The 144,179-nt window shown below is 40.3% G+C and overlaps 2 protein-coding genes and 1 long non-coding RNA gene across 3 annotated transcripts in view; 2 read left to right on the forward strand and 1 right to left on the reverse strand.

Moving 5' to 3' along the window:
• Positions 1–6,709, forward strand: part of GPX7 (glutathione peroxidase 7) — a 7,162-nt gene extending 453 nt beyond the window's left edge. The window contains exons 2-3 of the mRNA XM_075184021.1: positions 3,536–3,797; positions 6,029–6,709. Coding sequence (XP_075040122.1) covers positions 3,536–3,797; positions 6,029–6,192 — 426 coding nt within the window. The 3' untranslated portion in view covers positions 6,193–6,709. The remainder of the gene's footprint in view (positions 1–3,535; positions 3,798–6,028) is intronic.
• Positions 6,710–34,540: 27,831 nt separating this feature from the next.
• Positions 34,541–85,535, forward strand: SHISAL2A (shisa like 2A). The gene is made up of 3 exons (XM_075184022.1): positions 34,541–34,906; positions 48,429–48,568; positions 85,081–85,535. The coding sequence occupies exons 1-3, from the start codon at positions 34,593–34,595 to the stop codon at positions 85,263–85,265; spliced, it is 639 nt and encodes a 212-aa protein (XP_075040123.1). The 5' UTR covers positions 34,541–34,592; the 3' UTR covers positions 85,266–85,535.
• Positions 85,536–88,650: 3,115 nt separating this feature from the next.
• On the reverse strand, positions 88,651–89,371 carry LOC142100025 (uncharacterized). Its single transcript, XR_012678659.1, has 2 exons — positions 89,228–89,371; positions 88,651–89,093 (listed from the first exon to the last, which is right to left on the reverse strand). It is a non-coding gene; the product is annotated as an uncharacterized LOC142100025 (long non-coding RNA).
• Between the last annotated feature and the right edge of the window lie 54,808 nt (positions 89,372–144,179).

Genomic DNA, 144,179 nt, shown 5'->3' on the forward strand with positions numbered 1-144,179 from the left:
TTCCCAACTAACCCAAACTGCAGCCATCTGTAACTTACCAGAGGGTACACAGTTTACCTTGGACTGATTCATCCTCCTCTAACTATGACTACATATAACTGGGTCAGATAGAGAATCTGCAGTAATTATGAAGAAACCATTCTCCATATCTGCCTTCATCTTACCAGGGTGAAACAAACTTCCCATTAACGCAAGACTAACCCTGCATTAAATGATGTGATGTGGGGTGTTCTCTGTTGCCCGGTGTAATGTAACACTTGTAAAATGCCTTGTGCCACTGAAAGTTCTAATTCCGGCAATTTACTGCTGTGATCTCTTGTCTCAGGCCCATTGGGGTTAACTTGCAGTGGAATGAAGCTTCCTCCCTCCCCCTTTGTCTGCTCCTTACAGGGGGGGCTGTAGACGTGGCATGTATCAGAGGGGCTAGTGTCAATGTGTGTGTTGTGTATATATATATAAATTGTGATATGTTCTTAACCTCGCACTCCAGATTTATTCTACACATAAGAAGGAATTTGTCAGAAATAGTAATGCAAAGTAAACATATGTATTTCTTATATAAAATACCTATATTAGACATGACTGAGTGTATTTAAGTTTGATATAGCTTTTTTTATGCATACCTTTTTAATTGAGTATTTTGAGATAATGTTTTTATCTGCTGTAGTAATACATTTTAAAAGGAAGCATCATCAAAATGTGCTATTTGATTCAGCATGTGTACATTAACATAAGTAAATATCTCTGCATGGCTTTTTCCTGTGTGTCCCATAAAAAAACCTTCAGTATTATTATTTTTTCTCTCCATTCTTTTCACACCATAAATGCCTGAAATTTTGTTATTTGGGAATAAATGTTTAATAGAAAATAAATCTTTTCAGATGTAGTTATGTTTAAAAACAAACTGATCTAGAAAGCAGAAAAGAAAAATATACTTTATTAATAGGTGACACTGATCTTGGATAGTTATAACACATTGGACACTGAGGTTAGTGGCAGAGGGCAGATACTCTCTTGGCCTTGTCCTAAAATTAGCCTATCCTGTCCTTCAGAAATGTACCACTTGCTGAATGGACAGATTACGACCTGTTAGTCCTTTTGTAAGGTGACCATACACATAGGACAGTAGTGGTCCTCTATATCACAATGAGTAGCGAGAATATATGGGGGCTGCCTTAATTTCAATGTCAATATTCTATATTTTAAAATGCTGCAAACATTAGTTATACAGGTAATGTACTATTATGTGACGGGAAAAGTGCTTCAAATTCAGTGTAGCGTGTCAGGACCCGGCCAGTAGAATGTTGCGTTTCTCTAAGTGGAAATATGTACCACTCTGAAATGCTTCTCTATATCACCCGAAGACCTGTAAGGGATAGATTTATTGAACCTGCTAAAAGGAAAAAGTGGAGGTGTTGCCCATAGCAACCGTTGATATTCTAGCTATCATTTTCTTGAATATATTAGATAAATGATAGCTAGAATCTGGTTGCTATTGGCAACACCTACGCTTAATATGGGGGTGGGATTGGATGTCCTCCATCCACCCAGGAAAACCTGCAGGACATAGCCGTGCCTGATATGCTTATGTCTAAGTGGCCAGTGTTCCATCTCTCTACTGCCAGATCTTGGTGCTTCACACTGTTCTAGAGCCAGGATGAATGGAGAAGGCAGTTTTCAGCAAAATCAGTGTAAATTGCATTAAGCACATACAACATGCTACCTACCCACCATTCTCCTTCAGGTGCAAGTGTGTGTAAACAATGTGCACATTTATAAACCAAACAACCATAACACAAATAGCTTCATTATTGGCATCCAACAATAATGTAGAAACTGCACAACACATGGCCTAAATACAAAATAAAAAGATAAGCAAAATAAAAAATGCATCAACATTGTAACCATAATAAAGTAATTAATTTCAACTGGTTTCCTGGATCTCTGTTTATTAATTATCCAGATGAAAGTAAGGAAACTCTCCCAATTTAGTATGTCACTATCTTCATTCATTGACATGGAAACATGTAAGACACCCATCAATCTACAAACATTTTTTTTTTTTTAACATTAATGTTAATGTTAGATCTAAAAGATTTCATAGCTTGCAGGCTGGTAAATACATTGAGCCCAAAATTGAAGAAGTCCTTTTTTTTTTTTTTTTGTATCTCTGCTCTGCTGTAGAGTCACACACTTCAGAAAAATGCTTAGAGATCGGAATATCTGTACATGTTCCTGCAGCAAAGTCTCTGATTGTGTCTGTTCACAAATGTGAACTTTGGCTTCCCACATAGGTCAAGCCACGTAGACCCTTTTAAATATAAGCAACATGATCAGAGGCAGAATGATGATCTTATCCTCTTTCCCTTTTTTGGGATGTGTAAATGATCCTCCTGGTATTATTGCAGTGCAACTGGTACAATGTTGTTAACACAGATAAGTCCCCTTCTTAGGATTATAAAGAAACCACTAGCTTAGAAATCTGATTCAGACCTGCAAACATTGTCTTTAATAGTTTTGTACAGCAGGGGGCAGCAATGGAAAGGCAGAGATTCTCCCCAGTGAATGGGTAGTATCCTGAGTGCACTCCTTACTGTAGTCTCTCCTGGGCGAGCTGATTATTATTATTGTATAAAAATGAAAGCACTCCTATAAGATCAAATGTCTGCAGCTTTGAAATGTAGGTGTCAGGGGTGTGGCTAGGAGCCATGACTCAGGACAAATGGTAAAGGCCCCCACTGTGTGAACACCCTCATGCTGACCACCAGCCTAGTACGTATCCATACCCCAACTTTAATTTTGCATCCCGCATACCCAACGCATTTCATCTGTAAGACTTTATCAAGGGGTAGTATCTATTGCACGCACACTATATATTGCACACATTGAAAGCAGTCGGACCATTATTAGGCATGTCGCAAAATGCAGATGGCAAATGATCTCCATCAGCCTGTGTGTCATCTTCTGACTAAACTAACAGATCCTGGGGTAAGCAGGAAGTGCTTGTGTACCTGTGGCCGAGCTGAACCATTGTCCAGGCACTTGGGCTGAGCAGCAGAATTGGTCAAAAGTGTGTTGCAGGATTCAGAATCCATAACATATGTACTGAGCTATAGAATTTTGAGCTCTGCTCTCAGGAGTTTTGAAAAGTTACTAAATAAACTAAATAAAATGAAAACAAAATAGTGACAAAAGTTCAGATAAAGCTTTTATTTTTGAAAATAACTATATATTCTGCTCCCAAATGCACAATTTGAACTTTGTAAACAAACAATTGGTAAATGTGGCTTCATTTACATTCTTAAGAGTGTACATAGCGGGCAAAATAATAGATGGACTCTATTAACTCAGAGAACTCAAGCAGTCAATTTTACCCTGTATTATTATTATTATTTTTACCTTACTGTAGAAATACACAGAGCTATTAATCCCCAATAATAATAAGTCGGCAGAGCTTTCCTGTGTTATAGTAATACCATAGAATCACTACCCTCACTGTTGCTCTTACTAACGTTACATCACTCATTCTCCTCAGGTGTCGCTGGTTGTGAATGTGGCCAGCGAGTGTGGGTTCACCGAGAGCCACTACAAGGCGCTACAGAAGCTACAGCGGGACCTGGGATCCTACCACTTTAATGTCCTGGGGTTCCCTTGTAACCAGTTTGGGCAGCAGGAGCCGAACAGCGATCGTGAGATTGAATCATTTGTCAGAAAGACTTACAGTGTTTCCTTCCCCATGTTCAGCAAGTTGGCAGTCAGTGGTACCGGAGCCAATGCTGCTTTCAAGTATTTGACTGGTGAGAGAAGTGAAGACATGTTTGTAAACTGATGGGCTTATATGTGAAACCAAGGCCTGCGCAAGCTTTGGGAGTGTCTACTGTACTGTGTGGCGCTTGGCTATGACATCATAGCCAAGCGCCACACTCTCAGCATATCAGTGACACTGCAGAGTAACTAACAGCTGATTGCTTCACAAATAAGAAGCTGCTGGCTGCTTCTGCTCCATGTCAGCGGCCGGGGCTCCGTGTCGTGGTGCCTTGGGGGTATTACAACACTGGATAATGGACATTATCATCATCATCATCATCATCATCACCGTTTATTTATAGAGCGCCACTAATTCCGCAGCGCTGTACAGAGAACTCGCATAAGTCCCTGCCTCATTGGAGCTTACAGCCTAAATTCCCCAACACACACAAGGACAAACACACAGACTAGGGTCAATTTGTTAGCAGCCAGTTAACCCACCAGTATATTTTTTTGGAGTGTGGGAGGAAACTGGAGCACCCGGAGGAAACCCACGCAAACACGTGGAGAACATACAAACTCCTCACAGATAAGGCCACGGTCGGGAATTGAACTCATGATCCCAGTGCTGTGAGGCAGAAGTGCTAACCACTTAGCCACCGTTCAGTATTTTAGGCGCCTCCTGATCATTAGCGCCTTAGTTCGCCAAATGGTATCATTGGCCCTGAGTAAAACCCACCATATGTTGGGAATTACGTGAACCCTATATGAAAAAGTGAAATCACTGTTTTAATGTATCTTGCTGGTACTTAATTTAAATAATGAAACAAACATGTCTAACGTTCATGTAATAAGCATATCACATGGATTTTGATCTCATTCAATGCAATTTACAGGTTGTATTGTAGGTCTAAGGTAGACAAGGCATATTACATGTACAAACAGGTAATATTGCAGTCATGGGTTAAAAGTCTAATAAATCATTGATTGGCTCCCAAATCTATAGTTTTCCTGGTCAATCAGAAATGATGTATATATAGAACCACATGTGCCAAAACACAAACATAAGACACACATATGTAATTACGAGAGGTAAATCAGCTGGATCATTGAAACCTTTACCACTCTCAGTGGGATTATATATAATGGAATCATGTATACTTGTTTTTACACATTGGCGGCTAGATTTACTAAGCTGTGGGTTTGAAAAACTGGGGATGTTGCCTATAGGAACCAATCAGATTCTAGCTGTCATTTTGTAGAAAGTACTAAATAAATGAAAGCTAGAATCCGATTGGTTGCTATAGGCAACGACCCCACTTGTTCAAACCTGCAAATAAATATAAATATACCCCTGGGACTTGTGCTAGGTATGCATTTACCTACGTATAGCATACATATTACTGGAACACCTTTCTATTAATCTATGGGATAATGCATTGCTTTCAATGATATGAATATTAGAAGTTACACATAAGTTCTGTACAAAGCATTGGGCTGATTTCAAGTCACAGCAATCAAGGGTCTGGCTGGGCTGGGGGGTAGAGGGGCATCTGGCCCCAAGGACGGTCCCATAGTGGGCTACCTTGGGCTGGGTCATCTGCTTTTTTCTTCCTTTAAAATGTTCCTAATAGGTTGCTTAGTTGAGTCTTGCCCCCGGGTTAAAATTTGCCAGCCCTCCCCTGCAGCGGTCCCAGGTGATGTCTAATATCTGTAATCATTTACAGAAATAAGTGCGTTATTCTTCATTATACACTAAAATGAATGAACACTTAAGTGATGACATCAGAACTCACTCTTTATACATATATTATTACAGGAGTTTATACAAATATTATGTGCACGCTTTATAATGTTAACATAAAACCAATAGATATCTACATATTGCTTTCTACACTACTCCCAAAATTTCTAATGGCCCACTTTAATTTTAGCATAAAACAATATACTTCGCTTGTGTACCACTGTAGACAAAGACACACTATTATGTTAGCCAACATAATTTCTGAGTGAACAGGAAATAAAGCACACCTTACTAAATAAGGCTGAAAACATACAAAAAGCTCTAAAATTAACAAATAATACATGGCCAATAAGTCTGTGTTGCATTTGGGAGCCAGTGAATGAATGTAATATATATTCTAGTAGATCCAAATGATATTCAGTAGACATTAGCATTTTCAGATGATTGGCCTGCTATATGCTACGAACATGTTCCCATTGTAATTATATCTTGAATTTTGCATGATTCTAATTTTTTGTGTGTTTTGCATTCTCCCAGAATCCTCCAGTAAAGAGCCAGACTGGAATTTCTGGAAATATCTTATCGGACCTGATGGAAAAGTGGTGGATGCATGGGGTCCCACAGTTTCTGTGGAGGAAGTAAGACCTCACATTGCAGTGCAAGTGAGGAAACTGATATTGAAGAAGAAAGAAGAACTGTGATATTTACTTTCAGTGACTATATCCCAGCAGGTCAGGGAATAGAACAGATTGTTGTTTTTTTTAACTAAAGAGTTGAGTGACCAATCACATCATACAATTAAAGATTATTTTGCCACCAGTGGAAAACACAGATTGGTTGATGATGCTACCATGGAAACTCATATATCTGTTAATCACTCTCATCAATGCCCACCGTCTCTCACAATAAGATGTGCATCAGCGCAGGACATGATAGAGGAACATCTCATGACATTGAATTAAAATAAACGATCAAGCAAGACAAGCTCTCGCTATATATGTCAGCTTCCCTAAATTCAAAAGGACAAAAAAAAAAACCTGTCACTGTGCTGGATATATCTGCAAATGTCAGCCTTCAACATATTCTTAACAAACAAAATCAAACATTTTTGTGACCACTGCCAAAGAAATTTCCACAATTGCCATTAAAACCTTTTCCAATAAAGCAAAGTCAAATATATTGCTCCTAGCGAAATGCATTAAAAGAGAAGATTCAGAAGGTTAGCAGGTCTCCTTTTGTAATGTGTTGTGTCACTTGTGGATTGATTTGCCAATCAAAGCCATGTCTGCATTACTTTAACATAACCAAGAGTATCAGTGTTGCAACATACACACAGAGATGCTGGATCAATATGCCAGACTTGTTGGCAACACAATTCTAGATTTTTAACTTTGTCACGTTCAAAAATAGACCATATAGGTTACATAAATTAAATTAAGCAGCTGAATGATTGCAAACCAGCTTGCAACAGTTTTGTTTATTTAAAGATGGTATAAAGCAAAAGGAAACTAGATGGCACCAAGTAGAGTATATTCATAGCACAGACTTCCACATAGGCTGTAATTCAGGAAATAAACTGGTTTGCTTAACATCATGCACAAGAATCCTAGACAAACATACATTAGAGTGGCAAATCCAGTATATCAACAATAGTACACTCAATCAAAAAATATTGTGCATAACTTTTGGATGGTCTCCTTTCCAACAATGGGAAGTATTAACCTGCAAGACTAAACATAAAATAGCTGCTAGCAGTGTGTGGCATGGGAGTAACTAGAAATCTTTGGGTCCCATAGCAATATATGGATTGGCCCATGCTTGTCCAAGCCATTTCCCAGGGCTATTTGGCTCACCACCTTCATAAGAGGCTCAAAGCAGGACCCAACTCTGCAACACATTAATTATGTATTACTAAACTGACAGGTGTCAAAACTATATATATTACTTTGCTCTCAATGCGAATGCAGCCAGGGAACTCATACAGACACAGACGTGTACTAATTTCCCATGGGCTCCTATTGCAACATTACAACCTTGTTATTCAGATATTACTGATATTATCCTATGGCAAACTTTAGATTGCTAATACAACTTCTTAGTAGTCATGAATTGCCACAGTGCCACCCGGAGGTGATCAGAGAGAAATGCTGTCATGAAAAGCTTTTAATGGGGCAACTGTAAAGCTGAGTACACGCAGAAGCAGAATTTTACTTGAGATGCGTTTTTTGTAACGATTTTACCAACGAATGGAAGTCCCAATGAACATGCCGATTCATGCGCACACACAATTTACCTTCAGATCTGTGGTCTTTATCTCCCGTAACCTTCTGCTGAAAGGATTGTGACTCTGTACAATCTATAGATATCTTCCAACGCTGCTGGTCACGAGTGTATACACACTTCCACATTAGTCCGACATCGTTCCATCGTTGATCGTGATTTCTAGGAAGTTTATTGAACCAAAATCAACAGATGTTATGTGTTTTGGTAAGATAAAACATGATCGTGGTAGCGTACACACTCTTCCAATATCTGACCAAACGTTTGTTTATTGTGTGATTTGCACGATAATTGCATCGGGGTGTACTCAGCTTAAAGAGTCGTGCAAATAGGTTTAACACAAATTTCATCTGCTTAGCAAAATAAAGCCTGTTGAAAAGGCAATAAAAGCAACTGCAGATGATTGCATTGTAATATTAACATGAAAATGATGTGCATTATTAGTATAATCGATATTGCTAATTTGCCTATGTCCTCAGTTTTTTGTCCATGACCTGCATATAAACAGGATTTTTTTACACATTGATAATAATGAAACAATATAATTTTCAAAACAGAACTTAAAACATGTACAAAAAGTGCCTGACTTCCATTGATGGAAAAGTAATTTACTCTGACTGCTCATTAATGTATCCTCTGAGAAATCTTTTCATACTGCAATTCAGGGGCAGCGTTGTATTGGGAGCGAATTGTCAAAAGAACTAACATATGTCTACAAATAACTAGGACAACATTAAACAAATATTCCAGGCTATACACAGGGGATGGAACACTTGCTGAGCCAAAGCTGAAACTGATAAAACATCATTCTACACTTATCTACATATCAAAGCAGATGGTGGAAAATCAATAAAATCTCTGAAGGCGCACTCTGCATGTATGTATGATGATGCAGTCGTCTTAAAATGAAAAGTAAAATTAAATTAAATTCTATATGTTCATTTTTAATTTGAAAATACAAGTTCTATTGGTGAATTAACCCACAAAGGGGAAGCTGTATTATAAAAGACAAGGGGGTATATTTACTAAACTGGGGGTTTTAAAAAGTGGAGATGTTGCCTATAACAACCAATCAGATTCTAGCTATCATTTTGGTAGAATGTACTAAATAAATGCTAACTAGAATCTGATTGGTTGCTATAGGCAACATCTACACTTTTTCAAACCCGCAGCTTATTTCTAGCTTTGCGATCTTGGGGCAATCTGTTTCCCACCAGTCAAATTATGTATCACAGTATCTAATTAATCCAGAAAACCACCTAGGTTTGCCTAACAGACCCTGAACCCTTGACCACTAAAATACTTAAGTACTATAAAAAGAAGCACATTTGTTTAATTTCAGTTTTGTTTTTGGTGTATTAGTACTATAATGTTTCTTACAAGTGCAATCAAATTCTGTGTAATTTTTCAACTTTTTTTTTTGTTGATGATGAATGTTGATGATCACTGACAGTGATATCTTCATAGCCTTTTACACACATCATCATGGCTGCTTCCAGCCAACAAACGGCACATTCCATCTTAAATTTGAAGGTACATTTATAAAAATGGAATAGGCATTGACGTGTTCTATTTAGTTTTTTCTTTTGCATTATATTAATCAACTATCCTGACACATTTTCATTTGACTGATCCATTCCCGGACACAAGTGTTGCTGCTGATCTGTGATGAGTGGAACAACTGAAACATGGACTGAAAATACAAAAGAGCAGTAGCTGAAGGACTGTCTGATTACATGTGAGATTGTATATTAGCACAGTTCATAGTTGCCAATTCTCTCAGAATGACCGGTCACCAGGATTAGGGTGAGACCTCCCAGGAGAGCAGGTAATTCTCCTGGAAGTGCCTTACCTGCCTGCAAAGAGAACGGGCACCTGCTGCAAAGCCTGTCATGAGGCCCTGCTCACCTTAGTGAACACAAAATGGGCAGGAAAATTATGATTTAATCATTTAAATGTAATACCTCGCCTCAGCATCTCCTGGAAGCGAGGGATGAAAAGTAGACAAGGGTGACATAGTTCCTACTATACTGATACTGCCATTCCTGTGCCCTGTTCTGTCAGGGTGAAGTTTGTGTGTGTGACCTTCTTGGCAGGCGGGCTGAGTAGCAGCGATAGCAAGCGTTAGGACACAAGGTCCTTGAGGACAGTGCCAGACAAAATGAGGGAGCAAGAGGCCTTGGATCAAGGCCCATCAACAGGAACCCAGTCACTAGGGGCAACATATGAATCTTCAGCTCTCTGGATGGAAAAGTGGTGCTGCCAGTCTCCGGCAAGTAACTCACATGGCCTAAGGTAGTGAGGCTGGCTGCTACCATTGTAGAAGTAACAGAGAGGAACAGATAGAACCATACCACCGCACAATAAGATTCTCTGGTAAAACTCGGTTACGCTACTAACTTATTACAGACCTACAGACCTTGGTGCTAGCAAAAAGCCCAGTGGAAAATAATGCAACAGTCAGAGATAGAGAGTTCCAAAGAACAAAGGGGGCAGTATATTCTCCCTCCCAACATATAAAAGTGAGCATCCCAACACTAATTAAAGGACTGGGCCTGTCGATTAAGCACCTGGTGACAGTTCTGCCACATTTCTGTGTGCCAGCAATTCATTTAAAGTCATGCCTTGCTATTTTTTTTGCATTTATTTCATTTTCAGACAAATAATAAAAAAAAATAATGCTATTTTTACACTTTTATAAATGTACAGTAACATTTTAATAGGGGTGACCAGGCGTGTTCCAAAAGCAAAAAGCTGTGATAATTACTTGGGAGAGAGGTAAAAAGCTGAAAATAAATGTTTTCATCAATAAGAGAAGATCAATTTCTCATAGGATGTCACAGTGTTAAAAATGTGTGATTTACTCCTTGGTTAATCACTGTATCAGTGTTAATATACAGAATATACATTTTTCTGACCTGGACAAGGGTTGCTTGTTCAGCTTCTATTCACATACACAGTTAGTTTTATCATTAGCGGAGATGGATCTGTCAGGATGATAAATCATCCACAGATTGATACAAATGTTCTCTTGTCAAGAGCTCCTGATTACTAGTATTGATTGTAGGAAAGAAAGTATGACTGATGTAGCCCCAAAACTTGCTAAAGACAGTATTTCAAATAAATGCCTGTATAAAATTCTACTATGGATTGCTACCATGTATATTGATTTGGATTAATGGAAAAAAGATGATAGTGTGTAGCTGGCATAAGATGAGATTGTAAAACGGACATAATAAAACTATAGAAATCCATTTATCAGTTTTACATGCTGAACAGATGCCTATAACAGGGAGCTAGAAAGTAAGTGCAGTTTTTCTGTTCTTTGGGCCTGATTCATTAAGGATCTTAACTTGAGAAACTTCTTATTTCAGTTTCCTGGACAAAACCATGTTACAATGCAAGGGGTGCAAATTAGTATTCTGTTTTGTACATAAGTTAAATACTGACTGTTTTTTAATGGAGCACATAAATCATACTTGCCAACTCTCCCGGAAAGTCCAGGAGACTCCCGAAATTCGGGTCAGTCCCGGGCGAGCTGGCATTTCTCCCGGATCCTGTCTCGGTGAATCACGCCATTTTGGAGGGTGGGAGGGGGCGGGGCCAAAATTACGCTATTGGTCTCGCCCTGCCCCCTCCCGCCATCCAGTCACGCCCCCTCTGAGTTAGCAAATATGACATAAATATCAACTTTAAATTTCAGTGTACAAATAAGCTATCAAGTATTTGTGTGCTACATGAAAAAACAGTCAGTATTTAACTTATGTACAAAACAGAATACTAATTTGCACCCCTTGCATTGTAACATGGTTTTGTCCAGGAGACTGAAATAAGAAGTTTCTCAAGTTAAGATCCTTAATGAATCAGACCCTTTAACTTTAAAGAGAACTTGTCACCGTGTTCTCTGATGTAATTTTATTTCTTTATTTCCTAGTGTCTTGAGCGCTTTGTAGTTAGCACCAAAAAATAAAATAAAAAGGGGGCTGCCCAGCTCAAGAATGAGCACTTTATCCAGTGCACTCTCTGGGTCTGATTCATCAAGGTACATATTCGGAGCGTAACCCGCGGTTAGCATTATACTCACATATTTAGGCCTCGTGTACTCCCGAACTCATCATGGCACAGGTTTTAATAAATGGTTGCTTTTGAAATCGGGGGCAGGTCTGCTGTGCTATACTACACAAGACGCTGCAGGATACGTCCAATACCTACGTGGTTAATAAATTCGCAAAAGAATGCACAGGATAGATAAAAAAATTCTTGAATTAATGTAATTTGTTAATAATAAAGGCATTAAACATAAAATACATTTTTACATTTACTCTTGATTGCAACACATGTTAAAGCATGCATATGAAACTGTCATCACCAGTAATCAGAACTTAGACTAGACCTGTAGCTGGAGCAAGAGATACGGCAGAAAAATAAATAACTTTGAGACGCTCAGAGCTGGATTTGGACGTGGCTGCGTTTGCTTGAGTTTGGCTCGCTCCTATTGTAAATTCACTATTATTATTATTATCTTTAATTTATAAGGCGCCACAAAGGGTCCACAGCGCCGTACATGACATATACAAAAAACAGTGACCCATGATAGAGAAAGAACAAAAAACACAAAAACTAAAAACACACACATGTAACATGATAATGCAAATCAAATTATTTCTGGGGCAATGTGTGAAAGTGATGGTAGAAATCAGTGAGAAGTAGGCCGAAGCTAAGAAAAGAGGGCTAGGGAAGCAGGCCAAGAGGTACAGAGGGTGATGGAATAGTAGAAGGAGCACACAAGGAAAGAGGGCCCTGCTCATGAGAGCTTACATCCTAAAGGAAAGGGGGAGACACAAATAGGGTGGTACAAACTGGGGGAGAGAGCTGGGACAAGGGAGTTAGGAGGAGGACTGATAGACTTGAATAAAGAAATGAGTCTTGAGGGCACCCCTCCCAGTTCACTCCCCAAAATCATAGGTTGTAAGTGTCCTTTGCGTACGAAGACATAAGCTGCATTCACGGACGTATCTCCCTATTCTGGGCATGCACAGAGTGAGTTTGCAGACGATACGCTCAAAATCGTCAGATATGTGCATACTTGATGCATCAGGACCTTTATGCGCAATGCTCTCTCTTGGGCCCCTATTTATTAATATGCTGCAATACCACAGATAACACAGATTTTCTATCTCATTATCCCGGCGTCATTATCGCCACAATTTAAAAAGAAAATATTGATACTGGCTGGTAGCAGTTGGAGAAGTCTTACTCTTACCTATTCACTGGCCAGACTTGGTGCATCTGCGCATGCGTGACTGGGTGCGCGGTGGAACAGGGGAGCCCTGATTTGTGTTTCCAGCTCCACTTATGAAAAAAAACTGTTAAAAAATAATAATTATGCAGGCATTACAATTAGAAAAAATGCTATATATATATATATATATATATATATATGTGTGTGTGTGTGTGTATACATATATCATAAATGCCAAGATTTTTCACCCCTGGGAGAGAAGTCATGTGACGAGGGGTAGGAGGGGGAGCGTGGTGACATTGTCGCGTCACCATAGGCCCGCCCCCACTATAAAATGCAGAAATTAACTGCATTGTATAGCGGGACGGGGCTTAATGATGCAATTAAGCCCCACCCCCTCCATTCAATGCCGTGGATTTCGACGAATGCGGGAGCTTTGCCTACGCTTCCGGGAGTCCGGGAAGACTCCCCGAAATTCGGGATCCTCCCAGGAATTCCGGGAAAGTAGGCAAGTATGACATATATATATCTTCAGAAAGCTATTATTTATATTCACTTAATAGATTTAACCTTAACCTCTTTGTTAACCATGTGTGATAAAAATTACTGTACCATATCACGAGTTAAGCCCGGTTTCCTGAAAATAAAAACAATCAGTCACAAATACTGAAGCCCTAGAAGGAGCCAGACTCAGATTGAATCATCTCTTGTAATAACAGAGGCTTGTGCAGCCATCTCTCTAAGAAGGCTGTTATTAGCGGCTGTATACTTGTTACAGAAAAAGGTCACTCTGAGAGGCTCTAGTTATCAGCAGTGGCAAAATCTTACCATAAAATCTGTCTTATTGACTTTATCAGATTTATTCAATCATCTAATTGACCGATGATTTGCGTGTAACTCTTGAGCACTGAACGGTTTATTTCCTATATTGGCTAAAATTTGCTTCATTTGTGTTCATCAGAGACATGAGTGAATGTCTACATTATAACCAGGGTGCTTTGTGATCTGATGATGCCCTAGTGATTGTAAACAAGTTAATACACCCTAAATACACCCAAAATAAGTGAGTGTGTGCCAGACACTTCCCTTCCTCCATCACTTTTACTGTTTGTTAAAAAAAAGAAAACTAGTATTACATATTTCTAAGAAGCCCCCTAGATCATACTGAGCTAGGGCCTGATTCATTAAGGATCTTAACTTAAGAAACTTCTTATTTATTTGTGCTACATGAAAAAACAGTCAGTATTTAACTTATGTGCAAAACAGAAAACTAATTTGCACTCCTTACATTGTAACATGGTTTTGTCCAGGAGACTTAAATAAGAAGTTTCGTAAGTTAAGATCCTTAATGAATCAGGCCCCTAGTTATGTGTCTAGCTGCTCTATATCATAATTAGCATTATATTTGCATTACTCTATTTTAGAATAGCTAAAAAAATATGCTGCTGTATAGATAAGTGCCGTAAAGGTTGCAGAATATCAGGACTGTACCACTAAAATCAGGACTGTTGGCATATATGTATCCCTCACTCTTTGAGACTCCCTTCACTGTGCACCATCTGTTTTGCCCTGGAAAATACTCTATACTGTATGTATACACATACAAAGGCACAATTCTTCTCTGCTGGCCTTTGTATAGTACCTTACAATATTGTGATTTTTTTTTAAAGGTTGTCTAGTTAAATGAATGCTAGCCCCTCCCCCATTAATATTTCTATTTGTATTTAGCTTCTGAGCGATCCCAGTGCTGTTCAAGCATTGTGCAGGTACTGTACCACTCAGCTACCTGCATGTTTCATAGATGAAATTCTTTCCTCTTATTATCCTATAAAACATATTTACGTGAGTTGAAATACACAGAGAATCTACAATCTCTACAAAGTTTATTAAGTAAAATGAATCCTCAGCTAAACAAAAATAAACATAAACCTGGGGCTTAACTGAGCAAAGTCCACATCCTCTTACAGCATACTTGCCAACATTTCATTTTTTTTTCCGGGAGCTGCTAGTAGGAGGTAGGCGTGTAGGGGGCGGGGCCCCCAAATTGCGTCATTTTAGCCCCACCCCCATTACGTAATGGGGCCAAACGCTGGGATTCCCGGTGAATCGCAGCGTTTGAACCGTATTCTGCCCACTTCTGGGCAGATCAGGGAGATTGCCATACTCTCTCGGGAGTCCGGGAGACTCACGCAAAATGCGGGAGTCTCCCGGACGTTTCGGGAGAGTTAGCAAGTATGTCTTACAGGGATCACTGGTGATATCCAGTTAGACTCCTTGCTAAACCCGTCTTAGTTATTGTCATCTGTACATATGTGTGTGTGTGTACTCCACTATACTTGCTGTCTATCTCAGTTCTACAGGGTCACTGCAATATACTCTTTTGTATCCATTTTTTACTGCCTTAACACTGCAACCATCTCCATAACTTATTGCACTCTAAACACTGTTCAACCAGTGTCAACACATCCGTGTACCTTATTGCACGCTATGCACAGTCCAACCAGTGCCAACACCTTTATTTGTCTATACTTGGCACTATGCATTTCATGTTTTCTTGTCACCTGTGGATTTCACACCCAGATGTAAATTTGGACATTATATTTATGGGGTTTTATATGATGATGATCATCATCATCATTATCATTTATTTATATAGTGCTACTAATTCCGCAGCGCTGTGCAGAGAACTCATTCACATCAGTCCCTGCCCCATTGGAGCTTATAGTCTACATTCCATAATATAGACACACGCTCATACACAGACAGACAGACAGACAGACAGACAGAGAAGGAGACAGACAGACTAGAGTCCATTTTCGTTAGCAGCCAATTAACCTACCAGTATGTTTTTGGAGTGTGGGAGGAAACCGGAGCACCCGGAGGAAATCCATGCAAGGGAGAATATCCATGCAGGGAGAATATACAAACTCCTCACAGATAAGGCCCATGATTTTCTGGTTTGTCACATTTTGATTAATGTAATAATACACTTCTCACATAAAATTGCCGCCTGTACCACAGACAGTCCCCATCCGCACTGCACTGTGTAAAGTAAAGTAAAAAAAATAATGGGCAGCATGACATGACAGGAACATGGGGTGCCCCTGCTATAGTGAAAATCAGGCTGGCAGCACGTGGCTGGTGTCTCTATGGCAGGGGGTAAAAGGAAACAACAGACACCTCCCCAACCCCTGCCCAGAGGCAATCATATCAGGGCAGATAAGCTCTTCCAGACCTCCTCTTGGCTGTAGGGGACAGGGTAATGAACAAAATTATAATCCATGAAATGGCAATTTTGGGACTCCAGTGGTTCCAGGTTGTAAGAACTAAAAAAAAGTAAAACAACAAAAAAACTCTAATTTAAAATAAAATTTAATTGCATAAAATTCTTGCCTCTCTAATCTCCATTTTATTCACCTTATTAAAGAAAAAAATATATATCTACCTTTCTGCATGGAACAATGCCTGTACTTGGCAGCTTTCTGAAAGGGAGTGAAGGAAAATCTCAGCTTTAATTAATTAGAGCCAGAGGTCGTGCACCTGGAGACGTTGGCCTCCTCTGTCTGTAGACAATTAGCCTTAAATCACTGTTCTGTGCTGTTCTCACTTTATACACGTCCACTATATAGATCTATTCCCCTCCCACATTATAACGCTGCTCCTCTGACATCTACACAATCATATGTTTGATAGGTCACTGTCTCAGCACACTTATCTCCTGAAATGCTGAGTATTGTGGATGTGTCATTGATTCCTGTGAAACACTCATTGCACTCTACACTGTCATCACGCAATACTCTACACTATCATCACATTCAGAGCCGGATTTAGACCTCAAGGGGCCCTAGGCAAGATACTGGTTTGGGGCCCCTTCCCTGAAAAAATCCATAGCACTATAGTTTTTAGCATAACATGTACCCCTATTCAGGGGCTGGCTGGCAGACTTTAGCCCAGGGGGGCAAGCACATAGCACTGGCCCATAAGTAGCGGCCCATTTTTAAAGGTTGGTCTCACCACTGACCCTGGGAGGGCCCTCTGGGGACCGCTGGGCCCTAGGCAATTGCCTAGGTTGCCTAGTGGTAAATCCGGCCCTGATCACATTGCGCTCTCTGAATTCCTTTTCCAGTAGAGAAATTGCTCCTGAGTGATCTCAGTGTTACCCAATTAGGGTTATGGCTTGGGAAAAGGGAATGGTTCCTAACTAGTATTGGTGACACTCCACTCTCACTAGTGACTGAACACAAGGAGCCTGATTCATTAAGGCGCGTAAAGCCAACATATTGTGGGTGTTGTTTTTTTTTACAAATGCACGTAATCCGGGCATACACACATCCGTATTCAACTACACAAGCAATGTCTCTTGTTGAATATGGGTGTACAGTAGCAGTGGCACACGCAGGGGGGAGGGGGGGGGTTTCTGGGTCCCCCTTCGCTAACTAAGTGCCCACCATAGTGGCACTGTCCTATACAGCAGCCGCGGCGCTGTCAAAGAAGCGTCCGCGGCGGTGCTGCCGAAACGGAGCTGCTACGCATTTATGGCTTACTTGCCTACTCTTCTGGAATTTCTGGGAGGCTACCGGACTCCGAGAGGAGTAGGCATCCTCCTGGACTGTGATGGAGGTGGAGCTTATGACACAATTTTGAGTCATTAAGCCACGCCCCCTGCTATGAAATGCTGTGATTTTTGTCGCACCCTCCGACCCCCGGTTACATGACCTCTACTCCCGGATCTCCCGGAGAGATGTTTGAAAAGTCGGCAAGTATAGTATACGGCACAACACACGGCATGATACGTTTTGTACAACACATATGTGGAATACAAATTTCCAGCAGAATGCACAGACAAAACTGCAGTTATTGTCACATGTGAATAATGTAGTCATTAATGTAAAGCATAAAGGAATGTTTCTTTCCTCCAATAAAATACATTAATCAGGATGTTATTAATGTCTACTGTACATAAAATGCAAATTTACAGTTGGTCTTGATTGCAAACACATGTTATAGCATGCACATGCGCCCCCATCAACACTATCTCTCGGCACTTACACCTGCCCTGTAGTGATACAACAGAACACTTACCTTAGAGCTGTCCAAAGCTTGAATTGGGCTCTGATGCGTGTGCTCGAGCTTGGCACTCCCTTACTGTACATTGACCACTTGTATACATTCCTTCCCTCCACCGTTCCGCACATTAAATCATAGACTGTTGTAAGTGTCCTTTGCACTGGAAGATAAATTGCATACACTTGTGTTCTCTGACATATTGTCCATTTCTCAGTATCGCAACATTCAGCATATATCAGCATTTACGTTCCTCAATGAATCAGGCCCCAGATATATAACAACTTACACATATAAATTTCCTGTGGAACAAAGAAAAACAAATAACACATTTGAATTAAAAGGGCATCATAGTGTAACAGTGAAAAACGGAAAACAACATAATCATTTAAGCAGTAGAGTCATTTCAACTCCACCTAGCATGTATCTTCAACCCTATAGGTAAACTGCACTCTAACAAATTAAATTTAGGATTTTTTTGTATTGAGCATTGTCACAGCATTTGCATATAGCTCACCTTCGCCTGCTTCAGGTCTCCCCATACAGTAGCTGTCGATGAAAAATCGTTTAAGACACTTTAGATACACTTTAAATCATGTATAAACCAGCACTAAGCTGCAAGCGTGATCCGAAGAGAAACTGTTAATATTTAATAAACAACTGCACTAAAGATGGAATTTTCAAGATAGCTATAAGCAAACCTTGAGAAGGCGGTCAATGAATATTGACTTAGGAGAGTTTTTGAGAGGTGTTGTGAGAGCAGCATGAAGACTTCAAGAAATGAGATGGACATAGAGGTGAAATGATTAGGAGCATATAGCCATATCAGAGAGGTATTAGAAGATGTATGGAATAATGAAGCATGTGAGACAAGTACACTGAGCCAGTCCAACAGGGGGAAGAACAGGGGGGTGCGACTACGTCATGATGGGGGCGTGGTCATATAACAAAGGGGGCATGGTCACTCAATGGGGTGATGGCCACTCACCCAGGGGGCTGCTTAGGACTGTAAAGCACTAGACTGCCCCCTTAGAAACCTCCTTACCCCTCTAAACACTGCAGCAGACACCAGCAGCAGGTGTACTCCACCTGTTCTCCACCGTTCTGCTATGCCGGGCAGCTGTACATGGAAGTGAACTCCCAACATTCCCACCTGTGGGACAAACATGTGGTACAATGGGACAAAGCCCTAAAATCGGGACTGTCCAGCTGAAATTGGGTCAGTTGGGAGGTACATGTACTACACTATAGTGCAGATTTCCCAGACAGTGCCCTGTTAAAAAAAAATACCTGGCTTTGAGATGGAGGGACCATTGCGGGAGAGTAGTTACAAGTTATGTGGCGGAGCCTCCTTATTCTCGACCGGTCCACCTGTCATTTTACAGCGCAACTCCAGCATCAGTTCCACAGGCACCGTCTCAGTCTAGGGGAAAGACAGCAACAATTACTCAGGGGGAAGTACAGTGTGAAAGGAAAGAGGGAGTGGCCGAGGTGAGGGGCGAGAGAAGAGAACTGTACTCTACTCTTCATCATCATCATCATCATCATCATCTATTTACTTATACTCTTGTTTCCAAAACCTAGATTTTGATCTGGGCCTGGGCGTGGGGCTGCAGATATTGGTGATAGGGAAGACTACCGCTCTAATATCTTACCCACCAATGGTGAGGGCATCACCAAGAGACAAAGAATGGGGGACACTCATCGTATAGACATTGTCTCCTCTTGATGGTTACCTGAGACTCCTAGGAATGGTGTCTAAGAAAGGGGCGAAACACAACAACCCTCATACAGAGCTGACTACCCTTGCTAGTATTTACCACCCACTCTAGTGTTAACGTCAACAACAACAGCAGTGCCCTGTCTGCTGCGCAACATTAACCTCTAACACAAGGTGTAGTGTACTACCCTATCTAAGCCACCCACAATTCTCTACAGCCAATCAAAGGAGAAACTGACAGGAAAATACATGACAAGATACTAAAATCCTACCTTTCATGGGACCTGCTAATGGATCCTATATTAGGACGCATCTTAAGAGTCTACCTTTAATGGGGCCTTACTAATGAGTACAAGTACTCATAGGTCTGACAAAAAATGGCCACCGAGGATGAGGGTAGAAAAAGAGGGTATCTGACGGGGCACAGTCTCTAAATAAACAGGTGCAAACCACGTACCTGATGCCAGGCCTACCACCTATTTTGCCCTCACAGGCCTGGTGCCTGAAATATATATGGCCACAGGCTAGGCCTGATTTTACTGTGCCCTGCAGGCTTCTAAATCTGAATGTAGAAGTGTGCTCAAATAATTGAATAGGCCTAAAAATAAGCCCGAGGAGCCACAGGCCTTGTGCCCACTAACTGCAATACTCCCAATTTAGTTGGTTCTTCTACAGTAGTGATAGGCAACCTGATATACTTCAGGGGCCGCCTAGGCGGCCCTTTAACATTCCAAAGGTTCGTACATTACCCTTAATCTCAGTAATAATGTAAAACATTACATTTAATCAAATAATGGGACACCTATCTATAAAGACATGTCAGCAGACATTTGAAACAAGTGTTACAAGCTACAACAAACATATCTCACAATAAAGACGAAAGAAGCTGGGGGTGCAAGCAGGCGCGGGCACAGGCGGCCGCATCACGACACGTGATGCGGCCGCGTCATCAATGCGCGCCCGCATCACATTGATATTACTTCCGGGGAGCGGGCGGCCCTAACAGCCGTGATTCTGAGCGGCTCGGGGGGCCGATGCCCCACTGCCCCCCGGCCCAGCCCGCCCCTGGGTGCAAGTGAAGGCTCCCTAGGGCCGACTGTTGCCAATCAGTGTTCTACAACCTACAAAGGTAAAACACATCTTCCTTTGCCAGAACCACTAGCTTAATTGTGCTAGTTTATATCTGGATAGCTAAAATCACCCACGATTAGGGCCACACATACTTTCTTTGTAGTCATTTTGCTTTGTAATAATTAATTACATTTTAGTATAATTGTTTATCTTAAATGACTTATGACAAATCCTGATCAGTACATAACTGGTGTTTTTTTCTCTCTCCACATATCTGTTTCACATTGTTTTCCCAATCTGTGAGATGTTGTTTTCTGCCTCCAGCAAATTCCACATCCCTCTGTTATATATTTCATGAAGTTTACAAACGCTTTCTCTGCCGGAGTGTTTCTGCCTCAGGATGGTATCAAAGCTTTCTGCTCTTACTACCAGCAAGAGAATGAATTTGTGTCTCATAACATACAGTTGTGCTCATTCTTTCCAGCATCATAAAATGCCTAGGCTTGGCAGCACAGTGGCCTAGTGGTTAGCACTTCTGCCTCACAGCACTAGGGTCATGAGTTTGATTCCCGACCATGACCTTATCTGTGTGGAGTTTGTATGTTCTCCCCGTGTTTGCGTGGGTTTCCTCCGGGTACTCCGGTTTCCTCCCACACTCCAAAAACATACTGGTAGGATAATTGGCTGCTATCAAAATTAACCCTAGTCTCTCCCTGTCTGTCTCCCTCTCTGTCTGTCTGTGTGTGTGTCTATATTAGGGAATTTAGACTGTAAGCTCCAATAGGGCAGAGACTGATATGAATGAGTTCTCTGTACAGCGCTGCGGAATTAGTGGCGCTATATAAATAAATGATGATGATGACGATGATGATAGGCTGTGTTTTGTGAGTCTCTTTTGCATGTTAGTAGCAGTTGGACTGTAATCTTCAATCCTTTTATAAATGTCAGTCCTCCAAGTCTAGGTGGGCTCGTATAGCATGTTGAAAAATAGGACTCTATGGCCTCTTTATATCACAAAATAATAAATAAGACCATATCATAGATGATTGTGTATGTATTTAAGAAAATGTGGGCAACACAAAGGCTATTATTTTTCACGTCCACAACGGGCACTGGTTATATTTGAATGTGTTTTACAGCTTTTTTTTGTTTACACAACATTGTAAGTTTGTTTTGTTTATTTTACTTCATGGACAGTTTTGGGGTAGATTTACTAAACCTACTAAAAAAGTAAAAGTGGAGGTGTGGCCCATAGCAACCAATCAGATTTTAGCTATGATTTATCTAGTGCAGTGATAGGCCACATGCGGCCCTCCAGGCCTCTTCACTAGCTCTTTAGTGCTTTGATGTCAGATTTGTTTGTGATAGCTTGTAACACTTGTTTATTTTACAATACAATGCCTGCTTTCTTTCATTAAATGTATTATGAGATTAAGGGTGACGTGCGGCCCTGTTGAAGGTTAGAGGGCCACACTATGCGGTCCCTGAAGCGTATCAATTTGCTTATCTCTGATCTAGTACATTCTAGAAATTGATAGCTAGCATCAGATTGGTTGCTGTAGGTAACACCACTTTGCCTTTTTAAAAGTTTTTGTAAAACTACCCAATAGACTTCAAAGAACTGTACCTAGAAATGTACCTGTTTTTTCAAACAATGATATACTGTACAGTATAATTCTTCTTATTCTGTGTATTGGATATAGTTCTCACTATCTGTTGATATTGGGGGAATTCAATTGCCAGTGATGTGGCACGCAGACATCGTGCCGCGGACATTTACCATCAAAATCTCTAATCATTTTCCCTGGCACCTCTATGGACTGCGAGGAAAAATGAGCAGAGATTTCAGTCAAATCACCGCTGCGAAATGTCTCACGGTGGTTCCAGAGACACTTCGATGCTAATTAATTTTCCCCCATAGTCTGGGCTGGGTGTGGTACGGCATATCGATGCAGAGAAGAGCGACAAGACTCACCCCGACGTGACTGTTCTGAAGGAGCTGGTTCCCGACCCTGAGCGATGAGCGATGACGACTCCTCTTCACCCCAACAGCAGCCAATGACGATGAAGCAAGAAGGCGACTGCAGCTGATCACGTCATTGAGCATGCCGACAGGGCAACTGTAGGGTTAAACAACTTGCAATTCTCTCTTCAGCAACCATTTTAGGTAGTTTCACAATGATTACTCTCTATGTCCTTTGCACACTGAGTCAGCTTGCATATAACTTTAAATACAGCAGATTCAGCTGGCATAAACTCTTCCTTCAGATAGAGCTATAACATCTCTCAATAGAAATATTACTATCTCGGTCAGAGGGTTTAATAACACAGTTTGACGTCTTACTTAAATAACTTGAACTTAGCAAAGCAAAATAATCATAAATGTATCTGTGTTCATATGAGTCCTGCTGACATTGCATGGGCAGTAGCAAGCTAGGTCTTTTCCTGTTGTCTAAAGATGTTTCCTTCTAGGCTTTTAAGTCTAGAACTTTAGCTGCCAAACTCCCTCACGACAACAGTTTAGAAATAACATTCAGTGGCTCTTTGTGGGAAGATCCTCAATTATCACAGGCAGCCTTTACAGCAAAACATCCATCAGTCCATTGTTGGCTCCTCCCCTTTTCCTCAAAAATCTACTGGAGCCTTCTAATTCATTGTGGCACCAAAACCATACTTGCCAACTCTCCCGGAATGTCCGGGAGACTCCCGCATTTTGCGAGAGTCTCCCTGACTCCCGGGCGAGTGTGGCAATCTCCCGAATTCTGCCCACTTCACTAGGAAGTGCCCCACTTCCTAGTGAAGTGGGCAGAATTAGATCCCAAACGCCGCGATTCCGGGTGAATCGCGGAGTTTAGCCCCGCCCCCGCTGTCAAATGACGCGGTTTGCGTCATTACGTCACGGGCGGGCCCAAAATGACGCGATTTCGGAGCCCCGCCCCCCGCACACCCACCTGCTACAGAGAGTCTCCCGGACACTTAAAACTTAAAAAAGTTGGTAAGTATGACCAAAACACCCGTTCCAAAATTACTCTGCGCATGCCCAGAAGCAGCACATAGCCCAGTATATGCAGCCCTGTCCTCTCAATCTTCATACGCAAAGGACACTTTCTACAGCCTGTGATTTCGGGGGAGGGAAGTGATGCCTATGTACAGTATGGGAGTGTCAAACTCAAGCACATGCAGCCGCCTCTGATTCAAGCTCTGGGCATCTCAAAGTTACTTGGTTTTCTGCCGTATCTCTTGCTCCAGCTACAGGGCTAGCCTAAGTGCTGATCAGTTGTGATGACAGTCTAGTATGCATGCTATAACATGTGTTTGCAATCAGGAGCTACTGTAAAAATGTATTTTATGTTCAGTAGACATTAAGAACATTTTAATAAATGTAGTTCATGGGTGGAAAAAATTATATTAAAAATACACTTTTTTATTTCCCCCGTTTTATCACTAATGCCGATATCATTAACAGGTGGCATTAATTTAATTTTTTTTTTTTCTGTGCATTCTTTTTCAAAATTATGATCCACATAGGTATTAAATCACCCAGGGGCGGGCACTTGAGGATAAGTGAGTAGGAGAGACAAGGATAGAGGCAAGCCTAGGCATGACAGCCCCTCTACCTTCACACCTTCACCCTCAACGTTCATTCACGTCTCTGTTCCACTATACAGTTCTTATTTAATTGAAAAAGAAATGACTGGCAGAGATTGCTGTGACCTGTTTTAACAGGAAAGTGGAGCTTAGTTTTGAAAACGTGTGAACGTAAACACTAGTGAGTGCGTGTGTAGGTGAAGAAAGCCGGATTTTAAAGTAATGACGGGTTTGTTTTTGCCTACCACGTATTATCCTGGTGTGGAAGGTGAGGGGACACTATGAGCGTATTAGCTCTTTAGGCCCTTCTTAATAATGTACAATTAAGATAGATGTTCAACTGTATTAAATTTAGCCAGTGAAAATATAATGATGAGTGCTGTAGTGCAATAAGTGTACTTGGGCAGCACTGTTGATTACATGCCAACATGCACCTGATCAGAGGCAAAGTCAAATTTAGTTAAACTGTTGGCAGCATTTTTTTAATTATTATTATTTGTTGTATTCCAAAGTTAGCTGCATTGTGTGTGCCAGTGGATGCATTTAAGTGTCTCACTTTTGAAATGTGAAATGTAGGGAGGCATACAAACAAGACATACAAATACACAGTGAATTCTAATTTTCTTCCTGATGCTTCCCAGGATTCGTAGAAAAGACTTTCATAAACGCATAGGTAATCTCATGGGAGGCTGAGCAGCTACGAGATGTCTTCCAGCCCTGTCTTTCCATCAATGCAGCAGCAGCTTGAATCAATGCAAAGCAAGAGCACGACTCAAACACAATAGAGCCGTATGAATGTCATTGTCTGTGTTTCCAGTGATTTTTGGCAGAAAAATAGGAATATTTCCTGAGGATGCATGTTTGTTGGTTTGTTTTACTTAGGGTTCATATCTTATTACTTAAGTTTGCTCAATAACGGCATCTGTCGATACTTTTCATGTTAAGTGTTCTAATTATAAGGGCACAGTCATGCCCATAGATTAAGGTCAAGCGCGGGCTGCAAAGTTCAACCCGGGGGGCGCACAGGCGGCCGCATCGTGTGTCCTGTGATGCGGCCGCCTGTGAGCTGACGCGGCCGCATCGCATGTCTTGTGATGCGGCCGCTTGTAATATTCATTAAATATTGTAGTCAACGGGAGAGGGAGGGGGCGGCCCAAATAGCTGTCAGACAGAGCGGCCCGGGGGCCTTATGCCCCCCTGCCCCCGGCCCAGCCCGCCCCTGATTAAGGTTGACTGTAATAAATCACATTCCGCCATGTTCACTTTGTGAGAGGGGAGACACGGTGTTTGAGGGGATACAGCATAAAAAGTATTTGATTATTTAACGTATTGGAAATGCAAAGGTTTTGGGACAGTGGGTCACTTTTTAAATGTTTCTACTAAAAAAATCTAAAACTTTTGCCCAGATGGTGGAAACACCTGCTGAATTTCAACCCTTTTACTTAACATTTTTACAGGCACAACATTATGCCAGTGTAGTAATTGGGGGCCTGATTGATTAAGGATCTTAACTCGAGAAACTTCTTATTTCAGTCTCCTGGACAAAACCTTGTTACAATGCAAGGGGTGCAAATTAGTATTCTGTTCTGCATATAAGTTAAATAATGTCAGTTTTTTCATGTCGTCCTCTAACCTGTCAGGTCACTTACCTTCTTTGAATGGCAGATAAAGTTCCGATAAAGAGTCACGTGATCCTAAAGTGATGTGATGTCACAACAACCAGCACTAGTGACATTTGTGTATGGTTTCTAATTTTGAATGTGTCCAGATGGCTGATCAGATCTAAACCTGAGGTAACAGACATTTTAGTTTCCATTCCATCAATGTTTGCAACATAAGTGATAAGAACATTTATCCGAAGTCCTTATACAAAGCCTAGTAATAGTGGAAGAACAGTGGTAAAAACTCTGAGGGCTAGATTTACTAAGCTGCGGGTTTGAAAAGGTGGGGATGTTGCCTGTAGCAACCAATCAGATTCTAGCTTTCATTTATTTAGTACCTTCTACAAAATGATAGCTAGAATATGATTGGTTGCTATAGGCAACATCTCCACTTTTTCAAACCCGCAGCTTAGTAAATCTAGCCCTGAGATTGGAATGTTTCTGTTGATTTATCTTGTTTATGTTGGATAATCAGAGTGACCTGTAAGTGTCTGTCATCTGTCCTTTTGGTTGCAATTCTTGAGTAATGTATATGTGTTCTCACATCGGATTCAACGCCAGCTTTTTGCTTGCAGCGGAAAGCCGGGATAAATTTACCGTAATAACGGTAATAGAGTTATCGCAGCGCTACTTCGGGGGGAATTGAATTCCCCCTTATTGCTCAACTCAGGATATGCTAATATTATACAATGAGTGGCTGTTATTAAGCTCAATGATTCACATGTATAGGTTCATGTGTATAAAATGTGAATTCTTGTCAATAATTTGATTCTTTGAAACCATGTAAATCGTTTTTTTTTTACCAATTAAATATATACAATGTCTCTTGATTCTGACTCTTGTTCCACGTTCCTTGAATGCTGTAATTTTAGTTCACTTGATTCTGCAGAGTAGTAACAGCTCCCCGGTCTTGATACAGTCTGTTTATAATATCCTAAGTTATGCATGTAGAAAATAAGTATGAATCCAATATTTGTGTATATTCTGATGAGGTAATAAATTGAGCATAATATGCACTTACAATTGAGTTACATAATATTACATAAGTTACATACAATATAATTACATAAAAATGATGCTGACACATCTAAGTTTGTTGGTGTCAGTGTTTCTGTGTACAGCTGTAGTGGATACCTTCCGCTATGTCAATTTTGACGTTGCCTGCACCATTTAGAAGCGCTAATGCTTGCTAAATTACAAAGGAGTTCTGTATTAATCCACATTTCACCTGCAGGAATCCGGTATCATCGGAGAAGCGATCGCACATTGCGGTCACTAGTTATAATTAGTATAAGATTCATTCTCAAAGGTACTCTGTTAATGGGTTAGTTTGCACCAGATTTTCGGTGGTTCCCTGAGGCAAGACACGTACACAGCTGTTGAAGTGAGTTGCTCCTACCTTTGGAGAAGAATCGTTTGAACTGACCTATGACCTGTAATGGAACATCATAAACTCTGAACCAATGAAGAACTATCTTAGTGTTATCTTTGTGTACATTGTGACATCATCACCATTTTTTTCAAGCCAAACTGTATATAATCAGGCCACTGGTACAGTAACAGCCTCTTTGACTACAGACTTCAGGATTGATGAGCCGTTACTGGATTCAGTGCGCGGGCATATGTTTCGGTCCTACATTGTTATATTTTTCCTTTGCTATTAAATCTCTTTGTGTTTTGGAAACACTAATCCCATCGGACAATGTTTATTGCTCACGATAGTTATGGCCATTACAAAACAGAGTGCATCGCCCACCTGATGTCTTTTCTACTATGCAGTGCCCATATGAGGCCATTATATAATGGAAAGTTGTGACGTAATGACAATAACAAGACTCACCAGGCTTCTTTGACAATAAAGAACCCTTATTAAGGGTCATTTACAAACCACAGAAGCTGAATGCCTGTTTATATGTGCCTTGTTCATGAAGCGCATTTGGCAATGTATATTTACTTCAGTCTTTGGAAACATAATATCTTATATTGTAAGTTGCAGTAGCAACCTCTCTGTCTGCCCATCCCAGAATCCTCCCTGCTCTTGTACTGTGTGTGACTGTGAGGTCACATACCTGATGTTGCTTTGCTCCTGGTAATGAAGAGAAACCCTCATTCACAGAAATGGTTTTAAAAGCATCTGGGGACCATTTGGCTTTCGCAGAGACAGAGTGCTCAGAGGCTCAAGAGGGTCCCCAGGAAGCTGAAAATCATTGTTTTCCAAGTTCAGGTGCTCATTAGGAAAATCTATATAAACTAGAGATTTACTGTCCATTATGAAAAATAAAACAGAGAATTGCATCTCAAAGGGGTACTGCATTTAGTCCTAACAGGACAGTAACCTAGCAATGAATTTCTTATGAAATGGACATAATATAGAACTAATTGCTTTTATATATTCATTTCAGTCATTCATTAGAATCATTAGGCACATGTGTATCAAGTTAAGAACAGATGTATGAATTAAATTAATGTTTGGATGTTCGTAAATATTTGTAATAATTACTTTAGCCTGCGACCACTCATTAAAGAATAATTTCAACTCAAAGTAAAAAAAAATAGTTTGGGGCGGATATGAGTGTATATAAAAAATTAAATTGTACTTACCGTGGATGCGTCTATCATTGAATCGGCCAGAGTCGTTAATTGATGTAATGGTCCCACTCCACAGTCCTCTGTCCTCTGACCGCTCAGTTAAAGCAAGTGGGTGTCCTTTCCTATTTTATGTAGTTAGTGCTACCCCACCCATATACCCCTAAACGTATTTTATGACTTCAAAAACTTAAGTGTTTTCTAATATATGTGCCAAATCAGTAATTGGATCCATTTACATGGCTGCAATAAAGCAATTCTGTAAAGTTTGTGTTTTTTTTTTATATTTAATAGTTTTTTTTTAATATGTTTTCTCCTCATCAGGGGAGCTACACTTTTTATGTTATTTGTTACTACATGAGCATTTGTGAACCAGTGGCATGTGGCTACCACATGTTCCTTCATTAGTGGCACTGGGCCTGATTCATTAAGGTTCTTAAATGAAGAGGATTCTCATTTCAGTCTCCTGGACAAAACCATGTTACAATGGAAGGGGTGCAAATAAGTGTTCTGTTTTACACATAAGTTAACTACTGACTGTTTTTTCATGTAACACACAAATATCAACTTTAAATTTCAGTGTACAAATAAGCTATCAAGTATTTGTGTGTTACATGAAAAAACAGTCAGTAGTTAACTTATGTGTAAAACAGAACACTTATTTGCACCCCTTCCATTGTAACATGGTTTTGTCCAGGAGACTGAAATGAGTATCCTCTTCATTTGAGATCCTTAATGAATCAGGCCCACTGTGTGGAAAGCTGGTCTGTGTGACTGCATTACTAGACTCAGATGGGCTCATTTAGAGTAGCACATTATTCCAACTGGGGATCGCAATACACTATATTTTACTGGGCAGGCAGATCGGTGGCACGCAGGTGCAAGTTATGTACAGGAGGAACGTGTACGTATAAGTACAGCACAACTTCCCCCCTCACAGATGTGACTATATGTGATGATGAGTCACACTTATATACTGATATATTTGGATGTTGTGGGTTCGCTGCTTGTACTAAGTTCCCATAATGAATATGGGAGCTTAGTACAAGCAGCGGACCTTTATATTTTCTTAGGTGGGCTTGAAATATATCTCTTTACGTGTTTCCTCTTGAATAACGGCATCCACTTTCTGGACTGACCCAATGATAAGGCCTCAGTACCACTTCAGTAATGGTCATGATTGGTGCTTTCAATTGATAGGTTGAATGTACATGAATATTGGCTCAACCCACAAATGGCTGCCTCCACTTTGTGTAGTCCACAGATGATCTTTGAAATTACATTGGTACAGATATAATTTGCCTAACTCTCCCAATTTTCATTGTATCTAAAAAAAGGTTTTACTTGTAACTTTTAAGTACATACATTGGTTATCACCAGAATCCTGTGGGTGGTATTTCATCATCATCATCATCATTTAATTATTTATATAGCGCCCCTAATTCTGCAGCGCTGTACAGAGAGCTCACTCACATAAGTCCCTGCCCCATTGGAGCTTAAGTTCTGTGAGGCAGAAGTGCTTACCACTAAGCCACCGTCCTTGATAACATTGCACTATGAGCATTTTTTTTAACAAAATCTCTATTTTACCTTTTTGATCTCTGGTTATCTCCAGCTACAGTTTATAACAAGTGCTCTGCATCCATGGGGTACCCATGAATAATGTTCTTTCATCTAGAATGAACTTGCCTGACCTTAGACCATTTAGATGACGTCAATGTCAATAACGTAATAAAACAACAATTAACTTGTAAGTGTGATCATTTTTCATCTATATTGATTCTGCCAGCGGGTGTTGACCCACATAAAATCTATATTTAGTCAGGGATTCATCTGTCTGTCTTCTGGTGTCCAATACCCTTAACGGTTTTAGTAACTAACTAAACATTGGTATGCATTTAAACATAACATATAAGCATCCTACAATGCTTCTGAGGCTAATGCTAAAATCAATTATCATTTTTTTGACCAATATTTTGTAATTTTTCATACTGTCTGTTTCAATGTCTTGTGACATTGTGTTCATAACGAATCAAAAAAAATCAGAATTAAAAACATAAAGACACACAATAAAACTACAAATTCAACTTAATAACGGCTAAATATAAATGGTTGGTATTATAATAATTAAAACATGTAGAACATACATAGCGAGTAAGGTTGAAAGTAAACAAGTCTATCAAGTTAAATCATTAATAAATTGTAATTGCTTTGATCCTGATGAAGACTAAACAAGCCCCCAGTGTGACAGTTGCCAATTTAGCCTCACAAGAACAAAAGAGAATCCTTTCTCACCACAAAGATGCCAATTGAATAAATTCCCAAAATCAAATCACAAAGATAATGTTCTTTACTATATATAGCTACAGGTACTATTTCTTTTAAGAATAGTTTTTTATATTCTGTTAGTGAATTTGCCAGTTCTACCTCATTTGATAAGGAATTCCACAACTTAATCACCCTTACAGTAAAGAACCCCTTCCTATGGACATGGTGGTCAGATTTCTGTATTTCGCAATTGATGACCCTTATGGTACATGGTACGAAAAGTTTGTTGGACAACTGTTTTTGAAGACCTCACATATATTTATACATATTGATTAGGTCACCTCTATGGTGTCTTTAAAGTAAAGTAAACACTCTAATTTTCAAAACCTCACTCAAAAATGTAACTCCTCCACTTCCTTTATTAAACAGGTAGCCTCTGTCTGGACCCTCAAGATGACCTCCTAAGAGTGAGGTGACCAAAACTGTACTCCATATTTAAGCTCTGATAACTATTGACTTATACAAGGGTTATACTGTGTTGCATCATGTTCATTTATCCCCATTTTTAAGCATCCCAGGATTTTTCTTTTGACTTTGCAGCTGCTGCCTGGCACTGAGTGCTGCTACTCAGCTGTTTGTCAACTAGTATGCCTTTTCCATGGGTTTTCCCCAGCTGTATTCCATTTAATGTGTAAGTAGTATCGCTATAACCATGGCCTAGTTGTATAACCCTACATTTATCTACATTAAATTCTATCTTCCATTTCATAGCCCAGTTTGTCTTGTTGTCTAAACCTTTCTGTAGCATGTTACTATCCTGCTCTGATTTAATAACCCTACATCGCTTGATGTAATCAGCAAACGTGGACAACTGACACTCCAGGCCACCTACAAGCAGGGTCGTAGCTAGGACTGTGCGAGATGGGCGACTGCGCAGGGCGCAGCGCAGAGATGGGGCGCAGTTTATGAATGTTTTAGGTCTGCTGCCACCCCTAGACCATCTATTTAGACCTCTATTTTAACCATCTATTTAGACCTCTATTTCAACCATCTATTTAGACCTCTATTTTAACTGTCAGTTTTGCTTCTTGTCCCAGGCGCTAAAATTTTAAGTTACGGCTCTGCCTACAAGGTCATTAAAAGGTATTTAAAAAGACAAAGCCCAATACTATCCTGGTAGTAAACCACTAGAACTTCACTGTGGTCTAAAATGTCCCGGTTAAAACTACACTTTGTCTTCAGTTCCACTCCTTTCTGTGTGCAACTTCCTTCAGACTTAATGCTCTCATCTCATCTTATCAGACTATGGGGCCTATTTATCAAAGTAATCCCCACTTGAAAACAAGTGTTTACCGGTAAATCAGTATGTATTATAGTAGCATTGCAGCAGATATCTCAGATATCTGCTGCTTTGCATCTATTAGCGTTTTTTCTGAGCACTCCCCATAACAATGTATGGGGAGTGCTCAGTAACGCTATCTATGAAAGTGTGGCAGGTGAAGTATTTCTCTTTTTTTACACCATCTGAAGCTGGCGTACATTAACATAAGTGAAACATTTCACTGAAAACAGCTCTGCTCCGAAGAGCAGAGCTGCACAGCGCATGTGAGGAGGGATCACATAATCGAACATATTCGAAAAATCACTTTCGTAAAATACAAATATATCAATTGCACGTCCAAAATCCAGTTTAAAAGTTATCTCATCATAAAAATGAATCATAGGTGTTAGACACAAACAGTCCTTCATGAAACCATGATGACACTGATGTAATTCCCCGCTGGCTTTGTAGGTTCAGTGACGGGGAAGGAGGTGCAGTTCTACCTAAACAAGATAATAATAGATAAAGCAAAGGTTGCTGGGAGTTTTGTGCTGCCTGTGCCAGCTCTGTAATCCTCGGGGGAGGAGGGGGTGCGTCTTCTGCCCAGAGTTGTGGGGTCCGTTGGCGAGTGCCAGCCCTCCCTTGATCGGCAGGTATTGACCAGACTCCGAGTGCTTCTGGGAGGGAATCTGGTGACTGTGCTGCAGAGGTCTGCGTATGTGTAAAGTGGGTACAGTCTGCCTCGTCTCAGAATGGAGACAAGTCGTTAGGCCCTGGAACTCATGACTCTGGGGCAAAGCGTATGCAGGGAGCTGGTAATATACTGTAGTGATAACATTGCCTTCCACTATGCCTTTAGTATTTAGTTGCCTATGAAGTTCGCTAGATGGATTATACACTTTTATGTATAATATTGATCTTTTATGTTGTTTATTTTAAGACTTGGGCTTCTATTTTACATGAGTCGCAATTTTGCCCCCGACTTAATGAAGCAGTTTACCATTAAAGTCATGTCGGGACAGTGCATCCAATAGGGGGCTGTTACAGTGATGACTCTGTAATAATGAAAACTTCAGGTTCTGACACAGAGTCTTTATTGCGCATGTGTGACCTAGAGTCAAGGGTTAACTCTGTTAATTAATGCAAGGGACTGCAAGAAGGCTGCGGAATGGGATGCGACAATCTCTCTTCTGCAATGCTCTCCCCACACGATTGAATGACTAACGCCATCGTGGTCAAGCTCCGAAAATCTTAGCTTTTTAGAGCTTGATAAATTTGCCCAGACCGCAGTCCCCATTGAGAATTATAGGGACCGTGGCATTGTGCGGTACTTTTACTAACGCTGGAGATATCTCAGATATCTCCTGTGTTAGACTTTTGTTAAATAGACACAATACTTAAAAATACCTAAACCATGCAGAAAAATCTGTTACCTCATGGTTTCAGGCTTCATCAATAGACCACTTTCAAATGTTTGAAAAGCCAGTCGGTAATACAGGGCCCTCTTAAGAACCTCTTGGGCCCCCGGGCACAGCAGTGCACCGGGGCCCCTATATATACAAAAATAATGATTATATATATGGGCCCTGCAGCCCAGGGGGGCCCGTCGGAGGCAGGAAAAAAAAGAAAACCCTGAAAAAAAAGAAGAAAATACTTACCGTGCTGTCAGCTGGCGATCCGGCTCCCTCCCTGGTCTCCTCCTCCGTCGCGCTCCGCAATGGATGTCGGGCGGGCGTGATGACGTCACGCCCGACATGCACTGCCAGCGCGACGGAGGAGGAGACCAGGGAGGGAGCCGGATCGCCAGCTGACAGCACAGTAAGTATTTTCTTCTTTTTTTCAGGGTTTTCTTTTTTTTTCCTGCCTCCGGAGGGCCCCCCTGGGCTGCAGGGCCCCCGGGCACATGCCCAGCGTGCCCAATGGGAAAGACGGCCCTGCGGTAATAACAAGACAAGTTCTAAAGTCTTAAAACAGTTTTGTATAATCCTGTATTCTGCAGTTATGCAGAATAGTAACAGACATGCTGCATTTATCAAATAGTTCCTTTTATTTATAGCCATTTTTTACAGGGGCTTCTTGTCTCTAAACTGAGAAGAACTCTGAATGCAACTTCAGACTATATAAGTATAATGAGTATGGGCATGCAAATACCTGGTAACCTTGACCCTCTCATAACCACCAGAGGGCGACAAAGATACATTTAAACCAGAAGCTAGTTATTAAAGCAGCTGCATTTGTGATCATCAGTTGTGGTCCTGAGGACAGCAGAGTGATGTTGGGGATGCTGTGCTAAGGTTCTTATGTTTTGCTTCTTTTGGGGACTAAAACATTTTTCTTCTTTTCCGTGGGATGGTGGTAAAAGAATTTCCAAGCTTCACACTGGCAGGTCCATTGTCTTTTCATGTAGTTTGTCTTGTGAAGCAGCAAGGACTATGAGTGCGCAGTGCTCCAGTTACACTACAATGGAAAAGGTTCTGGTGGGAGCTTTTAGCTGTCCCAAAGCAGATAGTGACCTGGGAGCAATATACTGCTGTGGATTTAAGGACTTCAAGTACTGCTGCGATGACCCCAATAGTTTTTTCCCATATGAACACACTTACATGTGGTGGTTGAGGTAAGTCTGCTGACTCTTGTACTATTAGTTTTAGATGAATATACTTTTTTTTTTGTTGTTTAATAACCAAGAAGCACAGTTACGATTATATACTGTTACTTTTTACTTGTTTCATTAACTACCAGCCTTGAGCAATCTGTGGAGTACCTGATGGGACAAGAAGTGCCAGCATGCCCAAACAGTTTGGCTAATAAGGCATGCTGGAACTTGTAGTTCCACAACAGCTGGCAGACCTGAACTAGACAAAGGCGTACCTATTGGGAAGAGCACAGGTGTGCCACACAACGCCAGGCATGCCAGTTTAAGCATATAACTGTTATATAGCTATATAGTTCTGTACATTTATAGAAAGTTCCCTATACAGATATATGTCAAAGGAAGAAAACACACTTCTATGTGCTGAATACAATACGATATGTGGTATTCTCTGCACATTGACCATACACACATCTTACACACATACAGATGAAGGACGTTGCTCTTAGCAGAATGACATGATTGAGCCATTTACATATTTAAATAAAATGTAAGGGGTCAGGTTACCATGCTGCAAACCAGTGATTTGGGGGGCACCAGATGTCATCTATCTAAAATTAACATATCCCATCTGTATTTGCTCCATAGAGAGTAGGAGTCTATAATACACTTATACTATGCAATACATTATTCAGAGGCTGTGTACATCACATGGCTGCATTCCTCTGGGCTGTAAGGTTGATTAATGCATTGCATACGGAAGTGTTGTGATAGAATTTTATTTTCGCACCAAACTACTTATTGACCCTGAAGTCACTGACTCGGAAAATGATACTCTAAGATGTAGGATCATTTATAATAGGAAAACGGAATCCAGAGATTTACAAAACTCCGAGCAGAAAGCAGTGCTTGGTAGCCCACATATATAACATTATATATATTATATATTAGATTATATACATACTCTCCTAGGCAGATAGATGTATTCGCTGCTTTATATTAGTGTTTCACCATCGGATACGGAGTTAATAGTGGAACTTTGGAAACTTATTTACACTTATAAATTCTTCACTGCAATAATGGTGCTGAAATATTTTCTTACCTGTGTCTAATAATAAACTGAAGTATAATATATATTTCTACACAGACAGAAATCCAACTAGATTATTCTCAATCCTTCTTCCATATCTTCAAATAAAAACCTATGAAAAGCAGATTATGCTTATTTCCCCTGGGAAATTAACTAGAATTACACTGTCTATATATAAAGTGGTTAGTTTCATCTTTGAGACAGGACAAAACAGAGTGACAGTTGGGAAGGGACCTGCCTATAGGACTGTAATCCTGCCTCCACAGGGGACTACTACAGAATACATTACATATAATGATGTATACATAAACTTTATTATTCACTTTAATGTTTTTACAAACTAACTTTAGCAAGAGAACCTTATTTTTTGCTAAAAATATCTTCTAATACGACTAGAAGGTACCATAAGTACTGGTCAAAGTAAAATTAAATGTTATCCGTAGAAGTTGATGAAACTGTGCCTTCAGAGTTTAGATTTTCAGATGTAGTTATTTTTTGGAGAGAATGTCAGTGTTGCACTCAGCAAAAAGTGACACACACACACACACACACACAAACACACACGCATGCACGCAACTACGCACACACACTCGCACCACCTTTATAATATAGATAAAATACATTGATCCTCTGTACTCTTCAGATCCATTATTAATGCTATTGTAGCTGCTTCAAGCTGTACTCTCTATTAAAAACGGAATGCTGTTCCCCCCTATTCCAATACATGTTAAGCTGACCAAGTCTTCCCCCTCTGGCCAGTCCTGCATTAAACATAAACAGGAACTCAATCTCTGAATTCTAACATGATCATTGCTATGCCTTCTAACTGTGTTGAATCTCACCTGTAAGCAGCTTTTAAAAGGCAAGTACTCCCTAAGCAATAATAGTTATTAAGCAGCTAAACAGTTAGAGGATCACCTGACACTATTTAGATAGGGAAGGTAGGTATAACACTGAGCCAGGTTATATATATATATATATATATATATATATATATATACACACACACACAAATATATATTACTTTCATGCATACTTGCCAACCCTCCCGGAGACTCCTGAAATTCGGGTCAGTCTCACGGACTCCTGGAAGAGTAGGCAAGTCTCCCGCATTCCGAAACTGCCTTCCCAAAATGACACGATGCACCACCCCCGCGTCAAAACGGCCTTTCCGTTGCAGGGGCGGGGCCAAAATGACACATTTGGCTGAGCCCCGCCCCCTCCCGGACAGAACTTGCCGAAAGTAGGCAAGTATGCTTTCATGTTGACACATATGTAATAAGTTTGTAATAGGCTAATCGCCATGATATTGTACTAGGCATTTTCTACATGGTTTATCTATTGCTACTACACCAGAGAGTGATAACCATTTGTTAGTGATGCCTTCAGCCACTTGTGCAGGTTCCACGCACTCTGTACACCAAACATCGATCACATATTATACATAAAGAGGGATCTCTGCACTCACACAGAATTTACATTAAGCCTCATGCAATTAAAAGGAAAACTGCCGTCCCCTTGCCCTCTTTTTTGACTAAGTTATCCTAAAATATTCATAGTCTTGTGCCCTAGGCCGTTGTCCCTCTCGTACAGCCCTGGTTACGGCCCTGGATAGGCTACATTCACATGAATACAAGTGCAGCCCACACAATAGAGGCTTATACTGTGTGCAGGTGACAGGAGCACTTTAGGCATAAAAAGGGTGAGTGCAAATTACTGCTGACAGTACTGATTTTTCCAGGACTGTCCCTATTTTTGGACATGAGTGGCATCACCCAAAATAAAGTAGCTTGGTGTATTGGGTGTTTGGTATTTAGACCTGAAATTCCAATCAGAAATGATGGAGGGTATCAAATTAGTCTGTAGGCAGAGTAACTCGTGGTACTCTGTCTGGTCCCATATCACATACTTGCCAACCTTTGCAAAGTTAATTCCGGGAGATCCCGGGCAGGGGGCGTGGTTGGAGGGCAGGACGCACTCAATCTCGACATTTTGGCCCCACCCCCACTCCAAAACACCATTTTGTCGCGGGGGGGGGGGGGCAAAATGATGTGATTCACCGCGAATTGCATCATTATGGCAAATAAATTCCAGTATGCGGGATATTTGCCTTCGCTCCCGGAGTTCTGAAGTCTCCCGGACATTCCAGGAGAGTTGGCAAGTATGCCATATCATAGCTATAGTGCTTTTTACACAGAGCTACTCTATTCTTTTCCACAACCATGGGTCCTCCTACCAATTAATTAGGCCCATTATCTACAGACAATTGCCTTATATAAAACATTTTTTAACTGAGATGTTCACTTCACTTTTAATTCAAATTACTTATATAATACATAGTTTTGAAACAAATGTATATTGTTTCGCTGCCTTAGGATTGAAACGCATTCACCATTCAGGTTTCACTGCTGTGGCTGCTGGGTGTATATCGTCTCTGTACCACGCGGTGGGAGCTGAAACATTCTTCATAGAAACAAACAGTATTTGTGGTTGTCTGCCAAATTACTTTAATGAAAAGAGAAGGGGGAGGGGAAGGGGAAAGTGAGAACTCAGATTACTATCTTTTCAAATTAAATACATCTGATGACATCCTGCACACATGAGCAGATATATTACAAACAACGATAATATGTAAATACAGGAGACTGCTAACAGTGTAGTGTACCAATGAAAGTCTTAGGAATCTGTATCATCAATGTTTCTTAGATGTATTCTATCAATATTGCTGCTCTCTATGTCTTTCCTGCATCTTAATTTATTACACTATTTGCTCTCTTAATTAGAGATTTTATACATTGTAATTTGTATACATAGTATTTAAGCCTCCTAGCGGTTGATCCCCTTCATCATCATCATCATCACCATTTATTTATATAGCGCCACTGATTCTGCAGCGCTGTACAGAGAACTCATTCACATCAATCCCTGCCCCATTGGAGCTTACAGTCTAAATTACCTAACATACACACACAGATAGAGAGAGAGAGAGAGAGACTAGGGTCAATTTTTGATAGCAGCCAATTAGTAGTATGTTTTTGGAGTGTGGGAGGAAACTGGAGCACACTGAGGAAACCCACGCAAACACGGGGAGAACATACAAACTCCACACAGATTAGGCCATGGTCGGGAATTTAACTCATGACCCCAGCGCTGAGAGGCAGAAGTGCTAACCACTGAGCCACCGTGCTGCCCCTTTGCATTTTGCCCTCTGATAACTGTTCACAATCCACATCAAGGAAAGTTGCTACCGGGATGGTTGTTCTTCCCTTTATTGTCTAAAACGAGGCTAGTGTGTGTGCAGTCTATACACCGAGCGATCAGACCATCGATCAGATGTTAAATCGATCGACATAAAAAGTTAGTGGTAAATTGGGCAGTGTGTACCTAGCTTAAGCAGTTGAAGTAGAAATTTAGAGGTGGCGATATGGAAAATGTAGGTGAATGGAATTTGATAGTTTTACAATCAAGGCAGTAGGAGAGGTGGCGGTATGGCATACCATCGCATACCGGCCCAGTTTGAACACTGTACAAAAGAAAAAAAATCTTACATAATATTTTATTTGTGCATATAAAATTATATTAATTAGAATTTGGTTTAAGTTTTGATTATTCTTTTAAAATAATGGAATTATACACATACTTCTTCTAAAAGTTCCAGTCCATGATGAATCACTAAAAGATGTCTCTTCTAATAGTCGGCCTGTGAGCTAACATAATAATTTCTCTCAAGCTATTGTAATTAAATAGAGATTTCCTTCCTAGCTCCTTTATTGTTGGTTAGCAAAAGAAACAAATCAGGATTTCTTCCTGAATCCTCTGTTGTTTTATTCCTGGCCTGATTGTGGTAATACCAGTTCTACTAGGCAGTTACTATGGACCTGAGTCATTAAGGAAAGTAAGGCAAAAAAAAGGAGTAAATTTGATGCTGGACAAACCATGTTACTGTAGAGATCTGCCCAAGAGCTCCGGATCCGGTGCCCGTGAAGAGGTCGAAGATGGAGGCTGCCGCTGTGTCCCTGGAGGGACAGAAGATGGCCCTGGCTGCTGTGCCCGTGAAGAGGGCGAAGAAAGAAGAGGACATTTACTTACCATTCCAGCAATCTAGCGTTGGTAAGTATTTTCTTCTTTCCGCATGTCTTGGCAGCGGAGGGAAAATGAGCCAATCAGGGCTCTCCTTCCCCTGCTGGCCAATCGGTGGCCGGAAGAGTGAGCCAATCATGGCTCACCTCTGGCCGTCTGAAAGATTGGCGCCGCGTCGAGCCAATGAGCGCTCGCGGCGGCGCCCAGTGATGACGTCGCGCCGGCAGTTATATAAGCCGCTGGGCGGCGCCATCTTGGCAGAAGTGCGGTGGCTGAGTGAAGAGAGGACGTCGAGGGACGTCCGGAGCGACGGAAGAAGACAAAGACGCCGGAAGTGGCAGGGCGCCCTTGTCAGGGCAAGGAGCTACCCTGCCACTGAAAATCACAGCCGGAGACGTCGGCGGGGAGCCCTTGTAAGGGCTAAGAGCTCCCCTGCCCGGAAGACAGCGCGGAAGACACCGGAGACGTCGGCGTGGAGCCCTTGTAAGGGCTGAGAGCGCCTCCACCCAGAACACTGCCCGAAAGGCCGCGCCGAACAGAAGAGGCGCCGCCGGCTGGAGGGTCTGGGGACCCGGAAACGAAGACTGCGGGCCCAAGCTGAGTATCCTGCGCAGAGCAGGTAAGTATACTCAGCCTTAAGTTAGGCACAAGGCCCGTGGGCAAGTCGGGCGCTAAGCCCGTGGCCACTTGGTAGGGACACAAGGAACTGGGCATAAGGCCCTGTAAAGGAAGTTAGTGGGCTTAAAGCCCAAAGCTGCATAAAGGGCACAAGGCACTTGTAGTTAGGTAGTGGGCTAGTGCCCATAGTCAGGTAGGCTGCAAGGCCTAGTAAGGCAGGGGCTAGTGCCCCTAGGTGACAGGGCACAAGGCCCTAGTTAGGGGCTGCAAGCCCATAAGTAGAAGGGCGCAAGGCCCTAGTTAGTGGCCTAGAGGCCAAAGTAGAGAGGGGGCTAAGGCCCATAGTCAGAGCACAAGCCTCTGTAGTCAGCTGGGCAGAGAGGCCCATGGTGTAGGGCATAAGGCCCTGGATGTGGTCAGTGGCGTGAGAGCCCTGAGTAGAGTAGGGCGCGGTCATGTGTGTGTGGTGAGTACAGTAGGTGTAAGACAACAGTAGAGCAGAAGGCTCCTGTTAGTGCTATATTAACCGGCTGGTTAGATAGCAGTTGTGTACTTGCGTGGTCAGCCTGCCATATACTGCTACAGAGTATTATTCCATCTGTGCGGTGAATATTGCCTTGTGTATTGTGTTTGGGGCTGTGCTGGGTTTTTTTACATGTTCAAGACGTCAGGCCCCTATTAAAGGTAGGCTCTTGTTTCCTGATTGTTTTCCTGCATTGACCTGTACTGTGGGGACAAGGTTTAGTTAAAAGCTTACACATAGCCAGGGAAAGAACACATAGTAGTTTTCCCGTCCTGTAGGTCCCTGGGGTTACGCTGGTTTCCAGAGGTGGCAGTGTGGCACAGTTCAATTGAGTTCCAGGGGCGGCCCGTGGTTCTGGTTGAGTGTCCCAGTCCTCAGTTCCGGCAGGTTCTCTGGCTGTTCCGGAGTGGGACAAGTGTTCCGCTTGAGTGGAGGCAGTCATTTCAAGTTCTGGCGGTGACAATCGCCGGTTTTGTGCGGCAGTCGACTCTCAGGTTGGTGTGCTGTTCTAGTGAGCCTCTTTCGGGCCTTGTGCAGCCGGTCCTTAAGAATCCATGGGTGACCCCATAGCAAGAGGACAGTCTTCTTGGTACGACCTGGGTGAGGGTATTAGGAACAGCCCTCTGGAATAGACCGTGAACACCGGCTGGTGTTCCCCGTAAAATACAGTGAGTAGGTCCCGGTAGTACACCACACCCAGTTACAGTTATATATATATTTAGTCGAATTGCGTTACCGGCCATTAGTAGTTGTTAGGGTTGGGTCGCCTGTTGTAGTAAGTAAGCAGTTTTGTGGGTGTACACCTTAGCCTCACCGGTAGAGTAGAGGGAGGCTGTGTGTTCTCTGTCACCCACAGGTGTCGGGAAGGAGCAGGAAAGCAAGGACCGGAGGTTGGAGTGCCCGGTGAGTATAGTGCTCGATTCCCTCTTTCGGTTAGGCCCTCACCGAGAGGTGAGTGGGGTACTTGATGCGGGACTGTTCCTGGTCCCAAGTGCTCGTAGTCCCCCGCGCCCCTGGCAAGAGAAAAACGAGGTAGCGGCAAGCAAGCTAGACTAGAGTGTCTTCGCTCATTGACGTGGTCTCTGACAGCCTTTTCCTGGTAGGCACGGCATCGGAAGCGGACAGGAGGTGACCATCGTTTGTAAGGTAAGTTCACCTGTGTGCGTCTGTCCTGTTCCCCGCAGGCGTTACATGCAAGTATGGCAAAGTAGTTTATTATTTTGCACATAATATAAATACTGGATGTTTTTTCATGTAGCACACAAATACTTTATAGCTTTATTTTTACTCAGAATTTTAAATTTGATCTACCCCAACTATAAATCTGTCCCCACATTTTAAATTTACCTCCCCTTCCAATGCAATCTGGTTTTGTCAAGGTGCAAAGTTATTCCTTTTTTTATGCTTTGCTCTCTTTAATGACTCAGGCCAATCACAAACACTTGTCTGCAATTCATTGAATCTGTGGTATTTCTTATTGCAGTCAGACCAACAAATTAAATACTATTCACCAAAATATCCACTTTATTATTTGTTGTACATGACATAAAATAAACTAAACTAAACTAAAATATATTGAATAATTGTATGACAAATTAAAATAGTTTTCACTAATTCCCTCCACATCAACATGAACTTTCCCTTCTATCTATAATCATACAATATTTGCATGAATACACAGGGCTGCCAGGAGGAATTCAGGGCCCCAGGACAACAAATTCATGGGGCCCACCTTATAGTTGAGTAAGCCCCAAAAAAATTCAGGGGTGTGGTCACACGATTGGGGGCGTGGCAATGTGCCATTAGGGCGTGGCTAACACATAAAAATCACTAGGCCCTGAATTCACCGGAGCGTGACATTTGTCCAAGCACTCCTGACTTTCAGGACATCTAGCACCCTTGTGTAGTATAGGAAGAATGCAATGTGTACAGAAAGAGTTCAGTCTTGGCCTGCGCCCACTGGGCTCACAAAACACTCACCAAACATTGGCATTGTCCCTACTAGAATCACAACATTTCACACACTGTGCTGCTCTGTCCTACCTGTTCTTCTCACTTTCACCAACTGTAGCTGCTGGTTTCTTTAGTTGTGGCTTGTCCGGATCCTGGAATGTTGGAGGACCTATTTGGGGAAAAAAATGGCTACATTTAGAAAATTACAGCAAGCCCCGGCGTTAAATCAATAGCACCCACGATTAATAATTAGGCCTTCCTCCAGCCCCAACATTAAATTAATAGTATTCACATTTAATAAATAAACCTATTTCCCTTCCTGCAAACAGCCCCAGCAATACCTATTTCCCGCAACCATCACTGCAATTAAATAATTCATAATCACATTTAATAAATAGACCTCATTCTCCCCAAACTCACCCCAACATTCAATAGCCCCCAAACTACCCCATCTTAAATAGTCCCCACTATTAAATTGCCTCACCATCACCCTACAAACAAAATAGCGCCCATTAATTAGCCACCACCTACCGCACACACACTACATTGCAACAAGCCCCTGTGCCATCACACACACATTACTGTGCCCCTTCATCACAACTACACGGTGCCCCCTTATGCTCACACTGCGCCCTTCATGCTGCCTTCCCTCCTTCTTTTCCCCTCTGTGCCTCTCCCCCTTTTTTCCCCTCTGTGCCTCTCTCCCACTTTTTTTTCTCCTCTGTGCCTCTCTCCCACTTTTTTTTCCCTCTGTGCGTATCTCCCTTTTTTTAATCCTCTGTGCCTCTCTCTCCCTTTTTTTATTCCTCTGTGCTTCTCTCTGCCTTTTTTTTATTCCTCTGTGCCTCTCTCTCCCTTTTTTTTATTCCTCTGTGCCTCTCTCTCCCTTTTTTTTTATTCCTCTGTGCCTCTCTCCCACTTTTTTTTTCTCCTCTGCCTCTCTCTCCCTTTTTTTTTATTCCTCTGTGCCTCTCCCACTTTTTTTCTCCTCTGTGCCTCTCTCCCTTTTTTTTTACCTCTGTGCCTCTCTCCCCTTTCTTTATAGCACTGTCCCTTTCTGTTTCCCCCCTTGCCTCTCCGTTTCTTTACTTACCTTTTGTCAGCTTCTTTATTTTCTCTTCTTCTCTTCTGTCTTCTCTTCTTTCTTCGTGTTGCTTTCTTCATGCTGCGGCGCTCCTCACTGATAGACGGGCGTGACTTGATGATGTCACGCCCGACAGTCAGTGTGAATGGAGAAGAGAGGAGAGGAGGGACGCGGTGCCGCGATCACGTCAGTATTGTTTGTTTTGTTTTTTTTTTTTAAAAAAATTCTTCTATCTTTCCCCACCAACGAACCCCCGCCCCACGGAAAAAAAATAAAAATAAAAAAAATTAAAAGCCCTGGCATGGCCGGGCCCGGGTAAAATATACCTGCCCCCCCCCTCTCGGCGGCCCTGATGATACATCAATACATAAGAAGCAAATTCTAGCTGCAAAGATGACCAATTTTGTTATCTTATATATAACTCTCTCTTCAATCAATAATGGATCCTCTGTCCCTAATTTAATCTCAGAATAGGACCAGGCTATAATTAACAAGATCTTATCTACTATAGCGTATGTTCTAGCTATACTAATAAATTCAAATATTGACTGTTACTATAGAGGGGTCATTACTAAGTTCTAGAACACAATCAGCTTATTTTGTAATGATAAATTATATAAAGAGATTTGATCTGCTCTCACAGCCATAGACAGGACACATTTGATGGGTTTAGGGAGCAGTCTGCTTATGGAGGTGTCCTGCCTTTATAAAAAGTATTAAATAAACAGGAGAGACTCACGTGCTACACTCTTCGAGGTGGTGTGTTCAGATTTATCCTACAATGAAATGTACACACTTTGTGCATTCACAATTGATGTGATTCTGAGTGGTATTGTTAGCCATGCAACTCAATTCTTTCTCAAATACTGTAATAATGCTGATATATTACAAACTATTCTTACAAGATAATGTTATAAAATGTCAAAACTTAGAAGTTAAGGGGATTATTTGCTAGACACTAACGTAAAATAGAAATCATATTTCTCCATACATTAATCCATAGTATCGGAAGGTCATACATCAAGGGTTAATCTGATGGTGTCTTGATGAACATTGATGCCGTGCAGGTGCTGGAAGGAATACTTGTAAGATCCAGCAAGTGCAGAGATCCCTTGCCAGAGGATTGAGTCTCTCAGACCAGTGTCCAGCAATCCTGCTCCCTGTATCTTGATCCCACTCTGTATTGACTACTGCTGCGAGCTGCCTGCCATTCTGAAAATGCTTTGTTTGACTATGATTTAAATTTGTGCCTGAAGTCTGTGTGCACTAAGACATCTTGCTACTACACACTACTGTGTCGCGTTGCACCTCTGTATTACACTTGAGGCTAAAGCTTATACTAATTGAACTGTTGCTGTGCTCAGTTCCTGCATTGGCTGTGTCTGGCTCCACCTTGTCACAGTCTGGATGTGACTGATGGCTTGCTTGCTGGTGTTGACACAGTTGAACCTAACGCGCTTCTGGTCTTCACCAGGGACCCCCGCAAGGAGGTATGGGTTTTGCTGCAAGAGATACGTAGGTCGCAGTTCTCCAAGCCAGCTACCAACGAAGTAGCGGGTACAAAGACGTAGTCGTACAGTCCAAGGTCAAGCCATGCGGGAAGTGAGGTACCAAGGGTTACACCAGAGAATAGTCGGGAAGCCAGGAGTCAGAAACCAGAAGAGATGAATCGTGCCCAGAGGGATTTCCAAAATCAAGGTCAAGAGTTGCTGGGTTAGAAGCTGCGAGGTCAGACAGAATGCAGGAACAATACTTGGAGTGCTGGAGCATAGGGAGACCTGATCCTCCCCTAAATGCTAGTGGCTGGGGCCTGATTGTTCCATGGTGATTTCGGCGGTCAGATGCAGCTGACCACTGAGTAATTACTAGTATAGCGTCCCATTGCCTAGCAACAGGACGTGAACATGCCCACACATGCGCTGGCCGGGCAGGAAATAAGGAGAGCATCCTGTTGCTAGGCAATGGGACACAGCAAAGAAGAGAAAGCAGACGAACGTCCCCGGCACCCAACAGAAGAGCGGGGACAGCGCCTGACACACCTGCTGCTATCTAGTATTGACCTGTTGCTGTGCTCCATTCCTCCATTGGCTCTATATGGTTAGACATATTGCAATCTATCCTTGAACTATTGCTATGCTCCGTTCCTACAATAACTGTGTCATGTTTCACCTGCTGCTACATAACACTGAATTATTGCTGTGCTCCGTTCCTGCTTTGCTTGAGTCCGGTCATCTACACCTGCTGTACTTTCAGGATCAGTGATACTAAGGAGACGCCAGTGGTTGATCTGCCTTCACTCCGTAGTTGTCTCTGTGCCTCATACTACAGTGTCAACGCTGCTTTATATCTCATCACTGTCTACTGTGTGCATTCTGGTCCCACTTGCTATGGGTGTCAATGCTGAAATTCTTCCAGCTTGTCCACTTCCTTGCTGGTAATTACTGATCTGATTGTGAGCACATCTTCCTGCAAGCAGTGACACTGAGTTTCATTGCAGCTTGTCATTTCATGGCCAGTGATTTATTATTCGGGTGATATATTCTATTACAAGTGACAGTCTTTCAGCTTCCATATGTATGGGGACTTATTATTACCAGGCTCTGTGAGTCTATTCCTTTTAATTTCGTACTATCATGAACTTGTGTGCCGACCAGCATGAACTTCAGTTACTTATGTGCTGCTAGTTACATAAAATCCAAATACTGATACTGATGTTCCTGGAACTTTCTGCTGCTTATCAAAAATATGAACTATACATATATCTATATATACTCCTACTTCTTGGAAAGTGTCATGTTATTATCTATGCATTGTGATTCAGCTATACTTCAGACCTAGTTGCAGTCCTGTTCTAAAGTATGAAAGGAGTGTTGCAGATGATCAGCTGTTCAAATTAAAGGCTGAACTATTATCATTTTAAACCTGTATCTCCTTGGTATTAGTCTGCTTGGTGACAGAAGCAGAGGTTCTTATCAACTGAGGTCTAGTCCTGCTTGAGTACAAAATAGTTCCTAACATACATAACATTTCATGCTTTCTATTTTCTTTAATTAAAGTTTTTTTTATATAAATCTTGTAATGTTAATATAAAAACCGTACTTTTTAGAGAGTAACGAAGGTCAATTAAATAATTACAAAAATAAATGTAAAAGTTAATTTAATATGTCTGCTGTCTGCTATGTACAGGCAAGTAATGTGTGTAAACGCTGTGTTCTTGGGTCAAAGTACACAGGTGCCTAAAACGGCCGTGTGTCACCAGCCCTGCGCTAATCTAATATCCTATTTGCTGCATAATGTTGGATAAGTCATGATGTACATTGGACATGATACTAGTTAGATACGTTGAATGTCATTACCTCTATAAAACATAAAGGGGGGGCAATCATGAAAATTGGTGAAAATGATACACAATAGAGTGCTTCTAAGAAAACAAAATCAAATACAATAAGAGATTAGCTGCTATAGGCAACGAATCCCTTTTATTTGCACCAGTGTTCATAAAGATCCTTAATGGGATCTATGCAAAGGTTCTCATATTTTAACAGAAAGTAATATATTTAAAAATTGTATTGAAAAATAAAGGTTTACCCATATTTTTGCAAGTTCTTTCTTTACCCAAAGTCAGAAAAAATATGTTTGGGATTAGAGATGAGCGAAACAGTTTGAACAAATGAATTCACAAATAAAGATTCACTCAAAACAATCAAACAAACCTCTTACAGACATTCGGCTGACTTCATCACACCTAAAATGATTATGAAATTTAAATATTCCAAAACAAAATTGAGGTTCATCGTCTAATAATAATTAGAGGTCTAATAATAATAAGCATTATCATTGACAATTTCCGGAAACTTGCAAAAATCAACGTTTCCTACATCATTTAATTTCATTTTTCACTCTAAATAACCTGTCATAATAATAAGCATTATCTGTATTACCATTGCTATGTCAGCAAAATTTCAATAAAAAGCTAAGACAATCAATTTAATTGCAACTTGTGTAACTTAACGGATAATCTACTCCATGCTGTAGATTATAAGTATATTAGAAGTCATCTTACACATATGTATCCAGTGTAAAAGCACTAGCCCCTCCAGTGTATACGAGGATACTTCCTAAATGAATATACTGAAACTGAACGTCAGTCTCTCTGTGTATTACTTGGGTCATGCAATGTGTGCTCTTGTTTCTGCAGCGTGGGGGCGCTGGTGGGCTTATCCATAGCAGCCGTGGTCCTGTTGGCATTTGTCATCACCGTTTGTGTTCTCTGCTATCTGTTCATCAGTAACAAGCCGCACAACAAACTGGATACTGGGCTGAGCCTACAGTCAGCAGGTGAGCTGGGAGTTATTCCATCTGTGGGCTATCTATATCCTATCTATGAATCTCTGTAGTTGTAGAGAAGACACCCAGCCATAGAGTACAATATGTAACGCTTTATATTGCATATAAGTACTATATTGTGCACTCAATACAGATTATGTTAGAGAACAACTGTGGTACGTGTATCTTCAGGGGAACATCAGACAGGTTCCAGGGGTACTTCCGTTACTTAAATTAAACTCTAAATACCAGTTTAATAGAGTAATGAATAAAACATTTTATTTTTCCGGAAAACAAATGAAGACATAAAAGGATTATGTGATTAAAGACATTTAGAAGCCTTTAAAACACATACTTTAGGGGGTACTTGGAATAAACTGGTACACAATAGAGGGTACATAGTAAACATTTAGCATCATATAGGGGCAGGGATGGAACATGGCTGGCTGAGCCCCATAGCACATTTTGAAGGTGGGCCTGGTACACCCCTCCGGAAGTCCTAACTTTACTCCTCTGAGCTATGGCTCGCACATGCGCAATGAAGACTTGTTTGGGGCTTCACTGAGTGTGCACTGGCCCCACAGTGCACTGGGATTACTCAGCCTCCCTCCCCTCTGGTCCCTATAGCAGCAAATCCCTATGCAGTCACGGTAGTTCCACCACTGTATAGGGGTAAAAAATACAAAGTTTAAGAAACTTTGTGACAGAGTAAACAAAGAGCAAAGTATCCAGATGCTGATAGAGCAGACACAGAGCCATGTATACAGATCACCTAAGAGCAAGCACAGAGTTATCTATCCTGATCATGATAGAGCAGACACAGAGCCATGTATACAGATCACCTAAGAGCAAGCACAGAGTTATCTATCCTGATCATGATAGAGCAGACACAGAGCCATGTATACAGATCACCTAAGAGCAAGCACAGAGTTATCTATACTGATCATCATAGAGCAGACATAGAGCCATGTTTACAGATCACCTAAGAGCAAGCACAGAGTTATCTATCCTGGTCATGATAGAGCAGACACAGAGCCATGTATACAGATCACCTAAGAGCAAGTGCAGAGTTATCTATCCTGATAGAGCAGACACAGAGCCATGTATACAGATCACCTAAGAGCAAGCACAGAGTTATCTATCCTGATCCTGATAGAGCAGACATAGAGCTATGTATTTAGAGCATGATAGTAGAGGTGGGTGAATCATATCAGCCAACCCTTATCCTTGTTTACAATAGTCTGTCCCTGGATCATCGCTGCTCTACCATATTTATACATATTATTACCTATGAAAGCTGATCCCATATAATAGAGCTCAACGATTCTCCTGGTTTAAAAAAAACCCAACAACATTGTTTAAACAAATTAATAAGTGAATAATTTGAAAAAATTTGCAACACACCCCTCTTCCCAAATCCATTACTAACTACTGCGCTAGACAGCCTGCTCTGGCTTTCCACAAGCATTGAGTCCCCCGCCATAATAAATATTGGGGCTGGTGCCTCTATGGGTCGGATGGGATACAATTAGTACTGTGAAATTCACCAAGATTCTCAAATTTTGAGCCAAAATTCATATAAATTGAGATAAACCGAATTTCTGGGGTGTCATGCACCTCTACATGACAGAGCAGACACAGAGCTGTGCATCCTGATCATGATAGCACTGTCACAGAGCCATATGCTGAGGTCATGCAAAAACTGACATAGAGCTGTGTATACAGATCTTGCTGACACTTCTCATGCTTTTCTTTAGTTCCCAACTGTCCCTAATTTGCAGAGACACTTCCAAGCTTGAAGATCTGTCTTTAGAAGCTGTTCCCGTAGAAAAACAGCTAACTGTTTATTAATGTGGAACTATCTCTTACACACAATGTAGAAAATGTAGATTTATATTATGTGGGCTGAGCCAGTGTCAATGAAATATAATGGTAGGGTCCCATGCAATGGTGTGTGCTCCACCACAAAGGGGCATGGCCAGCTTCTGGAGGGTGGGTGGCCCTCCATCCCCAGGGAGACGTGGGCAGCCCTAGAGGGGTGTCACTCATTGCTCCTGTATTGCTCTTGGGAAAAATATCTGTGATTGCTTCTATTTGTGATTGTGGACTGTGACTTGGTGGCCTGGCTTCTGACTAGTCTAATCTTTATCTTCACCTCTATTCTGCACACACTTGATACATAGCAGCATTACTTGATTGGCCTATTTGTAATTTTACATCCTGTTAAGTTAGCCCTATAGGGACTCACAATCTATAGTACAATAGATTCTGTTCCTTTGCCATCACATCCCATTCAGTACTGTAGAATTTTTTTTGTACTTGTCCATGACCCACAAAACACATTGTTTTTTTTTTTTTTTTTTTTACAATGCAGTGACTTGTCCAACAGTATAGTACAACGGAATATGCTGGTGTTATATAAATAAATGATGATGAGGATGATAATGATGACTTACACGAAGAACGGAAAGTAATGCGTCATACTTTGTTTAAGCAAAAGTGGTAGTTTTTTGTTGATGGGAGTCAAGCAAGGGACATTTTGGAATGAGTGAGCCCACGTTGGAAGTTCAGATAATAGAACTTGTGAATCTCTATCATCACCCTTATGTAATTGTGACACAGAACCCTCTTTATTTAGTCACATATTTGCAGACTTGTCAGGTCCTAGCAGTGGTGAAAATGAAGTACACTGAAATGACTGCTTGCAGCAGTTTGAGGATGAAGATTGAGATATGGTACCCAGTATCCACTGGCACTGTGTTTGTGTGTTTGTAATGCTAGTAAGAATATGAGTGAAAACACATGTCAAACACAACTCTAGTAAGAACGTGAGTGTGTATGGTGCTATAGCACAGGGCTTTCTGCTCCTTAGGTTTATGTTGTTATTTGTGAGACCCCTGGTTTTTGGCTCCTTTTCAATTTTTGTGCAGCCAGTTCTGAGATCTTGTTGGAGTCCTCAGCAGACTCCTCTCTGGTAAACATAATTCCCTAGGAACAGAGCCGGATTAACAATAGGGCTAAAGGGGCTACAGCCCAGGGGCCTCGGGCAGCTGGGGGGCCCACCGGCATTCATTGGATCGGTGGCGTCCCCGCCCCTGGCTCCGACTGTCATCTGTTCAAGTAGAACGGCAGGCAGCTAACAGCAAATGTTTTGCTGTTAGCAGCCTGCTGTCACTGAAGTACGTACGCGGCGCGCAGTAATTTCATTACTGAGTGTGAGAGTATGAGTCATAGTCTCACTCTCACGAGATCTCCTCAGTAAGGAGATTACAGCACGCCGCGGAAGCACTACAGGGAGTGTGGGGGGCCTCATGGGGGGGCCCTCACAGTACTTGTAGTCCGGGGGCCTCCCTTCCCTTAATCCAGCCCTGCCTAGGAAGGTGGCTGAGGTGGTTCTCTCTTTCCCTAGAGGCAAGCTGCAGACTTGGAGGAACTGCAGAAGTATAACACACCCTTGTTTATGGTAAGACAACAATTCCTGTTAAACATCCCTGTTTGTGTTGCTGAAGAAGATACTGTATATATCCATTCACTACTGAAGAGAAGCTGTATTTAAGTCCTGTTGCTGATTTTAAGCTGTTTTTTCATTTTGTATTTTGCATCCTGACAAGGAAATAAACTTTAGTTTATTTTAATTAACAAGACATTCAGACCCTTAGATTTATAGGTGCCATCAAAAACAATGGGTTCAATCTTCAGACTTGTTTACATGTACTCATATTCCATGATCAAAGGTGGTCAGAATAGGATGAAAATTTACCACTGTTCAATAAGCGGACATTTGGCATGTGCAAAATAGGGCAAATGTGCTCCAGCCACATTGAGTAGTGCATTGTACAAGAGAAGAAGCAATGTCAATGTCAATGAAAATGAAGTAAAGTATTGTTGAAGCATCCTCTTCCAACTTATTTAAAATTAATACAATTTAATGGGTGGCAAACATTTGCTAGTTGCACTCAATTCATTTTCAGAAACTGCTTGCAAAGTTGTATCAAATAGTGAGATTTAAAAGGAAGCAGTAACATAGTAACATAGTTGATGAGGTTGAATAAAGACATCAGTCCATCAAGTTCAACCTATTTTGGATCTCCTCCGAACCCCCTGTTTCAATCTGGAAAAATCCCTCCAGACCCAATATTGCAGTCCTATTTTTTCCCTATATCCACTACTATCCTTCATTTTAATTAACGGTTGCATCCCTGGATACACTTTACGCTAAAAATTGTCTAACCCTTTCTTAATCATATCTATTTAATTTGCCATCACAACCGTCCCTGGCAGTAAATTCCATATCTTGACTGCCCTTACTGTAAAGAACCCCTTCCTTTGCTGGTTGTGAAAATTCCTCTCCTCTAACCTTAGGGGTTGACGACCACGTATTTTATGTATAGTCCTTGGGGTAAAAAGTTCCCATGAAAGTTCTCTGTATTGATCCTTAATGTATTTGTACATAGTAATCATATCTCCTCTTAGACGCCTCTTTTCTAAAGTAAACATGCCTAAACTGGCTAACCTTTCCTCATAACGTAATGACTCCATACCCTTTGTCAATTTTGTCGCTCTTCTCTGAATCCTTTCTAGTTCTAAAATATCTTTTTTATAGAGTGGTGCCCAGAACTGTACTCCATATTCAAGAAGAGTTCTTACCATTGATTTATACAGTGGTAAAAGTACACTGTCTTCCCTTGCATCTATGCCCCTTTTTATGCATCCCAATACTTTATTTGCCCTTGCAGCTGCTGCTTGAAATTGAGCACTATTGCAAAGTTTACTATCTACGAGCACTCCCAAATCCTTTTCCATTATAGATTCCCCTAAATTAATCTCATTTAATTTATAGATTGCGTTCTTGTTTTTGATCCCTGAATGCATAACCTTTCATTTATCTATGTTAAACCTCATATTCCATTTGGCTGCCCAATCCTCCAGTTTATTTAAGTCCCTCTGTAGAGAAGCTATATCTTGCTCTGATTTTAATACCTTACAGAGTTTAGTGTCATCTGCAAAAATGTAAACTTTACTCTCTAAAATATCACCAAGGTAATTAATAAATATATTAAAAAGGAGTGGCCCCAGCACGGAACCTTGAGGTACTCCACTTAAAACTTTTGACTAATTAGAAAATGTTCCATTTATCACAACTCTCTGTTCCCTATTCTCTAACCAGTTTTCAATCCAAGTGCAAATGTTGTTTCCTAGACCCAGTTTCCTTATTTTGTAAACCAACCTCTTGTATGGCACTGTATCAAAGGCCTTTGCGAAATCTAAGTACAGCACATCTACTGTGCTGACCTGGTCTAAGTTTCCACTAACTTCCTTGTAGAAACTAATTAGCTTAGTTTGACATGACCTATCCCTCACAAATCCATGCTGATTCCCACTAATAATCTTATTATGCACCAAGTAATCCTGAATACTATCCCTTAATATACCTTCCAGTAGTTTCCCCACTATTGATGTCAGTCTTACAGGTCTATAATTCCCTGGTTGGGATCTCATCCCCTTTTTAAACAACGGCACCACATCTGCTATTCGCCAATTCCTTGGTACTGAGCCTGATGAGATTGTATCTATGAAAATTAAGACTAGCGGTCTAGCTATTTCTGAGTTTAGTTCCATAAGAACACTTGGGTGTATGCCATCTGAACCTGGAGATTTATTTATCTTAATATTCAGTCGCCTTTGTCAGCTAAGTATTAATTAATTGAACAGTTCATTTCCGTTTTTATGTAGTATTCCTATCATTTGTTCCTCTCTAGTAAATACTGAAGAAAATAAAGTGTTTAATACCTCTGCTTTTTCCTTAGTATAATTTATCAATTCACCCATCTCACTTCTTATGGGTCCTATATTAGCTTTTTTAATCCTTTTATATACTTAAAAAACTTTCTGGGATTTGTCTTACTTTCTTTTGCAACTTGTTTTTCATTTTCTAATTAGCCAATCTAATTTCCATTTTGCATGTTTTATTACATTCCTTGAAGCTACGAAAGGACTCCTCAGACCCTTTCCATAGGAATGAACTTATACGTGTATGTTTTCAATAACATTTTAAAGACAGCCCACTTTTCTTCCATATTTTTTCCTTTAAAAACTTTATCCCAGTCTATGCACTTAATAGACTCCTTTAGCAAATTAAAATTTGCCTTTCTAAAGTTTAAAGTCCTAGCTGATCCTTTATACCGTTGCTTCTGGAAACTAATTTCAAATGAGACCATATTATGATCACTGTTTCCCAAGTATTCCCTTACGTGAGTATTAGATATTTTACGTCTACATTATTTGTTATTACTAGGTCCAGTATAGTCCGGTTCCTAGTTGGTTCCTCTACTAATTGGGACATGTAATGGTCTTTTAGTGTGCTCAGAAACCTATTTCTCCTAGCTGTACCACAGGTCTCAGTGCTCCAATCAATGTCCGGATAATTAAAATCCCCCATAATTAAAACTTGACCTAGTTGTGTAGCCTTTTCAATTTGCTGTAGAAGTTGGGCTTCCTCAATCGCACTAATATCTGGCGGTTTATAGCATATCCCTATCAGCAACTTCTCTGAACTTCTTCCTCCACTAGATTTTTACCCATAATGCCTCTATATTATCACCAATATTCTCATAAATAACTTTCTGAATACTTGGTTTTAATTCTGGCTTAATATCCCTATCCCTCCTGAAGAGAGTATATCCTTCCAAATTGACTGCCCAGTCATGTGTATCATCCCACCAGGTCTCCATAATACCTATAATATCATACTGCTCATTCATTGCTACTAGTTCTAACTCCCCCATTTTACCCGTCAGGCTTCTTACATTTGCAAGCATACACTTAAGTTTATTGGCTCCCTTAGGTATTTCTTTTTAATTTAAAAAGGGCCTCTATTGGCTATGCTTCCCTTTCCCCCCTCTCCACCCCCTCTTTATTCACAATATGTAACAATGATTATATGAAGCCCTAGATACACAATATAATGATTGACAATTAGAATTTAGTGGATATAATTGCATGCTAATTAATAAATTAATAGTGTCATTTTAACACACTATATTAACACTCATTCATTTTTAACTACTAATTCGCTGGCATGATGTTTTTAATTTTGAATAAATAAAGATATTATTTTAACCTAACTCTGATCGGTGTACCCTCACAGTGTGTGCCAATAATTTGAATAATTTCCATAAATGGGAATTCCAGATACGTGCACCTTCTTATATACATCCTTTCTTTTTCTTTTTGTAATTTATGATAATTTATGTACAATAGTTGCACCTCCCATGGAAATATGACGAATACAATATCCAATATATTTTTTAGATCAGGAGCATCTGGTACAATATATCACACTATTCTATCTATAGTCTGGTGCGACAGCCTCTTCTTTTTTCTGCTATCAAATTGACCCTAGTATGCGTGTGTTAGGGAATTTAGAATGTAAGCTCCTATAGGGCAGGGACTGATTGAGTGAGTTCTCTTAGCTGCTGCTGCTGCTGCTGATGGATACCTAAGTTGCCAGGGAACGCAGCTTGGAAATTCAGCGATGGTCCAACACATGAAAAAAAGATCACAGTCTCCTTTGATAAAAACACGCAAGATCTGACAAGCCCAGGGGCAAACGCAGGATTTGTAGAGGGACGCTTCCACACCACGCCGCCAGTGGGCGTGACCAGCATGCATGGGGGCGTGGCTATAATATTAGACAGTGCTTGGCTGCTCTCCAACTCTTCTTATCCCCATAATATACATGGGCAATGCTGTGTGCACTACTGTTAGGTGCAGGCAGCTCTCCCTTTTCAAGCAGAGCCGTGTGAAGCGGGAGCAGGGTCCAGCCACCTCAATAATATAGTGCCCCGGGCTTAGAGGGGGGTTTCCAGGCACTAGGAACCCCCCCCCCCCCTCGGTTTGCCTATGAAGCCAGACCACAGTTCCAAAATTAAAAATTTGCAAGTTAATTGTACAGCTAGAGATGATTTTCCTGCTGATAGTGATGATGTACATGTTATTAATTCTGCAGCTGACACAGTAGCAGGTGACAATTTTCTCAATGTTTGTAATAATTCCACAGGAAAATTCCACACCAGAGATGGCTATTGCTGCCAACAATTACTGCTGGAAGTGTTAGACAGAGGAAAAAAGTACAGTAGGATACACCTTAGAGCACTCTCCATGCAAGCACACTTAGCAAAAATGATAGCGTTAAATATTATAGTTTTCTAAACTTGTTGCAGCGGCTTCACTTTGGGAATTGATGGCTTCATGTGAACCGAGACGCTGAAAGGCAAATAGCTATTATTTTCAAACAACAAGCAAAACTTCGCAGTTGTAAGAAATCAATACTATTTATTTTATATTTAAATAAATTAAGTTAATATATAATGAATGATGGACTTTTTGTTAACTTTACAAAGTATATACAACTGTTATAAAATGAATTTACTATAGTAAAATGATACAATGTATTCTATGTTCCCTGCATTTAGTAAATATGTAAGGAATTACCCCTTAGTTAAAATGTTGGGGTTCACAGTCTAACGACAGCACAACAGTGCAATGCTGTTTTGATTAAACTTTTCAGTTACGCACTACAGTGACCTCTGTACGGTGATATTGATTGTATGACTTAATTATAAGTAATCCCATTTACTAAAGTAATGATTGGTATATATATATCTTACAAATTAATAAATATTGTTTTATAGTAAATTATTCTATCTTATCCTAGTTCTGTACAGAGGATTGGCAGGAATGATCACAGCTGGTCCGCAAATATTTATTTTCTAGGACGACTTGGGGAATTATTTTGTTTTTTATGTGTCAAACAATTCCTGTGTGCTACATAGATGCCTCTTTTGTGTATAGGTGACATCTTCACATTAAAACTGCAACAGCATTTCTCTGATGCTGGATTATAATTATAATTTATTTATCTTATCCTATCTCTCTACAGAGGAGCTGCCTTTATTAACATTTGTCCTTGTAAATATAAATTTTGAATATATATATATATATATATATATATATATATATATATATATATATACACACACATACATATATGTATTAAATTACTATACATGATCTTGTTATCAGACTTAGTAGTCAGGTTATGTAGGGGTGTAGTGTGATAATCCATCATCCTGTCTTGTGTGTGATGTTTGTAGCTGGATCGGTACAGCTGTCCTATAATTTGTATTTACATATTGGCATCTCTGTTTATTCCTGTGAATTCAGATCATGACAGAGGAGACAATATAGATAATCAGAGAGAAAAATAAATATTCTGGGTTCTGAACTATAAACGCTAAGGGACTCATTTAGAGATAGGAGCAAATTTTTGTTTTTCTTTTAATTCCCGTACAATGAATTTAAAATATTCAAAGCCGTTGGGTGGTAGGAATACACTGGCTGTTAGAGTATGGTTGTGTTGCGGTTAAAGATAGGTTATTGAAACTCAGCAGCAGACAGGGAATACCAGCAGAGTCACCGTACAGAACTGGCAGGAATGATACGCAGGATAGCATGGAGATACATTGTAGCAGAATAGCTATGACAGTAGACTGTCACTGGTAATGCAAAAGTGTCTCTGACACTGATTCACAATAGCAAACAGTCTCTGGGTGTGTGATACATATTTTACAGTTACATGATCAACATTTATCTGCTCGACACCAAGGTAGGAAAGTCAACTATAATGACATCTACAGTATTATTAGATCGACTATTGAAATGTTGCCAGTATTATTAGATCAACAATTCAAATGTAGACAGTATTATTAAGTCAACAATAATCCCTAACCCTAACCATATAATACTGTTTACATCAGTGGTGGAAGTGGAGGTGTACACAGTGGTATGTCATACCGCCACTTCTACTGCCTTCATTAAAAATGTATTGAATTCCATTCACTTCCATTCCCATTAAATTTTCCATACTGCCAGTTCTAAATTTCCACTTCAACCACAAATCTACATTTCAATTGCCAACCAAACAACATTTGAATTGTTGACTTTTTGAATATCAACCAAATGAATGTCTAGCCGTTGACCGCATATCTACTCTGGTATAAACGATAATTACTTGAGGCAGACACTGTGACAGGCCCGAAGCCTCTCAGTGTGGATGGAAGATATTCTGAACCAAGAGTACTCTAGTATTTAACCATAGTGGAGCTTTCGGTGAGTAGCATGCTGCAGGTGGAGGATGTGTCAGAAATTACTGTCATCAGAAGCCAGAGTGGGGAAACCAGTACTAACAGAGATGCAGAGCCAGGGATCGGGAACCAGAGGTCACTGTAATGCAGAGCCAGGGATAACGGGTCAGAAGCCCCCGTAATGCAGAGCCAGGGATCGAAAAACAGAAGTCACCATAATGCAGAGTCAAGTCCAGGGAGCCCAAAGTTACCATAACACAGATCCAGGGTCCAGGAACCAGAAGTCACTATAATGCAGAGCTAAGGGTCAGGATCTAAAAGTTCCCGTAAAGAATAGCCAGGGATCAGAAACAAACTGAAGCAAAAGATACAGGACCAAAGCAGTGAGGACCTACATCAGAGAGACCCCCCAGTAGGATTATGGAAAGGTCACACCTCCAACAGTAAGTGATCTGCTGATCGACCACAGATGTCAAGAAGTGACCAAGATGAACCAGAACATTTTGGCAACATGCATAGGAACGTAGCAAGCTGGGAAAAGGAGGAAAGCGATTGCATGCAAATCATATGCAAATCTAGTTGAGTGTAAATATTGGGATGTTAACAAATAAACACAAGCACAGAACTATAGGTGATCATCTGCCTTATCGTTCCCCATATACTAACCTGCTGATTCTTTAATAAAACAAGTTCGCATTAGCTCTTGATTAGCAAGTATCCTGATCCAGAGTCTTGAATTAAAATAAAGTAAAAACATTACCGTATATTTCTTAAGTCTGATATATTTGCTTAATGAAGTCAATTATGTGGCTAAGCTTTTTACCAAGGTTGTTTTATGGACGCCATGAATGTTCAGTATTGGACAGGCCTTTAATCAGAGCGTCAATTTAATATTGATGAATCATGAAAAAGTGTTCTAGTGCGACAAGGAGCAAAACAAAACAGATGTCATTTTGTAATAGATCATTAGTGCAGAACTGGAACTGACCTATGTGTTTTTCTCTTGTCTCAGTATTGACATTATAAGAACGGCTCAGACCTTGTATGTTTGGGAAGTGCTCTGTGCTCTATTCCATATACTGCAGAAAACCAGAAAGGCATCAGACTCCTATAATCCTACCACACATGACCTTAGATGAATGCTTTCTGATTAGTTTTAATATACTGTTAATTCTATGCAGAAGTGTCATGTGAGCTGCTTTGATTTGTTGCTGCATTAAGCCCACCACGTCTATTTATTTTGGGATCCACAGTGCTTTGTTTATTGTAAATGCAAATGTAATCAGTGCTTCACATTGATTACACCATATCATACTTCCATCTCCTATCTGTTGTTGACTGCTCCTCCTTAATGATATTAACATCATTATCCTACTTTAGTGGTTTATGTAAAAGTGCTGATATCATCTGCAAATAAAAAAACATTTCAGGAGCAAAACTGCATATATTCCAGGCAAAAGTGTGTGTGTGTGTGTGTGTGTGTGTTGGGGGGGGGGGGGGGGGGAAGGGGTATTTTTTCCCTATGTCCTCCTATACCTACAAACAGTGATTCCTGTTTGGTATAGATTAAACTGCCCATAAACCATTATGTGTTTGGGGACTCAAAATAACCACCCGTTACTATCAACATCTAATTGTGATCAATGTCGATTAGGATTAGCAGGAAATATAGTTGGATGGTAATCTGACTGCATTAAATGAGGATTTGGTCCTCCTATATGGCTATATCTGTCACATTTGTATTTATACATATTTTGAAATGTGGACTAGATCAGACTGCTCAGCTAACGTGCTAAGCGTTTGGATCTGCCCAAAACGGGCACCTCAAAGCTGGTGAACGGCACAGAAAATGCATCTCTATCGTTCTGAAATGTCTTATAATTGAGGACCATAGCTTGCACCCAGCTGCGCAGCAAATGTAAAGACAGCGTTAAACATCTCAATGAATTTGTGGATGCAGAAAAGTTGTGGTCAATAATGGACATATTGAGGAAATTCCATAGCTGTGACTTTGGCAACACAAAAATATATGATGTACAATACATTTGACTGAACCAAACTATACTTCATGTGCACAGGGGCTGCAGATATAATTCTACGTTATAATGTAATTATAATTATAATGTGCAATATATTATGTGCCCAATAGAAAGTTATAATAAACATAATAGACATCCCTGAGATTCAGCCCATTGTCCCCTCTCTTCCCAAAAACTTTCAACAATAAAACAATGCTCAGCCATTTCATCACCCTCCTCAGCCATTTCATCACCCTCCTCAGCCATTTCATCATCCAGTAGTTTTGGATTGAAACTAAGAGCAGAGGGCTAACCTGCACAAATTTGTGGGTTTATTCTCTTTGCTTGTGGTGTAAGGTTTTACCACAGCGACAGATAAGTAGCGGTAGTGTGAAGTAATTCTACAACACCATAAATATGAAATGTCATTCAACATGCACCAAAAAAATTTACATTTTAATAATCTTGTTTCAACAATATTAGCAATATGGAAACATAAATCACTACAGCACATAGGTCACTAATTAAATATATACCACTTTTAAGCTAAGCACTGTGCTTCAGTGAAATGGGTTTCACTGGATAAATGCTTTTGAGAGACAACCAGTTACTAACTGGTTAATTAGACTTTTACACTAAATGCTGCTAGCAATTATGCAACACTTATCACACAAAATCAGTAGAGATGCAACAAGCATATATCTAGCTTGTTCCTTTTAGAAGCTTTAGCAGAAATGACTGTAGATTAAGGCCACTTTAAAATAGACAGAACCCATAGGTTAAAGTGAAGACTCAGCTGGAATAAAACTTATTTCATTCCACATGAAACTTATTTACTTATACAAGATGAGATCAATAATCGACTTGACGCATCTGTGACTCCTGAGCTTAATGTAAGCAACAGTAATTATACACAATAAAATATTTCCAGTGTAAAGAACACAATCTTCCCTTAGTAATCCATCTAATAGAATAAGTAGATCTCTTCTAGCAACTAGTTAAACAGCTTGAAATTCTCTCTTTAGAAACCATTGTAGACAGTTTCAAAATAGACTCAAACTTCTGATGCAATATAGACAAACTCTTGTGACAAATTATTTATCTCTATGTCCTTTGCACACTGTATCAGCTTGCAGATAAATACAACAGATTTGACTGGAATAAACTCTTCCTTCAGACAGCATCATAATCTGTCAATCACAATATTACAGTCCTGGTCAGAGTTTGTAATAACACATTTTGATATCTCACTTGTTTCACTTAAATAACTTGAACATAGCAAAGCAAAATAAACCATAAACTTATCTGTCTTCATATGAGTCCTGCTGACATCTCATGGGCAATGTCACATTAGGTCTTGTCCAAAGATACTTCTTTCTGGGTTAGCTTTTAAGTCTGAAACTTTAGCTTCAAACATCTTTCAGGCAATAGTCCAGGAACAGCATTCAGTGGCTCTTTGTGGGTAGATCCTTCATTATCCCAGGCAGCATTGACACAGCACACCTCACAGCCAGCAGCAACAACCCACTCGCTTCCAACAGTCTGTTTTTGCCCCCTGTTTCTTGCAGGCTAAACTTATTGCAGTGTCTAACTGTCTCTACATGCTCTTAGTGTGGTCTGGGGCCCTATTGAGCAGCCTTGGGGCTGTCATTTGCAATTTGCCCACCCCAAAGTGGCCAACACAATTTGCAATGAACTTCCCAGATGGACACTGGGGATGTACTTCTCTGAGAGAATGCATCCAGTAATATACCTGAAATTTGCACAGCCAGCCCCCGCAAACCAATATTAACAAAATAACACGAGGAGAAAAACAATATGACATTCCAGCGATGCCCCCCCCTGAATCCAGAACCACAGGCTGCAGTCTCATCAGCCCATTAGTTAATCAGGCCCTGGATTATGTGCCACATTAAGTAGCATTACGTTTTATAGGGCTGGGTATGATTAAATGATTATTTAAATGATTGGTATAGGAATATATTGCATATTCAAAGTTGCTCTTGATCCTGCGATTCACTATGTGGAAATTTAGCTGTGAAAATTGGCCTTAAAGTTGCACAACGTGAGAGGTGGTGGATACCATTCACTACATGGGGGAAGCCATTCCTTGCACCTGCGCTTTTTGCATCACCCGCTCTATTTAGGGGACCATCACTTGTGGATAACAATGGGATTTTCACCCACGGATGGGTTTTGCGGATGATCCCGTTAAGCGCGGACCTGCCTCAGTGTCTATCAGAGTCCTAGGCTCTCTGTGTATGGGTTAAAGAATTGTGCTTCATTATACCTCCCTAGGTCTCATCATATGCACCATTTACAGAAATATGACGTTAAATTCTAAGAAAAGAATTAGTATTCATTTGTGGGACAATGCAGACTAGAAACCATGTCATGGCATACAATATATGCTAAAATTGCTAGTGTGCTACTAAAGGTGATTAGCCCACAAACCTCTTAGTGAGCTTATAAATAGAATCCAAGCTAAAAAAAAAAGCATTGTCTGATGTTGCAGATGTCTTTCACACGTTAGACCCACTTGTACGTACTAACTGTGCCATGTGTTTAATTGTTTAATTGTTTTATTAATATTCTGTTCTGTTCATAGTGAGGAAACCACACAAACACGTAGAGAAAGTACAAACTCCACACAGATAGGGCACTGGTCAGAACCGAAAATGGACCCAGTATTGTGCTAACACTTTGCCATTGTGCTGCCATGTTTTACTAATATAGGGAGAAAAGGCAATTAACATGCACATCACAGACAGCATCATAATACAACATACTTGCCAACATTTCTTTTTCTTGGAGATGCCGGCTGGGAGGTGGGCGTGCAGGGGGCGGGGCGGCGAAATCGCGTCATTTTGGCCCCGCCCCCGTTACGGAATGACGCAAATCGCGTCATTTTACAGCGGGGGCGGGGCTAAACGACGCGATTCTGGGTGAATCGCGGCGTTTAAACTGATTTTTTCCCACTTACAATCAGGGAGATTGCCACACTCGTCCGGGAGACTCTCGCAAAATGCGGGAGTCTCCCGGACATTATGGGAGAGTTGGCAAGTATGTAATACAAGAGAACAGGTTAGTACATATTTGTAGTTAGCAATAGACTCCAAGGTACCTGGGTGCAACACTTTGTTTTACATCAGTGTAAATAAATGTCCTGTCTACAGCATATGAAATTTAGGCTTAGTAATAGTCTTACTAAAATAATAGATTTCAGTAAAGGGGACTTGTTTCCTCCACCTCTTCAGCAGGCTAATTGTAACCATTGCTGCCCCTGCCCTAATTTGTCGCTATACACCACTAAGAAGAACAAGGGTGGAGCGGGGACCTGGTGGGGAAGGAGCAAAGTGCTGCTTGGTGTACTATTAGCATACCAAGCATCCTATCTGTCCCTCTCCTGGGCCAACTGGGGTGGGGAATCTTTTCTTTTACAATCTGTAAATGGCCTCTGCTTAAGAAATGAGGAGCAGTCATAGCAAAATACATAGGCATATGTTATTTCCCTGCATATTTACATCTTTTAAACCAATAGACACTGACGGGGGAATCCAATTGGCCGCCTTACTGTCAAAAGAAATGCGGCCTGCGCCCTATTACCGATATTACAGTAATAGTGTGCATAATTAACGTTAAATACGGTAATGTCAACGTTGGGTTTTTGCCCGCGGCTCCCTGAGCCGCAAACAGAAATCTGTGCTAAAATTACGGTATTAACGGTAATAGACTTAGCACGGCGTTGAACCCCCCCCATTTGTGATAAATAATATATTATACATGTATATAAATAATGTAATAATAATAATATAAATACAGTAGAATGTAGCATTCCACATTGTCATGCCTGTCCCTTAAGCTGTGCAGACTTTTAGGGGCATATTCAATTGTTGGCGGGATTGCCGAAAATCCCGCGGCCTGCGCACGATTACCGTTATTACGGTAATCGTGCGTGGAAAAAAACGTTAATACGGTAGTTTACTCGCTGGATTTCAGCTCGCAGCTCAGGGAGCTGCGAGCTGAAATCCAGCGAGAGATTACCGTATTAACGGTATTAGTTATTCCGCGCTCGAACTCGCGGACAATTGAATACCCCCCATAAAGCGGTATGGGATTTAGTGCCTGGAAACATACACAACCGTTGAGAAGGGTAACCGCAATCCGTGGCAATGTGCCCCGTTCTCTGCTGCTACATCCAATCACAGTCAGGAGCTTTGGGTAATAAGTCTTCTATCCACAACTTCTGCCCATTTACTGTGAACAAATATCTAAAAACAACTCCAGGAAAGCAGGTGTATATCGCCTCCCTGTAAGCTCAACCTCCCTGTTCGTGGACAGAGATTTCCCTTTGTGTTCATGCACAATTCAGAATAATGTGTTATTGTGTACAGCAAGGCTGTTAAGACACGATTCACTGCTATACAGAGCTGCGATTTCTAAGGCAGTTGCATTATATTTGATATTACAGTTCTGCTTTACACTATAATGACTGCCTTACACTATAGAATTGAATAGTTTATTATAATACCAGGTCGTGGGTCAAGGGAGGCGCAATTCATCATGTTGGCAAGGAGTATATAACACTATATTCTATGGTGTGGCCTTTACTCCTAATTCTTTTAGCCTGTTTGAATCAGCTCTGTGTAGGTCAACGACATCATTCAAAGGTGGTAGAAATAAAGGCCAATGAGCACAATTATTATGTTGAAAAATAATCAGGTATTTGATTCCGGATGAAACCGGGCCTATATAAAAGACTGGCTGAAGCGTAGACCACAACATGTTGGGTCCACACTCTACCTTCTATGAAGTCTTCTGGCTGACCACACATGATGATATGGCCGGGGGTATCAGCGTATGACATTTTAAAATAATGTAATTGTCTTTTAGAAGCTTAATTTAATGGCTATTTCTACACTGAAGGGCAATGAAGATCCGTTGTTTAGTGCAGGGCTTCTCTGATACAAACTGGACAGAAATCACGTTGGAGCCCTTTACATAGTGCAATAGCAACACCTAACAGCCAAATTAGTAGCTACATTATACAAATCTCATCTCACAAATCACTCATTGCAGAGACAAACCATTATTTTCTCTATTAACTATACCCCCTGCTCCAATGCAGGTGGAGAACAAATGCATTGTGCATTAAATATAAAATGTACAGCAGTACCTGCTGTAGCAGATCTGAAAAGGTTCCTTCAATTTCTCTTGGAGCCTGAAATGAACCCGGGTTCAGTTCAAAGTTTGTGAACAACTAGCAGCGCAGTTTTGGGAAGCACTGACCATATGAGTAATGCTCAACACATTTACCATTTCTGGTGTAATCTCTTGAGGAATATCTGGTGGCATGTCTAATATATTGAGGTACTTCTAATATGCAGAGCATATTTTGTGCATTGTTATTGAGCCACATCTAGTGCCAAGTATGCAGCCTCATTTATATGTGTCTAAATGTACACGGCTAACCCAGAAAATCTGTCCCTGCTTTAGAATAGACTACAAGTTGCAGCCCAAATAAAGTTGTCAACATATACTTGCAAAATTGAGGCCTAACATGTATTTGAGTAGCACTTAAGTAGCATCTTAAGAACATGCACCTCAAAATACAGTGTATAGAGAGGGCCACATCAAGATACGCTGTAAATGTATCTTGATGCTACTGGAGTAAAGATATGTCAGCATACTTGCCAACTTTTTCTCATTGGCATCAGGGAGATCCCGGGGGAGGTGTGTGTGTGTGGGGGCAGGGCTTGACAAATAGCATCATTTTGGGGCTAAGATGATGCGATATTTGTGTCATTAAGCCCCCCCGCCACTTATTTATTGCAGGGGAGAGAACCGGGAGATTGCCCTGCTCTCCCGGGAGAACCGGGAGGTTTCCCTGCTCTCCCGGGAGGTCTCCCAGAAATGCAGGAGTCTCCCTATGCGTTAAAGAAAAGCAGCTAATGAATCTCTAGACACTGAATTGTCTTTTACATTTCTGTCTCCATTACTGAAGTCAAGTTTTCTTACCTGTAAGTCTTTGATTAAATCTTGGTCTCCATGAAAATGGCCACCTCCATAGGCATCAATACATGGACATAGGACACAATTTCTGAACTGTGTCATCATGCCACAGATGGCGAAGCCAACCACGTCTTGTACTGGCTCAGTATCAGGGAGAATGTCAGACTCTTCAGGGAGTGAGGGAGATCACCCCTATTTCAGGGAGTCTACCTGACATGCAGGGAGAGTTGGCAAGTTTGTATGTCAGTCATCATCATCTTGAAACATTAAGTTTGTGGTTACAAAACCTAGCAAACCCTACCAGCCATTAACTGCTTGGGCATTCTGGCGCTTGTAGAACTACAAGTACCAACATGTCCATGGCTGACAGTTGCTATCAGAAGATTCTGACGTTTGCAGATCTATGAATGGCAACATGCTCTTTTATCCAGGGTCTGCTGGAACATGTAGTCGCACTAACCTACCTTATACCCCTCAATGTTTCAATATTTTATTTGAAATACTCACTCAAATCCTAATTTCTCACTTTATTTATCAGTTAAGTAAATATGTAATCTTTAATTCATCTGTTCTGAAGAAATCCAATAGATATAAAAAAAATAAAAAATCTACTTAATTACTTAAGTCACACAAATAAATATAAAGGGGACTTTCATAAAAAGCCAATCAAAGCAGCTTGCCATGGTTTGGCTAGAGTGTGGGAAACAGCCCTGATTGGCTGTTCTCGTAAGACTCCCCTCATTTCAATGGAAAAAGTGTTCAATGGCGTGCACCCAGTGTGCATGGACAGCCGTATTACCAGAAGAGGTCTCCTCTCTACTCTACTGCATTAACAGTCCCCTTTCACCTATGGGCCCCATAGCTGTTGCACCCCTACACTCACAATAGTTACACCTCTGGCCCCTACTATAAGTATCTTGCTCTTGCATGCCCCAGATCTGTCTCTCCAGGGGTAGGGTCAGTGGCGGAACTACAATTGGTGCAGCAGGTGCAATGCACCGGGGCCCATGGAGAGAATGGGTCCCGTTGCACCGGGACAAATATACACAGAGCCAGAATTAGTGAGCTGTGGTCCCCGATTCCCTCCTCCCTGCTTCCCTGCACTGGGGCCCACAGCTCACTAGTTCCGACTCTGGGTAGGGGGTAGGGGATCTTCAAGTGCAATTTTAAATGTAACATTCCGCTGTTTTACGATGCATTCACAGACAAGTCTTCACACAGATGAGAAAACTCACATGCTAAATTTTCTGCCTTTCCCAATCTCTGGCACTGTCATAATTCACACGATTTGCTCATTTTAGACATCACATTTGCAATATAAAAGTGACAATGTAAAAGGCTATCTTAATTATAGTCTATGTTTGAAATTTCGTTCCATTTTAACAGTACAAAGTGCAATTAGTTTTTTCTCACTTGCTGTATAGCTTTCACAAAAGTAAAGGATAATTGACTTAGAAATAATTGAATGATACTTAAAACGCTCAGTATTGCTTTTTTTTTTTTTCAATGACCATGATCAGCACATCTGTGCTTCAGCTAAACTTGAGTTAATTAACCTATTGGCCGAAAGAAAGAAAGATGCAAAGCTTGCAAGCTGCTCTTAACCTAAAGAGGTTTCATTTTCATAAAAGGCAAAATTACCGTAGAAAAATCGATGATGCTATAGGAAAAAAAGCAGTTTAATACGGTTTTCCAAGCTTGGTATAAAATGCCACTTAGCCACCTATCTCATCATGCGTATCTGAAGTTTGTCTGGGTCATGACTGAGGTCACATGGATGACAGGTCTGTTTCACTCACTCACAGACAGGTGGCGCTAGAGTTCATGGCAATGAAGCAGGTGTTGTGTAATTAAACCCTACATTATTATTACTCATACAGAGCATAATACGTTTCTTTTATTGAACTATTAATTTAACCATTTAAAGATAGGAAAGTTTAATGATGCATATCACCCCATGCAGATAAGGATTTTTTCGGTAGCATATATCTTTAATTTTTGAGAATTGTATAGGAGACGTACAAAAGTATGAATAAAAGGTATGTAAACAGTATATATAGGAGGCAACACATACAATACAGTATATTAATGAACATAATAGAATAGTTCCACCAACCCAAGGGCAGTGAATTGAAGGATGACCCGGCAGAGCACAACATAATGCTTTTAACTGACAGGACATACTCATTTACTAGTAGTGAGAGCGTCATTGTCTCTCCATAGAGAGCTAAGTTCCTGGCTGTGGCCATGAACACAAACAGAACAGGACACAAGGCTATCCAATGCTTTTGGCATAAATAATTGAAAAAAACATAGATCTTGAAGAGACAAATATCCTTTCTCTGGCAGTTTATTTATTTGTGTTGAAATTAAATGCCATCTAAAAATGCTGATTTCCGGCAAATGTCGCTTTTGATTTTACGCTTGTGATTTATGTTGTTTAAAATGACCTTAAGCTTTGGAAGCAAAATGTTCTTGTTTTTTTTTAAAAAGACTATTTATAATTTTTGGTATGCAATACACAAGAACTCCGCGTGAACACAAACAGGCAAACACATGTGGTAACTCAAAAGTAACATATGAAAATTACATCATTCTCGGATGGAGCAAATGCATATTGTACAGAGATTAGCGCATGGTACCAACCGAGAGCCGATATACAACCTGAGGGAGTTAAACAGTAATATATAGGTGTATGCAATAGTTAAGGGGGGAGAGAGAAGGAAGGAGGGAGGAGGGTGATGAGACCAAACATGGAACATGAGATCTCGCTGCCGTTTTATGGGGGCATGGCCATGTGGGTTGCGTCATTAGGCCCCACCCCTCAGCTGCCCATCACCATTTTCAGCCTATTGCAGCAGGGGGCGGGGCCACAATGATGCTTTCCATGTGACCAAGCCCCAAGGACCCTGTGCATCACTACGGTAAGCCCTTCACTAATTAAGTGGATAGAATGCAGGAAGTTGCCCTGCTCTCCCGGGAGTCCGGGAGGTCTTGCAGAAATTCGGGAGTCTCCCGGACATTCCGGGAGAGTAGGCAACTATGACATGGAACCCCTGGTGACCCGCAGTCCACCGGACCGGTGAGAAAATTATTATCCTACCTAACAATTATAAAAATAACAGAATAGGATTTGGCCAACTCAACCCTGTTCAAAGGAAGAGCGCTGAAATATTCTGAGCTTGGTGTCACTACCACAGGCTGTAGATGGGCTGCGGCTCGTCTTTTTTCGGAATGCATTCCCTGCTTCCTTCCATTACTCAGAGAGTGCATGCAGCCCTGCAGGGTTGTTTATAACACTGGCTCCAAATTCATTGCCACATGAAGGAGTTGGCAGATACAGTTTTCCTAGCAGACCATCATTGGCAAGCTAGTCAGGACCACCAGGGCTGTCTGGGCTGTGCCTGTCCATTTGAACCGGGCAGATGTCTGAGGCCCTGTAAAAATGGGAAGATGAGGGAGATGAGCTCCTGACTGGAGCTCATTTTGAGTATGTGCATGACAATGCAAGTGTATTTTTGGGGAGAGAATTGGGGTTGGGGGTGGCCTAGCACTTCAGAAGGACACGGCCATGCTCCAGTTTGACGTAACCAGGTCCATTTTCATTTCCCCAGTGGGGGGCATACTAACTTTTCTCCCAGGGAGTTGGGGCATGATATGTCTGAAGAGCATAGACAGCAACACAGAACAGCTATCAAGCCACACGTAGCCTTCAGCTCTCAGCATTCACATCCAGTCAGTGTTTGTAGCAATAGTTTATTGACAGCCAAACAACTACAGATTTTTAATGTCTGTAAATTTGATTTCAGTAATTTGTGTCAATAGCGAGATAGAAGTGTGCAAAATTATGCTTTTGCTGTCTATGGAATATTTTCCATGCTTAACTCTCAATATGTCTGTTTATGAGAAACAATTACAAAATATTTATAAATGTATATATTTATTTTAAGTGCTTACTTGACGGTCACATATATTACATATGTTCTGTACAGTGCTGTGAAATATGAAATATATAAATAAACTATGTATTGATAATAAAGTAATAATATTTTCAATTACATAGTTACCAGCATCTTACAATAATTTCCAGGAACACTTTGCTACAACGTAGTTTCATCTAAGCATCTGCAGCTGTCAGGGATCCTGTATTTAGATGCAGGACTCACTATTCAAATTTCACTGCACAGCATAGTAAGCGCAGCTGATGCAAGTTTACTGTGTTGCAATCAGGTGATTGCAGACATCACAGAGGCAGGGAGTTGAACTTCCACTCAGCGTATAAACCTGCTCTCCCTGTCATTCCTTGTCTGCTTGATTTCTGATTATTGACCCGGGTTGTTCCTGACTTTGTGATACTTGGATACTGACTTTGTACTGCTCCTACAGATTAGGTTTGAAATTCAGCTGTTCCTGACTATTCCTCTGCTTGCAGATTCTGTTTGTTTAACCTGCATCCTGCTGACCTTGACTACTCTGACTTCAGAGCTTTTTACCTGTAATACTAAGCCCAGCACACTAAGGGCCTGTTCGTTGGACTGTGACCTGGTGTCTGTGTCACCGCTCTCTGGCTGTGTGTTATGATTCCTAGTAAACTCAGCAAGCAGCCACGGAAGTATAATACAAAGTCTTTATTCCAGTAAAATATAAGCAAGGATTCAGTTCCAGGAACATGCAGGTTTTCATAAACAGGTATAATGAACAGGTGTGGCAGGAAGGTACACAGAAATAACTGGTTCCACAGAATACTAATATAGTTTGAATGCAGGGATAATAAGGGTGAGTTACAAAATTCCAGGATGCAAAAGTTTAGTCCAGGAAGCAAACTGAGTCCAGGCAAAGTAAATGTCACAAGCAAACTTGCATAGTCCGGTAATCAGGCCAAGGTCTAAGGTAATGAGAGGTCCAGCAGTATCCAGTATCCAGTATCCAGGCAAGGTTCAGGGTCACGAGCAGACAAGCATAAACGGTAAACAGGCCAAGGTCACAACAGGAGATCAAATATCAGCAGAATCAAACAGGAACAGTGGGAACACAAGCAGCAGCCAGGTATACAAGGATGAACTGCTCAGAGCACAGCTTGAGGCAGGTACTTAAAGCAGTGCAACAGGTGCAGTTCTAATCAGGCATAATGCAAGGTGATTAACTCCTTCAGGCATGTAGAAAGGTTCAGGAGCACAACAGCAGCACCTCTGTTGGTATAAGGTACTGCTGCTAGATACAAATAACAGGCAGAGTTGTAACACTGTGTCAATCTTAGCTGGTGTTGTGTCCACAACCCCTGATAGCAGCAATGTCTAGGCGGACTTTAGTACTCATTAAGACATGTTTAAGGAACTTGGTTATAAAGTAATTTTCTATGCTTTTCAAAATTGCCTATTAAATAAATGTTAACTTTATAAAGCATTGATTATAAGGTAAATAGTGGGAATTCATGCAATATACAGAATAACATGAGGTATTTTTTTTTATATAATATTATATACTGCAACATCAAACTATACCATTGATTCAAATTATCCTTCTGATATGGGAACTACATGTTTTTCTGTAGCAATAACCTATTTACAGAACTAAGGGCTTTATCACAACAAGACTCACTACTTAAATTAATCAGAGTTACTGTAAGCCAAACATCTATCTGCCTTAACAAGCTAACCTGGCACATAAATTCTTTAAGAACAAAATGACACAACTTTATTAAAAGCAAATTAATCTGAAAAAGAAAGTCACAATGCTTAGAGTATATAAAAATGATGACAAAATGACAATTGCAAGTAAACTTCTTAAAATTAAACAGTAATAAAAAAGCAGAAGCTGAAAGCTCCTGTACTTTTGTGTAATTGCTCCGGGGCAAGCCGAAAAATGGACCGAATTTCAATAGCAGATTGATCCCCAGGTACAGTCTATTTCTTCCATTTTTTATTAACTTTTTAAAACCACCTTGCCCACCACAACCCCACCACCCTCCCCTTATGAGGTCAGTGGGAAAAGCATGCTGCTTGATTTGTTTTACAACCCTGTTTTATGGCTCTGTGGTCACACACACTTTTAATAGTGAATTTTATAACTACACTATATTTCTATTAAACCATAGATGACTTTAAATAATAATTCCAATAAACAAAATAAAAATGTAGACACAAGTGTATATGAAACATGACTATGCTAGATAAATTATTTGGGGAGATACTTGATCTCTCCCATTCCCATATGCAGCTAATAGTTATCAATGACACATGACCTGGGCCTAGGTTTACTGATTATGGAATGACATAGAAATCTAACAAAACATGGATTATGAATGCTTGTTTTAATGTCTCTTCCTTCTAGGAGATAACGTAAAGACCTGGGGGTGGGGGTGGAGAGCTTCAACCATGGGCAGACATAGCGTTTGGCTGCTCATAAACGATTTGTGATAGACTGACCTTATCTGGAGACTTAGGAGACCCCATATTCTCTTGAGTATACATCCTGGCTAGGGGATAAAACACAGGCCCCTAATGTAGACTACAGTTAGATTAACCCCTTCATTACTTACATACACATGGCCTTTCGCAGATACTCATATTGTTGGAAGTAAACATTTATATATTATTTTTTTAACTCCTGATAGGCATACCATAATCATGGCAGGCCTATTTACTAAACTAACTGTTATTGTGGAGAAAACAGGATTTATACTTACGATAAATCGCTTTCTCTGATTCCATCTGGGGGACACTGCTTAACCATGGGGGGTTGAGTAGGGAAGGGAGGAGTCTGGCACCTAAACATTTAACTTTTTACTGCTGACAGCATATCCCCCCGCCAATTCCCCACATACCTCAGTTTGATTAACAAAGCCCTAGGACGATAGGCCAATCAACCAAGATACACCACACAAAGAGGGGGAAAAGAAAAAACGAGAAGGGGGGGACCGCAGTGTCCCCCAGATGGAATCAGAGAAAGCGATTTATCGTAAGTATAAATCCTGTTTTCTCTTTCATCCATCTGGGGGACACTGCTTAACCATGGGGACTTACTAAAGCAATCCCTCTGAAGGGTGGGACCGCTCTGATTTCCCCGCACGTAGCGCACTTCGGCCAAATGAGGCGTCCCCAGGCGCAAATACATGAAATTGGTAGAATCTCGTGAAGGTATGGACCGAGGACCAGGTGGCTGCTCTGCACAGCTGGTCCGCCGAGGCCCCATTCCGTGCCGCCCAAGACGCCCCAACCGAACAGGTAGAATGGGCAATAATACGCTTCGGCACAGGAAGATTAATACGGACATAAGCCTCCCTAATTGTCAGGGTAAGCCATCTGGCAATAGTTTGCTTAGATGCTGGCCATCCTCGCCTAGAAAAGTCAAATAACACAAATAGAGAATCTGTCTTACGTATCTTTGCAGATCTCTTAACATATATATGTAATGCCCTAACCACGTCCAAACATTTATTTGCTTTCGTTTCTGAAGTCTGAGGCTCCTCTCTGAACACCGGAACTACTATTTCCTGATTGATATGGAAACCCGCTTGCCAACCGCTCACTGCTGTAAGAAGCCTTTCCTCCTCTGCCTGCGGGGCCGCCCCCAGCTGACAGGCGCTTCTCCCACGAGCCAGCTCCGTTAAAAACAGAGCCTCTCGCCGCTAGTCAACAGAAATGTTTTTTTTCTAAAGAAAAGAAAAAAGCCTATTTACAGTGAACCCTGTTCACTGTGGAGCTCTCTGATGTTCAGCCCTACTCCTAGGGCACCTACTTCAACCTGAGGTATGGGGGGAATTGGCGGGGGGGATATGCTGTCAGCAGTAAAAAGTTAACTGTTTAGGTGCCAGACTCCTCCCTTCCCTACTCAACCCCCCATGGTTAAGCAGTGTCCCCCAGATGGATGAAAGAGAAAGGTATATTTTTAATGCTGAAATTACTCATTGATGAACTTCCAGACTGAATTTTTTCATTGACGAAAACTAGTGTGGCCCTTGCTAAATATACCCCTGCATTTTTTTAACATTAAGTAATTTTATGGTATAATTTCTCTTTAAACATCCAGTCACAATAAAGCTCTATAGTTATAGAAAATAACATTGTTAATATGCAAAACTACCAATATATTTCCTTAGACCCCCTCAATAACACAGTCTTCAGCAGTGGTAAGAGATCCAAATGTATTGCGTTTTTTTAATACAATGTTTTCCTCTTAGTTCTCCTTTAAGCAAACAAAAAAGGACACATAAAACATCGTTTATAGATTAAATGAATGGAGAAGACTGAACCTTCAGAGTATTCATCCGTAGATGTGTATTATTCTGTACTCTGACATCTCATCACCTACATTGTCAATAAGTTTGCTGAAGTGAAAACCATTTAGGCAAAAGAAGCCAACAACAATCGGATTTGAGTCCTCCATTGCTGACAGCTGTCAGCTCCAGAGGTAATGTGTAGATCCCATAGGAGCCCAATACTGAGGGGCTGCATTGTTATATAAATCAATGTATATTGTTTTTGCTTAACACAAAAACCAATATTGAAACCAATACTTGCATATTTCATTATATTTTTAGACACGTACATGCACTTCCACAGTGCTGTGTACAAATTACAGCAAAACATTAAACATAACTTTTAATGCCACAACATACCAGAAGTTCACAAATATAAACAAAGTGGATGTTATTACACTGGCCCCGTTGACCCAAAAAAGGAAGCATTTAGAAAGAAAGAAAGCTGGGAACTTGGTTCAAAACAGTAACTCTTATAGAAATATAGAGACATTTGGGGTGGTATTTTGTATCACTAGAACAATATAATGCCCCCGGAGACAAGGAGGGTACCACCTGTGTGGGAAGTGTTTCAGATTTCCACATAAGAGCGACAGAATGGGGCAGCAGAACAAATAGAATGTGTTGATCTTAGGTGTATTGTACCTGAGCTCTGAGATAGGGACCCGGATAGAGAGAGAGAGAACGAAGGTAGAGCAAATGTATGTTAGGAGATTTGCCCTGTGATGCAGAGACTGTGATTGGCTGTTTAATGGTAACAGGTGAGCATGCATTAAGAATGAGGACACAGGAGTGCGGTAATGTGAATGTTGCGTCTGCATAAAAGGAAATCTATAACCAGACTAAACCTAAACTCTTACACTAACACTGCAGTGCAATAGAAATGGAGTGAAAGTGACAGTACCAAAGTAAGTATCAGCTCTTGGGACAAATGGAACCAATCAACAACACCTGAAAATCCGGATGCTGGAATGCAATGACCTGGCGCCCGTTCTTTTCATCAGTTATGTACCATTTCACCCGCTGCATCTGCATTACATCTGCTTTCAAAGTGTTTTCAAACCTGCATGTGAGGGAACCCCTGATTAACCACAGGATATTGTGGTGGGAGAGACTGACCTACAGCTGAGTGAATGGCTAAAGGGTACTATAAGATAGGAGCCACGAGGAACACACTACCACAACACACCCAAGCAAAAAGAGATAATAATAGGATATCATTAGACAGTATACAGTGCCACGGGTGCAGTTGGCGTTCAGACGTACCAGCAGCCTCGGGGGACCTCTATCCATCGCTGAGCACACTCTGCTTATCACATGCTTCAGGACAACTGCAAATGTCTTCTTCTCCATTTCTCTTTCCTTCATTTGTTAAGCATTAAACACAAATTCTACAAAGCAGAAATAAGGTTTTGGGCTGTAACCCCTCCCCACGTCCCCTGTTCTCTTATCCGCCCCCCCCCTCACATTCATTGCTTGACTGAAACTGTTGTGCTGTTGAAGTGATGCATGGTTAGTGGTGTAAAGTGTAGGACGTTATAGCTTGTACCATATATCCTGTATTGTAATAAAATGTATGTCTGATAATGTTTCACGGTGTATTGTGCTTACAGCTGCGCTGTGACGTAGTACACTCGAATGTAAAGATGTATGTTGTACTGGAAAAGGGAGCAGGTCAACATCTTTGTATTGAGGGACAACCTCCTTCATCGTCATCATCATCATCATCATTTATTTATATAGCGCCAACATATTCCGTAGCGCTTTACAATTGGGGACAAACATAGTAAACTAATAAACAAACTGGGTAAAACAGACAAAGAGGTGAGAAAGCCCTGCTTGCAAGCTTACAATCTATGGGACAGTGGGAGTTTGACACATGAGGTTAAGTCTACATTTTGCATTTCGGCCCAGCCAGACTGCAAAGGTAAAAGTGACTAATAAGCTAAATGATCCTGTCACACAACAATGTTGGTCAGGGGGTAGTTGTCTTGTGTGAAATTGTGTTGTTCCATTAATCCCGCAGAGCAGTAAACATTAACTTTAGCCAGACATAGGAAACATGTGGTCTCTACCTTCTGTGCAAGTCCAGATATGATATTATGATTTGAACCATTCTACTAGTCTACAATGAGGCAGCGATCAATACAGTATAAAAAAACAGTAACAATCAATTACTGTGCATAATCATCTATTTATATAGCGCCACTGATTTTGCAGCGCTGCACAGAGAACTCACTCACATCAGTCCCTGCCCCATTGGAGCTTACAGTCTAAATTCCCTAACAAACAGGCACAGACTAGAGTCAATTTGATAGCAGCCAATGAACCTACTAGTATGTTTTTGGAGCGTGGGAGGAAACCAGAGCACCCAGAGGAAACCCACGCAAACATGGGGAGAACATACATACTCCACACAGATAAGGCCATGGTTGGAATTGAACTCATGACCCCAGTGCTGTGAGGCAGAAGTGCTAACCACTGATCCACCGTGCTGCCACTGTGCATGGTCCAAAAATTGTTTTTAGGCAGACTCATGTCTTCATTGAAGAATCAGATCAGCACCAGAGTATTAGTAGGCATGTAGATTCCAACATAAAAAGTGTTGCTACGTCAGATCCCTATTCCAACGATCGTTTTAAACCCACAGGACTGAAACGATTGTTGGGATATATAATATAATTGTTTTTCATATATATGCTCCTATGTTTTTATAGGCACTGTTTGCCTCCATTGGACCCCATGTTGTTTGTCAATAGCATTGTTGTAAACCGGTTTAATACTGTTCAATGCAGTCATTCACTTCCTGAGAAAAAAAAATAGAAAAAAACACTATATCAAAGTCAATTTGTTTTAATGAGTTAAAACACAAAGTTCTATTAAATACATTTTAATAATATATACTACATTAAAGTTGAAAATTAATCTGTAGGCTAATTTCTTATTCATAGTCTTTTGCTAATGCAAACCTTTGCAAGCCATTCTTATTACCTCTGAACAGGATTAAATATAAAGTACCATTAGCAATTTCATTAAACAAAAATATATTAGGTCTGTGTGAGCAATCTATGTCAGCCAATGACAAGCTTTAACCACCAGACAGCTCAATAATCAAATCCAGATACTAAAGCACAAAAAAACAATTATACTTCTTTAAATTGATATTATATCTGTACCTCGTTTTCCTTTGCGTCACAAACCTTTAAAGCCAAGCAAGCATTGATTGGCTTTAAACACAGATAGTGCTTTGTTTGTGTGTTTTATATGAAATTAATGATTATTAATTAATTTCTGCATTATGTTCCCATAAAATTTCTCTAACAGAGTTAAAAAATATAAACCTTATAAAACTCTTAATGCACAACTACTCATACTTTTGTAAGAGTGTAACTAATTATTATTTTTTGATTAGATACTATACAAGGCTTAGCTTTTCACAGTCTTTAGCTACAACTGTATTCTATTATTATTATTATTATTATTAATAATAATTTATTTTTATTTATAGGGCACCACTAGGTGTCCGTAGCGCCTTACAGGGACAAACAAAATTACAATACGAGGTGATACAGCACAGAACAGTAAACAGTAATCACAGTAACTCAGTGAGCTCAGGGCACAGCTAGAGAGGTGGGGGAGGGGAGAGGGGTAGGTCCGCCAACAGCGGCACCTAGGAAGGAGGGCACGGAAAAGAGGGAGACCCCCAGGGGGAAGAGGAGGGAGCGAGAGGGGACGGGGGAAGGGGGTCATCGAGGAGGAAGGCTAGGTAGCTGGAGAGCAGAGTTAAAAGAGGTGGAGACAGGAGGAGAGAAGACCCTGCTCAAAGGAGCGTACAATCTAAGGGGTGGGGTAGACTGACAGAGAGACACGGGGGAGAGAAGGAGGATACGGATAAGGGAAGGGGAATGAAGTGGAAGAGTCGCAAGAAAAGGTAGGAAGTTAAGTGGGAGACTGGAAAGCTTTAAGAAAAAGGTGGGTTCTTAAAGCCCGTTTGAAACTGGACAGTATTCACTTTCACATCCTCCTTTTATTGAAAGCTGATTGCTTACAGGCAGATTCACCCCCTGGGGGTAAGGATGGGATAGAATATAAGAAGGAAGGTCAAAAGTCACAGGAAACTGCAATTATATTTGTGTGTATGAGTGTTTACCATCAACAAACTGACCAGGGTACTTTTCCTAGCCAATTTACTCAACTTCTGTTACTCATTCCATTTGTGATGAGCTGCTTTTGTGCTTTTAATAGGAATGTCTGTCAGATACCAATTAGGAGAGTTCGCCATCACATATAGATTTTCGCCAAGATGAATAAGTTTACAGAGAAAGATGGTGATGTTTGAAAAAGTTTGCTCAGTTGAAGGGAGGATTTGGGTGGAGTTAGGGTGCCCTTTGTTAAGTACAGAATAGACGCATTAGTGTGTCTACTGCTGCAAAGTAGCTGCAAAAAGCAGAATTTAATTTGAGCAACAAGATTTGAAATGAGATAAAGGGATGGACAGGTCACATTTAGGTGTGTTCCTTGCTGTGTGGAAGAGTGCATGTCCATTTTCACTAGGATTTGAGTTTGGCATCTGCTCAGATCCTTGGCCTTGGGGTCCAGTCCTAAACTCTTAATGTGAATCGTCACGTATCTTCAGGTCGCACTTTTGGCTGAGTAGTGCATTTCTCTTTGCACTCCGAGCAATATCATAAAAAGCTTCACCCACAAAATATAATAACGACTGTTCCAAAGTTCCCTCACTCTCATAATTAATTTAAGCCATAAATGAGTCCAGTAAGTATTGTAAACACTTCGCCAATGCACCTTTTTTCATCTTTCTCGCCCTTTGATTTTCAGGGGGTCCGTGAAAAAAAACAAATCTCTTACTGAAATTTAGCATAAGGGGTTCTCAGGTGTCACCAAACTGCCAAAGGGATCCATGGCACAAAAAATGTTAAAAACAACTAGAGAGAAGGGGTCTTGACCAGGCGGTATTTTAAGAAGAAATTAGGCTGAAATTTAATGATGGTAGGAAGAGTTTTTAGGTGCCGTTTTTTACTGTCTCCACCATGCGCTTCCCCAACTATAAAAGTTTCAAAGATCATTAATACAGGAGCAATTCCTAAGAGTGGAATGTATCATCATCGTCAAAATTTGCTCTGGTGCTCTATTTTTATGGTGAAAAAAACTACTAGGAGTGAGAGTAATAAATATGGTAGAAGAATACAGGAATCATATGATTCCCTTCTATTATTTAAGTTAGGCTTGTTACATTGAATGCCTAACGCCTACAAGCGCTTACAGCAAAAGGAATTCATACTGTGCTTTATAACGCAGAGATTGTTTGCTGTCATGGATTGTCCGGATGTGTGTCCTTTCATCTTAATCTTAATATGACTTAACATTTGTAATGTTCGGTATAATGCTGTGCATTTTTTATTGGATTCCCGCTATTCTTTAAATCCTACCCTTAGGCATACCATTCATTGATGTACTACTTGTAATAATGGAGTTCTGCCGATCACCGGCTACACTGTATGGATGAAAACATTGCACCACTGTGAGATGAACCTTAAGAGAACATAAACAGAATCGGACAGAATAAAATGAAGTATTAAATACAAAGTTGCTGTTCAATGCTTTATGATATTACATTCAAAAATACACCCACTACTATAGATGGATAATATGTAGTCTCCAAGTTATTTTCAAAAATCATAATTTTATTTTTCGCTATTTTATTGAAATTTTGAAGGCAAGTAATGCCATTTAACATATATTAAACATAATGAGACCACGTGTACGGTAAATTGCTAAGTGGTTTAAAACTTAACAAGGAATGCTTTGGAACAGAGATTATTCCAATCACTGATTATGGGAAAACAAAGAACAATGGAAGATTATCATCAATCTGCGAGAAGAAAGGGGGATGGTGTAAAAGTAGGAATAGAAGGAAGGGAGGGGGGAATTTAAGGGGAATGTGAACAGTCGCCAAACTGCAATGTTTAAAATAGAAGGGTCAGGTAGAAGTAGGTTTCACAGTGGACAATGGAGGTTCTGTTTCACAGTAATCAGTCCAAGGTGACTAGATGGTCTCATATGCAGTAGGGGTATTGTGTAAAGTGGACGTTATACTCTTCATGTTGAACGTGGACCAGATGGTCTAATATGCAGTAGGGGTATTGTGTAAAGTGGAAGTTATACTCTCCATGTTGAACGTGGACCAGATGGTCTAATATGCAGTAGGGTTATTGTGTAAAGTGGACGTTATACTCTTCATGTTGAACGTGGACCAGATGGTCTCATATGCAGTAGGGGTATTGTGTAAAGTGGTTGTTATACTCTTCATGTTGAACGTGGACCAGATGGTCTAATATGCAGTAGGGGTATTGTGTAAAGTGGACGTTATACTCTTCATGTTGAACCTGGACCAGATCGTCTGATATGCAGTAGGGGTATTGTGTAAAGTGGACGTTATACTCTTCATGTTGAACCTGGACCAGATCGTCTGATATGCAGTAGGGGTATTGTGTAAAGTGGACGTTATACTCTTCATGTTGAACGTGGACCAGATGGTCTCATATGCAGTAGGGGTATTGTGTAAACTGGCTGTTATACTCCATGTTGAACGTGGACCAGATGGTCTGATATGCAGTAGTGGTATTGTGTAAAGTGGACGTTATACTCTCCATGTTGAAGGTGGACCAGATGGTCTGATATGCAGTAGGGGTATTGTGTAAACTGGCTGTTATACTCCATGTTGAACGTGGACTAGATGGTTTGGATGGTAGAGGAGATAGATGGCGGGGAAACATTTTTCCAGTGAGCTGCTATGAGACGTTTTGCAGCATTTAAAATGTGCCAGATTAGTTTCTGGCAGGAGAGAGTGTAAGGCAGAGTCAGGCATCTGGACTCTAGTTACGGAGTGGATGAGTGAGTGTACTGCCTTCCAATAGGTTCTCTGATTAGGGCAGGACCATCAAATGTAGCAGTGTGCTCCACTGGCCACTGGTTCTCCGACAGAGATCAGTGTAGTCGCGGGAAGATGGACTTGATGCGGGTGGGGACCCAGTACCACCTGTAGAAGACCTTGTAGGAATTTTCTTTCACATGTACCGATATAGAAGATTTAGATAAATTAAGACTAATCTGGGACCATTCCTTAGGATCTAGAACCTCCCCTATGTCCCTTTCCAGGCTAACTCATGTGGGTCTTTTGCATGCTGATTATGTAGTTGAATCAATTGATAGTTCAAATAAGACTTTTTGAGGAGATGGAGCCACGACAAAGAGCCCCCAGAGGTGACCACTGGTCAGAAGGTGGAGGGAATTTATGGGAGTTGAAATAATGCCGTAACTGGAGGTTTCTTTAGAATACCTGGTGAGGAAGCGCAAATGTAGTTCTAAGGTTCGAAAGACGCGCATAGGAGCAAGTTCCTAGGAAAACAGGAGGTTGTGCCACGTTCTTTGTGGTTGTCTTTACAAAGGTCCAAATGTAGGACCGAAATGTCGAATTATAATGTGAGATATGGAATTGAATGAAAATAAAATAAAAGCAGAAATGGTGATTGTATCTTTTAGTAAACTGCCATGTGTTTTGCCACTACATTGTTACTAATTTTAGCCAGCCAGCTTACTGCAGACTTTGGGCAAAATTAATGAAAATTTGGACAGTTGTGAAGAGATCCTTAGAAAATAGACTGTAAGTGAATATTAATGCTCTAAATAGTAATATAGGGGCAAAAAACAGCTCAAAATCACATAATTTTACCTATTTTTCACAATTTTTAATTAAATCTAGATCCAAAACCAAAAACAACACATTTCAGGATTATTTGGGCAAAAACCGAGACATAAAGATGTTTTAGAACCAAAACCACATCCAAACCAAAACTCGGGGGCCAGTGCACATCTCTTATGCATATGCGTTTATAAAAAACAACCCTCAGATCACACAAGGCATCTTAAGATGCATCCAGCTTTGCACCAGTATCACATGCGTCAGATTTCTGTCAGGCATACGTCAGATACACTTACACCAAACCATAAGCACGAAATAAGTTTTTTTTAATATTTGTTTTGATAGCGAAAAACGCCTTATTAGGTTATTTATTAGGTATGTTTTAAATAACACCCCCTGTATAATACAGCAGGTGTCATCTTCCTTTTTGTGTACAAATAAAAGAAGCAAAAAATTTATTCTAAAATCTGCCCCCAAAAATTATATAATATAGACAGAATCAATGAAGAAAGTGGCATCAGTTTCAGAGATGAATTCACCTTCAGCCAATAGGAAGTGTCTATCTAGTGCTGGCAACTGCTATCATAATCAGTGTGTATTTGCACAGCTCCCATCACCCGCAAGTGATATGACTGATCGCAGGTGTAGCGGTGTCTCTGTACATGGTTGCCTTAGTTTACATGAAAACAGCCCCACTGTACTCAGTTTGAGTTTACACACTCCTTCCCTCCCCTATTCCACCTCTCCAAGTGCCAGGTGGACCAAGTACCAAATCAGTATACTGATGTAGGCATACACTGTTTTTTAGGGCATGCATAGTACCAAGGTATGTATTTTATGCTAAGCAAACTCAGCATGGGCTCCTTTGTTTTTAATGCTGAGTTCTAATTGATCACAATATATGTACTATTCAACTGATTGATTGAATTTCATAAATTAGCTAAAATCCTTTGCATATATTTTATATTGGTATGGTTGTATGGTTTGTCTTGGCTTAACTGAGTAGTATACTTTAATTAAAGAAAAAACCACTAGCCAAGTTATAAGATGTTGTACTTACAGCCCTTGAAGTCCCAAGTTACAGGCTCTTCACACTCCACTGCCATGGATCACTAATGACAAGGTGCTATACTATGATAGTACACTATGATATGAGCCAGTATAGGATAACACATTGTAATGAGCTTTAGGTGTCAGGAGAGAGCAGGGAAGCCAGAACTAGCAAATTAATCTTGTCTCTCCCCAACCCCCTTACCAGGACTCCAGTAGAAGGTCACCTATCCTCCATGACCCTGATGCATTTTGGGTAAATGTCACAGAGAATGCATGCAGTCTCAAATTCTCAAAATAAGGCCCCTTTAAACCAATTCTTGTCGGTCTGCTCCTACCCTCATTTACTCCCACCATAAGGATTTATGTACACAGAGGTTTTGCATACGTATACAGTTGTAATATAACAACAAGGGGAAAATAACATTTTAAACTAATAAGTATACTTTTTATTCTAGGCTCTATTACTGTGTAACATCTCATCATCATTAGCTATTTATATAGCACAACTAATTCTGCAGCGTTGTACAGAGAACTCACATCAGTCCCTGCCCCATTGAAGCTTACATTCTAAATTCCCTAACATACACACATACATACACAGAGACTAAGGTCAGTTTAATAGCGGCCAATTAACCTACTAGTATGTTTTTGGAGTGTGGGAGGAAACCAGAGTACCCGGAGGAAACCCACGCAAACACGGGGAGAACATACAAACTCCATACAAATAAGGCCATGGTCGGGAACTGAACTCATGACCCCAGAGTTGTGAGGCAGAAGGGCCACTGTGCCACCCATCTTATACAATGTACATGTGTGAATGATGAGTGAGCTGGTAAAGGTGGAAATAGAAGTACTGGGAGAGGAACTTTCCCACTACCTTTATTTCGGACCTCACCAGTGCGATCACCATTCTATTCAATGGCAAGTAGTGATTGGCTGATTTTTAGTCCCAGTCCGGCCCTGCCCATAACATGATGCCACTTACGGTGGTGTACTCATCTTGTCTCATGGCAGGAACTCCCTTGTCTAAACCATTATTGTTATTGTGTCGCAAATTTCCAGAGGAAAGTACAATGGGAGAATACAGCATAGTACAAAGACGTAGTGGACCAACAGGCAGAATACAAAATCATCACAGTATATCATCCATAGACTTAAACTATAAAACACTACCAATTATTCATTGGTAGATTATAACCAAGCAAAAACTTTTGAATGAAGACTTCCAAGTACCCATATTTCACTCTACAGAAAGAGATCAACAACTTTTGCAATGGAAAGTTTAACATGATAATCACATCTGCATTTTTATCTTTTAGGTATAGAACAAAACTCATTGGAAATCCCCAGCAGATCCAGCCAATTATCGGCCCCAAACGGATTCAAGCGGCATTTTCTGAGTCATAAATTGGACTGTGATAACCAGCCTCAGGACCCAGACAGATTGTTTCAGAGATGTTTCCTTGCCACTGTGACAACAATCAATGTCCAAGGACCCTCTTGAGCGTAGCTCTCCTTGTAATGTGTAGATATGGATCATTTCATGAGTTGCGAAAAATAAATCCTACTCTGTCGACTCAGACTGTTTTGATCTTCAACTTTTTCAACAGGTTTTGTAATATAATGTGATTTTATGGCTTGTATAGGATACATCCCTCCCTTTCGATTGGTTCCTGATAATGTTTTTCACACAAAACATTTTTTTCAGGTTTCGGAGCAGCAGAATGTGAAACTGAGAAAAATGTTTAAATAAAAGTATAAGGCTGAATGGTAATCACTGTCAGTTTCTTTTGGGAAATCCACTGTGTCTAGATAGCACTACAAATATTTAAATCTAAAGGGCTAATACTCGATTCCACAGTCCTAACAAGCCTGTCATGAAAGAGACAGTAATTGGTGTAGAGGGACATATACATTGTTGAAAGTGTAATTAGATGTAAAGTATCATCATCATCATCATCACCATTTATTTATATAGCGCCGCTAATTCCGCAGCACTGTACAGAGAACTCATTCACATCAGTCCCTGTCCCATTGGAGCTTACAGTCTAAACTTCCTAACACAAACAGACATAGAGAGAGAGGCTCTAGGGTCAATTTGATAGCAGCCGATTAACCTACTAGTATGTTTTTGGAGTGTGGGAGGAAACCCACGCAAACACACGGGGAGAACATACAAACTCCGCACAGATAAGGTCATGGTCGGGAATTGAACTCATGACCCCAGTGCTGTGAGGCAGAAGTGCTAACCACTTGGCCACCGTGCTGCCCATATATATATTGAGAATATTCCCTTCTGTCCGTTGTGCGTTCTAATATATTCTCAAACCTTTAAAGAAAGGCAATGAACATTTAATTTAGTCTGTTTTTGTTCTTTATCATTCAACATACATAATGGGAACAGGAGCATAACAAATTGTATTGAAATATAAGGTTTCTTTAAACCAACCAATACCCACATTTCTTAGCACTATAAGGTGTAGCTAACGGCTGATCACCTTTCTGGTGCGGTCCCTTTGTGGTGCCTTATAAATAAAAGATAATAATAATAATTGGTGACTGTGAAAAAAACATTTGTTGTAACTCATAGCCTCCAATGAGACAGGTTATTTTACTTTCCAACCTGTACTATAAAAATGATAGCTAGACTACGATTGGTTGTGATAGCGATATTTCTTAAGTGAGCTATCAGATAAGATATATCATAATGGCCGGAGAGACATTAAATACACAAACAGGTGGGGGTGTAGTATATGCTCTGAGTTTATCAAGACAAATTATCATTATTATTGATCCAAGGGTGGTGAACACAGGAAACTCAGTGTTCTTTTCTCAGGTCTGTGAAATGGAGCAATTTGAATGGAAAATAATTTGCCTGGGGCAACATTTTTACCTCCGGTCTAAGTGCAGATTCTGTACTGCAACCGCGTACATATAAAGAAGCCCAAATGGTATGTATTTACGAGTGGTCATACAAAAACCAGCCATTGTGCATTGAGCCCATCAAAGGTTCATATGGTTTGTCCCTCATGTAATCCAAATAAAATCACACATGATTAATAACAAAATCAATATCACAGTTAAAGTAATTCATTACACTATTTAATACAAGCTGCATATGCACAAACCAGAGTCTCTATTAATAGTAGAATTGAGGCACAGGAATCAACCTTAAAATACTGCTCGTCAAGACCCCTTCTCTCTAGGTGTTTTGATTGTCCCAACATATTCAGCCACTATTGGCACGGCTTGTCACAGATGACGGAGCTGGTAACGGTAATCAACAATGCCGGCCAGGTAGATAACAGATGCAGGTCATAGTGTTCATCACAAACAGTGGAACAGGTATGCAGAGATCGTGACAGTCCAACATACAGCAACGATGACCCCACAGCAATGATGAAAAGCAGCTTACCACGGATTGTGGAACAGGTAACAGCAGTCAGCGATGCAGGCCGAGCAGGTAACAGGTGTGGATCATAGCGTTTACCACGAGCAGTGAAACAAGTATGCAGAGATCGAGGAATTCCAACAAACAGCAACGATGACCCCACTTCAATGATGAATAGCAGCTTACCACGGATTGTGGAACAGGTAACAGGTGTGGATCATAATGTTTACCACGAGAAGTGGAACAAGTATGCAGAGATCGAGGAAGTCCAGCATACAGCAGCGATGAACACACGGCAGTGATGAATAGCAGCTTACCACGGTGCAGGCCGAGCAGGTAACGGGTGTAGATCATAGCGTTTACCATGAGCAGTGGAACAAGTATGCAGAGATCGAGGAAGTCCAGCATACAGCAGCGATGAACACACGGCAGTGATGAATAGCAGCTTACCACGTACAGGTAACAGCAGTCAGCGATGCAGGCCGCGCAGGTAACGGGTGTAATTCATAGCATTTACCACAAGCAGCAGATAAACTCAGTTTCCACGGGTATGCATCCCAACAGAGACATCAGAGTAACAGATATGACTTGAAGAACCAGCAATGAAAGAATGAAAGGAGAGGCCTTAAAAATGGAGGCTGACCAATGGTAACCTGACCAGTACACAGGTGTAGCAAACACAGGTGCAGACCATGACTGATTGTCTGCACTAGAACAGGAATTAAAGTGACAGTCAGTGTTTAGAGGCTCAGGTAGAGGTACCCGGGGAGCGGAGTGTGACAACATCCCTAAAGCATAGTGGTGGGTTAGTTGACAATATTAACCCTAGTCTGTGTGGTAGGGAATATAGATTGTAAGCTCCTCTGGGGCTGGGAGTGATGTGCATGATAAAATATTCTCTGTAAGGCACAGATCATTATGTAGGTGCTATATGAAAACCTGTCAATAAATAAATCTTATATTAGAAATGCTAAAAGAATCCCAGATATACTTCTATCTCTTGATGCTAAAAAACGCATTCAATAGAATATTGTGGACATTTATATCCCTCACTCTGGAAGTTGTTAGCATCTATGGAGATTTCCTTACAGACATATTTGCTCTATATTCAGACCCATCAGCAATGGTAGTGATCAATGGGACACCATCCAATAGGGTTATTATCCGAAACGGTAGACAAAGATGTCCGCTGTCGTCCATGTTCTTCACTCTGGTTATTGAACTCTTACCGGCAGTCATTAGATCTTCACAAGTATACCAGGAAAAGTTTCCTCCGCTCTCTTTCAGATTACAAACTGATCTGGCTTTGTGGCGCCACTTTATAATTTATTGGCCAGGCAGTATAATTATGTATTTTATGTATTCCTTATTTATCTTTAAACTTTAGTCTTCTTGCCTTAAGGCTTTTAAAGGTGTGTTTATTCTGCACCATTTGTGCAGCGTGCATGTAACATGTACATTAAACCCCTTAATACTTAAAAGATCACAGGAGACCAAATTCGGCTTATTTTTTTATTCCATGCTTCTTAATTGCACTTAGCTTAACCTAAATGCTAAACAACTTAGTGTCATACTTCTTAATTGCACTTAGATTAACCTTAATTCTTCTGCATTGGGACCATTACCATTTTGCACTTAGATTAACCTTAATTCTTCTGCATGGGACTAACCTAAATGCTAAATAACTGAGTGTCATGCTTCTTAATTGCACTTAGATTAACCTTAATTCTTCTGCATGGGACCATTACCATTGTCAGCATGTCTAAACCTTGCACCTTGTCTAAACCTAACTTATTTGTTTTTCCTTTTCTTCTTTTTTTCTTTTTTTTGTATTTTCTGAATGCTCTTTAGGGTGAATTGAGGTGACTCCGGCAGGTGGAGAAGGTCACCGTCATCGTCACGTCTTAAGCCTCTAAAACATCAGCCGATTACGTCTGTAACCTGTAACAATGAAAAATAACAGCTAATTAAGTTAAAGATTCACTTTTTCATGGTAGACAGAATTTGTTGAGGAAATCTTCTACAACACTGGTCTAGACTGTAATTTATACATTAGCTGGAACATATATATTTACCTCTCCTTGTGCCTTTAGTAACGGTCACACGCTTCTTCTGCCTTGTGTACCGTCTCCTCTTCCGGGAAGTCACTGCCCGAGTTTTGGGCAGGTGGCCCTTCTTTTGTTTCCTTTGATAGGCCATTGTGGTAGTCTATTTGCCTTCAGCCAGGAGCAGATGACTTGTGGGCTCCCAGCCCCCACTTTTATACCCTGAGACTACTTATGATGTCATATGGGTGGGGTTTGGGTGTGGTCTGGCCAATTTTTGTGACATTATCAATTTGTCATGTGGGTGTGGCCAATTAACCAGTCATAAGGGTCACACTAAACATTAACATCTGCGTTCACAGCAACAATAAAACAGGTGACTGAAATATACGTTCCAGGAGAAGAAAGAAGCAAGCTTTATATTTGGTTTGTAAACACAATCACATATGTTTGGAAACGGTGTGAAAAACAGCTCAAACAGACCTACACGTAGTGGGAGGGTTATTAAGTACAGCCAGGGTTTCCAGCTGTCAGTAAATTTATTGACTCTAAAATAACTGAATTTGCTATCAGTCAATAGCAAAAGTAAATGACAGAAAAAAACAGACCATGAGATGAAAATAAATTGATCACAATAATTTCTTACAGGTGATTATGCTTAATCATTAGTCTTCCCTTAATCCAGAAAACCATATCCATATGTATTGATAATGGAAGGACTCTTTTTGTATGTGACATAACACAAATCAAAGTAAAAACATATTATTTATTACCTGATGACAGCTGGATAAAAACATCAAAACGAGCCAAGCTTCAAATTTGCATATATTCTCCAATCAATGTGTGGATGTACACTTACCTCCGCTTGGTGAAATACAGGCATGTAGAGTAAGTTCTCCTCTGTGAAGTGAGGTGGTAAGATGCCAGCGACTTGCCTCCACAGCCTGCGGGTTCACTGAGTAACCATCACTGGGTATAGGATCCCCACTACCCTCGTTATTGTAGCACGCAATGCTACATTGGACAATGAGCTGGACAACATCAAGGGGTATATTTACTAAATGGCAGGTTTGAAAAAGTGGAGATGTTGCCAATAGCAACCAACCAGATTCTAGCTAGCATTTATATAGTGCATTCTACGAAATGACAGCTAAAATCTGATTGGTTGCTATAGGCAACATCTCCACTTCTTCAAACACGCAGTTTAGTAAATCTAGCTCCAAATGTCTTCTCAAAAACATTGAACAGATATGAGATCAATGGGATGAGATCATCATAGATTTACCCACCAGTCGTCACCTACCCACTCAATCCGATGCCGAAAAGCACTATAGGGTCAACGTTTTCTATGTAGCTGTAGACTCCAATCTCTCTGGTTTCCAGCATCCATTTACTTCATTGGAAGTAATTTGTGACTTGTTTAAGTTTCTTTAGGAGTTCAACAAAATGAGTATTGAAGCCCTGTGCTCCGCAGCTGAAAACTTTCAGCAACAACACAAGAAAGATATTGCCCAAGATTTCAGTGACACACTCACTTTCCTGAAGTGAATTTATAGTAGAAACTTTAAGCTGGAAAGCAGCCAAAGGAACTTCTTACAGAAATCCTAGAACTTTCTGGGGTGTTTACCAACATCAGAGTTTATTTGCACATTTTCCTAAGTTTGTCAGCATCTGTTGCTTCTAATGAACGTTCAGTGTGCTGAAGAAAGTAGAAAGCTATCATCGCTCAACTGTGGGGCAAGAACATTGAATGGGCTAGCCATGCTCAATATTAACTGTGGCGTGGCACAAAAGCTGGATTTCTCCAAATCGATTGCTGTATTTGCAGAAAAAAAAGCTAGATAAGCACTTCTAATTTGAAATTTCCAAAATTCCAGTACATCAGTACACATATATATATATATATATATATATATATATATATATATATATATACATATATATATATACACAGTACTTATTTGTACATTTTAATAAAGTCAAGCAATAAAATCAATTGAGGTGGTAACTAGGTGGAATTCCACCCTGTACATGCTTCAGAGGATGGAGGAACAGCGCAAAGGCATCCAAGCGTATTGCACAAGCCATGACATTGGGAAAGGAGGGGGGATGTATTTCACTCTTGCACAGTGGGGAATCCTTTCACTGCTGTGTAAGGTGCTGAAACCATTTGAAGTTGTGACGTGTGAAGTGAGTGCAGATTCTGTTTGAGCCAAGTCATTCCTTTAATTAGACTATTGGAAAAGCAGCTTGAGAAACTGAAGGAGGAGATGAAAGCAAGCAATTCCACAAAATATGTTGGCCTTGTCGATCAAGTACTTAATTCACTTCACAATAATCCTCAAGTTATTAAAACCAAAACCAAAACACGCAATGGCGGTTTGGCAAAACCAAAACCAAAACACGCAATGGCGTTTTGGCAAAACCAAAACCAAAACCAAAACATGACGGTAATCCAGATCCAAAACCAAAACCAAAACCAAAACAATGGGGGTCAGTGAGCATCTCTAATTAAAACACTTTTAGTTCCTGCCTATCTCCAAACCTGGAACTATATCTTTTAGAAGAATGAGGAAAAGGAAGAATAATTCACACATTGATAAATGAATGCCTTTTTGCCTGGGTCACTTTATTAACAAACTTATGAGCTTATGTTAACACGAATGATTTTGTTACTTAGAAAAGGAATATTTATAATGTAGCTGCAACCAGTTTTAATTCCATCTGTCAATCCCTATTATATAGTGTAATGTAATATTGCTGAGTTTCAAGAACATGGTAATAGATAGCTGTACTTCTCATCAAGTGCTAGCGTCTCAGCAAGTTACTATACTCAGCTGTCTTTGCTGAGGCTTTTTATATGTGTGAATGTGTATCATAAGAACATTTACTATGCACAAATGTGTTGATTTGGGTGCAAGTGTATCTGATGTGCACCTGACATTAACCTGACGCATACACCCCTGGGGCCAGGCGCGGGCTGACAATAAGCAGCCAGGGGGGCACACAGGCGGCCGCATCACGTGTCATATGATGCAGCCGCCTGTGCGGCCCGAACAGAGGTCACTCTGAGCGGCCCGGGGGACCGATGCTCCCCTGCCCCCCGGGACAGCCCGCCCCTGCCTGGGGCAGAGCTGCATGCAACAGGAGATGGGTCCGATTGGGCATATGGATGTTAATAAGCTATTTTTACCTGCAAGTGTTTACCTGCAACATTATATCTGCTCTGGATGCTGAACTCTGGTCTTGCTAATTCTGTTCTCACTACCTTCTATAAAGTCACTAACTAACCTAGGGGGCATATTCAATCAGTGCCTCCGGAAGGGGTGCGAAGGCACTCCGCGTTACCGCAACATCGCATATTTTACTTCGCAGCCGTAGGTTTGCGAAGGGAAATCCGCAATCTTGAGGAACCAAATTACCATAGAAAATGCGCTGATTGAATATGCCGCCAGAAATGCTTATCTGCTGCGTTATTCCATCCATGTTACAGTGATTAATTCATTTTTTCAGTCAGCACATTATCGGTAACGGACAGTAGTTGCCAACATTTAACTGTCTACTCCAGTGATGGCTAACCTGTGACACTCCAGATGTTGTGAAACTACAAGTCCCAGCATGCTTTGCCAGCTATCAGCTAGTTATGTAAGGGCAAAGCATGCTGGGGCTTGTAGTTTCACAACAACTGGAGTGTCACAGGTTAGCCATCACTGGACTACTCGATTTAATCTCTGAGTAATTGCCCTGTTACTTGGGAAATGATTACTTAACTACAGTAATCTTTGTATTTATACCTATGTGTATATATATTATATATAATATATATTTATATATATATATATATATATATATATATATATATATATATATATATATATATATATATTAAACTCAGGGAGAACCGACTACTTCTATTTCCAGTATACCCCATGATCCTTCTCAGAAACACTCCCAGCCAGACTGAAAAAAGACATTTAACATGTACGACCTCAGCTTAACAGAGGGAAGCAACAGAAGCAATTATTTAAATTTGTCTCCCGGCAGAGGTCTGATCTGACATTCAGGAAAAGGTTACAGAAGAGCCAAGTGTGGCCTTTCATATGAATAATTGAAGGGGTGTGGCACAGCTATAATTGGATGAAGTCAATCGAATCAGCAATTAAATTGTAGTACAATTCAATGTGTGCAATCTTATTCTTTTTATATTTGACTGTCATTTATAATGTAACATAAGTAGAATAACAACTGGCTCCCTGAGCTGCGAGCAGAAAGCCGGGTTAAAACTACTGTAATAACGGTAACAGTTTTAGCACGGTGGTACTTCGGGGGGATTGAATTCCCCCCCATAGTGCATGGTAAGGTACATAAACACTGCATGCCAATTTTGCAACACTTTTGAAACTTGAAAAATTCCTACAAAAGAGAAAATTATTATACATCCAACTCTTAATATTTCTATTAGATGAATACCAAATAAAGATAAAAAACAGGTTTGTGTGAGGGGGTATTCTCAAATTTTAAATTGCCTGTGTGACATTTAATCAAAATTATATCTATTCTAAAATGCTGTGCGACTTCCACTTGTGCAAACTATGAAGCTTTCAACATTAATCCACTTTGCTTTTGTGTAACTACATTGCTTCTTATTCTCTAATGTCTTCTCTTCACAGATCATTGCGTTTGAGTATTTTCAAGCAACTGTTTTGCTTTGATAGCCAGATACACATTCTATCAATAAACATTTGGATTGACTTTTACACCGTTTGTCTTTCTGTGACATTTGTACTAATCTTGCTTTTCCAGGAACACTTTTGCGATGTTTGTAAATATGTTCTGTAGGCTTTGAAACTGTTCCAATTAAAAGAACAGCTTGGTACACGTATATGAAAAGTCAGATATTGATCTACTCCTACAAAACTGTTACAATTTGTTTCTGTCTCGGTATGACATTAACAACCTTTAATGGAAGAAATTCTCATCACCAAAAGCTTATCTCAAGGTGTATCATTAGTTTGGGGAATCAAGTCTCCATCCTTTGGCACATCTACTTAGAAATTAACCTTGTGGTGATTTAATGAAATATTCTACAGGAGCGTATTAATGTTGAAACTCTTTTCACACATTTCCTTGTGCTTTTTATACAAATATCTACTATAGTTCTTTGTACCATGTTAAAATATAAAAAACTCTCATACTCAAGTCTCCATATCAAGACTATACTTGGTACGCACCTATTCTTGTTATAGATAGCTCACAATTACAGTGCAATATCTATCTATCTATTTATCTATCTCATATGTATCTCATATCTATCTATCTCATATGTATCTCATATCTATCTATCTCATATGTATCTCATATCTATCTATCTCATATGTATCTCATATCTATCTATCTATTTATCTATCTCATATGTATCTCATATCTATCTATCTCATATGTATCTCATATCTATCTATCTCATATGTATCTCATATCTATCTATCTCATATGTATCTCATATCTATCTATCTCATATGTATCTCATATCTATCTATCTATCTATTTATCTATATCATATGTATCTCATATCTATGTATTTATCTATCTCATATGTATCTCATATCTATCTATCTCATATGTATCTCATATCTATCTCATATGTATCTCATATCTATCTATTTATCTATATCATATGTATCTCATATCTATGTATTTATCTATCTCATATGTATCTCATATCTATCTATCTATCTATCTATCTATCTATCTATCTCATATGTATCTCATATCTATCTATCTATCTATCACATATGTATCTCATATCTATGTATCTCATATGTATCTCATATCTATCTATCACATATGTATCTCATATCTATCTATTTATCTATCATATATGTATCTCATATCTATCTATCTCATATGTATCTCATATCTATCTATCTATCTATATCTCATATCTATCTATTTATCTATCATATATGTATCTCATATCTATCTCATATGTAACTCATATCTATCTATCAATCTATCTATCAATCTATCAATCTATCAATCGTATGTTTTACTTATACAATGTTAAAATATATCTTCAGTAACAAAATCTTACACACCAAACATAGCTGTTCAATATAGGTGATACAATATATATGTCTTGGTGCTTTAAATTCTCCATGTGTATCTGTACATGTGTGTGTATCCCAGATTCCATTATAATCCTAACATTAGCAGCATTAGCTCAGCATTCCTATATATCACAGCAATATCCTGGTATTACAATGTAGTGCACATTCCATATAGACACTATAGATTCTTTAATCATTGTGCATAACATAGAAGCAGTTCCTCATTTACACTTTTTCTGATTCCCCTCTATGAAGTACATATACTTCAGGCTGATATGCAGGAAAGAGCTTTATTTTCGGACAATAGTTAAATAGACTTTCCCACCAAGATGCATTAGCGTTTTCCTTGGAGGCATGCAAGACTCTTGTACCTTAATGACGTTATATTACAATGTGATGGTTGCTTGTTTCTCTGACTCATTGATTCTCTCTCTTGACGTTGAGCTTCTCACCCAAAGCCGAGGGATATCTCGTGAAGTCTCACTGGAGTGCATGGGTGATGTCTAGTCGCTTCTCTGGGTCACTGGTGTTCTTTCTTTTTACTCTGCTACCATTAAAGCCTAAAGTAGAATTATATGTACAATAGGCTCCTTGAAGGACTGGTCATCTATGGTAGCATATACCAGAGATGAACAGTCCTAGTTACATATACACTGTTGGTACCAGCACCAGTATCCTTGTCCTATAATAATTTAGATGATGATTCTGGACTAGCATCCATCAAGCCGGATCCATCAGTGACCAGCATGACTGGCCTATCTTTATAGGGACAAATACAAACAACTCAAAATACATGTTTGGTCGAATTAATAATTTTCCCACCCAAAAACAGAAGCTTCCTGCCTGACATTTCTATTTCTGTTGATAACATGACCATAAATCCCACCCCGCAAGCTCGTTGCCTAGGTGTAATCCTTGATTCACAACTGTCATTTATTCCCCACATCAACTCTATATCTAAATCATGTTACATACACCTAAAGAACATTTCCAGAATACGCACATATCTGACACAAGACACCGCATAAACATTAATTCATGCACTCATCATCTCCCGCATCGACTATTGCAATTCCCTCCTTACTGGTCTTCCCAAAGTCAGACTTGAACCCCTACAATCTATTTTGCACGCAGCGGCTAGATTGATTTTCCTTACTAACCGTTATTCCTCTGCTGAGCCACTCTGTCAATCTCTACATTGGCTGCCTGTATATCAACAAATCCAATATAAAATTCTTCTACTAACATACAAGGCCATCAACAAAATTGCACCGACATACATCTCCTCACTTGTCTCAAAATATCTCCCTACTCCACACCTCCGTTCTGCACAAGATCTACGTCTCTCCTCCACTCTTATCACATCCTCCCATTCTCGGTTACAGGATTTTTTCCGGGCTGCACCCAATTTGTGGAATTCCCTCCCACGCACAATAAGACTTTCCTCTAGTCTTCAAACCTTCAAGCGTTCACTGAAAACCCACCTCTTCAGACAAGGTTATGATATTCCTCAACCACTATCTTAATTGCCCTAGATTACCCTATTACCATCCTCTACACTGCTAACGCAAGACAACAACCCTCTGACCAACATTGCAACACACACAGCCCACTCAATACTTTTACCTTTGCATTCTAGCTGGTCCATTGTGCAATATGATGTTGCACAGGCCTGTCCAACCTGCGGCCCTCCAGATGTTGTGAAACTACAAGTCCCAGCATGCCCTTCCAGCTATCAACAGGTTGTCTTCTGGCAAAGCATGCTGGGGCTTGTAGTTTCACAACATCTGGAGGGCCGCAGGTTGGACAGGCCTGATGTAGCACATGCCCTTGTGTTTCTAACTCCCATTGTCCTATAGATTGTAAGCTTGCAAGCAGGGTTCTCTTACCTCTCTGTCTGTATGTATTACCCAGTATTGTCTTATCAGTGTTTGTTCCCAATTGTAAAGCGCTGCGGAATTTGCTGGCGCTATATAAATAAATGTTGATGATGATGATGAATTTTGGTGGTTGTAATTTTATGTGTATGTGTGGGCCGTAAAACTAAAGCCTATTCTAAACCAGGCCTTATATATGTAACTGCCCTTTTCTAGTAAATAGGAAGCTTGTACCTTTATATGCCTGACTGTACATAGACGTATGCGTTTGCGTAGGCTTAGGTGTACAGCCTTTGCTGCAATGTTTTGCTGAAGGCTGTAGAAACCTAAGGGATAGGACATAATTTTTTATATGCATTGCCTAAAGAAATAACCATTACTGCACCTAGTTGTAAAGAAGGCCTATTCTCAGTCCTGTCCCACCATCCTCAGAAGGAAGACTTGCTCTTTCTGGCCTGGTCTCCTATATCCAGGGGAGTAGGAACGAAAATTTTCATGGGGGGGACTACTATAGGGCTTGGAGCCTTTTTCTCGCGTTTGGGATTTCGTTTTTACAACAGTTGTAACAGTGACTGTAGATATACAAAGACTCGCAATCCTATGTTATTTTTTGTCTGTATTTCAGGAGTTTGACAACCCCAGTTTCATTGTTTATTTTACTATAAAAATTGATTTATACATTATTAAATAAATATTATTTAATATTATTATATTTATATTATTAATATATATTATATGTTAATATATTAATCTATTATATATTAAATTATTTAATATTCTATTTTTCTGAAATTAAAAAGTATTATTTACTCTCTAACTTTAAAATAAACTCAGACAAAACAGAAGCCCTAGCTCTCAACTTTCAGCCTACACTCAAAAACACTTGCAAGACACATTAAAGTTTAATTGGCAAACACACCATATTAAATATTTAGGAATCAAGCTACCCAAAAGTCATGACAAGCTATTTGCGTCCAACTTTGCCCCTTTAATACCCACTTTAAAACGAGATCTTCACTCTTGGTCACCTCCATACATATCATGGGTTGGTAGAGTCACCTCAATAAAAATATATATCTTACCCAGGTTTCTTTATCTATTTCAAACCTTACCAGTTCGTGTCCCCTTCGCTTGTTCTCAAAGACTTACAGTCCAGTATCTCTCAGTTTGTATGGTCCAGCAGACGCCCAAGAGTCCGTCTAAAAGTCCTCTACCGACATGGTAAAAAGAGTGGCTTGGGTCTTCCCAGCCTCCATAAATACTATTTAGCATTGCATCTCACTCAAGCAGTTTTAGCTCACGCACGACCTCACACTAGATTATAGGTCGACACGGAAGCAGATCTTCTACAGAGGTCATCTCCTAGTACCCTATTCTGACTTGATGTAAAAGACCTTACCCCTCTACACACTCTCCCTCCTACAGTTCGCTTTTCACTTGAAATATGGAAATATTGTATGCGCTCCTTCAAGCTTATAGATAACCCCAAATGAATGTTCCCTCCCTGGAACAATCCAACATTTCCTCCCAAATCTTTTCCCACTGGACAAAGCATTACATTATGTTTTTACCTGATATAGTTCCTATGGGTTTTTTCCCATCTTTTCCTGAGCTCCGCGATCTACTCCACCTTCCATCCTCATTCTTTGATCAATATCTTCAAATACGTCATCTATTCAACAACCAAATAGACCCACAAACTCCTTACTGTTCAACTCCTCTGGAGTCTTTCTGTGCCCACAGATCAACTTCTAAAGGACTAATTTCTACTTTTCTCACGTTGCTGATGAATAACAATTTACCTGATAAAGAGCTACATGAGCTCCACTGGGATGAGGACATGGCCGCGATTTTAGATCCTGAAGAGTGGACTGATATCCGAGAGGCAGTTGCTAAATCCTCAATCTGTACTCAGATAAAAGAAAATGCTTACAAGCTTTTATTTTGCTAGTATTTAGTCCCTTCCAGACTGAAATCTATTTATCCTACAACCTCTGACCTTTGCTGGTGTAACTGTGGTCATTGAGGTACCCTGTCCCACAACTGGTGGAGTTGACCAAAAATTAACCTTTTCCGTAGCTGATCTTATCCATAAAATAACCAGTCTAATGTTTCCGTTCCATCTCTCTTACTATCTTCTTTCCCGCCTTCCCCCGGACACTCAAACTTGTTTGGAAATTCCCGAGCCACATTCTCACTGCTAGATGTTTGATAGCTAGAAGATGGAAACAAGCTGAGAGCCCCACAATCCCAGATCTTATTCAAACTGTTTTGGCAAATATATAATTTAGAACATACGACTAGCGTCTTAAATGATCGCCCTAACCAATTCCTTCCTACATGGCATTCTTGGCAAGTTTACTTTACCTCATCATAGCACACTTCTTAATGAAAATTTAAAGAATATACTTTTGGTATTGAGTCTTTCTTCACCTTCCTACTTTCCTATATTACTCCCTCCTTACTCATCCCTTTACTAACAAGCCCTCCCCTCCCCCTTTTTTTCCTTGGCTTTTCCTTCTCCCCCCCCCCCCCTCTCCCGACCCTTCTTTCTCCCCATTTTGATACAAAGAGTGCATTTTCACAATAAATCCTCAATCTGGATTAACCTTGTAATACTGCTCCAGACTGTTATTTACAAGTTATTAATACTATCACTTTAAACATATGTGAAATGCCTCTAATGCTTTCTTCTAAAATTCTGGTATGTATTGCTGATTCACTTTCTGTACCTCTTATTTTTGGGAAAAAAAACCTCAATAAAATGTATTTAAAAAAGAATAAAATAAAATAAATATTATTATTAATATTAACTACCAAGTCATACAATAGCTATTAGAAAGATAGATAAATTCAATTGTTCATCTTTAAAATGTACATTTTTCATAGTCATTAACCTAGATTTTATTCAGATTTCCTTGACAGCCTAATCTCATTTGATTGGGAGTATTTTTAAAATCTATAGTCACTGCCTCACAGGTTATGGTATGTGTTATAAATTTAAATTGCTATATCTCATGTTTGTTACTGGACGCACCGCACGAAATTCAGGGTAAAAGTAAAGTGAATAGTTGTTCATCATAAATACAGTTTATTTATTAAATGTTTATAAACGGAACACTTACAGTTTTTTAAAAAAAAAAAAAAATCAATCTGTATTAAATCTATACTAAGGCAATCTATATTACAGAACATTTGTTAGTTATACTAAGACAATCTATAATTTGAAAAAGTTTTCACAAGTTTAGAACAGATACCATGATTTCAGAAAGTAGCATTAAGGCTTTTGTTTAGCCCACCCAATAGAGATCATGGGGGGGCAACTGCTCCCTCTGACCCCCCCCCCCCCCCCAGTTCCTACGCCCCTACCTATATCTAGGTGCATTGCCCTGAAATGTAGATTGGTGATGTCACAATACCATTTGTGGTGAAAATCTGCTTCGTAAAATACCCCTACAGAATAGATCAATGACACGCAAATATGTCCTCCATGACTTCACCAACGTAGCAGGTTTTGTGCTTCTCCCTCTCTGGCACTACTATAGGACTATCGATGTATACAGATGTAGGATGTTTCTTTTGGACAAATGCCGCAATAACCTCTAATTGTGTTGCAGCTTTCTATTGTTAATCAGTGGTCGAAGTGGGCCAGCCCAGTATACAACGATATTGCACGATCTGCATGCTGCAGCTACTGTCTGCCAGGAACTATGTTGAACCTTTGTATGTATGTGCATTCTGCCTGTATTACCACTGTTCCACCAAAGGGGACACTGTGGTACTCTTACCTGCCAGAGCTGCCTCGTTACTCCGGGATGCTTAACATCTACCTCTGGCCTATAAAAGCCTGCTTGTCTCAGCAGTCTTTGCCAGATCATCTGTTGCCTTTACCTGGGTTGGTATTTCTGTGTCCTATCCTGATTTATCTCCTGGTATTGACCTCTGCTCGTCCCTGCGTTTTTGAACCTCTGCCTGTGACTCTGTACCTACTTTCAGCTCTCCAGTGTTTCTGCTTTATCCTGTTGCAGAGTATTACCACCAATACTTGCTTTCAGCTCTCCAGTGTTACAGAGGACTAACCTGTTGCAAATTGTTAGCAGCAGACTCTACTACCTTGTGGTAAAGTCATCGCATCCTGTGTCTGTTACCTTCAGTGCCTTGCTCTGTAGACCATTGCATCTTGTGTGTCATCTCCACTACTATGTGGTAAAGTCCTGCAGACCATCACATTCAGCATCTGTTGTTTACTGAGTTATTTTGCTATTTCTACCTTACCCTACCGTACTGCATCCTGAAACCTGTGTAACCGGTGTTTAATAAAAACCACTTTGTTCACTACGCTCTCTCTGGTCTTATATTGGGAATCCTGACCGGTATCCTATACTGTCATTTCTGAGTCTAACTCACCACTTGGTGAACAATTATCACAATCAAATTTGTCTCCAATGCAGAAGTCACAGTGGCTGCGATATTTGCATAGGCTGCAGTGCATTTTGGGCTCCAGAAAAATGTCTGCCACTTGTATAAGTTAGTCAGTAATAGAGGCACACTGTAAAATGAAAGTTACTAAATCTGATTTTCTGGAAAAACTTTATCTAGGGACTTTCTCTCAGCAGAAAGAACAAATAACAAATTATTCATTGCTCAACACCAACATTATATAACACAGTGATTATATTGCATTAATAGCAATCATAATTGCTTAAGATAAATAGAAATACGCAAGTTATTTCCAACCAATAAATGGAGTCATCAAATTAATAGCAATATAGCACATTCAGTTCAAAGAAATCAGTAATGCCTCAGAAAAAAAATCACATTTTGTGAAGAAAGGAGTCAGCCCAGGCATTTCAATTGGATCCATGCTACCATTGTGCTTAATACAGTGGAAACTGATTCCACAGCAGCCTTTATTGGGGACATTGGCAACAGCTGAGATTCTATTCTGAGAGCAATGATCAAAGGAGAGGTAAGATTTGATGTTTCATCAGCTCTTCTCTGTAACAAACCTGCATTTTTTTATTTATATCTCTCAATCCTGGGACAATTTTTGTTTCTAAGAGCTCTGAGATTGCATTTTGCTGGATTAGCGTTACACTACAACCATCTATACATAGCTCCATCTACTTCAGTACAATTATCTATCCGAAAGTATTAGGGACATTAATTTTGTTCTAAGAAAGAAAGTTCCTTGGAACTGAAGTGTGTTGCTATATTAATCTGATCTGTCCATATATTGGCTGGAAATATCTTGTGTGTTTCTATCGATTTTTGTTTTTAGCAATTTTGTACAAATTCCAGTATTATAATTGGCATTAATATAACATGATCACTGTGACATATGATAATATTACAGTTGTATATATTAATTGTTTATCTGTTATTTGGCATTAATAAATTATCTTTTATTTACATATCAGCAAGTTGATCCCTTTTTGTGAATTCAAAGATTTTTTGAATCATTTAGATTTAATATACACTTTGTCCCACCCTTTTTTTACATAGCTAATAATTACATACTATTATTTATAGGGTATCTTTTAATTAGCGCTGTTTATTTTCTTCTTTTTGATATGTTCGATGTTTAGGGGTAGCAGAACTCCGAGAGAAGTAGGTGCTCATACCCCTGTTGAATACTTTAGCACCATCTAAGGATTTTGTGACTTCTACTATATTCAGTTTTGATATAAATTATTTATTTTCCTGTCTCCTTAAAAAATAAATAATCTTTATTCTGGTTTGGAATGAGATACATGACAAGTCTGTAAAAAGCTTATTAGATATGTGGAATCCAGTCGAGCTGTTATATACTGGCGTTGTGTACATTTAATTCCTGCTTTGTTTTTGTTCTTCTGTCATAACTAATCATCTGTGTATGTATGAACAGATGTGCTTGCGTTGGCTCTTGTTTTATGTTTTCATGTTAATGTCATGTTCATTAAATCCTTGCTGGCCAGAGATGACTACAATCCCCAATACACTGACAAATCCACAAATTAGCTGTCTTCTCATATATGATCATGACTCACAGCATGATTGCATTTATCACACCCATTAAATCTGTTGCAAAATGCTGGGTGCTCGAAGGACCATAAAATAGTAAATGTAAACTGTAAATGTAAACTGTTGCAAAATGCTGCTTGCTATAGGCAGGGGCAAATGTAGGATTTGTAGAGGGGTTTCCACACTACGCCGCCAGTGGGCGTGACCAGCATGCATGGGGGCGTGGCTATAATTTTAGACAGTGCTTGGCTGCTCTCCAACTCTTCCTATCCCCATCATATACATGGGCAATGGTGCGTGTACTACTGTTAGGTGCACGCAGCTCTCCCTTTTCAAGCAGAGCTGTGTGAAGCGGGGGCAGGGTCTAGCCACCTCAAGTATACAGTGCCCCAGGCTTGCAGGGGGGGTTTCCAGGCACTAGAAACCCCCCCCTTGGTTTGCCTATGCTAGGGACTATAAAATATATTGCCATATTCTAACCTGTTGGTCAAAGGAGGTGAAAAAGACAGAGACTTGAGTGTGAGAAAGCCTCCTCCCCTCTTTGACTACTGCTAAGTATGTTCAGCCCTCTAATTAAAGGCATCAATGAACCATCACAACTACAAAAACAATCATAGTCTGCATAACATGTTGGTGCTATATGAATAAAGGATATTACTTATTATTATTATTAACACAGTAAGCTCATAGTTGCCTACTCTACCGGAATGTCCAGGAGGCTCCTGAATATCTTGGAGTCCTCCCAGACTCCCGGGAGAGCAGGGCATCCCTCTCGCATCCAGCCCACTTCATTAGTAAATGGGTGGGGCTTAGCACCTCCCTTCTCCCCCCAAACCTTCTCACCACCTTTCCTTCACTCTCCTAATCACCCACAGACCCTTTTACCCCCCTCCCCTTTCTCTGTCTCAATTTTTTCTCTCTCTCTACCCCCTCTCTTTATTAACCCTATTCTTTCCCCTTTCACCTCTACCTCCCTTCTCCCCCACTCATCTCTCTCACCTCCTTCCTCTCCCCACCTCCCCTATCTTTATCTTTCAGCCCCTCTGCCCAAATGCCCGCTGCTCTCCAGCACACTCCCCAGCATTTCCAGCGTTGTGGCTCCTTCAGGAGTGTCGACAAATGTGTCTGAGGGTGCTATAGTGATTTTCTTGCTGTCGGGCGTGGGTTTGTGTAAAGGTAACAGAACGGAGCAGTTTGTTCTTGTTGTCCATAGATAGAACATCAACCTCCCCTTTGAATAATTGTATCTAGTGCACAAAGCAAAGATGAGTCATATATAAACACATCAGCCTGTATGATCTGAAAACCTTGACCAGCTAAACAGAGGTAAGCCAAAGAGATAAACATTATGTTTAGTAAACCTAATAGAAAGTAACGTACAAAACAGCAAATTTAACTTGTTTGTGGGCGGAAAGTCTCTTTAGAATCAATATTTGATTCTCAGGTCGACATGATCTGTGTGTAAATATTTATGGTTGTTTATGTAAAGAAATAGGGTATCATGTCAGTAGTCGGCTCAGGCAGCAGATTGTCCAGACAGCCCCCCAATCCCCCAAATATATTACCCCCCCCCCCTCCCCATGTGAGGCATTTAGGAAAGTAAGGCAAAGAAAATGGAGTAAATGTTCATTGGGACAAACCATGTTACAATACAAGGGGTGCAAATTAATTTATTATTTTGCACATAACTTAAATACTGCCTGTTTTTTCATCTAGCACACAAATACTTGATAACTTTCTTTATACTCTGAAATTTTAAATTTATATAGGACATGCCCTACTCCAGCTATAAATTTGTCCCCACATTTTAAATTTACCTCCCCCTCCAATGCAACATGGTTTTACCCAGGTGCAAAGTTACTCCTTTTTTATGCTTTGCTCTCCTTCATGACTCAGGCACTAAGGGGCATATTCAATTGTTGTTTTTCCGTGGCGCAGAAAAACAACTACAGTTAATACGGTAATTTGTAGCAGGATTTCAGCTCGCGGCTCAGAGAGCTGCAAGCTGAAATCCAGCGAGTAAATTACCGTATTAACTGTTTTTCCCGCGCACGATTACCGTAATAACGGTAATCGTGCGCGGACTTTTTTTTTACTTACATACATGCAACTTTCAGCCTTCGCTGTACATTGTATAAGAAAGACTTAACAATGTGTAACTTTGAACCAAACACTTTTCTGCTTAAAAAAAAAGAAGAAAAAATCTGTTTCCAAAATGCACTGGGAATAATTTCTACTGTGCTGCCTTTTAACAACTTTACAATGAACTTTTCTGTCCCTCCACCAGGGATTCACAAATAAAATGAATTCAATCTAAAATATATTGCTAGAGGACTTCATCCAGCAGACGTCCTGCTTTATAACACAACGATCTACCAATTTATAATGAACCCACACCGGAGTTCCTTGCTCTTGCAACAATTTATAAATGGTGAGATTGTTCATTTAAATTGGAAATACTTCACTGGACTTGGAATGAAAAGTAGTGAAGCATAGGGAAGACTTTGATTAATGAGTCTGCTCTTAAATGTGAATATTTTAATAAAACACATTTAATTTAGCGGTTGTGAATATAACACATATGGTTTATTTTTCTTATAAAGGTGGTGATTTCATGTGAAATGGAAACATGTAGTAATGCTGTGGGTCCCAGTATTACCATCATTTCTGTTGGACCCCACAGGAAGTTCCAGGTGTTTGCAGTGACCTCACTGGACATATAAAGGCTCATGTAGAGTTGAATGAATGTCTGTTTTATTTGCGGAAGATACATATAAGGCACCAAAAATGCACAGGCACATCTTACACTTATGACTCTACCCCTGGAGAGGCAGCAGTAAAGCACTGGGGTCACGAGTTCAATTCCCAACCATGACCTTATCTGTGTGGAGTTTGCATGTTCTCCCCGTGTTTGCGTGGGTTTCCTCCGGGTGCTCCGGTTTCCTCCCACACTTCAAGAACATACTAGTAGGTTAATTGGCTGCTATCAAGTTAACCCTAGTCTCTCTTGATCATTGTGTGTCTATATTAGGGAATGTAGACTGTAAGCCCCAATGGGGCAGGGACTGATGTGAGTGAGTCCTCTGTACAGCGCTGCGGAATTAGTGGCGCTTTATAAATAGCTGATGATGATAGTGATTAAAGGGACAGCAATGGGTAGGCTGAGTACATTAAGGGCATGTACACATAATTTAACCTGGGTGCAGGGATACTACTTAATTCATCAGTGTCATCCTATATTATATCAAAATTGCGTCTCTTTGCGTCTATGAGTTTATTTACATTACTTATTTTGTCGTTTACATCTGCACTAATGTAGGAAAGAAGGTTCCCATTGAAGTTTGCAAAAATTATTTTTTTTTACGTGTCTTTGGCATTCACAGCTAACAATGTAAACTAGATTTATTTCTTGTGGCATTTAAATTAGAATGCTAATGTTGGTTTAGGGCAACGCTACTGTGTATGAGTTGTATCCCGCAGCTGTGGCATTTATAGCTAGCACTGTAAGCACTTTAGATTGTCTTGTATTTATCACACCTGTGAAATCTTTTCCCCCAGGGATTTGTTCTTTGGCAAATGGACATCACTGTGGCTGGTCTGCGTCATGTAAAATGATTCAAAGCTGATCATTACAGCAGAACTGTTAACTTACTTTTTGGAAGATTAATGTTTCCTTCTTTACTAAAAAAAAAGAAATAACTTATATTACTTAGGTTACTTACTACAATGTAAAGCTTACAAATATCATAAGTGTTGTAGAGATGCTATGTATAAATATATATATATATATATATATATATATATATGGGCAGCATGGTGGCTAAGTGGTTTGTGCTTCTGCCATACAGCACTGGGGTCATGAGTTCAATTCCCGATCGTGGCCTTATCTGTGAGGAGTTTGTATGTTCTCCCCGTGTTTGCGTGGGTTTCCTCTGGGTGCTCCGGTTTCCTCCCACACTCCAAAAACATACTAGTAGGTTAATTGACCACTAACAAATTGACCCTAGTCTGTGTGTCTGTCTCTGTTCATTATGTCTGTCTGTGTGTGTGTGTATATTAGGGAATTTAGAGTGTAAGCCCCAATGGGGCAGGGACTGATGTGAATGAGTTCTCTGTACAGCGCTGCGGAATTAGTGGCGCTATATAAATAACTGGTAATAATAATAATAAAAATTATATATATATATATATATATATATATATATATATATATATATATATTTATTTATTATATGTTTACATAATGTTTCTTAAAAAAACCATTACAAAAGCTGAAAAGTGAGTGAACCAGTGTTCATTTGAAATATTCTGGATTATTTATGTTTAATTTATACAAATTGTGTAGCAGAATTCACACAAATAACATCTTTCCTTGCTTTTTGTTTTCTATTATATCATCATCAGCAGCCATTTATATAGCACCAATAATAGTAGGAAGATAAGAAGAGAGTAGAAACTTCCTCTTCATTTGTGGGGTAACATGAAGAGAGAGTGTCACCCTAACCCTAATCCTAACCCTAACCCTTAGATGAAACGTTGCTTTAAATGTTCATGCCGCTTACTTTTGTGATGTCAAACTCAAGTGCCGGCATCCAGTATCTCCAGAATTACCAGCAGTCACATACCAGTCTGTTCCAAAATCTGCGTTGTCCATGGTAATGTTAGTCTGCATTTAAAATATGTCATTATTATAGCCAATGGGGTGTTTTGTAGATATACCGTGTCTGTATTCCAAGCACCGGAATACTGATTACCACGGGACCAATTAACCTACTGGTATGTTTTTGGAGTGTGGGAGGAAACCAGAGCAAGCAAACCAGGGAGAACAAACAGAGCTATATGTTGACACTTGCATTGTGTCACCTTCATCAGCACCCAGCGAAGGCGCTATAAGAGCGTGTAAACAATCAGTATTGCCTTAATGGTAATTATTGCTCAAAGTACAAAAATGTACACATATGTGCATACATAGCATAACAATTAAAGAGCTCCTATTTTTTGGAAACATTTTTAAATTCATTAAAAAAGCTCCTAATGTACCATATAGAGATTAGATGTTTAAAATTATTTACAAATACAAATGATATAATGAACAAATGTACAGAAAAGGGCATTACTGCTGTCAATAACGTTATAAAATAGAGAGTAAGAATGGAGGGGCATTCTTTCAACACTAATGTTCACAATAATAGACACAATAACAAATTGGCAAACTATGAGGTTCTTACTGGTAATTGTGGCAACATTGTGAATGTGGATCTACGACTACAAGGTAAGCATGTAAATATGGATCTCACCGAAAAAAAAAGTATATCTAAATTTCCCTGCGCACCCCTCACATACAGATATTTGTACTATAAGGTTTCATCCAATAATAACCCAATCCTAAATCTAAAATATAAAAATATTGTGCAAATATGCGCTTATGAAAACAAATAATATTTAAATTTTTACCAACATAAATAAGTTAAACCGTGATATAATTACAGTGTCCAATGTTGACAAAAAAAGTCCTTTCATAAGTGGTGTTATTCTTTTCTAAATATGAATAATGATTTTCTTCTTTTTTCCCCAAAGTTACATGTGACAAAATTAGACAATAAGAACCATCATAGTGCAATCTGCATGAATAATTATCGTTTTTTTTATCTATGTTTGATGAGATTAATATAAATGCACCAAAAAGAATCACTGACAATCGTTTTGTTATTGTTTTACACTTTTTTATGTTATTTGTAACATATTACTTGCCTTAAAATAAGTTACAGTACCTTCATTTAGAAAATGAAGTTTAAACATTTCCGCAACAGTATATCCTAACAATAGCTATATTAGGGGTTGTTCTAAAATCCTTTTACTTGTTTATCAGACAGATAATCTGGATATTCGTATACATATCATCATCATTTATTTATATAGCGCCAACATATTCCGTAGCGCTTTACAATTGAGGACAAACATAGTAAACTTTTGTCTGTCTATTTACCAGAGAAATAATCTGGATATTTGAATATATCAAATACTTTTAAAAACACATAGATTTCCTGATTAGAATCTATATCAAAGGGGTCTGTATATGCTTTTAACCTCAGGCAAAGTTCAATAGAATTATCCCCTTCTTAATCACAGAAAAAAACCAAGGGGTAAATGTAGTAAGGGGCCCTTTTTGCAAGTTGCCGATATTCGGTAAGATAATGCTAAATTTAAAATGGGAATTTGCCATTGGGAGAGAGGTAGGGATAGGATTACATTTCCGGCAATAAAGGAAAAATATGTTTTTAGAGCGTGACAGGCATGGGGAATTGTTGAAAAGGAACCAGGTTTCCCAAATTTTGTGAAATGATTCAACAGTGTTGCTGAATAGACCCAAAATATATCGCACAGATGAAATGTACCATATCCTGCTAATCAATGCATTTAAATTTAGAGCATTTGGTTTCTTACAATGTTTTGCTGGTACTTTAGGTAGCATTACAAAAGTGCCCAATAAGTTTATTAAGTAACTTGTTAAAAGTTCTTATGGGTCTGCACAACAACTCCTTCACTAGATCAGTAGATCGAGTGGGATTCGGTATTTTGTTCGATAAGGCTTAAAATGTTATTCTAAAATTGGGTAATAATTGTGCAATCCCACCAAATGTGCCTAAATGTCACTATTTCTCTGCAATTTCTCCAGCATAAAATAAATGTAAGAGGGGAAATACTTTGTACTTTGGGTTGGACCATATATCATCTTGTGTATATTTTGTACACATTCTCCCTAACGGCAGCATTGATCGACAACTGTAATCTTTTGTCTAAGGAGCGTCCATCCCTCCTGCTCCATAAAAACAACCAAATCAAATTTTTATGATGCTTCTTGTGGATCCCGTTGGTGGAGGTCGGGGGATATTGCCAAATTTTAAATGATAGAAATTGTTCCCTGATGTCCCGTTGAGTAAATACAAAGACATTTAAATTGTGTGGATCGATGATCGATTAACAGCAAATTGCGTCATCACGGCCCCGCCCCCTGCTACAATAGGCTTGAAATGGTGATGGGTGGGGCCTAATGGTGTAATTAGTGTGGCCACACCCCCACATCTCAGAAGATTGCCCTTTTTATCTCTCCACCTTGATGGCTTGCAATGCATTTGTTGCTTTCAGTTTGTTAGCAGCCATGCAGCATTTTTGGACTGCACACAGGCAGGGCCACGACATGGGGTAGGCACCAAATGCATTTTCCTTGGGTGCAAGGAGACTTGAAAGCAGATATACAAACTACCCTGCAAATTACCCTGCAAAATTATCATGCTTTTCCATGCCCTGTAAACTTATACAGTATCTCTATGTACCCCACATACTCAGCCACTACATGATGGTATCGTGTAAGAAGAATTGTAAGTGGTCAGTGTTCTCTGATGACAAAAAACATGCTAGCGTTACTTTTCTAACATCGCCTCTAAATCTGTTTCATGAACATCAGAGGTAAATCCGTCATCCTCTATTATTTCAGTGAGTCATGTTCAGCGTGTAGATTTCATCCCCTAATGTAGTCTAATTATGATAAAGAGCCTGATTTAGCAGATCAAAGGCATTCCAGACAGAGGTGAAATGTGTTTCCTGGATCACACACGAGTGCAAATAAATTATATGATGAGCAATGACCTCTTCTCTGCCCCATCTAATGCACTGTTGTGATTGGAGAAGATGTAGCTATTCACGCCAATCTGTACATTACCTATAATAACACTAGTAAATGTCACGGATGCATCTGACCTTAAGTTTATATTATCTGAAAGACATATTTGTTGCCATTTATACGGATTGCTTTCTGAAGCCCATATGTACATGAGATTATGGTATATATTACTGCGCTGCAAAAGACAAATATATTTAATGATTTTAGCAGCTTCAATAACATTTACTCTATGATATTTTTTTACCTTATACACTAGGAATTATTCACATCCTTACAAGGGATGTAGTAAGATGGTCATGTTAAATGCTAGTTAATGCTGCTAGTAAAAACAAATGATGTAAGCGAATGGGCCTGTAAACACTCCTTTTGGCGATGATGACATCATTTATGAAAAAATAAAAGTCATCACATATTAGATAAGGTGCAATTGATATATGGCATCAGCAGTGTTAGATATATTTTGGTATTTTCCAAATATACCTCACCGCCGTACTATATAATATTATGGGTGGCTAAATTGTGGGACCATGGCCAGTATCCTGGAAGAGAGGTGCTTACATATGAAACAGTCGTGTACAACAGCTCACCAGTTACCACTTGATAGAACGTTGTCACCCTTTTTCTATTACTAAAGATAAGCTATGACATCTACGCCGTGATGAAGCACAGAAAATGTGACAATGTTTACTCCATAGGTTAATCACAGAATACTCATGTTGGTCAAGGAGTACCATGTTCTGCAATTATTAAAATGCTTAATGGCTGATATCTTTACTTCCTTTAACCGCTTAACCTTATTTTAACCATTCTTGAATAATTGACACAACACCTTAGTGTGGCAAAATTAACAGAGTTTATTTTGAAAGTATGCTAGTGGAGAAAAGATCAGTCAGTTCGACATCCGTCAGGCAAACCAGGATGCCCCAACATTGACCATGGGACACCCGCAGATGGGGGGACAACCATATACACCCCGGGCGCACATATTTACCTTATATGGGGCATTCGCCCCGGGCACTACAGAACCCGCAACTCTTCTGGGCTAATGTAATGCAACCACAAACTGACCCGTATGGGCGGTACTTGGTCCGAGACTATAGCCAACTCCATCGAAGAGAGGCGGATTAAGGGTGCCCGCTACTGTATTGTGAGCCTTAACTACTGGCCGTCGACTGCACTGCGTTTTCCGGCAACTTCAGTATCCTTGACAACGACCAACAGCACCAGGTGTACCAGAACAAGCTTCATCACTATAGAAACAGCCTGTATCCTCCAGCAGGCCCTAATGTCATCCAACCAGGGAGGGTGGGTGGGCAACGTCCAGAAGCCCAGAGACTGCTTAACTCTCCACCCATCTAACTTATGTGCTATGCCTGGTCCTCCCATATGACATCAGATGGGCGTACTCCCTTTAGTTAAACTATTAACCCCAGAGTACTAACTACAGTTTAATGATCCAGCCTTAGCTTTTAAAATCGTTCAAGCTTAATTCAGCCCTCATTTCTTATTCATTACAAAAAATGCTTAATTTGGATTATATGTCATGTTTTGTTCCTCCTGAGTATGATTGTTTTGCATCCCCTGCCCTGCTGGGTGCCTGCACATAACTGCGATGGGGGTGGGTGTTTTGATAATTTCACAGTTAGATAAATCTCATCACTTCTCAAACACAGTGCCTCCACCCAAGATGTATACCCCCTTTGTAGCTCTCTACAAGGTCTTCCTGATGTTGACTGGGGGAAACTCCTTCCTGGCTCACAATAAATGGTGACACGCACACCAGGGCCCTTGGCTCATTTATTAATTGGCCTGATATATTGCCCTCATATAATGTACAGTGGTGTAAGTTATTATAACCGTAGAACACAAGTTGCATACATGACAATACTATGAATTTAGTTCAGAATATTAATATGAAGATAAGAACAATTGCATGACACTTGTTACTGATCTAGTACAATGATAAGCTTAAACTTCGATGACAAATAAACCTCTAGCTAGAAAGGCCGCTGTACTGGTGCTTGAATAATGCGGTGCAGTATTTAGTGGTTTACTCACTCTTGCAATGGACACCAACCAGTTAGGGAGAATGGTGGGGACTTGAAATAAGGATTAAAGACCTCAATAGTTTCCCAATGGCTCTCCTCACTAGGCCAAAGAGTAAAATTAGTATCAAATGCAGGCACCTTGGACAACTGGAACAAATCAGAAGGGCCTGTGGCCAACTGGAACGGATCTGACCTCGCTTTGGACACTTAGACCGGATCTGGACTCCCTCTGGGGACTTGGACTGGATCTTGACTCCTTCTGGACACCTGCCAGCTTCCTGACTGGTAATGGTAACTCTCTGGTGATGGCAGCTTGTTCCTTGACACTGGCAGATCACCCTCTTGAATTGGCAGTTCTAACTCTTATACTGGCAGTTGCCTCTGTGATTCTGGAAGCTCTCTCTAGTAAACTGGCAGCTCTCCCTGTTAGACTGGCAGCCCTCTCCGTTGTGCCTCTCTCTCCAGCCTCTCAGCGGTTGCTGTGCTCACGGTCAGGCTTCCTGGATTCAGCTAAATTGCTTGCCTTCCCCAGAGGCTCCTCTCAAACAGGCAACAACCGCATCTCCTTCAGCTCTGGCTACATTCCAGCGCTTCTCCTCTTCTGGCGCCAAACTCCTCAGGAATAGTGGGCTCTGACGTCATTGCCTTCTTCTAGCACCTGAGGAAATATTGGACTGTCCCCAGCCAGCGACTGCTCCTGCACTCTCTCTACTCTCCTGGTTCCTACTTAACAGGTGAGCGCTGGGTCCCAGGGTCACATCTTCAATGCATTGCCTTGTTTTAGAATGAGATGTCTGCAGCAAGGATATAACCGACAGATAAACCTTTTCATATACAGCAATGTCAACTGCAATAGCCACAGTCTGTGAAATAAAAAAAAAAATGCATTAAACCAGGGGATCTCAGACTCTCAGTTCCAGGCACCCTTAGGGTCTCCATAATTGTTTCAAGGCACCCCTAAGCCAAAATAAATACCAAGTAGCACCCCAGGGAGCTGCGGTGCACAGTTTGGAAACCACTGCATTACACATTCACTGATAGCATTTAAATTATGCAATATGCTGTGTTTATAGCTTTTTTATAATCAGTCAGAAAAGCCCAAATACTTATACATTTGCCCCTGATTCTTAGACAACATAGCTAAATGCAAATATCCCCCCAAAAATCTGTACCTTAGTTGCACATAAAATAGATGTTGTAGATGCCCAAGCTGCACAGGAGCAATAATAATTAAGAAATGGACTTCTATACAGCAGAGATAATTTACTAAATATAAGATCTCCTTTTCAATTGTTGGGCAATTTCTCGACACCATAGAATCTGCTGTGTGTAAATAATGTAATGATGGGGGAGATTTCCAAACTGTTTCATGGAACATTTGCCTCATTCTGCGTTTGGCTGTGGAATGTAGCAGTTTTTTTCCAGCAGAAATTACATTTGAGTATTCTGTGCTGCATTCCACCTTATGGGTTTAGTTCTATGTCAAGAGGCTCATTCACACTAATTGCTGATGTGAGAAGGCAGCAGATCAGTGGCACAGAGAGAAAGAAAAGAGTGAAAAAGAGAGACAAAGACAGAGAGAAAGGAGAGTGAGAGAGAGACAGACAGACAAACAGAGAGAAAGAACAGAAGGAGACAGACAAAGAGAAAGGAGAGAGAGAGACAGACAGAGAGAAAGGAGAGAGAGAAAGAGAGAGAGAGAGAGACACACACACACACACACACACACACGGAAAGAGAGAGGAAGAGAGAGAAAGAGAGAAAGAATTAGATAAAGAGAAAGGGAGAGTGAGAGAAAGGGAGAAAAAGATAAATAATTAGATAGATAAAGAGAAAGAGAGAGGTAGGTTTAGAGACCTCCTCCCAAACAAATGAAATGTTTTAAAGAAATCTTAAATCGCCATTTCTGGCATAACATGAAAGAGCATCAGGCCCACAGTTATTGTAACTGCTGTTTGATGTGTTACTGCACTGACTTGCCAGTTACACCGACCAGTGTTATTGATCCTGTTTGAGGGCAAAAGGTTAAGGCAGAATTTAGTTTGGGGGAGGTTTCGCCTCCTTCAACCTTACTTATTGTAGTTGCCGCACCTGGATAGAGCGCTGTTTTGGAAGAAGCAACCCTGCCACAGGATGAGGAACTTGCAAAGCACATTTTTAGCTTTATAGGCAAATTTTGCCTGATACAGTCATGCCTTTTGAAAGTTTAGACAGTAGCGGCGTGGGGCTGTGGAACAGGAGGCCGCTCTAGAACGTGGGGCTTACATTATTGTACCTAGTACTACATGGGCAGTAAAGAAAACAGATATTAGAGATGCTGACTTCATGGTCAGCAATAGACATCACGTTATACCAAGTGGAACTGTGTAGGGAGAAGCACTGAATGTTTGGGGAACAGGGGAGAATGTCAGCCTTGGAGAATAACTATGGATAAAATTGCAAAGTAATTGATCCATTATCATCATCACTACACTCACTGTCAACATGTTTTGGCTGCTACTGCTGTTAACAAGTACTTTTTTTTAACTACAATAGTGACTCTTGTAAATAAAGGTCATGCTACTTGACCAAATGTTGCTGTCACTTTTTCTGAGTTTGGATCAACATGGACACTACATGAGGACATTATACTAAACAATGACATTACATCCATCTATTTTTCAGGCATTGCTGCTGCTAATAGTGGAGGGTGTTGCTCTTAAGTCTTTTAATGTCACTGATGCATTAATGAACTTGTTGGAAGAAACTTTTCAGGCTTATTTCGGCATGAACATTTTCTTACTCATTAACCTCATCTAGGCTGGGTGGATTACTGTTATAACTGCTCAAAGTACCAGTAGAGCAGCTGCAGCTCTTTGAGTATGATTATTATTATTATTATCTTTTATTTGTTAGGCGCCACAAGGTATCCGTAGCGCCGTACACAGTACAAACAGTAGACTATACAGGGTGAAACAGTACAGAACAATAAACAAAAATACCAATACTTCAGAAGCTCCACACAGGCTGATACAATAGGCATGGAGTAGAAGAACAGGTGAGGAGACAGGAGGGAAGACGGCCCTGCTCATGTGAGCTTACATCCTAAGGGAGGTTAGACAGAACAGGCACAAGAGAGACGGGAGAGCGAGTGGAGGAGATGAAGGGGTTATGTGGATGGTTGGTAGGGCTTTACGGAAGAGGTGAGTTTTCAGTGCACGTTTGAAGGAGCACAGAGTAGGAGAGAGATGGATGAAACGAGGGAGGTCATTCCAGTGAAGGGGGGCTCCCCGGGAAAAGTCCTGGATTCTGGAGTGGGAAGAGGTGATGAGAGTGGAGGAGAGGCGACGATCATTGGCTGAGCGCAGGGAGCGGGCCGGAGTGTGTATGGAGAGGAGGTTAGAGATATAAGAGGCAGTAGAGTTGGAGAGAGCCTTGTAAGTGGTGGTGAGGAGCTTGAAGAGGATTCTATAGGGGAAGGGAAGCCAGTGTAAGGTGAGGCAGAGTGGGGAGGCCGAGGAGGAGCGGCGTGAGAGGATGATAGCTTAAATATTAGTTGGTGAGTTACACAATTAACAGCTGTGTTTTACATCTACTATTTATCTTTAAAAACAGAGCACCCCCACGACTAACTATGTGTGGCTGGTGCTAGCCAAGGAAATGTTCTTCCCAAAAGAATCTCTAAAAGTATGTATGAAAAAACAATGTTCAATGGCTGCACACAGGTATTAGTGATTCATCAATAGACTTATAACTCTGACATAGACCCACCTCCAAAGGAGGTTCTATTGGAATGTCACCATGCTAATGAGGTCACTGACAGATAGTATAAAATTGTAAATGACAACTGATTTCTGAAAAGAGGAGGCGAAATATAGTAATTGATATAAATTAACATTTTATGCCCACACAAAAGATTCCGTGGTATTGAAAAGTTGTTTTAAAATACAATCATTTTGTTCACACATTCCAATAACTACTTTTTTCATGATAACGCCCCTTTAAATTTACTTTGGTGAATATGTCGTGGGTGCAAGATAATTTTGCTTCCTATACTTCTCCTAGCATTATTGCTTTTCTTGAATAAATAAATAAATAAGACAAACCCACTAAGCCACTTCTAATAGAGAAAAATACTATATCAAGTTCGCTGTTACAACAATTAGCAAGACACCAAATGAATGCTAATGGATAAATCAAGGAACAGTATGTGGATTTACATAATAATTGCAATATCTGGCACAGTGAACTTTTTAACAGATTTTCTTAGACACAGTATTGACATTCCCTATGCGTTAATTAATGTTATAAGTTGTCAAGGCAACAGGCAGGGACATGCATTCGATGTCTGCAGTTAGTATGTTAGCTACAATACTGTCATGTGACTGACCTAGAGGCATGATTTGTGTCTTATTGTAGGTTTAGGGAACTTGAGACTCTGCACCAGCAGTGGAACCATAGAACCAAGCATGACCAGCCACAAATGTTCCTAGTTGTCTGCCCAATAACAAGGTATACACCTACAATCTGCTTTTTGGCATTGCCCCGGAAAAAGGGGTATGCCATTTATGGGGACATGACAATGGACATGGTGGAATAATAACAAAAAAAATAACTTCAAAATGCAACCTACGTCCACTAAGTTAACATTTTCTCTTCTCTCTTAAAATACTGCTGGGCCAAACACATTTATACATGTCTTATATTAAGTATCACAAATCTAACACTAACACAGATATTTATAATATATATATATATATATATATATATATATATATATATATATATATATATATATATATATATATATGGTCGCATCTTCTTATGTTTTTTTTTAATGCTGTCCAATCCCACATTCTTAATTGATGCAGTTGTCTTTAAAAAAGAAATATTTAAAATGGGCAGCACAGTGGCTAAGTGGTTAGCATTACTGCCTTACAGCACTGGAGTCATGAGTTCAATTCCCGACCATGGCCTTGTTTGAATGTTCTTATGGTGTGTGCGTGGGTTTCCTCCGGGTGCTCCGGTTTCCTCCCACACTCCAAAAACATACTAGTAGGTTATTTGGCTGCTATCAAAATTGACCTTAGTCTCTCTCTCTGTCTGTGTGTATGTTAGGGGATTTAGACTGTAAGCCCCAATGGGGCAGGGACTGATGTGAGTGAGTTCTCTGTACAGCGCTGCGGAATCAGTGGCGCTATATAAATAAATTGTGATGATGATGATTTAAAATGTAGTCGGGTCTGACCCAACAAAGAGAGAGGGAATGATAACAGCCCTTTGTGTTCTGTATCTGGACACTGCATAGAGATAGTAGTTGATTAAACTGTATTTGTCATGATTTTTATTTTGTTTTATTATCTTGTTCTCTCTTATTACTGACTATTCTATTCATAATTATATTTTGGTTTCTCATCTGCATATGCTATTGCACAAACCGCCACAATATTTATTTACCCTTTACAACATCCTCTCCATTTTCCTGTGTCTGTAATACCTCTATTACTTTACATTAACTTATTCTCATATCAATACAAATATCTTGATATAACATTTTATTTGGTACTGGTTTCGCTTTTATCTGTGCATGATTGTGTCATGCAAAATCATACCCAGGTAACAGCGAAACTGGTACCAATGAGTTTGTAAAACCTAGGAAATTCATGAGAAGATAATGCGGCAGAATAAACAGCTTAGTAGTGTATATATGTTATTATTCAAACCTCTTGTGCCATAAGCTTTGAATTGTGTTAGAAAGTAGGTCTGACTATGTTTTACTGTGTTTTGTGCTATTTTACACTTGAATATAATGTTTTCTGTCTGTTTTTTGTATATTTATGCAAAATAAAGTTACATTTTGCAATAAAAATCAGACAATACCTTCTGCTTCTTCCCTGTGTTTTGAGGCACAAGTGTCTGGGGATATAGGTCCAAATAATTATTTATGTTCCTCCGATAATGCCATTACTGTATATTTTGTTACTACTGTTCATTGGTTTTACTGCCTTAAATGCAAAATGTGGGGCTGCATTTGGGCAGAAGGTGGTAAATTCCAATAAGTGTTGGGGCTGTTTGAGGGGGGTGGTATAGATATACATTTATTAAATGTGAATGCTATTAATTTATGTTGGAGCTGTTTAGCAGGGAAATAGGTCCATTTATTAAATGTGAATGCTATTAATTATAGTTGGGACCTGTTACAGGGAGCGGTCTAGTTACTAAATGTGGCTGCTATTGATTTAACATTGGGAGTGGTTGGGGGGCAGGGAGGCCTAGAGTGCTCACTCATTGCTAGGCTTTCCTTATTCCATGTAAAGCTAGGTACACAATACAGAATTTTCCACCAACTTTTTATGCCGATCGATTTTACATCCGATCGATGGTCTGATCGCTCGGTCCATGGACTGCATACACACTAGCCTTGTTTCAGATAATAAAGGGAAGAGTGGCTGTCCTGTTAGCGACTTTTTACAGCCATGTTGTCGTGAGCAATGATTGTAATTTCGTACTCACTATCGTGGATCGGTCGTAACCTTATACACAATATACAACAGAAAGGAGATTAAAGGAGATTGGAACGAAAATATTGAATGGTACAACCAACCAAATGAGGCAACAAATGTCCATTTGGGCAGACTTTCGACCATTGTGTCACTACACACACTGATCCGACTTTCGAATGAGCGGTCGTATTTCGGCTTGTTGAGCCGATTATTGGACAAAAACCCTGTAGGGTGTACCCAGCTTAACTAATCTTTTTCCAAACAGATCCCCAACATTTAAGTTACCAGGAAAGCAGCAATTAAGCTTAAGCGAACAGCAGTGGATAGTGAAACCTGTATGGACAGGTAGGAGAGAGGAGGACACTTGGCCAACTGTCCTGATTCTATTGTGGAAGTCCTGATTTTGGTGACTGTCCCTCTCATTCAGGACTTTGTAGCATATCCTGCTTCACCTTGCTTGGCTATTGGGGAGCTGTGTGCACCTAACAGTATTGCACGTTGAGTTGCACTGTATTTGAGTTGGGTGGGAAAGGGTTGGAAAGCGGCCTAGCAATGGCTAAAATGATAGCCATGCTCCTTGCATGATGGTCATGCCAACTCTGGAGGTGTGGGATGGAAAAACCCATCTAAAAATCCAGCTTATGCCCCTGGGTGGGTATGTATAATTATGCCATCAGAGATCTGCCGTCTGATTTTTATCCCCACAGAAGTTAGGGTGGGGACTGAAGGGAATGCATTATAAAAACACCAAATATCTGGGGCCTGATTCATTAAGGATCTTAACTTGAGAAACTTCTTATTTCAGTCTCCTGGACAATACCATGTTACAATGCAAGGGCTGCAAATTAGTATTCTGTTTTGCACATAAGTTAAATACTGACTGTTTTTCATGTAGTACACAAATATCAACTTTAAATGTCAGTGTACAAATAAGCTATCAAGTATTTGTGTGCTACATGAAAAAACAGGCAGTATTTAACTTATGTGCAAAACAGAATACTAATTTGCACCCCTTGCATTGTAACATGGTTTTGTCCAGGAGACTGAAATAAGAAGTTTCTCAAGTTAAGATCCTTAATGAATTAGGCCCCTGGCATCTGATTTTTATCACAAAACAGAGATTAAGTTGGGAGGGAGGCATACTTTTTAAGCCACATCCATATTAACTAAGTATAATAGTGTTGCCATCTATACATTATTATTGTATATAAACAATAATCATGTGTATGCAGAATGAATCGGGATAGCGCTATGCATCTAATGATCAAGCCGCACATTGACCCAATAACATTGTAAGCGTACCCTGCGCCAGAAAGTATGTTTTCCACTGGCCAAATTGTATTAACAGGACTAAAATAAGATATAGGCCATTTGGCCCTGTCTCGATTCTATTTAAATCACTGCTGTTTTTGAATAAAAATGTTTCCTTAACGGATTACACGAGAAATATATTAGCAATATAGGCTGATTAATAGCATATTATGTAAATCAGTCAATAGAATGCTCTGTGTATTCTAAGTCGGTCACTAGAATGCTCTGTGTATTCTAAGTCAGTCAGTAGAATGCTCTGTGTATTCTAAGTCAGTCACTAGAATGCTCTGTGTATTCTAAGTCAGTCAGTAAAATGCTGTGTGTATTCACTAGAATGTTGTCTGTTTTGCATAGAGATCACAGCATAGCTCTGCAACATAGCATTTTTTCATATATTTAATTGGATATATAAACCACAACCACATTAAACAAACCATGCCCGCATGTTTTTTTGTCACAACCATTTTGCCATTGCAGCTTGCTGTTAGAAGAGACTGGGCCATTTGATTGTGTTTGCCCCACAATCTGAAAGCTGCCAGCCATCCCCTGAGTGGCACTCAATTTCAGCTTGTATATTTCCTGAATCATTTGCAGGATCCACCTCCTGGGATTGGTAGTTGGAAACAGATAATGGAAAGGGTCCGGGGGAAAGCATGTCGTAATCCCTAATAGGGAATTCAGTGGAACTATTGAAGCAGAAGGCAATGTCCAGATCATCATCATCATTTATTTATATAGCGCCAACAAATTCCGTAGTGCTGTACAATTAGGAACAAATAGCATTAAATCAATACTGAGTAATACATACAGACAGAGAAGTACGAGGGCCCTGCTGGCAGGCTTACAATCTATGGGACAATGGGAGTTTGATACACATGGGAAAGTGCTAAAAATGTGGACAATCTGTTGTAGATGGTGGGAGTGATCACACATAGAAGGATTCTAGTCTTAATAGTAATTTATGCTGACCAGGTAAACTTGCAGATCAGGGACACATATAGCTCATACACTACATGGCCGAAAGTATGTGGACAACCCTTCTAATTAGTGTGTTTGGCCATTTCAGCCGCACCAATTTCTAACACGTGTATAAAATCAAGCATACCGTCATGCAATCTCTGTAGTCATGGTCTGCAGCATCAGTAGAATGGAAGCGCTCAGTGACTTTCAACTTGGCACTGCCATAGGATGCCACCTTTCTAACAAGTCAGTTCATCACACTTCTGCCCTGCTTGAGCTGCCCTGGTCATCTATAAGGGGCATATTCAATTAGCTTTCCGGTCCGCGGGATCGCGCCGGAACGGGCCGCGAAGTCAATCCACAGTACCGCAATAACGTGGATTTTCGTTCGCAGCCCATAGGGTTGCGTACGAAAATCCGCGTTATTGCGGTACCGTATTACCGGCAATACTGCGCAGGTTTCGCGGTAACGCGTATTACCGCGAACCGGAAAGCTAATTGAATATGCCCCTAAGTGTTAAACATTGTGAAGTGGAAACATCTAGGGACAACAACAGCCCAGCCACAATGTGGTAGAAACAAAATAAAGAAACAACCTTTGAAAATGGCGCATAAATAATACGAAAAAGAAATATATTGTGAATAAATGGGAATACAAAGGTCAAGCAGCTATAAAGAGAGGCTGCAATCATCCCCAAATGAAAGCAAAAGAAAAAACTCCATATAATGCCCATGGTTTTGAAATGAGATGTTCAATAAGCACATGTAGATGTGATGTCCGGATATCCACATACTTTTGCCCATGTAGTGTATATCAGGGCCATCTTTCCATTGGGCACGATGGGCAGGTGCCCAGGGGCCCCACGGGTAAGGGGGCCCCAGAGGCAGGGCTCTTAATTAGAATAAATAATCCTGCAAAAGAAAAAACCTTCAAGGGTCACTGAGCAAGTACATCTATCTATCTCTATCTCTATATATCTATATATGTATCTCTATACATCTATATCTATCTATCTATATATCTATATATATATATATATATATATATATATATATATATATATATATATATAGATATATATATAATGTGTGTGTAGGGGCCCCGGTGCACTGCTTTGCCCGGGGGCCCATAATGTTGTTAAGATGGCCCTGGTGTATATACTGTAAGGAATTAAATTTACATTCATTTCCATGCTTCACTGCAGAATGCTTTTTAGAAGGTGCCTGACCGTTGGAAAGGACTTCCTTTTGTACTGTTTTTACTAAGAAAATCATCCTTTTTATTTTAGTGCTTATAAAATATATACTATTTTATTAATTTTTTTTTAATTTTTTATCTGCAAGTGCTATTTATAGCTTCCTGGCTCTCCCTACTGCTCTGTCACTCTGCCTGTGATTTCATGTCTCCGCAGGGAAATCTGTGAGACCAGTCACATGACCCTCTTCATTACCACAGATCGTCTACAAAAAGGTTGAATTACATTTAGCTGAGATTGTCGCAGCCGATACTGTCACTTCCAATCAGACAAATAATAGACACACCATAATGACTCATCATACTCATTTAGACTATCCAATCTTGTTATCATATAAGAAGAAATAGTGTCTGAGCTAGGAATAGGAAACAGTTGCACAAAAATGGCAGAAAATAAAAATGCTTTAACCCTTTCACAACACAGCAGATTCAATATGGGGTGGAGCCCTTCTTTGGGGTTATGTGTATTGATTGAGCTTGAGAAAACCATATGTCCACTGTATGTTTTAATCTGATTCAACCATTTATGTGTGCAGCACATTAAAACCCCAATCACCACCCCACTTCAATTTAGCTATTGATCCAGAGCAAGACGTTAAAGATCCTCCCTCTTACATTAAGCAACAATATTTGTATTTAAATCATTTACAACTATTAAACTCATATTTTGCATTGGAACTGGGTTTGAGCCTAATACCCTGTTTTATTATACCATAGAATATCTTATCTCAGAGCTGTCCAACTAATTGGTGTGCAAAGCCACATATTATTGTAAGACCACAGTTGCCTACTCTCCCGGAATGTCCGGGAGACTCCCGGATTTTTAGGAGTTCTCCGGACTCCCGAGAGAGCAGGCAAAAATCCCGGATCCAGATTTCGGCGTTGTTGAAGATGGTGGAGGCGGTGCTAAATGTGTAATCGTGGCCCCGCCCCCTGCTGCTATTGGCTAAAATTGCCTGAGATTGACAGGGGCGGAGCCTAACAGTACTCTGCGCGTGGCCATACCCCCTCGACAGACCCCCTCCCGGAAAGTTGCCTGCAAAAGTAGGCAAGTAGGAGTAAGACTGAGCATTAGATAGTAGAAGGAGCAGGGTCCTCCAACAGCAGAGGATAGTGATGTGAGGCTTCAAGCACCCTGATGTGGAAAAATTCTAGTGTTAAATACAATTTAAAAGTAGATAATCTACATACTTGTAAACCGTCCATAATTTCCAGGAATCCCAGGTTTTGAAGATGTGACTCTGGAAAGAATTTTTCAATAGATACCAAATGCCCTGAGCAATTCCTCTTATTATGCATGCTGGATGCAATTCTCATGAAATTTTTTCTTGTGATCGATATTGAAATGCAATTTAGTGCACCAAAGTTTTTGCCTAGACAGTACTGAAACTGACAAGCTTGTATGCACTTGTTCAGCAGCAGCATGTCCCTGAAAATTATTTAAAAATCTTGACAGCTATCCCTCTATATGAGACAAAGTTCACACATACAAGTTGTCACTACACTGTTCTTCTTTATATACTATTTCAGGATAGGGTATAATAAAATGTTGCTATTTTTTCTACAAGTATTTCAAATATATTTTCCACTTTCAATAGTCTAGACCAGGGTTTCCCAAACCCAGTCCTCAGGGCTCCCTAACAGTGCAGGTTTTCCATATCTCCTTGCTGGAGCACAGGTGTATTCATTACTGACTGACACATTGTAACAGATCCACAGGTGGTAGAATTATAATGCGTCCGCCAGTAATGAATACACCTGTGCACCAGCAAGGAGATATGGAATATATGTACTGTTAGGGAGCCCTGAGGACTGAGTTTGGGAAACACTGGTCTAGGCTGAAGTAAAAAAAAAAAAGAATCAGATACATTTTTTTACTGAAATTCATGAATTCAGCGCACACTATTATAAATAGAAAATAAGTGGAAAAAGCAGAAGAAGTCTATTTTCTCACTGTACAGTGGCTTAGGTTTGAGTCGCCATCAGCATCATTTATAGAAAACTCTGTAGCGCAGGACAGTCAGTATAGAAAAAAAATCATAAAAACAAGTCATACATAAAAGCAGAACAAGGACTTAAGGTTGATGGAGAAGGGGCAGACATGGGACAGAGGGGAGAGAGGACCCTGCTTTTGAGAGTTTACAATCTAATTTACAAATATGCCTCAAGCATCTGAACTAATGCAGCTGTAATTCATCTGTATTCTTTTCCAGCCGGCTGACCTGTACTTTTATTATAACCTGTGAAGATATCCCACCACTTTCTTACAGTGATAGTTCAAGGCCGACGGCAAGTTTTCCGACACAACATGGTATTTAATTTCATAGAGCTTGATCATTTCACCCGCTGTGACATCTGACAGACACCTTCCCTCTCATGTCTCTTTTAACACTGATTTTTGTGGCACACAATCGAAACTCTGTTGAAGTTTCTTCTCTTCCCATGAGCCTATAAATAGCACTATCTGCCAATTAGCAGCATTGACCTAAAGCCGTTCCGTGGGATCTTATGCTAAGTGGGGATGTTTAGCTTACAGAGGAAAAACCTTGTAACCTTTGTTTTACAATGAAATATAAATCTTTAGCATCACATTAGTGTGCCATTAAGACATACGTGTTATTTGTGTAATGGCTGACATCCGATATTATGTTGTGTTTCATTATCAAACTTACGAATGAGAGATTTGAGGCATCTTGTGCTTCTGTAAACCCAGGAAATGGTTAATAGTAACACGCAGTATACATTACAAGTGAGCCTTGTGTTCACTAATGGTAATGGGGAACAACTGTATTTAAAGCCCCAACCTGGGGCATATACTACATATTCTGCAAGTCACTTGAAAGTCATCCAGCTCTTGTGTACAAGGCATCGATTATAGTCATCCTCTTATTGATGGCTATGTGCTAAACAAGCAAATAAACTGGTTGACTTTCAAGTGGTTGACAAAATCGACAGCTTTAGACTCAACAAGTATTGAATTACAACCCTTAAAACACTAGTGTCTTCTGCATACACAGAGTATAAAAAAGGTAGATAGACTGGCCCGTAGCAAAATACATAGAATAATGCTAACCAATGCCTAAGCAATACCAGGCATAGTATAGAAGGAATACATTGTGTCTCTGGGTTTGTGTTTACTAGAAGACTCATTTTGTCACGCCTAGTGGTTAGCACTTCTGCCTCACAGCACGGGGGTCATGAGTTCGATTCCCGACCATGGCCTTATCTGTGTGGAGTTTGTATATTCTCCCTGTGTTTGCATGGGTTTCCTCCGGGTGCTCTGGTTCCTCCCACACTCCAAAAACATACTGGTAGGTTAATTGGCTGATATCAAAATTGACCCTAGTCTCTCTGTCTGTGTGTCTCTCTGTCTCCCCCTCTGTGTCTGTCTCCCCCTCTGTGTCTGTCTCCCCCTCTGTGTCTGTCTGTCTGTGTGTGAGTGTGTGTCTATATTAGGGCATTAGACTGTAAGCTCCAATGGGGCAGTGACTGATGTGAATGGGTTCTCTGTACAGCGCTGCGGAATTAGTGGTGCTATATAAATAAATGATGATGATGATGATGATGATGATCTGTCTGTACCCGGACTGGGTTGTGTCTCTGGAGCTGGACTGGTGACTACGAGGACAAAGCTGGGTGACCTGATAATGTTCCTCTGCATATAGTGAATGGACTGGTGCAGATGGTGGTTACACTAGGACGGGGAGCAAACAGGAACTGAATTGCTGGACCGGATTGGACCCGGAATGCTAGACCGGACTGTAAACGGAATGCTGTAACCAGAATGCTGAAAGAGGATTGCTGTAACCGGAATGCTGGAAGAGGATTGCTGTAACTGGAATGCTGGAAGAGGATTGCTGTAACCCGAATGCTGGAAGAGGATTGCTGTAACCGGAATGCTGGAAGAGGATTGCTGTAACCGGAATGCTGGAAGAGGATTGCTGTAACCGGAATAGAACCGGAATGCTGTGACCTAAATGCTGAAAGAGGATTGCTGTAACTGGAATGCCGGAAGAGGATTGCTGTAACTGGAATGGAACCGGAATGCTGTGACCTAAATGCTGAAAGAGGATTGCTGTAACTGGAATGGAACCGGAATGCTGTGACCTAAATGCTGAAAGAGGATTGCTGTAACTGGAATGCCGGAAGAGGATTGCTGTAACTGGAATGCTGGAAGAGGATTGCTGTAACCGGAATGCTGGAAGAGGATTGCTGTAACCGGAATGCTGGAAGAGGATTGCTGTAACCGGAATGCCGGAAGAGGATTGCTGTAACCGGAATGCCGGAAGAGGATTGCTGTAACCGGAATGCTGGAAGAGGATTGCTGTAACTGGAATGGAACCGGAATGCTGTGACCTAAATGCTGAAAGAGGATTGCTGTAACTGGAATGCCGGAAGAGGATTGCTGTAACTGGAATGCTGGAAGAGGATTGCTGTAACCGGAATGCTGGAAGAGGATTGCTGTAACCGGAATGCTGGAAGAGGATTGCTGTAACCGGAATGCCGGAAGAGGATTGCTGTAACCGGAATGCCGGAAGAGGATTGCTGTAACCGGAATGCTGGAAGAGGATTGCTGTAACCGGAATAGAACCGGAATGCTGTGACCTAAATGCTGAAAGAGGATTGCTGTAACTGGAATGCCGGAAGAGGATTGCTGTAACTGGAATGCCGGAAGAGGATTGCTGTAACTGGAATGCTGGAAGAGGATTGCTGTAACCGGAATGCTGGAAGAGGATTGCTGTAACCGGAATGCTGGAAGAGGATTGCTGTAACCGGAATGCTGGAAGAGGATTGCTGTAACCGGAATGCTGGAAGAGGATTGCTGTAACCGGAATGCTGGAAGAGGATTGCTGTAACCGGAATGCTGGAAGAGGATTGCTGTAACCGGAATGCTGGAAGAGGATTGCTGTAACCGTAATAGAACCGGAATGCTGTAACTAGAATGCTGAAAGAGGATTGCTGTAACTGGAATGGAACCAGAATGCTGTGACCAGAAAGCTGTAACTGGAATGCTGTAACTGGAATGCTGGAAGAGGATTGCTGTACCCGGAATAGAACCGGAATGCTGTGACCAGGATGCTGGAGGAGGATTGCTGTAACCGAAATGGAACCGGAATGCTGTGACCAGAATGCTGGAAGAGGATTGCTATAATAAATTAATAAGTTAACTTGTATTATATATACACATTACATATTATATATAATATAACCGTTCCAAGTGAGGCGGCATTCAAGGATCTTAGTCAAACAGATGTGTTGAAAAAAGGTGCTTCAATCCAATCTCATCCAATGTTTCAGTTTGTAACTTTCCTCAGGGACATTGTAATCACGATTAAACATGAGATTGCATTTATTTTCTCTAGTGCCAACAATACGGGTAATGCCATCTGGTGCCTCATCTAATAACTGTGCGTGTGTTTTGCTTTATATGATGATACATTATCTTTAAATGACATGTATACATTGGCTGTTTCTTACACTCTTAGGATCTGCTTTAGGTCCAAACGCAACTTGAGCATAAGGTAAGTGTTTAAAATGAGCATGTAACTTGTGTATAGTTTTGCCCGTATTCAGATCCAATCGTATCTCAAGATGCATTATGTTATATTGAATATGGGTGGTAATACGCTCTGTTTAAAAAGTAGTTGCCATACGAAGACACACATGCCAGGCTGCAGAATATTGTACATGTGTATGTACAATAAGTTCACATCAGAACACATAAAACTTTTATGTTATCATAAATTAAAATAATAACTGTTAACAGTATAATCATTTTTTTGTACATTATTTATATAAATAAAGATGACTTCATTGCGAAAAGGACATACAAAGCCTATCTTAGTTGAATACCGTTTTTCTGTCATAGCTACTGACACACATACGTGTAATTTGTACTTCAAAGACTATGCCGGTCATCACTCTCAGCCAGCTGTCCTGCCCTGTAGCGGTTGTAGAAGATACGGCTGAAACCAAGTATACTTACAAGAAACACAGGACTTGAATCTGCCGTATCTGAGTGAACATACCCTTACTGTTCGTGGCCTATGTTAGTCCACCCCTTCCCACCACCATTCCGCCTCTCAGGTCGTAGGGAGTCATAGTATCAGTTGTGTAGATTTGAATTGCCTGCAATTGGGCTCAACGGTGTAATGTCCATTTCTGTGCTTCCTGCAATCCTCTTGGGGGCTTTCATGTGTAAAAACACACTTATAATTTAGTAAATATGTCACCCTAATGTATAATTATTTTCAGCTTATGTGTTGTACCACAGGTAAAGTCCAAGGTCTTAGATCACTTCCAGGAGTGGACTCCAGCAGTTTCAGTCAGTGTAGCAGAGTATTCAGAAGGAAAATCACTCATAGGTAGCCCAAAAGCGCAGGAGGAGTGTCCAGAGGTATTCCGGGTAAAGAGGTCTAGAGGGCATCCAGATCAAGCCCAGGTATTCAGAGGCGGTCAGATCCAGGTGTCCAGAGCTATATGCCCCACAGGTCCAGGGGGTGTCCAGTCCAGATGTAGTTCAGAGGGCATCCAGATCCAGTCCAGGAGTTCAGAGGTGGTCAGATCCAGGTGTCCAGAGCTATACGCCCCACAGGTCCAGGGGGTATCCAGTCCAGATGAAATCAGGAGAGATTTCGATCCAGCAGTCTAGTAGTGTCCAGGTCCAGAGAGTCCAGACCTAAACTAGGTTTCCAGCATTGCCCAAGTGCCCACAATCACTATCCTACCAAGCATTTGGCAAAGGAGGGACAGCCTGCATGTTACTGTCTGGCCACAGATGAGCTGGGAGGCCTAAGGAAACAGTCAGAGCCCTAAGAGCCCTTCTTGGAATGTCTGTTGAAAATATAGAACTGGCACTTGTCCGAAACCTGTGTGAGTAACCAGGGCCGTCGAGAGGGGGTGGGGAGCGGGTACTAATTACCCTTGCGCCGACAATTTTTTTACATTTTTTTTTATTTTTTGAAAACTACATTTTTTAATTTTTTTTGTGGCGGGGGGGGGGGGGGGAGGGGGGGTTGGTCATTGGTGGGGGGAGCAGGGTAGTCCAAAAAAATAAACATACACACATGATCGCAGCGCCGGCGTCCCTCCTCTCTGCTCCTCACTGCTCCTCTCTGCTCCATTCAGACTGAATGGCAGGCGTGACGTCATCATGTCACACCCGGCATTCAGTCTGAATGGAGCAGAGAGGAGCAGAGAGGACCAAGAAAGAAGAGAGAAGAAAAGGTAAGTGAAGGGAGGAAAACAGGGGGGCGGGGGGCATGGCACATAGGGGTTAAAAAAAGAGGGGGGGGGCATGGCACAGAGGGGTTTAAAAACAGGGGGGGGGCAGCATGACACGGAGGGGTTAAAAAACGTGGGGGGGGGATGGCACAGGGGGGTAAAAAAACGGGGCAGCATGGCACAGTGGGGTTAAAAAACAGGGGGGAGCATGACACAGTGGGGTTAAACAGGGGGGCAGCATGGCACAATGGGGTTTAAAAAAGGGGGCAGCATGGCACAGTGGGGTTAAAAAGGGGGTGGGGGCAGCATAGTATAGTGTGATGAAGGGGAGCCAGGTGAAGGGGGCAAAAGCAGCATGGAGGGCGTAGTGTGATCATAAGGCATGGCGATGATGATTATTGTAATGTCGGAGCTGGAGGAAGGCCTAATTATTAATCGTGGGTGGTATTGATTTAATGCCAGGGTTGTTTGAAATAATCTAAATGTAGCCATTTTTTTCCAAATAGGGCCCCCAGCATTCCAGGATCCAAACAAGCAGCAACTAAAGAAACCTGCAGCCACAGGTGGTGAAAGTGAGAAGAACAGGTAGGAGAGAGCAGGACAGTGAAATGTTGTGATTCTAGTAGGGACAATGCAAATTTTTGGTAAGTGTTCTGCCCATTGTAAGGTGCAGGCCAAGACTGAACTCTTTGTGTACACACTGCATTCTTTCTATACTACACTGTGGTGCTAGATGTCCTGAAAGTCAGGAGTGCTTGGACATATGTGACGCTCCGGTGAATTGAGAGCCTAGTGATTTTGATGTGTTAGCCACGCCTCAATGGCGGTTTGCCACGCCCCAAATGCATGACCACACCTCTGAAAAATTTAGCGCCTCCGTAAGGCGTCGCAAATTTTTGTAGCATACTCAACTATAAGGAGGGCCCCATGAATTTGTTGTACCAGCCCTGAATTCCTCTTGACAGCCCTGTGAGTAACTCTGCAAGCTTCACACTGCGTCATAAAACACATGTTGCCTCTTTAATCAGTACTAAAGTATCAATCTACTAGTAAGCTGGAAACCACTAATTTAGACTCTAGCACATAATATTGCATATTGTAAAATATTGTATACCAAGGGTACATTTTTTAATCCTGTGTCTATCCACATTCACATAAAGGTACACATTTGTATTTACAGGAGTGAAATATTTAACAGTAATCTGCCCTCTGCAGTTCTTTTGTTTGAGGATTATGTTAACACTGCACATGAAAGAAACCATTAATAAAATCAATGTAATTAAACAGATCACTAGACAATAATAGTAGAATTTATAATTACAGCAGAATTATATATTTCAGTATTTTAATCAGATTAATTTTATGTGAAGGATTCAGAGATAGTTTTTTTTTTATTTGAGCTTACTGTTCCGTATCTGTCAGATTTTTACTGAGATTAATTTTGTCTGTAAACTCTGCTAGGAAGCAGTTAAAATAACAGATATCCATTGACTGCAATTATCTAAGCACCCAACCCACAGAAAAATAAAGGGCAGTTGTAGAGCGGTATGTAAACAACTTGAAATACATAAGATTTATGAAATGAAATTAAATAAAATGTGATTTAACTCTAGGTGGCTTATTTACTATTATGAGAAACCCCATTTCTCCGGCAAAGATGGATGTTTTTACCAGAGATAGGGCTTCTCCCTATTGCCAAGTCCTCCTTGCTGGTTATAGCTTTTATGAGGTCTGTAAGGCTAACATAAATATAAAAATTTACTATGAACCGTGTTGGTACAAATACCACCGTTAGCCTCTTATTGCTATCAATATCTCATCTTGGAGTCAGTAATGGAAAAATGCTTTATTATTCAAAAAAAAATTGTTTCTTTTTTGATGATATTAAAATTATTTTTCTTTCTATTTTTTTTACTTCTTTGGCTTTTTTTTCTTTTTATGGAATGTGGAACTGGAAGCCTAACTCTAGATTCTACAGTCCAGATTATCGCAAGGGCATAGTAAATAGGAGAGTTTGTGGTGTTTATTTTCTTATTGTAAATTATTAACACTAATCTCTGGTGGAGAAACTCAAACATATATTTGTATTAGTGGCCTACACAATGAAGTAAGTTAGAGACCATAGCATATTTTTGGACACCAGAAGGGGTTTGGCCTATCGGGGGTTGCCGTCTACAAGCAAAGGTGTAGTTGGACAGTTCAGTGCGTGATGGGGTGAATGGTGGGAGGGACTTGAATGGATTGGAGGCAGAGCTTATATTTTTCCTTTTTAAGCATTGAGAGGTACAGTATGGGAGACTGCAATGAAGTAAAACATTATAATACATTATAATCATACTGTAGCCCCATTCAGTTTACCACGATTAATGAAATGGGAAAGACTTCACCAGTCAAAGCCAACTGGCAGTATTATTGCCATTAGTAACTCTTTATATGCATAGGGCTGTCAGGATCTGCCTGCAGCTTTCTACATTTCATGCTGTGTTTTATTGCCTCCAGGACCTTGGACTTGTTACATTTAATGTTTATCTGACAGTACCTCTATTCACCAGAGATGCTGCTATTGTGCCTTTTCCTTTGTCATTACTACCTGTTGCACCAATTATCTCGTGCACCTGGTGGTTCCTATTTATATCTGCCTCTGTCTATTACCTGTGCTGGTCATTGTTGTTTTGTTGCTGTTCCTTATGGTTGTTTTCCATTGCTACCAGTATTCAGCTTTACTCAGAAATCTCTGTGCAGTATCAGCAATATTCGGTTCATACTATTTCCTGTATTTTCTGATTTAAGCCTGTTCAATAAACACCTTATGCTTTCATCACAGCATGGCAAGGGTGAAGTGAAGAGACTCTATTGCCAGCAAAAACTTCTATTTCTATAGGGCTTTTTAACTTTTTATAAATATGCTCCCTCTTTCTAAAAGAACTCTGATCTCCTCAGTCTAAACTCTATGAAAATTATTTTCACAGAGTTATTTGTACCAGTGGAATTGTTACTTTTAGCATTGGATCGACTTGTATTTTAACATTGTGTGTCCCCAAAAAGTTGTTGATTGGTTTATGCAATATGCATTTTTTTTTATTTCTTTTTATTGTGTTATATTCGTATGAGCGCTCATGGTTGGGACACTTCTACATTCCATTGGCCCTCTTGGCTTTAATATTTCTTTACCATTGTGATGATTTTCTAAACATTGCTTTGGGAATCTTTCCTATCCATGAATAATTTAAGGTACACCAGTTAAACAGTCACATATGTTTTAAGTAGGGATGCCCAGGCTCTGTTTAATGAAAACTGAACCCCCCGGAACATCGCCAATTCCTGCTTCTTTGGATCTGAATAGAGGCAAAATATCATTGTTGCGTCGTTGGATTTCACAGGTTTTGGATTTCATAAGTACTTCCCTCCCCAGCAGATCCAGCGCCATTGCTCACACGGAAGCAGGGGTAGCAGTGTTCTTGTCACTCTCCATTCTCCAGTGACATTGCTCAGTGCCATTGCTCACACAGAAACAGGGGTAGCAGTGTTCTTGTCACTCGCCATTCTCCAGTGACATTGCTCAGTGCCATTGCTCACACAGAAAGAGGGGTAGCAGTGTTCTTGTCACTCGCCATTCTCCAGTGACATTGCTCAGTGCCATTGCTCACACAGAAAGAGGGGTAGCAGTATTCTTGTCACTCTCCATTCTCCAGTGACATTGCTCAGTGCCATTGCAGTGTTCTTGTCATTTGACAAGAACACTGCAATGGCAAAAATTGACTGGAAATGACTGGAAATTAATGTTATTGAGGTTAAAAATAATGTAGGAACAAATAAAAGAGCCAAATTATGTGATTTTAGCATTTTTTAGCAATTTGTTTTTTAAAAACTAAAACTCGTGAGGGCGGTTTTGCCAAAACCAAAACAATAAGTTAATACAGATCCAAAACCAAAACCAAAATACGGGGGTCATTGAACATCCCTACTTTTAAGCAGGTTAGCCTGAAGCTGTGAGGACAAGTTAAATTAATCCCCAGTAGTTAGATTAGCCTTTAAATTTACAAATTGCAGTTAGTATTTGTTTATAAAGGGTAAATATGAATAGGTTCCCAACATAGATGCAAAGGGTAATAACTAGAGATGGTCACTGACCCCCGTGTTTTGGTTTTGGATTCGGTTTTGGATCTGGATTACCGTCGTGTTTTGGTTTTGGTTTTGGTTTTGCAAAACCGCCATTGCGTGTTTTGGTTTTGGTTTTGGTTTTGTTTGGTTTTGTTTTGCTATTTTTTGGGAAAATCCATGTTTTTGGGCCTAAATTAACCCAATTTAGTGCTCCAACTGTTTTAGAGACAAGTAATCTAATTGTTGAGGTAATAAATCATCCAAAAAAACAGTTTAATTCTTCGTTGGTAGGCCTATTCTACACACAAAACAGATTGTCTTCCTCTCCATCTATGCATATTGGCAATGCAGCCATCGTCTTTGAATGTATATTACACCCTACACTTATAGTTAAATATGTAAAGAAATGGAAAAAGCCAGTTTGGTTTCTGTCTCTCAAGGCACCCCTCCACTTGTATAAAATACTAAAAAATTCAGCCATTATAGACTGTACAATATTAATTGACATGGAGAAAGACAGTTTGGGGTCACTCTGTCTCTCTAGGCCCCCCTCCACTTGTATAAAATACCAAAAAATTCAGCCATTATAGACTGTACAATATTAATTGACATGGAAAAAGCCAGTTTGGTTTCTGTCTCTCTAGGCCCCCCTCCACTTGTATAAAATACCCAAAAATTCAGCCATTATAGACTGTACAATATTATGAAAAATGGACAAAGCCAGTTTAGGGTCACTCTGTCTATGACACCCTACCCTTAAGGATAAATTGCCCTAACAGCAGCCTTTCAAGATGGTATGTGATATGGAAATGCCACAAGTCCCTTTCCTCTTTGGGGGTAGATTGCACCCTACACTTACATAGAAAGTTTTAAAAAGATGTTATCGGCATCATCTTCAGCTTAATCCTCACCCTCATCAGTGTGTACGTCATCATCACAGACTATCAATTCATCGCCGCTTGAATCCGCCATTAGAGAACAGTCAGTGCTTGGATGTCTTGGATGGTGAAGGCCTTCCTCGTGGAAGATGTAGTTCATTTTTATAAACATCATTTTCTCCACATTTTTGGGAAGTAACCTTCTACGGCGATCACTGACTAAGTTCCCTGCTGTGCTGAACACTCGTTCAGAGTACACACTGGAGGGTGGGCAGCTTAGGTATTGCAAAGCAAGTTCCCTGCTGTGCTGAACACTCGTTCAGAGTACACACTGGAGGGTGGGCAGCTTAGGTATTGCAAAGCAAGTTTGTACATGGGTTTCCAAATGGCCTGCTTTTCTTCCCAGTAAGGAAAGGGACTGTCTGACATTTCCATATCAACTACCTCTTGAAAGTAATCCTCCACCATCCTTTGCATGTTTATACTCATATTGGATGGAGTTATGGGCAAAGTGACACATTTTTTTGAAAAATCCTTCAAACCAGCCCAGATGTTAAATTGTTCTGGTCTGCCCCCTGTGTCTTCCCTGCTTCTTTTTTGGAAATTTAATTTTTTACGAGCAACAGCTTGAGAAAGTGAAGGAGGACACTTCGTCAAGCCGAGGCCCAGTTCAGCGGCCAACTTGCTGAGCAATAGCTCCTTGCAAAAGTTCACATCTCGCTCATTTACAAGTAAAGACTCAATGTAGGTTTTAAACCTTGGATCAAGCACAGTGGCCAAAACGTACTGATCCGAGTTCAAGATCTTAATAACTCGAGGATCATTGTGAAGCGAATTAAGTACTTGATCGACAAGGCCAACATACTTTGCTGAATTGCTTGCTTTCAGCTCCTCCTTCATTTTCTCAAGCTGCTTTTCCAATAGTCTAATTAAAGGAATGACTTGGCTCAAACTAGCAGAGTCAGCACTGACCTCACATGTCACAACTTCAAATGGTTTCAGCACCTTGCACAGCACTGAAAGGATTCCCCACTGTGCAAGAGTGAAATACATCCCCCCTCCTTTCCCAATGTCATGACATGTGCAATATGCTTGGATGGCTTTGCGCTGTTCCTCCATCCTCTGAAGCATGTACAGGGTGGAATTCCACCGAGTTACCACCTCTTGCTTAAGTTGGTGGCAGGGCAAGTTAAACTGCTCTTGGAGCTGCTGTAATCTCCTACATGCTGTGGCTGAATGCCTGAAATGGCCTGAAATTTTACGGGCCACCGAAAGCATCTCCTGCACCTCACGGTTATTTCGTAGGAAGCTCTGCACCACCAAGTTGATGGTGTGAGCAAAACAGGGAATATGTTGGAAATCACCCAGCTGTAATGCTCGCACTATATTGTTGGCGTTATCTGAAATGACATACCCTGGGGAGAGTCTGAGTGGTATAAGCCATGCATCAATCACATCTCTCAGTTTGCGTAACAAATTGTCAGCCGTATGCCTGTTAGTGAAGCCGGTGATACAAAGAGTGGCCTGCCTGTGACAAATGTTACGTAGTGGTGTACATGCTGCTGCTGTTCCTGCTGGTGAAGGTGAATGACCAACCCAGTGGGCTGTCACAGTCATATAGTCTTTGGTTTGGCCACTTCCACTTGTCCACATATCTGTGGTTAAGTGAACAGTGGGCAGAATGGCATTTTTCAGCGCAATCTCTACATTTTTACACACTTTTTGGTATAGTTGTGGAATAGCTTTACGGGAGAAATGGTGTCGCGATGGAATTCTGTAACGCGGACACAAAACCTCAATTAACTGTGAAAAACCAGCTGCGTTTATTGTGGAGATTGGGCGCAGATCTAACACTAACATTGCAGCCATGGCGTCTGTGATTCGCTTGGCGACTGGGTGACTGCTGTCATATTTGCTTCCCCTCGCAAATGATTGTTTCACAGTTAATTGCTGAAATGTAGGACTGCTCATTTTATTCACCTGCCTCTGGGATGACGATTCACCCCCAGCAGCAGCAACAGCAGCAGCAGGACTAACGCTTTCTTCAGAGGAATCAATAATAGTGCCGGAGTCATCCAGCCTTAAGTGGGATGCCGGGCTAACTCCGAGCGCTACTGAGGATATTGATGAGGATGGTGTGGTGGGTGTATTTTGTAGCCGTCGGTATGTCGGTGAGCGGAGGGTCTTAGCTGATGAGGGAGTGCTTGTATTCTTTTGGGAAGAACTTTCAGCTTTTCCCAACACTTTGCCATGAACTCTCGTTAAATGGCGTAACATAGACGAGGTTCCAAGATGGTTAAGGTCCCTCCCTCGACTGACTGTGGCTTCACATACACTACAAATGGCTATACAATTGTTGTCTGGATTTGGGTAGAAATAATTCCACACATAAGAAGTGGATTTTTTTGTTTTATGCCCAGGCATGACAATGGCCTTTTTCTTGTCACGTGCCAGAACTGCTGCCACTGGTGCAGGACTTACACAAACAACCTCATCCTCATCAACATCCTCATTAGCGCCCTCGTCGCCTACACAAATCTCCCCCTCATCCTCTTCTAATTCCAAAGTGGCATCCTCAATTTGGGTATCACCGGCTACACTCGGGCTATTAAGGCACACATCAGCAGAATGCTCACGATTAGACATCCCACTGTTGGATGGACTCTCCACAGGGATTGTTGTCATTTGTGAATCAGAGCAAATATTCTCCTGTAATGCCTCACTGTTATCTTGCAGCTCAGCTTTGACGCGTAACAGTAGTTGTGCACCAATTGTAGGCTGGGTAACTTTTTGGGATCTGCCACTAATAGCCAAAGGTGAAGGCCTCATTCTCTCTTTGCCACTGCGTGTGTAGAATGGCATGCTTGCAATTTTTTTTTTATCGTCACTTAACTTTTGCTCAGTTACACTTCTTTTTCGCTTCAATACAGTAAATTTTTTTTTGGTTTTTGTTTTTTGCACTAATTTGAAAACACTCTGTTGTTTGACATCGCCTTGGCCAGATGACGTACTGGGAACACTAACATCAGGACTGGTGACAGAACCTGGTTGCTCATTTAGATCATATGTGGACTGCTTTGAATCCATTCTGAGCGCAAACCACTGGGGAGTGCTAAAAATTATTTAGTAGATTCTGCTGACAGTTATGACTTTTGACAGCCAGAAATATTAATGCACAATTAGGGAGGACACCCCAAAAACACTGAGGAGTGCTAAAAATTATTTAGTAGATACTGCTGACAGTTATGACTTTTGACAGCCAGAAATATTAATGCACAATTAGGGAGGACACCCCAAAAGCACTGAGGAGTGCTACAAATTATTTAGTAGATACTGCTGACAGATATGACTTTTGACAGCCAGAAATATTAATGCACAATTAGGGAGGACACCCCAAAAACACTGAGGAGTGCTAAAAATTATTTAGTAGATACTGCTGACAGATATGACTTTTGACAGCCAGAAATATTAATGCACAATTAGGGAGGACACCCCAAAAACACTGAGGAGTGCTAAAAATTATTTAGTAGATACTGCTGACAGATATGACTTTTGACAGCCAGAAATATTAATGCACAATTAGGGAGGACACCCCAAAAACACTGAGGAGTGCTAAAAATTATTTAGTAGATACTGCTGACAGATATGACTTTTGACAGCCAGAAATATTAATGCACAATTAGGGAGGACACCCCAAAAACACTGAGGAGTGCTAAAAATTATTTAGTAGATACTGCTGACAGATATGACTTTTGACAGCCAGAAATATTAATGCACAATTAGGGAGGACACCCCAAAAGCACTGAGGAGTGCTACAAATTATTTAGTAGATACTGCGGACAGATATGACTTTTGACAGCCAGAAATATTAATGCACAATTAGGGAGGACACCCCAAAAACACTGAGGAGTGCTAAAAATTATTTAGTAGATACTGCTGACAGATATGACTTTTGACAGCCAGAAATATTAATGCACAATTAGGGAGGACACCCCAAAAACACTGAGGAGTGCTAAAAATTATTTAGTAGATACTGCTGACAGATATGACTTTTGACAGCCAGAAATATTAATGCACAATTAGGGAGGACACCCCAAAAACACTGAGGAGTGCTAAAAATTATTTAGTAGATACTGCTGACAGATATGACTTTTGACAGCCAGAAATATTAATGCACAATTAGGGAGGACACCCCAAAAACACTGAGGAGTGCTAAAAATTATTTAGTAGATACTGCTGACAGATATGACTTTTGACAGCCAGAAATATTAATGCACAATTAGGGAGGACACCCCAAAAACACTGAGGAGTGCTAAAAATTATTTAGTAGATACTGCTGACAGATATGACTTTTGACAGCCAGAAATATTAATGCACAATTAGGGAGGACACCCCAAAAGCACTGAGGAGTGCTACAAATTATTTAGTAGATACTGCTGACAGATATGACTTTTGACAGCCAGAAATATTAATGCACAATTAGGGAGGACACCCCAAAAACACTGAGGAGTGCTAAAAATTATTTAGTAGATACTGCTGACAGATATGACTTTTGACAGCCAGAAATATTAATGCACAATTAGGGAGGACACCCCAAAAACACTGAGGAGTGCTAAAAATTATTTAGTAGATACTGCTGACAGATATGACTTTTGACAGCCAGAAATATTAATGCACAATTAGGGAGGACACCCCAAAAGCACTGAGGAGTGCTACAAATTATTTAGTAGATACTGCTGACAGATATGACTTTTGACAGCCAGAAATATTAATGCACAATTAGGGAGGACACCCCAAAAACACTGAGTGCTAAAAATGATTTAGTAGATACTGCTGACAGATATGACTTTTGACAGCCAGAAATATTAATGCACAATTAGGGAGGACACCCCAAAAACACTGAGGAGTGCTACAAATTATTTAGTAGATACTGCTGACAGATATGACTTTTGACAGCCAGAAATATTAATGCACAATTAGGGAGGACACCCCAAAAGCACTGAGGAGTGCTACAAATTATTTAGTAGATACTGCTGACAGATATGACTTTTGACAGCCAGAAATATTAATGCACAATTAGGGAGGACACCCCAAAAACACTGAGGAGTGCTAAAAATTATTTAGTAGATACTGCTGACAGATATGACTTTTGACAGCCAGAAATATTAATGCACAATTAGGGAGGACACCCCAAAAACACTGAGGAGTGCTAAAAATTATTTAGTAGATACTGCTGACAGATATGACTTTTGACAGCCAGAAATATTAATGCACAATTAGGGAGGACACCCCAAAAACACTGAGGAGTGCTAAAAATTATTTAGTAGATACTGCTGACAGATATGACTTTTGACAGCCAGAAATATTAATGCACAATTAGGGAGGACACCCCAAAAACACTGAGGAGTGCTAAAAATTATTTAGTAGATACTGCTGACAGATATGACTTTTGACAGCCAGAAATATTAATGCACAATTAGGGAGGACACCCCAAAAGCACTGAGGAGTGCTACAAATTATTTAGTAGATACTGCTGACAGATATGACTTTTGACAGCCAGAAATATTAATGCACAATTAGGGAGGACACCCCAAAAACACTGAGTGCTAAAAATGATTTAGTAGATACTGCTGACAGATATGACTTTTGACAGCCAGAAATATTAATGCACAATTAGGGAGGACACCCCAAAAACACTGAGGAGTGCTACAAATTATTTAGTAGATACTGCTGACAGATATGACTTTTGACAGCCAGAAATATTAATGCACAATTAGGGAGGACACCCCAAAAGCACTGAGGAGTGCTACAAATTATTTAGTAGATACTGCTGACAGATATGACTTTTGACAGCCAGAAATATTAATGCACAATTAGGGAGGACACCCCAAAAACACTGAGGAGTGCTAAAAATTATTTAGTAGATACTGCTGACAGATATGACTTTTGACAGCCAGAAATATTAATGCACAATTAGGGAGGACACCCCAAAAACACTGAGGAGTGCTAAAAATTATTTAGTAGATACTGCTGACAGATATGACTTTTGACAGCCAGAAATATTAATGCACAATTAGGGAGGACACCCCAAAAACACTGAGGAGTGCTAAAAATTATTTAGTAGATACTGCTGACAGATATGACTTTTGACAGCCAGAAATATTAATGCACAATTAGGGAGGACACCCCAAAAACACTGAGGAGTGCTAAAAATTATTTAGTAGATACTGCTGACAGATATGACTTTTGACAGCCAGAAATATTAATGCACAATTAGGGAGGACACCCCAAAAGCACTGAGGAGTGCTACAAATTATTTAGTAGATACTGCTGACAGATATGACTTTTGACAGCCAGAAATATTAATGCACAATTAGGGAGGACACCCCAAAAACACTGAGTGCTAAAAATGATTTAGTAGATACTGCTGACAGATATGACTTTTGACAGCCAGAAATATTAATGCACAATTAGGGAGGACACCCCAAAAACACTGAGGAGTGCTAAAAATTATTTAGTAGATACTGCTGACAGATATGACTTTTGACAGCCAGAAATATTAATGCACAATTAGGGAGGACACCCCAAAAGCACTGAGGAGTGCTACAAATTATTTAGTAGATACTGCTGACAGATATGACTTTTGACAGCCAGAAATATTAATGCACAATTAGGGAGGACACCCCAAAAACACTGAGGAGTGCTAAAAATTATTTAGTAGATACTGCTGACAGATATGACTTTTGACAGCCAGAAATATTAATGCACAATTAGGGAGGACACCCCAAAAACACTGAGGAGTGCTAAAAATTATTTAGTAGATACTGCTGACAGATATGACTTTTGACAGCCAGAAATATTAATGCACAATTAGGGAGGACACCCCAAAAACACTGAGGAGTGCTAAAAATTATTTAGTAGATACTGCTGACAGATATGACTTTTGACAGCCAGAAATATTAATGCACAATTAGGGAGGACACCCCAAAAGCACTGAGGAGTGCTACAAATTATTTAGTAGATACTGCTGACAGATATGACTTTTGACAGCCAGAAATATTAATGCACAATTAGGGAGGACACCCCAAAAACACTGAGTGCTAAAAATGATTTAGTAGATACTGCTGACAGATATGACTTTTGACAGCCAGAAATATTAATGCACAATTAGGGAGGACACCCCAAAAACACTGAGGAGTGCTAAAAATTATTTAGTAGATACTGCTGACAGATATGACTTTTGACAGCCAGAAATATTAATGCACAATTAGGGAGGACACCCCAAAAACACTGAGGAGTGCTAAAAATTATTTAGTAGATACTGCTGACAGATATGACTTTTGACAGCCAGAAATATTAATGCACAATTAGGGAGGACACCCCAAAAACACTGAGGAGTGCTAAAAATTATTTAGTAGATACTGCTGACAGATATGACTTTTGACAGCCAGAAATATTAATGCACAATTAGGGAGGACACCCCAAAAGCACTGAGGTGTGCTATAAATTATTTAGTAGATACTGCTGACAGATATGACTTTTGACAGCCAGAAATATTAATGCACAATTATGGGGGACACCCCAAAAGCGCTGGGGAGTGCCAAATATGAAGAAAAAATAATAAACCTCTATCCTCCTCTCTGCACTAGCGATTTTGGTTAGAGCAATTGCAAGAACAATATTGTATTCTCTGTCCCTGCTCTAATTAGCCTATGACTACACCCTGCTCTCTCCCTCTGTCAAATGGCGATGGATTGCTGTGGAGGCGTGTATTTATAAAGTTGAAGTATCGCGAGAACCGAGTCCCGAGATCCGACAACGTCACAATGACGTTCGGCCTCGATTTGGATTCGGAATGGGCGGGAGAGTACCGAGCTGCTCAGCTCGGTACTCGGATACCCAAAGTTCGGGTGGGTTCGGTTCTCAGAGAACCGGACCCGCCCATCTCTAGTAATAACCCACGTGCTTTACAAAAGTGTAATGGCCTGCAACCAGACAGGTTCAATACACATGTATACAAAACACAAGTCAGTGATATGCGGATACCACGTGGGACTGGTACAGACATCACAAATTTACATACACACTCCCCCCAGGTCGAGGAAGTATCGGAGGATTGTTGTGGATCGGTCGGAAGTTTATTCACATTACACAACAGAAAGGAGATTTGGAATGAAAATATTGAACGGTATGACCAACCAAATGAGGCGACAATCATCCATTTGGGCAGACTTTCGACCATCGTGTCACTACACACACTGACCCTACTTTCGAAAGAGCAATCGTATGTCGGCTGGCTGAGCCGATTATTGGACAAAATCCCTGTAGTGTGTACCCAGCTTAACAAGTTAACATTTGTGAACTGCCTTTATAGAGATTTGAAAAGCAATTTAAGTCTTTAATTCTATGTCTTTTATAGTCTATTTATTCTGGCTCTGAGAATAATTTTTTTCATTACCAACTTCAAGGTAAACTTGAAACTATTACTAAATTGTTATTTTTCAATGTTCTGTATTTTTTCACAGTGACCATGAATAATTGTATTTGAACTCATAAGTACAATGTATTATCTCTGCAGTACATGCCATACACGTCAATCAGATTCCATTACATCTCTAGATTCTACACTGCTGAGAATATAGAATGATTTGGTGTTTGGCTATTTTTTGTGACTCATTGAAGATGAGTTCTGGTAAATCACTGATGCTTCCTCTCACAGCCAACTGTGTGACAGACGGAGATTTTACATGAACTTGCAAAGCTTCAGTGTAGAGTTTGGAAGCTGTGATATATAACAATTTACAGTTGCAACATACAATGGTTGAATGTGTAAGGCAAGGTTGGAGCATTCTGACTCCTAAAACACCCCCACAAAAACCCAATACTTAATAACGAACCTATTCTAGTGACCAATACAGAAAGGAATCTAATGACCACTATACAGTACAGAGAACATTCTACTGACTCAATAGAATAAAGATAACCATCTACTGATCGTTATACAATAAGGAAAGCATTCCACTGATATCTGTGAAATATAAACATCTTTCTATTG

The sequence above is a fragment of the Mixophyes fleayi genome, chromosome 8 (assembly GCF_038048845.1).
Source record: "Mixophyes fleayi isolate aMixFle1 chromosome 8, aMixFle1.hap1, whole genome shotgun sequence".
Taxonomy (NCBI): domain Eukaryota; kingdom Metazoa; phylum Chordata; class Amphibia; order Anura; family Limnodynastidae; genus Mixophyes; species Mixophyes fleayi.

Excerpts from the sequence above, each read along its gene's own strand:
- SHISAL2A (XM_075184022.1), top strand. The coding sequence starts at position 34,593 with ATGTTTTGCTTCTTTTGGGGACTAAAACATTTTTCTTCTTTTCCGTGG. Across the intron at positions 34,907-48,428 it reads ACTTACATGTGGTGGTTGAG|CGTGGGGGCGCTGGTGGGCT; the intron begins GTAAGTCTGCTG and ends TTGTTTCTGCAG. Across the intron at positions 48,569-85,080 it reads GCTGAGCCTACAGTCAGCAG|GTATAGAACAAAACTCATTG; the intron begins GTGAGCTGGGAG and ends TTTATCTTTTAG.